The sequence below is a fragment of the Ictidomys tridecemlineatus genome, chromosome 9 (genome assembly GCF_052094955.1).
Source record: "Ictidomys tridecemlineatus isolate mIctTri1 chromosome 9, mIctTri1.hap1, whole genome shotgun sequence".
NCBI classification, from domain to species: domain Eukaryota; kingdom Metazoa; phylum Chordata; class Mammalia; order Rodentia; family Sciuridae; genus Ictidomys; species Ictidomys tridecemlineatus.
This window is the reverse complement of record NC_135485.1, coordinates 55,661,500-55,783,395: the sequence shown is the minus strand read 5'-3', so window position 1 is coordinate 55,783,395 and position 121,896 is coordinate 55,661,500. Positions and strand designations below refer to the sequence as shown.

General features: G+C 36.2%; 2 protein-coding genes and 2 long non-coding RNA genes across 7 annotated transcripts; 2 read left to right on the top strand and 2 right to left on the bottom strand.

Moving 5' to 3' along the window:
• Positions 1 to 21,220: 21,220 nt before the first annotated feature.
• On the bottom strand, positions 21,221 to 23,605 carry LOC120892253 (uncharacterized). Its single transcript, XM_078021411.1, has 4 exons — positions 23,077 to 23,605; positions 22,845 to 22,968; positions 22,652 to 22,735; positions 21,221 to 21,899 (listed from the first exon to the last, which is right to left on the bottom strand). Exons 1-4 carry the CDS (start codon positions 23,588 to 23,590, stop codon positions 21,887 to 21,889), a joined length of 735 nt encoding a protein of 244 aa, XP_077877537.1. The 5' UTR covers positions 23,591 to 23,605; the 3' UTR covers positions 21,221 to 21,886.
• Positions 23,606 to 32,882: 9,277 nt separating this feature from the next.
• Positions 32,883 to 34,869, bottom strand: LOC101964412 (growth-regulated protein homolog gamma). The gene is made up of 4 exons (XM_040292314.2): positions 34,735 to 34,869; positions 34,503 to 34,626; positions 34,310 to 34,393; positions 32,883 to 33,528 (listed from the first exon to the last, which is right to left on the bottom strand). The coding sequence occupies exons 1-4, from the start codon at positions 34,829 to 34,831 to the stop codon at positions 33,513 to 33,515; spliced, it is 321 nt and encodes a 106-aa protein (XP_040148248.2). The 5' UTR covers positions 34,832 to 34,869; the 3' UTR covers positions 32,883 to 33,512.
• A 175-nt stretch (positions 34,870 to 35,044) lies between these two features.
• LOC120892342 (uncharacterized) lies at positions 35,045 to 117,119 on the top strand. 4 transcript variants are annotated; one of them, XR_013425822.1, is made up of 6 exons: positions 48,587 to 49,224; positions 63,152 to 63,222; positions 75,459 to 75,581; positions 95,875 to 96,069; positions 102,403 to 103,188; positions 117,067 to 117,119. It is a non-coding gene; the product is annotated as an uncharacterized LOC120892342 (long non-coding RNA). The 4 variants fall into 4 exon arrangements; XR_013425823.1 differs by lacking the exons at positions 48,587 to 49,224; positions 117,067 to 117,119 and adding an exon at positions 35,045 to 35,233 and having other exon boundaries at positions 102,403 to 107,319; XR_013425821.1 differs by lacking the exon at positions 117,067 to 117,119 and having other exon boundaries at positions 48,592 to 49,224; positions 102,403 to 107,319.
• LOC144366717 (uncharacterized) lies at positions 41,363 to 48,473 on the top strand. Its single transcript, XR_013425820.1, has 3 exons — positions 41,363 to 44,673; positions 44,922 to 44,976; positions 48,077 to 48,473. It is a non-coding gene; the product is annotated as an uncharacterized LOC144366717 (long non-coding RNA).
• Positions 117,120 to 121,896: the final 4,777 nt, after the last annotated feature.

Sequence of the window (121,896 nt, the reverse complement as noted above, 5' to 3'; positions counted from 1 at the left end):
ACATATTGAATCTGTATAACAGCTAAGAACTAAGAAAAGAAATTTTAATAATCCCAAATCTTTTCTTTAAACTTTAATTTGAAGAACACAAGCTTGGTAAAATGTTCTTCTAAACCTGACATTTTAAAGATTTATACACTTGGAAGATATGAATACATCTAGTTTACAAAGCAGCCAGTAACACACACGAGGCAGTCAGAGACCGTGATCCAAGTCACTGCTCTCCACAGGCTGATATTTTTTTTTAATCTTTGATGTTATTCTAAAACCTGCTGAATACCTATCAGTTTTATTTTTTTAATTGAAACAGAGATGATAAAAAGATTACAAAGAAAGAAAATTAGGCATCAGAATACCATGAAGAAAAATTTCTTCTATAATTATTTCAAATGTTTCAATGAAAACTTTGGAAGTTGCTTTAAAGAATGTAGTGCATTTTCATGCCATAGAGATGTATATTTCCATGTAATTATTAAGAGTATCCATGGCACTGCTTGGGGCATGTGATTTGTCAACCTCCATTTAATTAATAGCTTATCACGTATTTTATATATATATAATATGTGTGTATGATATTCATTATTGTAACAAAATATTTGAGAGTGATTTGGGAGACTGATGCAGCAGAATCACAAGTTCAAGGCCAGCCTGGACAACATAATGATGCTCTGTCTCAAAATAAAAAACACCAGCAATATAGCTCAGTGGTAAAGCAGCCTTGGATTTATTCCCCAGTGCAAAAAAAAATTGATTATTAAAAAGCAAACAGTTAAAACTGGTATTAGAAGCCAGCAAAATAAGAGTAGATTGCCTTGAGGCAAATAGAGTTGGTACTAATGACATGTGCGCTAGCTTACTCTGAACAGAGAAGAGCATAGAAGAAGGTTGGTCAAAAGCTCAACAAAGAGCTTAGATGTGGAGGAAAACAAACTACAGTCAAGGAATAAATAAGATACAAGAAACAGGAGTGACTCCCAACAAGCAATAGCCAGATGAGTAGCTATGGTTGTCTTGGCAATATCAACCTGGAGGGGCAACTTCCAGAGGATATTTTAAGATCACTACATTTTATTTTTTTTTGGCCTAGAATGGTTCTTTTGAATACAGATACAGATTGTTGTTTCCTGCTTTTCTCTAACTGCTCCTTTAAAAAACAAACAAACAACCCTCAAAACTTCATTAAATTTAATTTTTTCAATACTATTTTAAAATGATTTTGACTCAGTAATTTTAAATATAAAATTAGTGGTAGAGAGTTTGCCTAGTATGTGAGAGACCCTTGGTTTTCAATCTCTATTATGGGGGGAAAATGTGAGGTTGCAAACAAGAGAAATGAATGGATTAGTATAATATGATTTGGGGGGAGAGGTACATATATACCTTGTATAATCATCAAAACAAGGCAAATGGTATATCCATCACCTAATTTCTTAGCTCTTTTAAAATATGCAATAATTGTAGCTCTATTAAAATGTGCAATAATTACAGTCATTCTGCAATGTGACAGACACAAGAATTTATCAATCTGGTTTAATGTGCCCCAGAACTAACCTCTTTCCATCCCATCCTCCATTCTACTGTTCCCAGCCTCTGGTAACCCCTATACCACTCTTTACACTATAAGATCAACTTAAGTTTTTGCATACAAGCCAGAGCATATAATATTTGTCTTTCTGTGCTTGATCTATTTCATTTAACATAACATCCCCCAAATATAATCATGTTACCGCAAATATCAGAATTGCATTTTATGAAAAATAATTTATGTATGACTAATATTTATTACATATAAATACCACATTTTTTTAAACCCACTAATGCATTGATACACATTTCAGCTGATTTCATTTGTCTTGGATATTGTGAGTAGTACTGCAAATAAACATGGGAATGTGAATGTCTCTTTTACATTCTGATTCCATTTCCTTGGCTGTTATACCTCTTCTGGTGTAGTTGGATCACATGATAGTTATAGTTTAACTTTTTTATTTCCAGAAATAGGAAATAAATAACTGAATCACATCTTTCACAAGATTATAAATTAGTCATCTTTTTAGTTTTAACTAATAGACTGGGCAATAAGTAAGATTTATAAACATCTTAATTTGCTTAATTTATTTACTTTTCTTCACTGCTAATTAAGAAGCATATTTTTTTTCTCTTTCATCTGCATTTTATTTTCTCTTCTATGAAATATGTCATTTTAATTTTTTTCTAATTGATATGTGATTTATAGTTGAATGTCAATTCATTTTCAGTTCATGTGTAACAGGTATTTAAGTTTGTGTCTTTCTTTTTTGTTGAGATTTTTCAATAAATGAAATTTCCTATTTGTGGTCTAACTAATCAATCTTTTATGTTTGGAGCTTATTGTAATGTTAAAAGTAATTGTTCCCTACTTTAAGATTATACATGTATATTTCTGCTTATTTATTCTAGAGCCTTTTACATAAGTTTTGATTTACAGATTCAAATTTCTAATAAGGATTACAATGCACATCTTGTATACACACACACACGCCAGGGATTGAACCCAGGGATGCTTAACCACTAGGCAACATCCCCAGCCCTTTTTTATATTTAGAGACAGGGTCTCACTAAGTTGCTGAGTCTGGCCTTGAATTCGCTATACTTCTGCCTCAGCCTCCCAAGCCACTGGGATTACAGGTGTGCACCACCATACCAGGCTCAACTATATTTCAAATATATTTTTGTTAAATATTAACTAGCAATTATAACAAGAGCATTTATTACTAATCCATTCATTTCTCTTGTTTGCAACCTCACATTTTTCCCCCATACTAGAGATTGAACCAAGGGCCTCTCACATACTAGGCAAACTCTCTACCACTAAGCTATATCCCTAGCACATTTTATGTTGAGACAGTATCTCATGAAGTTTCCCAGGCTGGCCTTGAACGTGTGGTCCTCATGCTTTAGCTTCTCAAATAGCAGGAATTACAGTCTGTGCCATGGTACCAGGCTTCACTTCTTTCTTATGTGAATTCTCATATAAGCATAGGTCTGCTACTGTTCTCATTTTCTAAATTAGTTAATGACAGATTGATGTGGCATAAATATTAGTGAACCTGAAGACATACAAATCATCAAAAAAGAAATGTATAGAATTAATATTGTTAAAGTGGCCATACTATCAAAAACAATACACAAATTTAATGTAATCTCCATAAAAATACCAGTGACATTCTTCACAAAACTAGGGGAAAAAAAAGTCCTAAAATTTATTTGGATAGGCAAAAAAGCAATACTGGAGGCATTACAATATCTAACTTCAAGTTAAACTACAGAGCTATAGTAACAAAAACTGAAAGGTACTACATAAAAACAAACACATAGACCAATGGTAAAGAATAGAAGACACGGAGACAAATCCACACAAATATTGTCACTGAATCCCTAACAAAGCAGCTAAAAACAGAAAAGACAAACTTTTAAGCAAATGATGCTGGTTATGGGTATGTAGAAGAATGACACTTTCACCCTGCAGAAAAATCAACTCAAAATAGATCAAGACCTAGGAATTAGGTCATAAACTATGCAACTCCTAGAAGAAAACGTAGGGTTAACACTCTAGCATAGAGACACTGGCAATCATTTTCTCAATAGAACCCCTTAAGCTCAGGTAATAATACCAAGTGTTAATATATAGGATGACAGCAAACTAAAAAACATCTACACAGAAAGGAAACAATTAAGAATGTGGAGAGAGAATCTACAGAACTGAAGAAAGATCTTGGTAGCTACTCTTGTGATCAAGGATTAATATCTATAATATATAAAAAACTCAAAAAACTTAACATGCCGCAGTCTGGCTGGGCACAAAATAACTGAGCCACCACCAAAAACTTGTAGATTCAAACAGCAACTCTTTATTCCCGAACTCTCACCGACACTCTGCCCATACTTCCTGTGAACACACTGCCTCTACCGGGCTCTGCACACCAATTCTCTCAGAACTCCCCCCTCCCAGAACTCAACGGGAACTCCAAAGAGCAGGCGCCTGAGGCAGCAGGATACGCTCTAATCCTGGAGCCGCCCTATTCCCAGCAGGATCCACCCTAAACCCGGAGCCACCCTAATCCCTGAGCAGGGTCACCTTTCAACCCAAAAAATGCCATGTGTCATTCCTACTTGGCTATGGCTTTCAGCATTAACACACACACAAAAAGAAGAATTAATAAATGGGTAAATGGGGCTGGGGCTGTAGCTCAGTGGCAAAGCACTTGCCTAGCATGTGTGAGGCACTGGGTTCAATCCTTACCACCACATAAAAATAAGATAAAATAAAGGCATGCTGTCCATCTATAACTACAAAAAAATTAAAAACATATATGGGCAAGTGGATTAAACAGATACTTCTCAAAAGAAGAAATACAAATGGCCAAAAAAAAATATTTTTAAAAAGTTCAATATCATTAGCAATTAGGGAAATGGAAATCACAACTACACTGAGATTTCAGCTCACATAAGTCAGAATGCCAGTCATCAAGAATATGAACCATAATAAATGCTGGAGAGGATGTGGAGGAAAAGGAATACTTTTACACTGTTAGTGGGACTGTAAATTAGTACAACCACTATGGAAATTAGTGCAAAAGTGTCATGAGCTGTCTGTGGGCTGTGTGGACTATGTTGTCCATAGTAGCCTAATGAGGGGTTAAGTCTGGCATTGGGAACCTCCTGGGACACCCCCTGGATCACCTGATGCAGGTGAACTTCCCCCTCAAGCTCTGCCAGAGATCCCACACAGCACCTGAGATGGGTATGACCTGCCACGATGTCAATCAACCTGCTGACTGAAAAACAACTCAAGATTCTGCCCTTGAAACCTTATCCCTGCCTTTGATGTCTTTCCATATAAATAAAGCAAGAGTAGACTGCCTTTTGCCTTTTTCAGTGTGGAAACTTGATCCCTAAGATTGGCTAACCCGGCTGGCCCTTCTTTCTAAAAGTATTTTGTGTTCTGTGGTTCTTTCACATTTCTGTTTTTCTTAGCTTTCATTTTGCAGCCAGCCCATTCCACAGAGAGGAACCCCATTTCAATTGCCCGAGTGGGACACGGGCGAGACAGAAGTTCCTCAAAAGTTTAGGAATGGAACCATCATAGGGACTCAGTTATACCACTCCTCGGTATTTCTCCTAAAGAATTCAAAACATCATACTATAGTGATATATGCATACCCATGTTTACAGCAGCACAATTCACAGTAGTCCCTGGAACCAGTCAAGGTGTCTGTCAACAGGTGATCGAATAAGAAAATGTGGTATATCTACACAATGGAGATTTATACAGCCTTGAAGAAGAATGAAATTATGTCATGTGCAGGAAAATGAATGGATAATTGTAAAGAAAGTTTTCTTTCTTTTTTTTTATTGGTTGTTCAAAACATTACAAAGCTCTTGACATATCATATTTCATACATTAGATTCAAGTGGGTTATGAACTCCCATTTTTACCCCAAATACAGATTGCAGAATCACATCGGTTACACATTCACATTTTTACATGATACCATATTAGTGACTGTTGTATTCTGCTACCTTTCCTATCTTCTATTATCCCCTCTCCCCTCCCCTCCCATCTTCTCTCTCTACCCCATCTACTGTTATTCATTTCTCTCTTTGTTTTTTTTCCTTTCCCCTCACAACCTCTTATATGTAATTTTGTATTACAATGAGGGTCTCCTTCCATTTCCATGCAATTTCCCTTTTCTCTCCCTTTCCCTCCCACCTCATGTCTCTGTCTAATGTTAATCTTTTCCTCCTGCTCTTCCTCCCTGCTCTGTTCTTAGTTGCTCTCATTATATCAAAGAAGACATTTGATATTTGTTTTTTAGGGATTGGCTAGCTTCACTTAGCATAATCTGCTCTAATGCCATCCATTTCCCTGCCAATTCCATGATTTTGTCATTTTTTAGTGCTGGGTAATACTCCATTGTGTATAAATGCCACTTTTTTTATCCATTCATCTATTGAAGGGCATCTGGATTGGTTCCACAGTCTAGCTATTGTGAATTGTGTTGCTATTAACATCGATGTGGCAGTATCCCTGTAGTATGCTCTTTTAAGGTCTTCAGGGAATAGTCCGAGAAGGGCAATAGCTGGGTCAAATGGTGGTTCCATTCCCAGCTTTCCCAGGAATCTCCATACTGCTTTCCAAATTGGCTGCACCAATTGGCAGTCCCACCAGCAATGTACAAGAGTACCCTTTTCCCCACATCCTCACCAGCACTTGTTGTTGTTTGACTTCATAATGGCTGCCAATCTTACTGGAGTGAGATGGTATCATAGGGTGGTTTTGCTTTGCATTTCTCTGACTGCTAGAGATGGTGAGCATTTTTTTCATGTACTTAAGAAAGTTTTCTTTCATAAGTGGAAACTAAAGGAAAAAGAAGGGAAAAGAATGGTGGGGAGATTTCATGAAAATCACAGAGATCAATAGAATAGAGGAAAGGGACCAGGGGGAGGAGGAGAGAAAGGAAAGGGAAAATACTGGGGAATTATATTGGCAAAATTATATTTTTATATTGTGTGTATGTACAAATATGTGATGACAAATATCATAATTATGTACCACTATAATGTACCAATAAAAAAAAGTGAAGCCTGAAGTGTTGGTATAGGCCTGTGATTCCAGCAACTCCAGAGGCTAAGGCATGAGGATGGCATGTTTGAGGCCAGTCTCAGCAAATTGGCAAGACCCTGTCTCAAAACAAAGAGAAAAAAAAAAAAACTTGGGATATAGCTTAGTGGTAAAGTACCCATTTTTTTTTTTTAAAGAGAGAGTGAGAGAGGAGAGAGAGAGAGAGAGAATTTTTAATATTTATTTTTCAGTTCTCGGTGGACACAACATCTTTGTTGGTATGTGGTGCTGAGGATCGAACCCGGGTCGCACGCATACCAGGCAAGCGCGCTACCGCTTGAGCCACATCCCCAGCCCCAGTACCCATTTTTTTTATACCCAGTATGTGTGTGTATCTCTCTCTCTCTCTCTCTCTTTATATATATATATATATGTGTGTGTGTATGTGTGTGTGTGTGTGTGTGTGTGTATCTCTCTCTCTCTCTCTCTCTCTCTCTCTCTCTCTATATATATATATATATATATATATATATATATATATATATATATTTTGTTTTTTTTTTTTGAAGCAAGGGTCTCTCACATATTAGGCAAACTCTCCACCACTAAGCTATATCCCTAGCACATTTTATGTTGAGACAGTATCTCATGAAGTTTCCCAGGCTGGCCTTGAATGTGTGGTCCTCATGCTTTAGCTTCTCAAATAGCTGGAATTACAGTCTGTGCCATGGTACCAGGCTTCACTTCTTTCTTATGTGAAATATAAATATATATATATTTAGTCATCAGCAAGCCATGGGTTAACTTTAAGACACCAAGTACAATGTAACTGGAGTTCCTAAATGAATGGGGTGGAAAACAAACATATTTTTATGGCCTTGAATTATGTTGCTTTTTTTTTCTTTGTAGTCTAGCCTCAAAGAGTAATGCAAAACATACTTTGTGCTCCTGAGGGAATTGTTCAAAAAGCAAAGTGGCAAAACAGAGAACAGTGGGCTCTTGATGTGAACTCTGGGGAGAGCTAACCAAATTGCAATTGTTACATGTTAACATTGGCAGCAAGAAGAAAGCAGATATGCATCAGTCCTCAGTAAGATCATGGAACTTGATGTTCCAGGGCAGGAGGCTTGGCAGAGCTGCCAAGGAGCAGCAGTCAGGATGTCTTAGTCGGCCTGATGAATTAGCTGCACCTCTTGTAGGCACTCATAGAAGGCCTTTGTTGTTTTTTTTTTTTTTTTTTTTTGGATTTTACATCTCAGTATTCCACAGAGGCTGGGTCTAACTGGGGTGGAGTTGGGTACTGCTTACAGATGTGGTAATAATGGAAGAAAATGGAGACAACATTCCGGCATCAAGCCTTGGCTCTGCCATTAGTAGGTTTTATAACCTTGGACAAGTCAGTTCATTTCTCTTTGCTCATTTCCTTTCACTAGCAAATCATGGTAAAATGAAATGGTTGTTATCATGACACCTCATTAGCTAAATATTACTGGAAGGGCTCAGGAAATGTCTCTTGGAGGAAGTGATTTGTAAACCAAGAGTTGAAGAGTAAGTAAAACTTAACCAGATGAATGGGCTAAATCTTAGTGAGGAGATGAAAGAGGTTTCAGTTAAAGGAAACAGAATGGGTAAAGTCCTGATCCAGAACAGAAAATGGTCATTTCAGGGAAGAAAAGAGTGATTTGATGTAACTAGATCATTGAGTTTCATAGCTAAGTAATTAGGAATCTTAAATTATTAGCAGCAAAATAACTTGCTGAAGGTTACCTGGCTATCAAGGACCTGGCTCATGATTGCACTAGCATTTTAACTGTTAATTATATATAGTCTTTCTACTGAACCATGCAAACAAGAGAAGATCATTGCTTTGGATGTTACAGGTATATAAAAAGAAGCAACAAAAATGAGGAAGTGAAACTGAGTAAATAAATCAGTGGATAAACTATGACCATTTGTTTCTACCATATTCCTCCAGAAATACAAAAACCATCTCAAAATAGAGTTTGTGATCAATACAAAACTTTGATGCTTAGTTCTGTACTGTAAACTTACATTTCACTAAACAGAAAATGAACCTGAGCTGGGTGCAGTGGTGCACACCTATAATCATAGTGCTCTGTAGGCTAAGGCAGGAGGACTACAAGTTCAATGTCAGCCTCAGCAACTTTGTTAAGTCCTGAGCAACTTAATGAGACTCTGTCTTAAAATTAAAAAAAAAAAAATTAAAATGGCTGGAGATGTGGCCCAGGTGTCCCTGGGTTCAATTCCTGGTACCAAAAAAAGAAGAAAAATGAACCTGAAAAGCCATGCAAATCACATTTATTTTTTTAAAAAAAGTATAAAACAGATCAATTCATTTTTTTATAATGAGTCAATTACATTTATGTGAGATAGAATGAATTGATTTTCCCATGTTCTTGTGTAAGACACTAACCGATAGGAGATTACATTAATTTAATCTTCATGATGTCCTCTGTATTCTGATGTCTTACTTGGAGATGTCAAGGTATGCAATTCTTTTAATTTGCCCTGCATGTAATTTGTTGGGATTCCTGAATATGAGTGAGGCTTGTTATCTCCAGTGACTGTGGAATTACATCATTCTGCTCTTCCTCTAACACAGCCTACTATAGGAGCTCAGTTGATGGTCCACAGTGTCAGGGAAACTCGTTTAATAGTGCACCCTCAATTGGCAGTGTTTTCTGTCTACTTCTACGCTAACCTTCCCTGTGCTTCTCAAGCACATACTTGCACTTCAATCCTTGTCTCAAGGTCTATTCTTATTATCCATTTTCTACCCAATGATTGGCCGACTGTGTTTGGAGTTGACACCATGTTGGAGATAAAGGATATCCTCTAAAGAAGAAAAAAATAATTATTTAAAAACAAAATTTTCTTAGCGAATATGTCTGTTTGATCTGTGTAAGATCTAGGTGTTGATCTTCACATGACAACTCATCACTCGGATATTTAGGGAAGATAATTACAACATAGATCACTTTGAATATCCTGTCCCATGACATGAAAAGTATAGTTCCATCCATTCAAACCTAGAGCAGAAATTTTGTTTAAATAATAGTCTACTTAAGAAAAAAAATATTAACATCAGGATACTTTGGCATTTTCAAGGGACAAAAATCACAGCAATTTAGTTTAATCATCTTAATTGGCTCTATTTTCAATGCCAGAATTGGGCAACATCTCATTGCATGAAACAGAATAGGGCTCTGAAAAAAAGATTTGGGTTTTATAGACAGAGAAGGGCTTGGAGAAAACAGAACAAAACAAAAGCCAATTGGCCATTTCAAAATTACTTTCTTTATAAGGTGGGGACAGGGAGACAGAACAACAGGAAAATAACTGATTAATTAACATTAGGTTATTTCAGGTTACTTATTTCATGTGAGGATTAAAGCAGAAGAAATTTCATTATCATGCCAATTAAAACTGGTCTTTTCGGGAGATTTGTCTGTTCCCTCTCTATTGTGGTGTAGTTAAACAGCCCCCAAAGAATCCATGTGTTAAAGACTTGGTCCTCAGACTGTGACACTGTTGGAAGATGATAGAAATTTTCAGAGGTGGGCAGAATGGGAGGGTTTAGAACATTGGTGTGGGGGTCGTGCTCTTGAAGGGATCCTGAGACTCTGGTCTCTCCCCCTCCTTTCTTCACACCTGGCCATAAGGTGAATAAGCTGCCTCTGCCACATGTTCCTATCACAACATACTTTCCTGCTACCAGCACAGAAAAATGGGGCCAACAGGTCATAGAATAAAATCTCAAAACTGTGAGCCAAAATACACTTTTCTTCTTTATAGCTGGTTTACCTCAGGTTCTTGTTACAGTAGTGGAAAGCCGATTAACACACTCTAATCCTGATTTCTCCAAAGATCAAACAAACAGCTTAGTTTCAGCTTAATGACCTGACACTTCAGTGTGAATCAATCCACTTTCACTCTTAGCATGAACTGTGCAGGAGCTTACTCTAAAACAATGGCCTCTTGTAATTTTTATTTAATGTCATGTACTGTACTTCTCTTTAATCTTTTAGATAATGATCATTACTCATACATCCTCAAGAGCCAAAGAAAACTAACTTTTCTATCTGTCCATGTGACTCTAAAAAGGAAACCATTTGGAAATTTTTTTTTAAATGGTAATACTATCTGTTAAAAAAGGGTTCATTCAAAATTCCAACACATTTTAATTGTATGTATTTTTAACAACTATGTAATATATGTATTTCAAAATAAATTTGTTTCAGATATTATTCAACTATATATTTAGGATATAATTTTCTAAATGCATTAATCATACTTTCTGCCATTGACTATGAATAATGTCAGTTATAATCTACAATAGGAACTTTTTAGCAGTAAACTGATCAGAACCCCTTTCTTACTATGCATAAGGTTCTGTGTTAGGTTAGTTAATCTACAAAATATCTCCCAAGTTGCTACCATAGAACACATACCATATATTTTTTTAGCATTATATCTCTGACAGCCCTTTTGGTCAGTTGTTTGTTTTGCTTTCAGAATCTGATTTCATTTGTTATTGTGGAAAGACAACCTTCATTTTCCAGATGGAAATGAAACTGTTTTGTGTTTTATTTTTCGGAGTTTCCATTTAAGTTAATTCTGAAGCTTCACCTGCTCTTCACAGAGCACAGGGCTCTACTTAGATCTTCAGGATTCCCCAGAAGTCTATTAGGTGTGAGCTTGGCCATCTTTAAATTAGGAGTGAAAAATCCCAGGATTTAAAAATAATGTAATTTAGTATTAATTTTTATGACTTAAAGAGAAAACTCAAGAAAGTATTCGCAGCAGATAGCTTCCTTCACCTCACAAAGGCAATAGAACACCTATAATAAATATTACACTTAGTGGTGAGATACTTAGAAAGTTTTATTTAGAACAAAACAAGAGATCCTGCTATCAACACCTCCATTCAAATGTGTACTGAAAGTTTTAAGCAGTACATCAAAGCTAGAAAGTGATATTAAAATTTATAATGAATGAAAAAATAAAACTGCTATTAGTAGGAGATGACATAATTGTCTAGACAGAAAAAGCAAAACAACTTAGAGTTACATAATTAGAATACTAATGGATACAAAAGTCAGGAAACACAGTCTTTAAAACACCATTTATAATGGCAAAATACAAAATGCAAGTTTCTAGAAATATGTTTAAGGAAAAAGTCCAAGAAGAATGTTTAAATTCATTTAAAGAACTCAAATTTTATAGGCTGTATCAAGTTCATAAATTATTTCATATTTTAAAGATGCATCATTATTTTACCCATAAATTCAATGCACTTTCATTCAAAATTCCTATATTGACAAGCACTGCTAAAGAACAAAAACAATGTTGTGAGACTTGCCTTTCCAGTCATCAAGAATTTTTATAATGCTATAGAAATTAAGATAGTGCTGCACTCATGTATATGTGATATATTGACCGAATAAAAGAAAGAAAACAAAGTACAAAATCAAACTACACATGTATGAAATTTAGATTTATACAGAGATTGGAAATTGATGATCTTTCCAACACTTTGTACTGGGAAACTGGTTACCCATATATGGAAAATAAAATTGAATATCTATCTCATATTATACAGAAAATCGATTTTAAGTAGATGAAAGTTCTAAATATAAAATACAAATTTATTCATTTACTAGAAGACAATATAGCATGTAATTATGATTTTGAGAAGTATAAGAGGAAAAATTAAACTATAGACAATTCCTTTCAAAAAGCATTAAAGAAACAATTTTATGTCTCATATAAAAGTGATGAATGATTAGTAACAAAAAAATTTAAAAAGCTTTTATGAAATAGCTAATAGTACAGAGAGCAAATGGGCATTATACAAGTTATTTGGCAACAATATATAAAAGTCTGCCCGTTCTATGAAATGGCCAGTAGGTGGAGGAAGAGGCACTTTCATAAATTGCTTTTGTGCACGGCAAACTTGGTACAACCATTTTGAGAATTGTTTGTACTATTTGGTGAAGTTGAAGATATACATAATGCTGTGAGCCAGTAATTGGACTCCTACATATCTATCCTAGAGTATCTCTAATTATCTCTAACACATGTGTTGTGGAAACCAGTATAAAAATTTGAAAGCAGCATTATTCATAGTAGTAAAGCTATAAGTAACACAATTTTCTAAGCAACAATGGACCAAATAAATATATGTTGGTGTTATCACAAAATGAAATGATATTTTATTAAAATGATCAGCACATACAAAATTCTGTAAAAATGAATTTACCTTATATAAAATTCATAAATATGGTATTGAATGATAGAATTAAGTCATATTACAGAGCCATTATCTAATTTATCTAGAATTCAAAGGAAAATGATACTAAAGAATTTTTTAGAATTCCAATAATACTGGTAAACTTGTAGAGATAAGTGAAAAATAATTAACACTGATTTCAAGATGAGGGTTAAGATGGTGGTATGTGACAGGGAGGGAGAGGAACTGAGTTTGGAAGAGTATAGAGAGTGCTTCTGGTATTTCAGGAATGTTCTAAGTCTTGGAGTTGGAAATAAAAATAGTTATTTACATTTTTACTCTTTCTAGAACTATATACATACATATGTATATATACACAAACATATAATATACATATGCATGTATACTCTTTAATATTATTTATGTAAAACACACTTTTGTGTTTTATACAATATTTTTACACTATCTTTTATATCTACGAAATTTTTTTCAATTTTTTTTTTTTAGGTGTAGATGGACACAACACAATGCCTTTATTTCTACAAAATTTTGTGCAAATTTAAAAGACATTTTAAACCTAAAAAATTATGTTGTATCTTTTGAATGTTTTCTATTCAAGTGTATAATAGACTTCCAAATAATCTAGAACTATCCATGTAATCTTACTGCTTACCATGCATCTTTGCTTATGGTAGATGTTCATTGACATCAAAATTAAGTCTATGCATGTCAATTTATACCTTACTAATGTTCTCAGAGCCCCCTCTCTGTCCCCCATTTTTTCCTTTTTTTTTTTTTAAGAGGCTACATGACAGTTTCTAGAATGGGACCTTGAAGACAAAGCAGGTTTTCTTTGTGTGTCATATAAAAATTATGCCCAATATCTTAGTCTCTTTCATTTTTAGTGTAATGAAGTTTAAACCACTTCAGCTCTGAAAACTCCACTACCAGAGGCCCTTATTTTCTCCTCATTTTTCCTACTTGAATGGTTTCTTTTCAGCTATAGTAAGAAGCTGCAAGCATCAACTGGACATTTCAATAAATTTGGGAGAAATAAAATATATTTGAATAGGTTGACATTATAAGCTCTAGGCTCTTACAATCATCAGGTGTGTGAAATAAGTACAGCAAAAGTCAGCTATTCTTTTTTATACATGTGGTGATACATGCCTATGAATCCCAATTACTTGGGAGAGTGAGGCAGGAAGATCACAAGTTCAAGGCCAGCCTAGACAACTTAGCAAGGCCTTGTCTCAAATTAAAAATTTAAAAGGTCCATGTAACTCACTAACAAGTGCAAGGCCCTGAGTTTAATCCCCAGAACCTCAAAAACAAAAAAATGAAAACAATTTTAAAAGCCTTAAAAATAAACCCCCCAAACAGTAAAGATCTGAGTGAAAATAGAGACAGCGATATTACCCAACTATTTAATATTTCAAATCAATGTACCAAGTCTCAGTGCTGGATCAACAGTTCAACATTGAGAGAAATAAACACAGAGAAATCACAAAAGACCGATTATTTGCCAATATCATCAATATGCATTAATTAAGCTGCAAGTATGGAATAGGATTGGGCATATAGTGCAAGGATCCATTCCTTAAGGTTTTTATTGTCATCAAGACAATGACCTGTGTAAGTATAAAAGAACTGCTCAGTCCAGTGAAAATTTGTAAATATGATAGCCATGAGATCTTAGTTGAATATAATAATTCTATCTACTAAACAAATACCCCAGGTTGACAGGCAGTAATTATATTGTCACCCCTAATAAGAGGAGTACAAACACTTGTAGTCATAGTCTCCAGATAATTAAATAGATTTTGTTTTGCTCCTAATTGAACTTTTATACTTGAGAACCTGTGTGAACATCCTGATTTAATTTTAGATAGTTCACAGTTTTTGTTTTGCTTATAGAAAAAAAAACAACTCTTTAGATCTGGCTTTCCTTTATGAAATGTTCCAATAGATAAAAGGAGGTGATAAACCCAAGGGCAGATAGCAGAACAATGTTGGTGAGATCCTGTAGGCAAGTTTGATTTCGACCTTGGTGGATGCAACACTGGTATTCCTTATGCACCACAATCTCAAGATTAATTTTGTTTCCTTCTCCTTCCTTGTTGAAGAATGAAAGGAGAAGCTCATCAAATACAAGTCAATAAGGAAGTAGAATATTTTTGTCCAATTTGTTTTCCTTGGGAAGGATGAAAAGTAGAGAATGTAATAAATCTATTAATAAAGACAGAACATTTTTGATGTGTTATTTCCTGGAGATGGACCAATGTAATTTTAAAGGATACAATGGCATTTGCAGTTAATCATGATTTAAAGAATGTTTTCATGAAAAAATTGTTTGTGTCTTTCTAAAAACCATTTGGGTTCAAAGCAGGAATTAATATGGCTTAATTTGTCTTTTCATTTTATGTTCACTTGCACAATTGTAACGAGGTCTTAATTTAATCCAGTATCTTATGATAAACTATTATGAAAATTAATTTAGAATAAATTGGTATTTTTTATTTGGTCAGGCCCAGAATACTAAGCTTCAAAGTTCTTAAAACTAAATTATTAAAAATGAATCGTATCATATATAACAAATCAAAATAAAAAATTGAAAAAAATGAATTTTGAGCTCAAATTCTACTGTTTCATTAAATGAACTTGGCTATGTGATATTTAACACAGTTTTTTTCTGCATCAACAAATCTAACCCTTTAACTGAGTAATCAACAGAATTTTTGTGGGTAAAAAACAATAAGTAGCCTCAAAACTCAAGAGTATCTCATTTGCCTTAACAAGACTTTTGCCTAAAAGAGTAAATCAAAGCCTCGGTATATAGAAAAAAAGCTGAAAAATATTGCAAACAGAGGCATGCTCCAAGGGCAAATTTTAATTGACAGTAAATAATATTTTAGGGGAAAATCTCAGCATGCAATAAAATTGGAGAACAATGTAACATTTTGCTGAGTTATTGATTTTTTCACCAACCAAAAAGCTACAATAAATCAGAACACCCTCCAGACACAATCTTAATTTTCTTACTCCCAATTCTCTAAGAACCACAGATGGTGTATCAAATTGTGCTTGTCAGTGTTTGTAGCTACCATGATGATAATAAGGGAATACATAAACAAACTTGGTCCACACTGTAGTGAACTTAATGAGAGGAAAACTATGGCATCACAGTGTGCACAAAGATAAGCCTCTTTGATGAGTCCTAAGAGCTGTCATAGGTTTTGAAAGATTCCTGGACTCATGTTTAAAAACCTTGGTTCTCCTCCTTGATTTGTATGTAGATGGTTCTGTGTGGGGACTGAACTGGGTGAATCTGTGGACATGTCTCTGTTTCATAACAACAAAGCAGACTTCCCTGAGCTCTAACTTGCTTTCCATGGGACCAGGTTCATTTGATCTGTTCATGACTCCCCAGATAATCTCATGTTATTTTCTCAGGACTGCTGAAGATAAAAGACACAATTTGGGTCACCTGTCACTATCACTCCTAAGGCGGTAGATAAAATGCTCCCACAGGAGTATCCTACACCCAGGAGAAGTTGAAGTCCCAGAGGTGGGCTGGTACATTTAATAAAATTGTAGCAGTCCATTGCCTTGACCACTTGGCCACCATGCATTCCGCTGCCATATATAAATAAAAACATATATATATTTTCCGAAAACAGGTCAATAATTTTTCCCAGGCAACACCCACTACAGAAGAATAGTCAGATAATCTATTTTCTTTTTATGCAATTATATGCCAAGTTGATATGTAATTTTGCTTGCTATTTTTACAAATGTACAAATTATCAAATGATTCCAAAGTCAAATTTACAAAACAAGCTACATTTAGAGAAGTCTAACTTACCTCCTCTTCCCTCATGCATTTCTCTATTTTCTCAAAGGTGGTAATTTAATTTTTAGCCTTTCACTATTTTATGTTAATATAAGAAAATGTTTTATATTAATATAAGAAAACATGTACATGTATTTTATGTTTACCATCAGAAATTATAATTTATACACTATGTTAATATAAAAAAAGTAAAAAAAAATTGTAAACTTTGCCTTGGGCTCATCTTTATTGGAAACCTAAGATAAAGCAAATCCTTACCTTTTAATTTTTATGCTTCAGCAGAAAAAAAAATGCCCCATTGTTTTAGTTAGATTTTGTGTCACTATGACCAAAATATCTGACAAGAACAACTTAGAGTAGAAAAGGTTTATTTTGGATTTAAAGTGTGAAAGGTCTCAGTCCATAGGTGGTCAATTCTATTGCTCTGGACTTAAGATAAGGCAAAACATCAGGAAGGAAGGATATAGTGGAGGGAATCTGCTCCCCTCAAGCTAACAATGAAGCAGAGACTGGGGGGAGGAGGTATGAAGGGATCACAGGGAAGAATCTCCCTAACATGGCATGCCCCCAGTGACCCACTTTCTCTAAACAAGTCCTACCTGCGTATAATTATCATCCACCAGTCCATTCAAACTGGGATGGACTGATTAGGTTTCAACTCTCATAATCCAATGAGAGTTGGATTCTATTGTAGAACTTTCATCTTTCCTTTTTCTTACATCCCACCAGCTTCTGGAAATCTCTAGAAGACATCTCAGAAAAAGTCTGAAGATGTTCTGGCTTCTATGCCTAGAAAACCTCCAGTACTACTGCCATTGCTGTTTCCTAGTGGTCTCTGAAAGTCACATGGCCACTGTGTTACAGTGTTCTAAGACTGGTTTTTGAATGCAAAGAACACCCCTTTCCTGCCCTCATGGTCTAGTGACTTTCTCCTCAAATATATCTGTTCCCCACTCCCTGCCTTGATGTTTCCCATGGAGGTTTGCCTTATACTCATAAGTCTTACAGATATTTTAATGTGGTACTCACTCTTGCCTTTTCTGTTTGCCCATGAATGTGTCAATATCAATGAGATTAGCTACTCAACAATAAACACAGAACTAGGGAAAGTTTCCTCCCTCTTATTCTTCTAGTCATCCATGAGTGCCCACTGATATGCAATATCTTTCTTTCTTTGTTTGCTTTGAAGTTTTGAAGTCACGGGGCTAAAGAAAATACCTAAATTAGTATTCCTTTAATACAGGAACATTAACAACAGCTTCATGGCTTGAACATTAGCAGTGCTGGAATCATTTTAATTCTTTCCACAATCTCAAGTTTTCCTGCTAAAATATGTGTATTTTCTTAACTTAACAAAAAGTATTTTGAATGCTGACCTCAAGCCCCTGTAATAGGCTAAATAATGACCCTTAAAGATGTTCTTGTCCAAATCCTTAGAAACTATAAATATGTTACCTTATATTATAAAAGGGATTTTTGCACAAGTGATTAAATAAAGGATCTTGAGATGTAGAGACTATACTGCACTGTCCTGGATGGGCCTGAGTTAACTGCAAGGTATTTGTTAAAGGGATCCAGAAGGAGTCAAATAGAAGGTAACTGGGATGAGGAAGAAGGATGAAAAGAGAGATTTGAAGAAGCTATGCTTTTGGTTGAGGAGATGCAGGAAAGGGGCCAGGTAGCAGGAGATATGTCCTCTGATGGCTAGAAAAATTAAAGAAGCAGATTCTCCCACAGGGTCTCTGGAAGGAACCAGGCTTATAGACACCTTGATTTTAGCCCAGTAAAACTGATTTTGATCTGCTGGTCACCTCACTTGTAAGAGAATTAGTTTATATTGTTTTAAGCCACTAAACTGTGGTAATTTGCTACAACAATGATAGAAAATGAATTCACTGCCTCTACCTTCAAAGGAATGTGCCTGCACCTGTGTTCTGGAAATTCCAAAGCCACTACAGTACCTCAGGAACTGTTTAGCTCTTCACTCATATCATAACTCAGAAGTCTAGTAATCACCACAAACAGTAATAGTACTGTTATGGAGTTGGGGCCTTCTGAGAAACTGAGGCAGCTCGAAGACCCCCCCCCTCTTCAGACCACGACTCTTACAACAAAGAAATATTTCAGACATGTCACTCAGAGTAACTGGAATGAGTTTATTGAAAGGATAGGGAAAAGGGGAAGGGGATACTCTCAAGCGAGTGAGTGGGTCCTCTCAGAGAGGAGAGGAACAATGTGCTTCTTCTGCACTCAAGTTTTATTGGAGATCCCAGAGAAGTTTCAGAGAGTCCCATACAGGGACTTTCGACTGATAGCAGGGTGACATCAGACTTTCAAGTTCCTACTGCCATGGCAACTCTAGGTCACCTTGGCCCATGCTGACTGGTTCTAATTAGATTCTTAAACATACATTCTTACAGATTTTATGGTTAGGAGGAACAATCCAATCCTTATCTCCCAAAGATTCATGATCTGGTCACAAATACTTCCCTGGTTCTTCCCATCTACTTTATCTTGGGCCTGCATTTCTCCTGAAGCTAACAGGTACTTTGCTGAGGGATGTAACATATCCTGTCCACTTAGGCCAGGCAAGGCTGCAAGTAAATGCTTCTTGGAAAAGAAAGCATGTGAGGGTCAACACCATGGGCCCATTTTATAGAATTATTCTCTTAACCTCATGTTCCCACCATTCACATCTATCTGCCCCCTAACAGTATTATTGTACTTCTCTACTGAAAGGAGAAAATGAAGTTTAGATTTATCAAGAAATTTGACCCAACATCACAGTTACAAGGGAGTAGAACTAGAATCCACTCCCAGACCCATTCAATTCCTCATAACCTAGGCTGAACTGGCTGCATCTCATTTATCTTTTTTTATATACACCAAGCTGGGTTTGTCTATGCTGGGTTTTTAATCTTTATAATTTAAGATATTTATCCTGAGTGAACATTCAAGGTACTCTGAATAAGAGATAGATTTATTATCAAATAACTCACAGTTGCTTTGGGCTTTATCCCTGGGTAATGGAATGAAAGTCACATCCATAGTCCTACACTAGTAGTCAGACACTCCACACACTAGGAAAAACATTTTTTTTTCCTGCCCAAAAGAAGGAAAGAAGGAATAAGCCTCAGTTCTTCCCAGAAGAGCTCTCCAATGAACTACAATTTGCCTCCAACCTTTAGATATGTAAATAAATTCTCTCCACGAGACTTCTCACCCCTTTTAAGACCCAGAGGAGTCACTAAATTCTGTGGCTTCATCTCTTTTGACATATAAATAACTAGAGAGAGAACGCTCACATCTTCTCCAGCACCTGGCTCCTAACTAGTGACCTAGTACTGGATGTAACCTTTGGGCCTTTTGAGTGGGACAAATTAGAAATGTTTATCCTCCAGGATCAGAGCAATTAACTAGACAAAAGGCTATTTAATTCTCATAGAGGGGAAAGGACTTTTCACAGAACACTGGTGATCTAAGGAAGTGTTATTTCCCACAGCCTAAAACACATTAGGGAGCTAATTCATTTTTGGAGGGTCCGAAATGGTTTGCATTTGTTCAACTCTATGCAGTGCAAAAATTGTCATTTCATCTTATCTCATTCATTCTAAGCAATAACATTGGAGTTATGAAGAGACTACTATAATTATTTTTCAGGGGAAAATTGGATAGTCAAATAGTTGGTTTTTGCTGCAGTTGTCCATCTGCTTAGGGTAGGCCACCAGCCCAGCCAGGGCCTCTTTCCACTGTGGAGGCTATAAATTAGGATTTGAAATCTAGAAACAGGTTCTGTCTCAGTCACCCTCCCTACTCATTTCTTTCTTCTGGTACACACAATTTCTCCCTCTGGGTCCAGAGAGTGTTTTCCACTGGACTGGATCTTTTCCTAACTGGAGATGACCACCTTGGTTTCTCTGGTGGAGGTTCGGTAGTCACCTGTCATTTTGCGGCAATTTAAATTCAAATGTGCAGGCTAGAGCATTTAAACCATTATCATACTTGGGAAGCATTGAAATAGCATTACCTTTAATAATTTCCCCTTAAAGTTTAGAGAATGAGACCCTTCTCAACTAGTCCCTTTCACAGATGAAGTACTCAGCCACTCAGTGTTTCTATTTTTTTCCCAGTTGCATGAGTTGCTTGAGTACTGAGGAAGAATCCATTTTACTAATTCTTAATTTTTTGAAAAAACTTTACCAAATTAATTTAAACAAGAGCTCTTTGAAAAATACCTATTAAAATTTCAAAGCAATTTAAAATTCTAGAACAGAAGAGCAGATTGTTTATCATGAAGCAAAATTAACATTTTATGTAAAAAAGTGATTTTAAAGGTGGGAGCCTGCATGGACTTTGAAAATGCATCAAATATGCCTTCTTAAGGGAAAAAGGGAAGTGTCAACTAGTGGCAGCCAGTGGAATGATTTATATAGTCCCTTCTGGATTCCTCATACCTCCTTTACTCTGGAGAAACAAAAGCTTGGATGTATAAAACAAACCTAAGCATGGAATTTTTGTAAAAGCTTTATTTTCATATTATTTGTAAAAATACATCAATATATAAACATCTCTACTCCAAGACTAGAGACACATTGCATAATCAATGCTAAATAAAGGCATTGTGCCTTACATAAGAAGACATAAATGTCCAAGGGATAATTAGAACATTAGAGTTCTTAAAGCATCAACATCAGAAATGTTGATCACATACAGAAATGTGAAAGTGTTACAATAAATAACAGCTGACATTCTTCTACAAAAATAGACATACACACATTCCCACACTTTATCAGTGATCTGACTGTCTTTGATCTCCCACTATTTATCCCCAGCATCCATTACAGTGGCCAAAAAGCTTACTGATTTAAACCAAACAACTGGACTGAAACAACTTTAACATTTTAAAAAATTACCTTTAAAAAAACCAGTACAGTGAATTACCAAACATATTCATATCTTTAAATAGCAGAACAAACATTAATATATATGCATGAAAATAAATAAACAAATAAATAAATATGTAAATAAATAGAAGAACTCTCATAGAAAATAGTCAAACACACCAGGCATAGTCCAGATGCCCCTGAGGTACTATTTGTTTCTCTCTCTTGACTCCAATTCCTTTTAGAATCTTCTTCAGAAACAGTAACAGACAAGCTTCCTCCTTCTCTCCATGTCAGTTGCTGCCTCTGTGATGGGGAAAAAAAAAAAAGCAGTTATTGTTTGTGGGTACTTAAGAAACTGATTGCACAGCCTTAATCCCTGATAGTCTAGGATTTTCTAAATGTGGCCATTCCCTAGCCTTGCACCAAGTGGCTACTACTCATAGTATTGCTGCCTTGCATAGCAAAAAACACACCAGGTTACTGTTTAATTAGGAATAGGTGATCTGTGATCACAATTGTATCATCAACTTCAGTCAGAATAATATTACAATGGGGTAAGAATGTACATGCATGACCTCATTTAGGCTTCAGAGAAACACCACGAGCAGCTATTTCTCATTTCACTGAGACTCAGGATAATAAGAGGTGGGACCTAAACTTACACTAGCAGGTGTCCTGTCACTGCACCCTGCTCTTCAGCAGGAAGGCTTAGGCTCATATTGCCCCAAACCTGGTGTTCCACTGTTCAGGACTTGAGCCCAAGGAAGCTGAGACATACATTGTTGCTCAATAAGTAGAAGTTTTTTTTGTTTGTTTGTTTAGCATCACTGGTCAATTCTTACTCTTTTAGGAGCACACATTTACCTGCACATATTTAAATACAGGTTTGAACACTGGAGCTATCTTTATGGCACCAGAGGTTAATCATCTTAGTGACACGATTATTTTATGAAAATAATCCTAATTTCTAGTCCTTTGGCAAATCCCTGAGCTTCCCTGATAAAATGTTAAACGATAACGTCAGTATGACCCATGACTCCATTCACATAACTCACTTGTTCAGCATCTTATGGATGATTTTCTTGACCAAGGGGGCCTCAGGGTTGAGACAAGCTTCCTGTCCATTCTTGAGAGTGGCTCTGCAGAGAGAAGGGAGGATCCCAGTGAGGCAGGAGGTTCAGCTGGGGAGCAGCAGGAGGGTCAGGGAGACTCAAGTCAGAGCTTCAAGCAGCTCAGGGCAGGACTTACATGACTTCTGTCTGGGCGCAGTGAGGTCCTGAGGGAGTCACCTTCACACTTTGGATGTTCTTGAGGTGAATTCCTTGCACAGTCTGCAAGCACTGGCAGCGCAGTTCAGAGACCACTGGCGCCCCTGGGGAGAGAAGAGACCGGATTAGCGGGGCTGTCCCCATCCTAGACGTCCTCACCCCGTACCCTCAATCCCAGTCCCTTCCTGGGGACCCCAGGACGCGGGTCTCACCTGCTGCGCGCCGGCTGGCGGCTACCAGGAGCAGCATGAGCAGCGCAACCTGGAGGAGCCGCGGAGCGCGGGGGACGGCGGAGGCGGTGCGGGCCATGGGACTCAGCGGGAGGATCGCGGCGGAGTCTGGAGTGCAAGAGCTTGTGGCGAGGGGCTGCTGTCCTGGCTCTGTGGCTCTCGGGGATCCGCGAGCCTCTTTTATGCATGGTTGGCGGGAAAGGCCAGAGCCCCTGGCCAGGGAATTCCCGGAGCTCCGGGTGCTTCCTCGCAGGCGGAAGGAGGTCGCTGCCCCGCCCCTGGCTGGAGGTTGGTGAGGGGACAACACTCTGACGCTGCCCGCCTGGCCTTGCTGCTTAGCTTCCGGGGACCCTGTGACCCCCAGGATGTTCTCTTTCTGCCGGAGATCCCCAAAGGAGAGGGAGTGGCCGCCTGCCAGCGGGACTGTGGGCCCCCAGACTCCCTTAGGAGGCGGCGTCATCAGCTGACACTGGTCAGTGTGAGGAACCTTAGTCATCAGGATTGGAGGAAGGAAGATGGGAAGTGGAATACCCGCTTTTCTATTTGTTCTATACCCATAAATATCTTCTGGATGAAGAATTTCCTTGGGTCTGCATAATATTCTCTTTTGAAATATATCCCTCTCCGATTACACATAAGAGTATGGGTTGGGTTCCTGGTATTTAACAAGCACAAATAAACCACACTTTGTGTCATACCTTTCTTCACAGCTCAGGGAAAGGACAGTGTCAAGAGTTTAATTCGACGTTTAATTTAGAAAACGGTGTCGAAATCCTACATAAATTCCTTTGTCTGTGAAATTCTGGAATTTCCAAAGCTGGAGTAAGTGGACAAGTACCACAGTTTGATGTATGAAAGAGTTGATGGGTTCATAAAATAATGACCTATTGGTGGTCAGGGAGCTGTTCTTAGGAGGGAGTGTTACATTGGAATTTGCAGAGTGCACAGTTCCTAGGTTTGTATAGCATATTAAATGCTATCGATAATTATAAATAAATGAAAGAAATTGATTTTTTTTTCATATCAGTTATGCCCCGGGGGGAATAGCACCCACTGATCATCTTAAGTGGCAAAAGGATGTGTTCTTGTGAAATATACACATGGTGATCATAAATCTTGTCCTACTTTGCTTTATAAAAACAAAATTTATTTCTTTTCCACCTTATATGGTCTTTCCTGTCTCCAGTAATTTGATTTCCCTTCTAGAAAAACAATCATCGTCATTATTTGCTTTTACTGATCTCTAATAAACCTTTTAAAACTGTTAACACAAGACTTTCATTCAGCAATTCCTTTTTCACTCTCAATTTTAATTCTCTGCATCACATTATAGGTTGGATTTAGAGAGTTTAGGGGTGGTTCCAGACATAGATTTTCCAGAGGTGTGAGGAAGAGCTGCAAGAGGAGGGAGGGGATGCTGCAGAGCTGCTACAAAGGCACAGAGCAGGACCCTTCACCAGAGCGTCCTGAGAGGAGTCAACTCTGCCAGTTACTGGGGCATGACCGTCTACTTGATGATGTAAAGATTCTTGTCTGTAAACGGACATACATGGTACTATCTACCTGGCAAGGTTGTTACCATGAATGTTATCATATGTAAAATGCCAGTACATATTAAATGCTATAGATAATTATAAATAAATGAAAGGAATTGATTTGTTTCATATCACGCCACTTCTCTAAGGATTTTCTATTAGTTTTATTTTTTAAGAGGAAATAGGATGAGTCTTGTCTAGTTTAATTGGTGGGTTAATTTCTAATCCTGTGTTTTAGTAATTTCAACTGCAAAATGTGAGTAAAAGTAAAATTGCCGCCTCTTAATTACTACAAAAAGAATTATGAGTAACTAGATTTCTGTCTTTAGATTTTTCCCAATGATTTTCAGTACTGTCTAGTATAAAATAAAACAAATTTGTAGATTATATATATATATATATTAAAGGTGTAGGAAGTGAAAGATAAGCTAAAATTTATAAAATATGATGAATTCATCAATGATTGAGTATTTATGCCAATCCTACTATTGTTGTTCTTATTTTTCTGGGATTCTTAGTTGGAAATATTCTGTTTCTTGAAATAATCAGTAGTTCAAAATAAAGTAGCCATTCTTTGTTTTCTTTTTCTTTCTTTCTTTTTTTTTTTTTTGGTATTTTAATTGGTGCACTATAGTTGTAAGTAATGGTGGATTCATTGTTACCAGTTCATTCACACACACACACACACACACGCACACACACACAATATAACAATACAACTTGGCCAATATTATTTCTGAGTACTTCCCCTTTCCTTCCTCTCTTTTCTCTCACAAGTCCCTTTCCTCTACTAATCTCCCTCAGTCATGTCATGAGATGGTCCACCCCCGGCTCAATTTTCTTTTTTATTTTGTTTTCTAACTTAAGTATATGATCCTTGACTTTCTGAGTTTGGCTTATTTTGCTTAAAAGAATAATTTCAAGTTCTATCCATTTTCCTGAAAATTATATAATTTCATTCTTCTTTATGGCTGATTAAATTCCACTGAACATGTATACCATTTTTTCTTTATCCATTCATCCACTGATGACACCTAAGTTGGTTCCATAGTTTAACTATTTCGAATTGTGTTACTCTAAACAGGAGTCCACACATATTGTATAATATGATGACTTTAATTATTTTTTATTTTTATTTTTTGGTACTAGAGATTGAATCAAGGGGTGCTTAACCACTGAACAACATCCTCAACCATTTTTTATATTTTATTTCCAGATAGGGTCTTACTGATTTGCTTAGGGCCTTGCTAAATTGCTGAGGCTGGCTTTGAACTCATAATCCTCCTGCCTCAGCCTCCTGAGCTGCTGGGCCATGGTGGCTAGTCTGACTTTAATTCTTTTTTTTTTTTTTTTTTGTCAAGTGTTTAACAATTTTATTCATCACCAATACACATATATATTGGCTTGGTTCAAAAAATACTGGTTTAATTTTATCAATTTAGAATGATTTTCAGGGTGCAATCAAAACTTCAAAATTGTAAATTCTGTATATCAACAAACTTAATTCAAGTACTGATTAATTTATTTAATTTAATTTTTTTTAACTTTAATTCTTTAGGATAAATACTGAGGTGTGATGTAGTTGAATCAGTTGGTGGTTTCACTCTTAGTGTTTTGAGGAATCTCCATACTGATTTCCATAATGGTTGTACTAATTTACAATCCTACAAACAGTGTAAAAGTCTTCTATTTCCTCCACATTTTTTTCAGCATTTATTATTGTTTGTATCCTTGATGACTGCCATTCTGATTGCTGTGTGATGAAATCTCAGTGTGGTTTTGATTTGCATTTGCCTAATTGCTAACAATGTTGAACTTTTTAAAACTATTGTTGACTATTTGTATTTCTTCTTTTGAGAAGTGTATCTTTAGTTTATTTGCCCATTTATAATAGCTATTCTTTTTAAGTTAAAATATTTTCATTTTTCTAATTATAGATGTATACCTGCTTATTGTAGAAAAATTTAAAGAGTACAAAAGATGAAGAGATTATTTAGTAAGCTTTTAAAACTTTCGTCTAGGGAACAAACTTTAGCAGAACTTTGCTTTTGTCTTCGATGTCCCTAATAACTGAAATATTTTATGTATTTATAAGATGCTGAGTAAATGTTAGAGTGTGATCATTCATAACACTTTGATACAAAAGGCAATGTTTTAATCTTAATCTTCTCAACTGCCTCATAAAGTACCCCCTGTTGAAATTGTAATTTATAAGGAAATAGAAGGGAAGGAAATTGAAATAATTTGTCCAGGTCTTATAGTTGACAAAATTCAGAATTTGAGCTCTAGGCAACATGGCTTCAACAACTACACACACAAAATATTTTTCTGAAATAAGTAATTTATAACTTCAGGAGAGTTCTTTGATTTTTGTGTTTATTATCTCATGGTTCAACTTTACCTTCTAAAATGTTTCCACTTTTTGTTTCTCTAACAAAGAGAATTTTTGTGGCATATGTATACTTAATTTAATAAAATCTACATCTATTTACTTATTCACCCACTTTTCAAAATTAATATATTCCCCTCAAAAAAAATTAGGTCAGCAGGAATGAATATTCTACCCTGGGAACTTTCTAGAAGGGAAAATAAGTATTTTAGTCAGCTCTTATTTTTTCTGAGACAACATTCACAGTGTTCTGCTGAACCAGTTTGAGCACTTTATTGTGTTTAATAACTGAAATATTTTGCCTTCAGCATTAAAGGGAAGTTTCCAGATATTTATTCTCCTTCTGACTAAGAAAACGACATATTTGCTTTAACAGTTTCCAGATTCAATCCAAGTACTGTCATAAGCAAACAATCAGTGTGAATAAAGCATTAAAAAATGTATAGTAGTTGCCAAAAGGAAGGAACATTTAAAGAAGCAGGCTCATAATTGAAGAATAATCTAAAACTTTGTACCTAGACTTACATGATAAACAATTGCTTACAAGATGAAATACTAAAGAGTTTTTTTTTCCCCCTTTTACAATATACCAGTTCTCATAATTTAATTCCTTAGAGCCTTGTCTTTTTTTTTTTTTTTTGGTACCAGGAATTGAACCCATTTGGCCTTTAACTACTGACCACATCCCTAACCCTTTTTCATGTTTTTGTTTGTTTGTTTTTAATTCTGAGACAGGGACTCTCTAAGTTGCTTAGGGCCTTACTAAATTGCTGAGCTTGCTTTGACCTTGCAATCTTTCTGCCTCAGCCTCTCAGATCGCTGGGATTACAGGCATGTACCACCATGCCCAGCACTCATATTTTCTTTTTTTAAAGAAAACTTAAGAAGCAATGTTGTTATACTAAAATAATCCAAACATTTTTTATTTGAATAAGTGCCTTCCTCAGCCAATTATTCATTGTATGAGCTAAGTAAAAGGTTTAATATGTCCAAACTTTAAAGTCATACAATCACCACTCTGAAAAGAATAGTCATTACTAAAATAAAAACATTTTATAATTTAATTCCTTTTTAAGTAATCATATTTACTTAAAAAGGAATTAAAGTTTATAATTCCTTTTTACATAATCATATTTATTATATCTTGTAGTTTTAATTTTCACTAATATATCTTTTAAATCCAGAGTTGCAGCCACATCCAGCGCACTGATGAAGCAACAGGAATGGGCAGGTGGTGCAGAGCTGCTCTGCTAAGTCTTGCTATGGGGAGCCAAGCCATCTAAGCTGCCAGACCTATTTTGTTGCAATTACAACTTTAATACAATGAATGACTCTGACACTAAGAGGAAAAGGATGAAGCTGCCTGAATGTGGCATTAAATTCATGGACACATCCACTTCTACAGTTCAAAGCATTTTGAGTATTGTCTTTCATCCTGTCCTATCTCTAATGCATTTGTCATTTATACCTGGTTTGAGTCCCTGCCCCCTACTTCTGAGAGCAGAACCCTGCTTTTCCTTTCCTTGTCATCCCTCCTTCCTCCCAGTCTGGGGTACAGGCAGTGATTCTCCTCCAAATCTCCAGGAGAGCTCTCACAATCCCAAGTCATACTGGCCAATTCTTGTCCAAGTCCAACCCCAGTAACATTGGTAAACTCAGGGGTGGGCAAGTGACCTAATCCTGTCCAAGTCAGAAGAATTCCCTGAAGTCCTTTTTGTCAGAAAAAGGTTGGACAAATAAGCTCTTACTTCCTGCTGGGGCATAGCTAGTTGGACAGAAGCTTGGAGCTCTGCAATTGGTTAAGCAGAGCCTGTCCACACTGAGGCCAGGCACAGAGAAAAGCTGCCAAATCTGGACTGAGACTGACCACTGACCACCAAAGAGCATTTTTGAATTGCAGGATTCTGCTTTATCTCACCTACTAACCAGACTTTGCATTTCATAGGGAAATAAAATAATTTCCTTTTTTATTGAGCAAATCTAAATTGAATTTTTGTTACTGATTCCACTTGCTGTTAGAATTACCTTTCTAACCAGAAGGGCATTTCAACTGGAGCTTAATTCCTTTCTTTCTCCATTTGTTTCAGCATTTTCATTTATCATTTACCCAGCATTTTTAACATGAGAATGATGTTGGTTGCCATGGATACAAAGAGGATTAAGACAGACTGCTACCCTCAAACTCTCAATGCAGTAGGGGGCATGAATGTAGAAACAGATTTTTAGAAAAGCTGGTAAATTCCACAATAAACTACTCCCAAGGCATTAGAAAAAGAGAGGAGACCTAATACAATTTTTACAGTGTGGATTTGTGAGAGGTGTCAGAGAAGATCTCTTGAAAATGTCACTTTTGTAAGTTTTAAAGAATAAATAGTTTTCCATGTGAATGGAGGACCTCTGAGGCATGGAAAACAGTCCAGAAGGAGAGGATCCAGTGAGCAATGTCCTTGTGTTGAGAAGCAGCGTGGGGGCACTGAGAAGAGTGGGAAGCAGGGCTCTCCAGCACTGGAAGCTATATGCCTACAGGTTCTAGCTTGACAGTTGGTTTGGATGTTATTTCCACTGGGAGCCTCCACTTGCATCTCAAGGTGTTTTCATGATCCACTTCCTCAGACCACAAGGTGACCTTTATTGATTATCCACCCTGTGGTAGGTAGAAGATTGGTTTAACATACAAGCTTAAGTCAGTACCAAAATTAGGGAGTGGTGGGTATTAAATTCGAACAAACTTTAAGAGACACAGACAACATACAAAGGAGTAATAGGTTTTGTAAGAGAAGAAGTCAAAACAGAAAGAAAATTCTTCTTTGATAATGTAACGTGCACATTTCTGGAACATAGTCTTTACTTTAATTCCTGTAGTAAGGATGTCCTCATGATTTCAACAATATCTAGATATTTAAATTAATTTTAATTAACATTGAACACTATCTACTACATTAGATTTGGATGTTATTCCATAATACTTTTACAAAAACAAATTGTAATATAAACTTTGCATTTCCATTTTCTTAAAATCATTTTTAAAAATTTTGAGGGTGTACTATTGAGTCGTTAAATTGCATTATGTTTGTGTAGTGTAATCCAAACAATATAGGGATACCAAAAATTACAAAAAAATATGTTAGAAAAAAATTTAAGAAATGAGGAACTATCTCCATGGAAATATTATTGTACTAGATGGTTATACTGGATATGAAAACAGCATGATGACTTTGATATTTTGAAAGCAAAATTTAGGAAGTTGAGTGATGAGTTATAAACCACAGCAAACATATCACGCATATGGATATACACATTTCAACTAGGAAAATTACAAATCATAAAATTTTGATGATCAGAAAACGTTCTCTGTAACATTTCAACATTTTGAAAATTTTTGCTGCAATCCTCATGGCCCATATGTATTCTTTTTTTTTGTTTGTTTTTTTTGTTTTTATTTTGTTGATTCTGGGGATTGAATCCAGGGCCTCTTTACCACTTAGCTATATCTCCAGTCCTTTTTATTTTGAGACAGGGTCTTGTTAAGTTGCTGGTACTGGCCTCAAACTTGCTATTCTCCTTTAGCCTCCAAATCATTGGGATTCCAGGTAGGGGCCAGCACACTAGCTTTAATCTATTTTAGAAAATGTTCCAATGCCCTCAAAAAATAAATGCAATTTGTGCAATTGCTGACGTGAAGCATCTATACATCACTCAGGCCAAATTTGTTGATTGTGTTGCTAAACTCTTTCACACTATTATTGACTTTTTTACTGTTTATCCACTAAGTATTGAAAGAGAAGCTTTGGCTATTAATATGTATTTGTCTATGGATCTTTTTCGGTCTCTCCATTTTGCTTGGCATGTTTGATAATGTTGTGAATTTCATAAAATTTAATGATTGCTTTGACTCTTGTAGAATTGCCTTTTTTGAATCAACCTTCTTTCTAAGATTACTTCTTTGCATAGACCTGATATATAAAATGGACCTTCATAAATAGGTCAATTATTAATAAATACATTAATAACATTCATAGTTGTTAATAATAATTAATATTAATATAGCTATGTTTGGTTTCTTTCAGTTATGTTTTGCATAATACAGCATTTTCTATTCTTTAATCTTAAGATACCTAGGGTTTAATATTTAAAGTGAATTTTGTTAAGTAACATAGATGTCTGGTACAATCTCATAATCTTTGCCTTTTTTAAAAAAAATTTTTTCCTTACTTGTTGATAGATCTTTATTTTATGTATCTATATATGGTGCTGAGAATCAAACCCAGTGCCTCACACATGCCAGGCAAGTGCACTACTGCTGAGCCACAGTCCCAGCCCAATCTTTGACTTCTAATTGGAGTGCTTATTTCTTTTAAATTTACTGTTATTGTTATTATAGTTGCATTTAAGCCAACTGTTTTACTATTCTTTTGCTCTGTATTTTTAAAAATCAAGTACTAATTTTGGAATAATTTTAGATTTACAAAGTATTTATGTGAATAGTACTAAAAGTTCCTGCATCAGACCTTTTGTTCATTTTCCCCTAATATTGTCATTTTCCATAATTGTAGTACACTTGTCAAAACAAAGAAATTAACGTTGGTACATTGCTAACCACCAAACTACAGTCTTTATTCAGATTTCACCAATTTTCCGTCAATGTCCCTTATCTATCTATTGCAGGATTCCACCCAACACATATATTGCATTAGCCCTCATGTCTCCTTTATCTCCTCCAATCTGTAACAATTTATTAATGTTGTCTTGTTTCCCCTGACTTGGCAATTCAGAAAAATACTTGTTGGGTGTCTTATAGAATATCCCTCAATTTTGATTTTTCTAATGTTTTCTCATGACTCTTCTGGGAATCTGGATTATGGATAAGCATTTAAATGGAGTTGAAGTGCCCTTCCCATCATATTCTATCAGGAGCTGCATGATATTCATTCACGTGCCTTGACTGGTAACAATAATCTTGATCACTTTATTGAAATTAAGTCTGCCAAGTTTCTTCCCTGGAATGGTTTTATTTTCCCCTTTTCCTAATCCTTTCTTTGAAAGCAACTTGCCCATACTCCTGTGCATAGGGAACTAAGCATCACTTCAGGAAAGGAGAGACTGTACTCATTAGGAATTCTTCCATAAGGAAGATTCATCCCTTCTTCATGTCCCATGTACTCCTCCATCATTTTTAACTTTCTGTCTTCTTTTGCATTATTTAGATGTTTTATTTCATTTTATTTTTATCTCTTTTTTTCAGATTTTTAAGTCCTAAATTTTGGCATTTCCTTTTTTAGGGTCACCTTAGAAATCACAATATGTTTCTACTCCATTACAATTTTCCTTAATTTAATATTTTCTCTAAAAATTGAATGAGTATGTTATATTTTAAATCTATTTAGCTCCTTACATATCCTTTCTGCTTTTTTGGACATCTATTTTACTTTATAGTAGGTTCATATCTCCACAGATCATGATTATTATTGTTATTTTAAATGGCACAGATTTTTAAGTTCTTAGGTAGAATCCACTTTTCCATCTTTAACTCCCAACCTTATGAAAAGAAAAAGAATTGCATAATTGTTTGCAAAACCCCTTACCAAAAAGCATGTAATGGAAGCCCTTGTTAAATATTTATAAAAATCCATAAGTTTATAAAAACTAATTTTTAATAAATAATAGGTAATTGTGAAAACAACAATATTTTATATGAAACCAGAATTATCATAGTGGTTGGAAGTGGGTAGTGTGTACTTTCTAATAGTGTCAACTATTCATTCACCAGTAAGAGAAATTTAAGGAATGTGCCATGCCTAAAAGCAGGCATGCAGTTACTTATAGCCTAGAGATGTGAAGGAAAATAAAACAAAGGGTAAGCATGCTATTTTTCAGTAAAATTTTTATTTTCATTTGTAAAAATATGACAGTAGTTATAACTTCTCTGTTCTAAGACAGAGAGAAACAATTCATAATAAATATCAAACAAGGCATTATGCCCTACAAGCAAGACATAAAATGTCCAAGGGAAACTTCAACATATGAATGTTGACTACATAATGTGTGAGACTTTCAATAAATAACACCCGACATTCTTTTTAAAAAGTACAAAAATAGATGTGCACACATTCCCTCACTCTAATATTGATCACACTGTGCAATCGGCTGGATCCCCACCCACCGTCTTTTATCACAGTGGCTGGCACTTCTCTCCCAATAAATATCAATTTAATGAGACAGCTTAAACCCATCATCTTTAAGTTAAATAACAATCAAGACTTAGTCATTTCATGAAACACATTCACATCTTAAAAAACTAACATAAATATTAAAATAGAAGCTTTGAAAAATAAATAAATAGAACCATAAATAAATAGAACTCTCATAAGAAATAGTCAAAGACATCAAGCTCTTTCCAATTATCCCCAGAAGCTGGCTGCTCTCTTCCATTTTCAGGTCTTCTAAGGCAGGGACCACCCAGCAGAAGCCAGCAGGGGGAGCTTCTTCATTCCAGGTCAGTTGGTGCTGCTCCTGTGATGGGAGAGGTTAGTGTTACTGGTGCTGAGGGAAGCTACTCATTTCTTAGTTGGGTCCTGAAAGTTAAAGGGATTTCTGCATTGCAGTCTCCTGCTTTCCCCTCTACCCAGTGGAGGTCTGACCTAAAGCTTCCCTGAACAGCAGAGAACTTGGGCTCCTGAATGTTTTTATAGAAGAAAAACCAGGAAGTGGAGTCAAATATATCATTGGCTCAAAAGAGGGAAAAAACATTGTTCACAGTCTGTCACACTGAATTAAAAATTTACCTGCGCGACCTCCCTTAAACAGCCCCCCAAGCCTATGAAATAGCTACTGTTATTTGTTATGTTAAATAACAGCCACAGGGATTCTAGCCTTGAATTCAGGGAAATCTCACTCAAAGTCCTTGCTCTTGGCCAGGAAAATTTAGAGGCACACCCTGACCAAGACCAGGTTTTGAACCCATTAGACACTGAGGTACAGATGGTTCCTCAATAGTTGGAGGCTTTTTTTTTTTTTCCTTTTTTTGTTTAACCACCAGTGCCAATTCTATTTCCTCCTATAGGTGCATACATTTACCTGCATTCACTGAATAGAGTTTGGGCATGGGAATGGAGGACATTGGAAATATTTCTGACACCAGAGAAGATTAATGAACTTATAGTTCAGTCGAGTATAAAAATACCCATTGTAATTTCTAGTCTTAAAGCCACCCTTGAACTTTCCTGAAATAATTTTAAAGAGACAGATGCCAACACAACCCTTGTCGCATGGGTAAATAGAAACCATAACTCACTTGTTTAGCATCTTATCGATGATTTTCTTGACCAAGGGGGCCTCAGGGTTGAGACAAGCTTCCTGTCCATTCTTGAGAGTGGCTCTGCAGAGAGAAGGGAGGATCCCAGTGAGGCAGGAGGTTCAGCTGGGGAGCAGCAGGAGGGTCAGGGAGACTCAAGGCATAGCTTCAAGCAGCTCAGGGCAGGACTTACATGACTTCTGTCTGGGCGCAGTGGGGTCCTGGGGACGTCACCTTCACACTTTGGATGTTCTTGAGGTGAATTCCTTGCACAGTCTGCAAGCACTGGCAGCGCAGTTCAGTGACCACTGGCGCCCCTGGGGAGAGAAGAGACCGGATTAGCGGGGCTGTCCCCATCCTAGGAGTCCCCATCCCGTACCCTCAATCCCAGTCCCTTCCCGGGGAACCCAGGACGCGGGTCTCACCTGCTGCGCGCCGGCTGGCGGCTACCAGGAGCAGCAAAAACAGCGCGACCTGGAGGAGCCGCGGAGCGCGGGGGACGGCGGAGGCGGTGCGGGCCATGGGACTCAGCGGGAGGATCGCGGCGGAGCCTGGAGTGCAAGAGCTTGTGGCGAGGGGCTGCTGTCCTGGCTCTGTGGCTCTCGGGGATCCGCGAGCCCCTTTTATGCATGGTTGGCGGGAAAGGCCAGAGCCCCGGGCCAGGGAATTCCCGGAGCTCGGGGTGCTTCCCCGTGGGCGGAAGGAGGCCGCCGCCCCGCCCCTGGCTGGAGGTTGGTGAGGGGACAACACTCTGACGCTGCCCGCCTGGCCTCGCTGCTTAGCTTCTGGGGACCCTGTGACCCCGGGATATTACCCTGAAGCCCCAGATTCCAAAACGGTAGTGAGTGGCCACCTGCGAGGGGGGACTTTGGGCGCCAGGGACCCCAATGTGCGGGACGTGGTGATCAGACCCGCTGTATGCAGGTAGGATCGGAGCCACTTTTTTTTTTTTTAATGAATGGACGCAATATCTTTATTTATTTTATTAATTTTTATGTGATGCTGAAGATCGAACCCAGTGCCTCAGACGTGCCAGGCAGGCGCTCTACCGCTGAGCTGTCACCCCAGCCCTGGAGCCAGTGATTTCTCTGGAAGAGACTTCAGTTGGGATGGCTGTTGGGGGAATGGCCATCTCTTCACTCTCTCCTCTGGCTCTAGTTTTGCGGATTTCACACTATAAAAATACATCTGTCTTCTCAAATTACACAGGAGAACGTTTTCTTTTTCCCAGTGTTTTGTGATCTCAAATCACATTTGAACTCTTTTTTCCTGCAGTGGGGATGGGGGTAAGTTGGGGAAGAATTACCAGTGCCAGAGGTGAATTCTGTGTATTTTGGAAGACCCCCTTTTAATCTCCCATCTGTCCTCTTTTTAACTTTTGAAACTTCCCAAACTCTAGTAGGAGTCAGGAGCATCACCATTTTGTTGTATTCTTCATTCATTCAGCGCTTTGAGGAGCAGCAAAGGGTCATGTTGATTTCAAGAGGTCCACTTTTTCTAGTACTGTCCTGGACAGTTGTCTGAATTTACCTGCATTGTATGATTGATTCCATGATGATAAACAAATATTGACATACTTTGGGCCCTCAAAGAATATCAGTAAAAGCTAATATCTTCATACTGGGCAATTCACTTTTAGTTTAGTGTCAATGTTTATTCCTTCCTTCCTTCCTTTATCCTTTTTCTCTTTCTCTCCTTCTTCTTCTCCTTTTTGTTCTAGGGATGAACCACTGAATCCAGGGGTACTTACCCTCTGAACCACATACCCAACGCTTTTTTAATTTTTGAGACAGGGTCTCCCTAAGTTGCTTACATTCTCACCAAATTGCTGAGGTTGACTTTGAACTCTAGAGCCTCTTGCCTTAGAGTTGTGGGATTAAAGGTGTGCACCACTGTGTCCAGCTTCCAATGTTCTTTTTTTTTTTTTTTTAATGTTGAACTTTGGTGGACTGCATTGATTCTCCAGGATGATTGCTAAATTTGAGGATGTGTGAAATTTTCTTCACTGCTGTGAGCAGGGTAGGGAAGCAGTTGGATTAAAAAGCTGTTAGTTCCAGGAAAAGCATGTTCCCTAGATGCAGAGTTGCAGAGTTAAATTGGTAAAGTCTGTCAGGATTAAAATTTTAGCAATCCTGTCTTTCTTCTGGACCATAGCTGGCAATGTATCTAACTTCCCTTTGCTTATTGTTCCTTTCAGCAAATAGAAATGCCTCTGCCTCTCAGGTATTATTAAATATGCTATATTTATAAACCATCAGTACATATGAAGTGCTAGGTAAATATTTGGAAAATAAACAAAATAGAAATGGTGTTTTACAACCTTATTGTTAATGACCTGTTTGTCTCCCCCCATATGTCAAAGCCGGAACCCACAGTATGATGGTATTAAGAAGCGGAGCTTTTGCCAGGTTAGGTTAGGTTTAGATGAGGTCATGGGGATAGGGGCAAACTCATGATGGGATTAATGCCTTTATAAGAAAAGACTAGAGACCTTCCTGCTCTTTCTCTCTTTTTTCTCTCCATATTTACCCATAGTGCAGCAATAAGCTGACCATTTGCAAACCAGAAAGCATGCATTCACCAGACACCAAATCGGCCTGCACTTTGAACTTAGACTTCTCAGCCTCCAAAACTGTGATATAAATGGTTGTTTAAGCCATTCAGTCTATGGTTGTAGACAGTTAGGATATTAATTTAAAGTTAAACAGCCTATGGTGAATCCTAATATAAACAAAAAAAAAATCAGTGTTTCCAAAGAAACATCTTCTAATTAATCTTTTAAATTTTCAGCATCAAAAATTTTGAAAGAAGAGTATATCTGTATTCTTAAGGGCTCTTACATTGTTTTTCATCTATTGCTTGTTTGAAAGTTCAGTTTTATAACTTCCTATATAAAATAGGAAGGAAAGTAAATTCTCCCTCCCCCCAAATTTTGGAAGATTTAAGAAATGACTGTTTCTTTGTCAGTGACATTAACAACTGAGTATCCAAACTTTTCATCTATTTCTTATACTTGAGGAATATAAATATTATTAACTGAATTATTAACTGAAATGATTTTCATGTCTGTGTAAGCAAGTTTTCCATTACTGTGACAAAATACTTGATATAATCAACTTACAAGAAGGAAATTTTGGCTCACAGTTTCAGAGGTTTCAGTCCGTGGTTGCTTGGTCCTGTTATTTTGGGCCTATGGTAAGGCCATAGTTCATTGTGGGAGCTCATGATAGAGAAATTCTGTTCATCCCATGGCAACTGGTGAGCAAAAAGAAAGAGAAAGGAGTCATTGTTCCAATATCCTCCTCAAGGGTATGCTTCTAACAACCTAACTCCCCTTTACTACACACCACTTCTTAAAGATTCTACCACCTTCCAAAAGTACCATAGACTGGCAACCAATTCTTTAACATAGGAGCTTTGGGGGGATGCTTTTAAAATGTAGTAAAATTCTACTCAAGTACTTATATAAGTAAATTCTCAGGAAAAATATAATTTTAATTTTTCTATTGTAGTTGTCAAAAAAATGAGACATGTTAAGAATCAGCTTTGTTATGTGTAGGATTGTCTATGATACTCCGAGGGACATGTGTAACCAAAATCATTTGCCTTCAGAAAAGAAGTAGAAAGATTTTTTTCCTTTCCTTCTTCTACTTTCTGTTATTTAATTGTTGAGAGTCTTATGCTATGCTTCAAAAAATTTCAAGAGCACCAGTGTTATGAGGCCTACTTACTGTGGTAAATTTCTTCCATTTTAACATGCGCTGAATGCCACTATTAACACACACAACTTTATGAAGTTATCCCTGAAACAGAAGCGCATTTGAGTAAATTCCATTTTACCTGTAATTTTTATGATTCCTTCAGATTTGATTAGTACCATCTGATGCCGGGGTCCTGCCCTAGCGGGGTTCAGGGAGTCGTGAAGGATGAGTGGCATCGATGAAAAGGATGAGACAGGAGTCATTCTGTTGCAGCAATCTCCAAAGAGAGAGCTCTAATGTAGCTTTCTCTGGGTCATCTTTTATTGCAATTTTTCTCATCATTATGGATTCAGAATACTTCATTGATTATACAATTTCAAAACTTTGCCAAAATGTGACATTTCCTTAACCATCATTAGGGGTATAGAAAAATGTAACATCAATTTACATTTTTCCAGGATGTGACATTTACTTATCACTTATTAAAAGAGTACAGAATCATTAATAAAATACGTCACTAATTTACATTTTTCAGATTTTCCCAAGATGTACTATTTTTCCCAAGATATGCTATTTTCTTATTAACTAATGCCAAACTACGTAACCAGACTCTAAGTCTCCTAACCTATCATTAACCTTCAAGTTTAAAGTATACCTGCACCTTATTTCTAATCTAAACTTCCCATCTAAAGAAGTCCCCTTAGATCTTATACTTAAAATATCCTAAAGTCTATGAAGCATTCTTAAAGCCTAGAAACCATTCTTAAAACATATCAGAGACCCACACAGCTAAAAAACTTATGAATTCTAAACCCAAGAATCTAAATAAAATAATATTTCTATTATTCTAAAAATATATCTTATAAAACTACTTTAATTAATTTCCACATTCATTCTCATAAAACTGGTTGAGCTGCTTTCTCAAAGAGTTTCTTTGTTTCTTAGTCAAGGTGCATTAGTTCTTATATCTTTGTAAACTCAGTAAAATCAAGTAGTAAATATCAATCCACTTACCGCCAATGTTAACTATGCTCATCATAAGCCCTGTGTGAAGTAAAAGAGGGTTTACAGAAAAGAGGAGAATGTATCTTTATATGTCTTAACTTTCCTAAGTGTATAACATAAATTTTCCTTAATCAAAAATAAAACTACATATGGTGGGCTTTGTGCAATCAGCATAATGATTAGGCTTTCTAAGAGGCCGGAAATATAGGCTTGATTCTTAGTTGATATAATCAATGTGGTGCCTAAAATTCTCGTGACCTTTCGGAGAATGATTGTTGTCCATTATCACTTTTGTCCTCAATGTACTGAGATAGAAGACCGGCCTTCTGTTTTATCCTTGATATGCTGAGAGGTAGTAGAACAGCCTTCAAGGCATGAACTACCTGTTGTGTTCTACCTGTTGTGAACTATCTGAAATTTAATTTGGTTTAGTATTTAACATACTCATGCCTCCTGTCAGGAACATGAACATGAAAATGAAAAGTCCCAATTACATAAAAAAGGGTCTCATGTTTTGGTTTCCCACCAGCCAACGGCTTTGCCAGCATTCATTCTCACTGTGACCTTGTCAAGACAGTGGGAGAGCGGCTTTGCCAGCACTTTTCTTCACTGTGACTTTGTCAAGACAGTGAGAGGGGGAACGCCTTCACCAATCTGATAGGCCTGTACAATCTAGGGACAGTGCTCCATGCTGAGCACTGGCATTGCTGTTTGGGCAGCAAGAGTGAGTGGTGCGGTCCTGCTTTCTCCTGACTCGCTTTGAGGACTTTGTTGACATAACTGCCATCTTTTCTCTTTCATTTCTTGATACCCATAGCTCATTATATTATAGCTCTGTTCTGGAAGAGAAAATAAAAATGTTGGACATGTCAGTAGATTACAAGATCTACCATTTCTGTGTCCAAGGACGCTCACTCAGGTTAGTGTCAGTGTTAACTTCCCTTCCAATCTGCATTGTCTTCAGTCTCCAATCTCTAAATTTGTCCCTGTCTGGTACTCACCCTTCCACCTTCTTTTAAAAACAGAACTCTGATTTTCTACCACAAATCCTTACCTCTGCCATTCATTATCAGCCCATGTGGTAGTTAAGGTGAGATGACTCCACCATTACCAGCCCATGTGGTTGAGGTGAGACAAATGTCACGCTTCGTTAAATCTGAGACCAAATGGTTGTGCCAGAGTAAGGGGAATTAACAGGCTCTCAGTGCTTGCTTAAATTACTAAACTGATAGCTATGAAAACCTGGGGGCTTGACACTGTTGGTGAGAGACTTCCAAAAATGGAGCAAGCACAGAGGAAAGCCCTGACCTACACAGGTAGGGTTATTGGGGTCATTGCTGAACACCTGAATCCAACTTTACCTTATCTGATCCATTGACCTTCATTATTGTATACTAATATATGCTTTCATTAAGACAATTTAAGTTCTATCACTCATAGTTAGAATCATAACTAAGATCTTCCATTTTTCGTGTTGCTCTAACATTATCTTTCTAACACAGATTGTTCTCTCCGTTATTTAGAGCTTTTCCTTTCATTCTATGTTCATTAAATCATTTCATTCATCTGTTCATTCATGAATTAGGAATCAAGATAGCTCCTTAAAAAAAAAAGGCATAAAATGAATTCCGGTACTGTCAAACTATCAGTCTAATAAGAAAGACAGATGTATTAATAAAATATATGAAACAGCCTAGCATGTTCCATTTTAGAATGTGTCCTGGGTATTATAGGAGCACAGAGGTGGTCCTATAATAACTGTTTGTAATCTTGTTTCTCAAAGGGGTAGGCAGAATCTTGAGAAGAGTTACAGAGAATCATCTCTGGAAAATGACTCTTGAGTTGATTCTTAAAGGATGGGTAGGATTTTCCTAGAAAATGGGAGAATTTGAAGGGTAAAGACAAAGTTCCAGAAGATAGTAATCAAATGAGCAAAGGCATTGAAGCTAGAACAAGCATTGTGCATGGTTGGAACAGAACATATATCTGGAACTTAAACTGTGAGATAGGGAAAGGGGATAAATGGAGGCAGGAGAAGAATGTACAATCCAGTCATGGAGACTGCTGGCAAAGGACCTCTTGCTATCATCACATGGAGAAAGGTAGGAGGGCAAGCAAGCATATGAGAGAGAAGAGACTGAACCAAACTCATCCTTTTATCAGGAGCTCCATTCTTGCTGTCACCAATTCACTCCCACAACAATGACATCAGTCCATTCATAAGAATAGAGTTCTCATAATCTAATTACCTATTAAAAGTTCTATCTCTTAGTATTATCACAATGACAATTAATTTTTGACATCAGTTTTGGAGGTGACATTTAAATATAGTGTTTTTTTTGTGTGTATGTGTATGTTGTATAAACCTTCTTTACGTTTTATCATATGCATAATCTCATATTATATAACTCTCATTGATACATTGATATTTGTCTTATTAATGAATTGTTTGGATACAAGTGATTGAAATCTTATCAAACCAGCAAAAGCAAAATAAAAGGTATGTAAGCTGGTGGTAATTCGTGATGGTGGTGGTAGATATTGGATACACACAAAAAGTCAGAGAGAAGTCAATAGATTTCTAGGACAGGGGATAGCAATAGTCATTGCTCAAGAATGGAACTTAGAAAATTAGGAATATAGCTTATTTTGTTTCTCTTGAACCATGCATTTCTCCTTGGTTCTGTCTCATTTATTTTGTCTCTTCTGCATTCCACCTGTTTACAGTCAATCTAAACATTTATATTCCTTTTAAAATCTTAAAAATAATTTTCATAGAATTGTTATGAGAATAAAATAAGCTAACATTTATAGAATGTGCATGAGAGTAAATCTATATACAATATTGTTAAGTAAAGAAAAATAATGAAGTAGCTAAAATTATCTTTTAAAAGGAGAAGGAAGCCAGCATGGTGGGGCATGTTTGTAATCCCAGTGTCTCAGGAGGCTGAGACAAGATCACAAGTTCAAGGCCAGCCTGGGCAACCTATCAAGACTCTGTTATCATAGTTAAAAAGAAGATGTGGGGACCTGGGGATGTAGCTAAGTGACAGAGTGCCCCTGGGTCTAATTCCAAACACACACACACACACACACACACACACACACACACACACACAATCACACAAATGGAATGACATAGACACAAAAGGTAGAATGGTGATTGCCAGGGTGAGGTAAAAGTAGACAATTATTTTTAATGGATAAAGAATTTCAGTCTTGCAAGATGAAAGAGTTCTGGAAATGAATGGTGGTGATTTATACATTTTACTCAATTTCAATAAACTCATTCTTAAGATTATTTTGTGGTATGTGCATTTTACCACAATAAAAAGAAAGTAAAATTAAAATAAAAGTTAAGTCATAAATAAATTTGGACTTCCATAGTTGAGGTTATTTTTATGGAATGCTCCTACTTAGCAAAGAACATCAGGGTGGGATAATGTTTTCTCAATATATAATAAGATGATACAGAAAGATATTGAAGGTGAAGGCAGGTGACATTAGGGATCATTATTGTAAAGTAGGAGGGCAGGTTGTTTACTGAATGAACAGATTAATGATAGAGCTGTGTGTTTGAGAGGAGTGGATAGGATTTGGGGCCAACAGCTATGAAAGTCCAAAGGTTGACATTTGTAGTTGACATTGCAATCCAAAGGATTGCAAAATATCAGAGAAATCTCACATAAAGTTAGAAAGCATTATACTATAGTGACCCCAATTCACATGACTTCATTCCTCCAGTAATATTTTGAAGCTTGAGGACAAAAACAGAAAGAAGACAGAGTGAGCAAGGATTAGGGATGAACCAGGCATAAAGTATAAACAGAGTAATTTGCAGAAATGACTACCGGTAAGTTCAGACCACGATGGAAGTAGGTGAAATAGAAGATATGATAGATTGGCAAAATGGGGCATCTCTGAAGGATTTTCATTCTCCATGGGACGTTGAACATGTTTAATATAAATTTGTGAGTGGAATAACTAAAAGAGGTTGTGGACAAAATGTTGTGGAAAGGGCCTTTTGGTATCTGTGATCTTGGATGTGACACCATCCTGAAGATAATGATGTCAAAGGTAGGCTCATACTTGTTAGGGATTGAGCTAATGTGTCATTTGAAGGTGTTAAAATGGAGGCTAAAGAGTCATGTCCTAAGATCCAATTAGGACAGGTGAAAGGTAACCATGATAGAAAGTAGAAGGAGAAAGACTTAATTATGTGTCACCTCTGGCATACTTCACATTAAATATGGATATATGCATTTAAATCATTTAATGAACGTATTTTGTGATATTGCAGGATTGTTATTGGAGGATATGGATGGCCAGATGAAGGGAAACTTCAGCAGGTCCATGAAAGTTCTTACATATTCTTCTCACTGAAACTAAAAACATTGCTGCTGATAACAGCATAGTGAGCAAGTACCATATCTGTAAACTGTTATGAGAGAGAGGAAAACCAGATCATGGCAGTAATAAGGCACTTAGTGGCATCACTGCTGTTAATCAGTTCTTAGTTGGGCTACTTATCTCAGCAATAAAATAGTCCTTACCAAATTTCACATTAATGACATTATTTTCCTCCCCTTGATTAATATTTGAAAATATATTTTAGCATCTCCTGCAGTTGACATTTTTTTCCGAGATGTTAGATACACGAGGGAGCATAAGATTTGCTCCTCTAGGGGAAGGAAGATAAAACAAATAATTACAACGGATAGTAGAGAGAAATCTGACTGGGATTTTAAATATGGTGCTTTAGAATTACAGACTAGAAGACAAATTAGCCAACACTATTGGTAATTGAACTTTATTAGTTCTAACTTTGTTTATACCCAATGACTGCTTTCTTCCAAGTTTTGCTGGACCATACCATGAACAGTGGTATAATTAATCTCCTTGACCTGGTAAAGAAATAAATAATTGACACGATTACCTGTGCTTATTTCCTCTTCTTTTTTTTCACTAAATTAAGAGTTATAATTGCTTCTCATTACCAGACATTCTAATTACTTCATAAAATTACCAACATAGTGATTTGAAAATTGTGCTTTTGAATTTTGATTTTCTGCCAAACATCATTTATATTCATTGTATTAAGTTTACTGACTATAGTACCTCAGCTTTGGATTGTGGTCCTGCTGAAGGAAAACTCTTTCTCACCTGTGTTTCCTTAGTAAGTGCTCCAGATTGTAGCCACAGCTGATTGAAGTATGTCCTCTGGGTGTAAAGCACCAAGAAAGGAGAAGGAAAATCATATTTATTTAGTAAGTTCCAGTTCTTGAACAATGAGTTCAATTCCTGAGTTATTTATAATATCATGTTAATAATTTCAAGAATGGTAGGAGGTTAGTATGATTCTTACTTTGTAGTGAAGAAAACTGACTGACAGGGTGTTACAGGTAGAGTTATATTCAAATCCAAGACTGACTCAGAAGTCCATTGCCTTAAAGCCAGTCTTTCCCTATATAAGAGAAGAAGTGACTAGAAAGAAAAGACAAGATCAAAGAATCTTAATTAAGTTTATGGAGTATACTTTAGAATTTTTTTTTCTTTTCAGCAAAGCATTAAATTAATCTTCAATCCAGTTTCTACTAGGAACCCAACAGAAATGTGGCCATGACAGCTAGCTTCAACAAGATTCTCAACAGCCTGGAGGTACTCATCTATGATTTGAACATCTCCTTTACTCATGTTGAAATTTAATTGTTATTATTAACGATGTTGAGAGGTGGGTCCTTTAAGAGGTGCTCAGGTCATGAAGGCTCCACCCTCATGAATAGATTATGCTTTTATCTCAGAAGGGGTTGGTTTTAATAGGAGTGGGTTTCTAATAAAAGCATAAGCAGAGCTAACTTTCTGTTTCGTGTGCTCTCTTTCTCTTCCACCATATTATGATGGATCAGGAAGTCCCTTGCCAGATGCCAGCACCAGGCTCTTGGACTTCTGGTCTCCAGAACCGTGAGAAAGACAAAATTACTTTCTTTATAAATTTTTTAGTCTCTGACTCTATTGTAGTGACAGAAAACTGACTTACTCTTGCTTACTTTATCACCTCAACACCAAATGCTGCACCAATGAATTTCCCCGACTCTCTGATAGTAGATCAGGATATGATATTGAGATTGGAGGCAGGTAGTAGGTACAATCTAATTGAATCTTACCTCTATTGGCTCTCAAATTATCTTAGATACCACTAATAAGAAGATAGACTCCAACATGACAACTCTTCGCTCTGTTGTCAAAGAGATGAGAGCAATACTTTATATCTACAAGGCATTATCCTCTAGGAGTCATACAATTAATTTGGGGGTTATAAACATTCTTTAAAACATAATGGAATAAAATACAAATATTTTTTAGAAGAAGAACATATTATAAGGTATCACAATTGTTTAACCCAATATAATCACAAAGTATTATATTGTGATACTTCTTGTGTCTTATAAACATGAGTAATTCTGTAAAACTAAATGACTGATGCAGAAGATATAGGGGAAAAAAGTTTCTGGGAGCAAAAATGTGTCTTCAGTGACTTCTTTTTTTTTCCAGTGCTGTGAATTGAACTCAGGGTGCTCTACTGAGCTACATCTAGAGCCATTTTTGCTTTAATTTTAATTGCACTTATTTATTTAATTTTATTATTATTATTTATGGTGCTGGGGATTGAACCCAGGGCTTCCCACATACTAGGCAAGCACTCTATTATGGAGTTATGTCCTCAGCCCTTTTTTGGTTTTGGTTGAGACAGGGTGTCATTAAGTTACTGAGGCTGATGTGGAACATGTGGACCTCCTGTCTCAGCTTCCCCAGTTGCTGGTATAGCAAGTTTGCACCACAATATTCAGCTTTTCTTCAGTGATTTAGCTCCATTGATAAAGCCTGTGACTATATCATGAGTTGCTTGCTTGTAGAATTTAACTGCTGAGAATTTCCAGTAAAGATTAAAGAAAAATAATGAAGCACATTTCAATCTAATGTCATCACTCTCTGAAAGTTTTCTCAATAGAGATCTACCGTAAAGTGTTATACAACCTGGACTTTTCCAGGCAGGAGTGCCTGCTTCTGATGCTCTTGCTGATAAGAGCTGCAGCTTGGCAACATTCTCAACAGAGTTAAAATATTGACATGGCACCAGCATTGACTGACTTAGCAAATTTGTTTTGGTTCTTTGTTCAGTTGGTTCACACCTACTAAGCATTATATCCAACCAAAAATATTGCTTTTAGTAGGTATAAAAGAAAAATAAAGAAAAAAATCATAACTTACCACTGTATCCCATTTCCCAGTGTGTTAATTTTTCAAAATATCAACAGAAGTACTCATATTTCAACATTCTTTGCTGATTTTTACCAAAATGTTTTTGCTAGATGTCTAATTCAGTCTACCAGACTGTCTATGGTAGCATAAAATAACAATACAAATGACAATTATAAGTATTAATAATTACTAACATTAAATAAAAAAATACTTATACATTTTTGTATGTAATATGGTATTGAAATTGTGCATGCATGTGTGTTTATAACATGTTACAGTAACCCAAGAAATACATACCTAACATGTACCTATTTCATAGATTTGAAAATCAATTTATGTGCCACATTAAGAAGTTTGGACCTTATAGCATGAGCAAAAGAGAAATGAATCTGTCAATAGGCACCGGGGCTGGTATTGTAGTTTGGCTATTGTGAATTTGCCATGATTAACATGGATATGCAGGTATTTCTACAGTATGCCAACTTTAATTCCTTTGAATAGATAGGAAGGAGTGGGATAGCTGGATCATACAGCAGTTTTATTTTTAGTTTTTTGAATAACTTCCATACTTTATAGTGCTATACTAATTTATATTTCCACAAATAGCATATGAAGTTTCCTTTTGCCTGGAATCCTCCCCAGCATTAAAATGTGTGTGTGTGTGTGTGTGTGTGTGTGTGTGTGTGTGTGTGTGTTCTTGTAGATAACCATTCTGTTGGGATGAAATGGAATCTCAGTGTAGTTTTGATTTGCATTTCCCTGATGGATAAAGATGTTGAAGCTTTTTTCTTGTAATTATTAGCTATTCACACTTCTTTTGAGAAGTGCATGCTTGGTTCATTTGCCCATTTATTGTGTGTGTGTGTGTGTGTGTGTGTATGTGTGTGTGTGATGAGTTCTTCATATATTCTGGATATTAATGCTTTGATGGAAAAGGTTTTGTTCCATTCTGTAGGCTATTTCTTCACTCTGTTAATTGCTTCCTTTGCTATGCAGAAACTTTTCAATTTGATGTAGAACTATTTGTCAATTATTGCTATTATTTCCTGAGCCATTGAAGTCCTATCTAGGAATCTGTTGCCTGTGCCTGTGTCCTGAAGTTTTCCCCTTGCTTTTTCTTGTAGCACTTTTAAAGTTTCAGGTATTCCATTTAAGCCTTTGATCCATTTTGAGTTGAGCTTTGTACAGGGTGAGAGCTAGGGATCTAGTTTCAATCTTCTACATATATATATCCCGTTTCCCCAGCACCATTTGTTAAAGAGGCTCTCTTTTCTTCAATGTATATTTTTGACATCTTTGTCAAAGATCAGATGGATGTAGCTGCATTGGCTGGTCTTGGTGTCTTCTACTTTATTGCTTTGATCTTTTGTTTCTGTTTTTATGCCTGTACCATACTGTTTTTACTACTGTGGACCTGTAGTATATTTTGAGATCTGATATTGTGATGCCTTCAGCATTGTCCTTTTTTCAAGTTTGTTTTGGCTATTTGGGGTCTTTTTGGCTTCCATGTGAATTTTAGAATTAGTTTTTCTTTCTGTGAAGATTTTTTTTTTTGGTATTTTGTTGGGAATTGCATTGACTCTGTTGATTGCTTTTGGAAATATGACAATTTTAGCAATATACTTCTGCAGATCCATGAACATAGAAGGCTTTCCATCTTTTAAGGTTTTCTCTAATATCTTTCTTCAGTGTTCTATAATTTTCATGGAAAGGTCTTTCATCTCATTGGTTAAATTTATCCCTAGGTGTTCTTTTCAAGTAATTATGAGTGAAATTGTTTTCCTCACTTCTTTCTCTACAGGTTCATTATTGGTGCATAGAAGAGCTATTGATTTTCATATATTGACTTTGGATCCTGCTATTTTGATGAATTTGTTTATCAGCTCTAGAAGTCTTGTGTGGAACCTTTAAGGTTATGTACATATAGAATCTTATCTTCTGCAAATAGGGATAATTTGACTTCTACTTTTCCTATTTGTTTATGTTTTACTTTTTCTCTTGCTTAATTGACCTGGTTAAAATTTCAAGTACTATACTGAACAGGAATGGTGAGAGTGAACATCCTTGTCTTTATAATCAGTTCTTGATCAAATAATACAATATAACATAATTAAGGGAAAACAATCGCTGTCTTGCTATTAACGGTTTCTCAAAAGTATCCTCAAAACTTATGCACTAGGAGGTAGCCATATTTTGTAGAAGTTTAAGAACTTAATCTACTCACCTTGCTTGTCCAAAGTACATGTATGAAGACACACAAAATATAAAAAATTTAAAAAAGAAAGATAATTTGGTCTGGTTTTAAGCAAGTCTCTTCCATTATTAAAGTTAATTATTTCAGTTAAGTACTGGAAGATACTGGAATTTCAAAAGCAGCAAATTTATTTCTTAACTTGCATTTATCATGTAAGAGGAATCAAATTGCTCATGAATTACTAGGCTGACAGCCATTGACATTTCCTGTGGGACACTTTCACAGTTGGGGCAAGAGAAGGCTGAATACCAGGTGCAGTTTCAACATGTGTTTTGGGATACATTCCTGAATGTCTGAGATTTGCATTGAATTTATGGGAACAATGCCATGGATCTGAGAGGGGGGAGGAATCCATCTCCTAGAGCAAGACTGTGGAATCGGATCATCGTGCCAAGTGTCTGCTGTGCTCAACCTTTAGCTACAGCTTGTTTCTCACATGGATTGACTCAGGAAATACTGCTTCATGGGCTGTAGCTATTTGTCAGGCTTATGACTCAACAAACTGAAATATTGGACAAATGTAATTTTGTTTCACAACTTAGGCTGCTCACACATAGCACATGCGACTGTGAATATGATCATCAGCAGCCTCAGATGCACCAGTCTTCAGTCCACTCAGAGGAGCAGAGATGAAGGAAGAAGAGAGACAACCTGACCTTGGCTGCAAAGGGCAACAGGATACCAACAGATGCAAGGTCATGTGGTTTTCCTCCTATTGAAAATCAGGCCCTTGACAAATTTATGCAAATACAACATGTCTTGAAGGGGACTTCTTTGTGCCAAATGTTTTCAGTTTTCTTTGGCCTAGGCTATGGTTGATATTAACTTATTTTAAAGTCTGCCTTCCAATTTTTTTCTGCAAGCTGGGGCCAAGGGGCATCTATTTCACAAAAGGCCAAGGTTTGGGATGGAAGGCTGTGAGTGAGTCCCAGAGCAGGGTTAGAAGGAGAGGTAGACAGTTTCACCGACCTCACCAGCCTTCCTCCCCATGCCTCCCATCTCAGAGTGGCTAGGGTTCACTGAAGGAATAGTGTTTATCTATCCTGGGAACAGAGGAGCCTGGCACTTCACTTTATCCAAGCTTGTAGTTGAAAATATTCTTTTGACTAACAGGATATAAACACCAACTCCCTAAAGGAAAACAGTGACGATTTCTTTAAGAGAAAAGAAAACCCTCGAAAAAGTAAGTATTTTAAATTGGAGAGTCATCATTCCCAGGGCCAGGCTGAATTTTAGCCCTCTCATGCTCAAGCCAGTTCACAGGACTCACAAGAGCTTATTTTTAAGTTATCAGGAACTTTGTTAGCTGATTTACTATTGGTATCAGGAATTTGTCCCAAGTGAGAGTGTTTAAACCACAGAAATCAGTAAGTGGTACAAATCTGGGTCATTTCTTTCTTTTTTTTCTTTTTGAGAGTTAATCTGACAGCACACTATAGCTTAAAGCTCTGAGGAACATGGTCTACATGAACATGATTCTCCGGTGTCTCTGTTTTCTATCCCCATGGTCCTCTACTGGGATCCCCTGTACATGTTTCCCCTTAGCTGATTTTCTCTTTCATTTATTGTTTATTTTCCTGATTTCACCATTAAGGCAATTGTCACACACTATATAGATTCTTAGGAGTTTGTTCTCACTAGACAGATCAGTGAGTACTACTTTTAAGCCTAAGTAAAGTTTCTAGGAATGAAATACTATAAGATGAGGGATTTTTTTTTCTCTCCAGGATCATAAATCTGGGCATCCTATGATATATGTACTAGGGTTGGAGAGGTATTCTTTTGTTCCCCAAATTACTATTAAGAGACAACAAATAGGATTTCTCCGTGACTGACTCTGCCAATCAGCTCCAACCCTCTAACTCACTGTTTTTTTCCTAAGCAGAAACTGAAGCCTGTATGCCACAGCATACAGTAAAGTGTGCATTTTTTCAGAGGGCTTAAATATTCCTGAGAGAATGGGAAAAGGTTTTAGAACTGAATGGAAGGAGACAACATTGCGCCCATAATCTGTGCACATTTTCAGCAAACCCCACATATCCTAGGACCAGGATAATCAGAGGTCGGTCGTTCATGGTTTTAATCATGGGGTTAGAAATAATTAGACAATGTGTATTTTATGGTAGGATGGTAGGAACTGTTCCAGAGGTCGAGGCTACAAATTCCTAGAGCCTTTCTTTTTTTTTTTTAATTGAGACTATGTCAACTTGGCAACTCTGTTCCAGAAAAATTCTTACATAGAAATAAAACTGTAGTTCAAAGGAAAACTTTACTGCTTGCTGCAGGAAATTCTTGTGTCGGAGACCAGCTCCAACAGGGGGTCTCAGGAGACGAACGGATGGTGAAAGAGCGGGTGGAGAAACAACACAGACACCAAAGTGAAGGTGTTGATCCCAATCTTTACTTGTGAAGTTGATCATATATACTTTTCATTTTGGCAGGCTTACAGTACTTTGTGGTTACAAAACAGGAATCATTATTCAAAGAAACAAAATATTACATAGTTACAATTAGAATAGAAGAATGTATCTTGGCTTATGCATAAGCAAGCATTTGTACTTTCAGTTCCCGTTTTGCTTTGAGCTGTTTCTGCTTAGTTAACTTTTAATAATAGTTACAAATGTCCCAAACTATTGGCCTATACCTTGACTATTCTTTCTTGACTTACTGACTGGAACCGGTGCCATGGTTACAGCAAGTGGTTGACTTGTTATTACTTTTAATCAAACAAAAGTAAGAGCACAAACTATTGTGCACAGGAACAAGAACAAGTTGCCCAGTACTAAGCACTAATCTGTCTTCTTAACATTAATTTTTCTTCTCTAGATTTTAATTTAATTTCTCAAAAACTTCCTTGACAGTAATACAGGGAGTTTTTCATGAGACATTAACAATTTACACTCCACAGCTGAATCATTGCATTTAGAGCAAGCAGATCTATGCTTTAGAAGTAGTTGCATTAATTGGGAAAGTCATGATTTTTCCTTCATACTTAATGGTCATATGAGAAATTGCAACTATACTTATTGAAGGAATACAAAAACAAATCAGCCCATTCCCAGAAACATACTGCACTCCTCCAGAGGATGGGACGCCTTGCGCCATCCACCTCAGTAGGGCCTTGCCATTGCCTGAGTCAGGGGAGGGCCGCAGCATTCTTGCACATCACTTTATTCAGGCCATCAAATTTCTCATCTGGCCTAGTACCTCACTTCTCAGACAGAAGTTTGATTACCAGGGTCCCTGTCAAGACCCTCACTTCTCCTATCCACCAATCCTAAACTGGTGTGTCAGCAACTTCTCCTGATTCCAATTAGTTCCCTGCCTTGACAGAATGATTTTAAACCTTTTGAGCTGAGATCCCCTAATGTCCTCTGAGACATTAAGACTGTCAATGTACCTTTTTGTTGAGTAAATCAAATAATCTTAGCTTTTCCTTATCAGAAGATTTTTTGTTGTTGTTGATATTTCTGAATTAGCAGTTGACATATTCCACTGGAGATTAGACTGTAAGAACAAATAAGTTAGTATCTGTAATGAACTATTTGGATATAGTCAAGATCTTTATGTTTTATACCATGCAGTAACACATCTGCCCTGGGAGTGTCTGGCTGTGCGTTGTTCTACAGACTTGATGCTATGGTTTTGAATATAGTTTGAATGTGTTGCTCCAATTGTTCATGTGTTGGAGATTAAGTTTCTTAGTCTCCCGGGTGGTAGTATTGGGAGGTGGTATGACCTTAAAGAGGTGGGGCCTAGTGGGAGGTATTTAGGTCATTGTGGGCAGGCCCTTGGAAAAGGGGTTAACAGTTCTAATGGAACCTCAGACTCTTGTTTTGCCTTGTGCTATCTCTCTCTTGCACACACTGCCATCATGATGCCGTCCTCTGTTAGGTAGTACAGTCAGCAGGGCCTTCATCAAAGGCAGTGCAATGCTGTTTGGAGTTTCAGTCTCCAAAACTGTGAGCTAATAGGTTTCTTTTCTTTATAAAGTATTCATCCTCAGGTATTCCACTATAGCAAGAGAACATAGATTAATACCCTTGGCAAACACACATTTTATCTTCTATAACACTCTGATTTTAAAACATTTTTACTCTCCAGTGTATGCCCAGGTCTGGATGTTCCTAGTGGTTTGTCTGCTCTAGTTCTTGAAGCTTCAGCTTCACAGTGCTCTAGATAAGCCAGAAGCCTGAAGCAAGGGACATGAGTCAGATAACCTGGGTGAAGACCTGTTTTGAGCAGTAGTGAAGAGGGCAGAAAAACAGAAGTGATTTCCTCTTGTGACTTTAAATCTCGCCTCAGGCTTTTATGTTGAAATGTTCTAGGCCAAAGTCATAATTCATGGACCCAGCACACTCTCTCTTTCTCAAAAGAACTTCTTGTTGGCCATATGCCCTGGATACTATGCAAAAGGCTGTGTGGGAGGGAGTAGAGAATGGATAAAGAGTCTAAAGAAGAAATCCACTGGCCCTGTTCTATCTTGACTAGCTGTATGACCTTAGGTGAGCCAGTTAGCATTTCCTTTACCAATGAAAGATGATTATGAAAAATCCAAGTTGTTTTGTAAATGTGGGAAATTATTAATATTCACATTAATGTTAGGTTTGTGGGTCTTTAGGCTACAGAGGAGGTCATGATAAAGAATAGTTGCTGGGCAAAGCTGTTAAGAAACTGACAATTAAAATCTATATGGAGGATCTGTTTTGTGGGTCAGGTAGTATCCTGACTTTTCTATGCATTAATTAATTTGATTCTTACACTAAATTCACAAAGGATTATTAGCTCTTTATAGATGGAGCAACCAGGATTCCAAGAGGCTATCCTGAATCACAGGCAGCAAGTAGATGGGCTGGGGTCCTAACTTGGAGGATTTTGATATACGCCTATTCTCTTTCAACTGGTCAGTCTGCTGCCCTTGCCCACTACAAGATCACAGTGTTTATTGAAATACCATTTCCCTGAAACAAGGAATTGAAGACATTTTCCCCCAAGGGGGGTTTAGTGGAGGCATTCTGAAAGAATTGTGTTAGCTGCAGGACAGGCTGGATAAATGTTAGCTGAAGGGTAAAACTGAGTGCCCAACCTCCACCCTTCATTAGCCCTTCCTTCTGGAGACAATTATTTGGCTCCTTTCCCTTTACTTCCTCTTGTTGGTTTTCGATTTGAAACTCGTGCCTAGCCCATGCCCAATCTGCTTGAAGGCAGAGATGACACCCTTAGCAACTATTGTGTGACCCAATCCCTGTACGCCAACAAGGCAGCTTGCAGACCCACAGACCCTATTAGACTTAAGCAGCACAGCAAAGGGCTATAAAAACCTTCTCCTGCCAGGCCCTCTCTCTCTCTCCTCTTTTCCTCCGGTGGATCAGACACCACTGCAATAAAGATCTCTTGGTGGCTCCGAGTGTCATGGTCACTTTCCTTTCAAATTGTTCTTCAAATATTTGTATTTTGAAAAAAGCCACTTTTTAGTTATCCCAGTTATTTTCATATACGAGCGACTACACTAACATTAACAGATTTGAGATTGCATTTATAATAACACTTTAAATAGATGTAAGTCTAGCAAAAATCATGATTATTTTATGTGAAATATATAATTGAATTTTGGTGGCACCTTAATAATCATTACTATTATTAATTTAGCATATTTTATTAATAAATACTGGGCTAGATGATTTATTAAAGTGTATCCTAAGTAGTCTTTACTCCTTTTATTAAAAAATTTCTTCTTTTGTCTTGGTGTTACCATAAGGTGTGTGTGTTGGGGGAGAGGTAGGGAGAGAGAGACAAAAAGAAAGAGGAGAGAGAGAGAGAGAGAGAGAGAGAGAGAGAGGAGAAAGGTCACACAGTGAATAGCATGGAGATGTGGGATTTGGATCCAGGCAGGACCACCTGTGTACACCGTGCTCTTCCATACCAAGGGATACCTTGCTGTTCTCTGACTTCATGTGAGGGGACAAAGATCATCTTATTAAAGATAGACCTGACTGCAGTGGAACAATTTCTGCATGAAACTTACAAAAATCACAAGTCGGATCTTAGTTTCATAGAGTCTGAAGATCAAACCATCACAGGCCTCTCTTAAAGAAAGAATAGAAATGACAATGCAGAATGAGGTACAAAAAGAACACTTATTCTGAATAAGAAAAGGATATAACAAATTACAAAATAGATTTTCATTAAAGAACTCGCTATGTGGTGTTTGTCACATCAAGTAGATAAAGGTGATATTTGAATTAGAGATTTAGCACATTTAAATAATATTTTGGGCCATTTTAGTAAGTTGAAATTTGAAACGAAAACAATGATATAACAAAGTAGATATCTCTGAAGTGAGAAACCAGTGTTACAACAAGTGAGACTTATAAAATGATTGTCAGAGCTACTATATATTCTCACCATTATTGTAACTTTCAATAACAACTTGAAGATTGCAAAATTAGAGATATTACCTTTTTCCATTTCAAACTTTTAATCATTTGAAAGATTAAGAAGAGCATGTAGGTAAAAGATATACTTGATTTTCAAAGCCCTGAGGAGACTATTGCATTCAATTTTGAATATGAAGACATAAATGAGATATTACAGAGTGGGCCTCCATTTATACTGAAGAATGATTTTAATACTAATTTTACCATAAATTTGGATTAACCTTAAGTAATTTTTTTCAAAAGTAGAAAGTGTATGGGGTGGGGATGTGGCTCAAGCAGTAGCGCGCTCGCCTGTCAGGCGGGCGGCCCAGGTTCGATCCTCAGCACCTCATACAAACAAAGATGTTGTGTCCACCGAAAACTAAAAAATAAATATCAAAAAATTCTCTCTCTCTCTTTTTGTTTTAAAAAAAGTAGAAAGTGTATTGCTATCCACAATGTACCATTCACAATTGTCTGTTTGTGTAAATTTGGATTTTCAGCAACAACTTGATTTTTAAAAAAAGGAAAAGTCTCAACAGTGAATGAGATCAGCATGTATCCTTGTCTTTGTGTGCTCTACCTTGGGATGGATGGATAAACAGAAAAGCACACCCATAATAGTAAAATCACTCCCAAGTTTTATTTATATTGAAAGTTATTTGTTGTGTTGAACTTAAATTATATTTACAAAATTATGTTAGGTGTTTAAAAAGACTGTCCACACCACCTCTAAAATACTTCTATTCTACATTCTTGGTTACATACTTGTGATTTCCTCTTTATATAGCAATGATTTTTAAGATAATTTTCTATACAAAGAATAGAAAGATATTTCAGTTTTTCCTTTAAATATCTGATCAAAATTTGTTTTTATTATTGAAAAAACAAATAACTGCTATTCATTCCAATCATTGAAAGGAATGAAGAAACTTTTAGTTCTAGGTCCATACACTAAAGTGAAGAATAAAAATCAATGTCATCTGTCTTCCATAGACATTATGATTATGAATGCCTCCCAAGTCAGCATGCAGCTCAACTTTCATGTGTATCCTAATGGTGACGTATAAGTCTATGCAGAGCAGATGACCACCCTACCAGAAGATGGTAGGAGGTAAAGTGGGCGATTCCTCCACTATGAGAGAGCTCTGTGTATGCAAAGGTGCCTTCGGTTGACAGAAATCAGGAATCCATTGGCTGTCAATAGAGAGCATCTTGCTTTTGTTTCAGAGAGTCATTTCCCAAACTTTCTCTGCTCCTCTAATAGCATTGCTCTTTGTGTCTCTAGTATCTGTTAATCTGTAATGTAAAAGAAATGCTCTGGTACATTAATGATGGAAATTATGATATTAAATGACATTGGGTTTTATCAATGAAAAAATTAGCTATTATTAAATACTTGGGTGCATAAAGCATGCAACTTCACATACAAATTTAACCCCTGTGTGTCCACTTTACTACAGGAGCATCCTCTGCAAACAGAGGTCTTCTGATAGATTCTATGTAACATGATTAAATTCCAGTCAAATATGATCATTCCAATTAAATAGGGGGAAAAGTAAGAAAACATTTGTAATCAAATTGTTGAGTACATTTCTGAAATGGAAGGGTTTATTTTGTCTAGGATTGATGCTAGCTCAATACTCTGCATATGGATTTTCATTCTGATGACAGAAAGAATTTTTCTCGGACTAGCTTTCAGCTCTCTATTGGAGTCTTGTTTTTCCCACACCAAAGTCATTTTGGAGTGTATATACCTTAGGGCCCATTCTGAGGTCAGCATCAGGAAGCTGGGTGATTGCACACAGTGAACAAAGGTGTACTCCTGGATGCTATTCTCACTCTAGGATCTAGTAAAAACAGAACCATTCATAACATGACTGTGAACCAATATTTATCACTAAACCTAACCCAAATATGAGTATCCTCAACTCAACTTCCCCTTAGCCAAATATCAAAAATACAGCTACTCCAGCGTCACCCAATATAAGGAGAAGTGCCAAGAAGGGAACTGGAAGTGAGACAGAGAGAAAAAGCAATCCTCATCAATTTGCTTAAAATGTATGACATCAATAAATTTAAAAAGGATATGAGCACATTACTAGGGCCCTTCCCAAGGCCTTGACAAACCCCTGAACTAGCAAGGGGTTAATCTGCTTCATGGTACATTCATCTCTGACTGTAATATGTTTCTGATCCATATGATTAGCAGTTGTTGCTTAAATTATGTAAAAATGTTCCTCCTTTTGATTAGTAACTGTGACATTAGTAACTAGTAACAGTGACAAGCGTAAGAAGATTCTGTTACATAGCCAAAATGATGAATCATGCTTACCTACATCATCGTAATGGTATTATGAAGCTTCCGTTAGCTTAAATTTGAAGAGATTTTTCTCTTCTTGGCACTAAAGTGGTATTTTTAACTAGTCACATAGATTTCCATCTGTCTTTCTGAATCTCCAACTCAAACCAATTTCCTGTCTTCTATATTAAAATTTGAAAAGTTTTATTTCATCAAATTTGTAAGCCAAGTCTTATTTGATTTCCTCTTTTGTAATTCCTTAAAGCAAATTTTTTGCAGGACATATTTGATTTATCTTTTGCCTAACGATATCCAATAACTTTTTTTTTTCCCTCTGGCAGCATCTTTATGAAATGCTTAGGGAAAGGGATTTAAAAGGGAGATTCTGAAATCCTTGGGGAATTCCGCAGGAGGCTAGAGCTTTCTAACCATGTGAATTAATGACATTGTCCAGGAATTAGTGAGTCATGTGTCAGGCATACTGAGGTCAGAATGGGGCCAAGAGAAGGAAACAAGCCTTGGACTCAGGAACTCCTGTCTGCTCAACCAGAATGACTGTGAGAGACTAACTTCATTCAGCAGATTTTTCTTGAATGTTCTGTATTTGTGAGGTGTTTGGGATTCAGGTTCAGTTTCTATTTTCATGAGGTAAAAATTTAAGAAATCACTTAGGGATAAGAACAGTTGGCTACAGGAGAGCTTTTAGGCTGGGGAGAGTAGACCATGTTATCTTAACCTATGTAAGGAGGTGGAGGTGGAATTAATGAGGTTGCAGGAAGTCATCCAAGCAGGGACACTACCTTGATTGAATTATAAAAATTATATATACAAAGAAGGGGAAGTATATTCCATAAAGAGAGAATCAGATGAGCAAAGACTCAAAAGGTACGACAATTTGATAGACTAAAGCTAAGGTTGGGTAGAGGGACAGATAGATCCAGAGAAGAATCTGAAGAGGCTGGGGGGACAAGTAGACAAAAATTGTTATCAGGGTCAGAATTGTAAATTTTATCCAGAAGAGAATAGCACATGGATAAACACTGAAGATAAAGCCATAGAAAGGCATAGCTAGATTTGCATTGTAGAAATTTCATTTGGTAGAAGTAAGTGAACAGTGGAGGAGAAAGTTTGAGGCCTATGACTGGCTACCCAGCTCTGTCCAGTGCCTGTCCAGCCCTAGTCTCTGCTTCACTGACTCGGAGCATTTGATGCCCTGGCTATTTGTATTTTAATGTGTGAAACAGAACTTTGTGGAAACACCCTGTTATTAACTACCTTGGCAGCTGCTTATTTTTTCCTAAGTCCTTGGAAAATGAACAGTAATAATCATTATTACATTAAGAATAATAATGACAGTAATGCTTAAAAAAACACAGGCAATATCATATATGGGAGGATCCAGATATAAAATTGATAGCTTCAATGAGTGAAGGTTCAAATTTTGGGGATGACCTTTCTCAGTGAAAAGTGAATAAGTGACCTGCAGCGCATCCAATGACTTCTCTCGCTAGAGCTGCCTCTGCAGCAGGCCCAGAGTTTCTGAAGGAAAGAGCACATGGGTCCAGAGGCTAGGAATTCTGGCTCTCTTTTAAAAACTCCTCCCTTTAAAAACTCTATGCTCAGTTTCTAAATCAAGTCCTCCAAGACAGGGGAGAAGTCCTGTCCATGTGCTCCTTTGAGCCCTCTGCTATGCCATAACACTCTACAAGCTGAGTGTTTATCTGCCTGTTCATAGCCTCACTGGACCGCAAGATCTACAAAGGAAGAAACATCCCATTCACAGTTACACTAGCAACACGAACCAGTGTTAGTCCATCCCACGCTGAAAAACTGTTTATTAAATTATTAATAATACTCATTTTATTAAATAACATTGAATTAGTGAATAAATTAGGTTCAGAATAAATCAAAAAGTCAAAAACATCAGGAACTAAATATTTAGAAAATAAATATTTGCTTTGCTTTTCTTGAGCAAATTAATATACATTTACACTCTCCCTACCCACCTCCACTCCACCCTGTGTCCACATGGCTTCTGTGAGCACCTGTCCGTTACTTGAGTCTGGGAAAAGAGTAAAGGCACTGATCAAAATTAAGTATTTACTGATTGTAACTACTTCAAGAGATGTTCTGCTTATTATACCCGGGCATTAAAGCCAGTCTTGCAAAACTAGATGAACACCAGTGGTTCATCTTTGGGCTGAGGAAGGAAGATTCACTTGGTGTTATGGACTGATTTTTTTACCCTAAAAATTCATACATTGAAATTTGAACCCCCAGCACATCTTAGAATGTGACTGTTTGGGGAGATAAGATCTTTAAAGAGACAATTAAGGTTAAAGTAGGTCACATGGGTTGTCTTTAATCCAGTCTGACTGGTGACCTTGTAAGAAGAAGAGGAGGTACCAGGGATGCATGCACACAGAGGGAACAACCAGAGAGCAGCTCTCTGCAAACCAAGGAGAAAGCCCTCAGAAGAAACTAAACTTGTCAAAACCCCCCTCCTTTTTTTTGGACTCCAGAATTATGAGAAAATAGATTCCTATTGTTCAAGCCACCAAGTCTCTGGTATTTTGTTACGCTAGTCCTAAGAAACTAACATTCTTACCAATTTTTTTTACCCTCCTAGAGCATAAACTGTTCTATTTCTTGTGGGGAAATTCCTTTATCTGTTCTTTATGTATGCAGAGATAGGAATATATCCTGATACAACACATTGAAAAGAACACAATATAGAGCCAAGTGAGGTGGCACACACCTGTAATCCCTGTGACTAGGAAGGCTGAAGCAAGAGGATCACAAGTTTGAGGCCAAGCTCAGCAATTTAGTGGGGTACTAAGGTGCTTAGTGAGACCCTGTCTGAAAATAAAATCAAAAGGACTGGGGATGTGGTTCAGGGTAGAGCACCCCTGGGTTCATTCCCAGTACAAAAAAAAAAAAAAATCATCCTATGGTATCACTACCTCAAACAAATCAAATCATAAAGAAACATGAGACAAATTCAGTTTGAAGACATGTTCCAGGATAAAGGAGACTAAAGAGACAAGACAAATTAATTCCATATGCGGTCCTGAATTGAATCCTGGGACAGTTCATCCCCTATCTTTATCTATCTATCTATATCTATCTACTTACCTACCTACCTACCAACCAAACCTTTCATTCATCCAGCTTTTCATCCATCTATATAAAGGGAATCGATGAGATAGTTGTCACAATTTGAATAAGCACTATAAATTAATTACTATTATATCACCATTAATTTACTAATTTTGATAATCATATTCGGGTTTCTTAAGCGAATTTTCTTGTTCTTAGGAAATGCTGGGAAATCTGGGTGAAAATATTCTGGAATTTTTATACTCTTCTTAAACTTTTATAATTTTAAAGTCATTTCAAAATATTATTAAAATTATGGATATAAATTATGAAAACAATCAAACTGAGAGGTATGTACATTGAACAATCTAGTTAATATAGTACTAAATCAGGTTAAACTTTAAGCTCGTGAAAAATAGTTAAAAGACCATGAAGCATTTAATTCTGTCAGAGTGAGTTCGGGTACAGGAGCAAAGTGCAGGGTGCATATTGGATTTTGAGTAATTTCCAGTAATGCAGTGCAAGGATGAAGGCTCACACACATTTAATGTTGCAATCAGGTAAAAAGTCTCAGGAGCACTTCAGCCTGCACAGTCCTCAGAGAATAGCAAGAATGTCTAAAGCTGTGGGAAACTGAGTGAAAAATAGCTCCAGCCTAACATGACTTCCCAAATGGCTCCTGCTCAACTGTTCTCTTGGCAGTTTCACACTTTGTGCGGTAGAACAATGTTCTAATCAATGTTTTTTTTTATCTAACAATGTTTGCAAAAACCAAGGCTATCCAAAATGCTTAGAGACTTGCCTATTAAAACAAAACAAAACAAAACAAAAAAACCTTCTACTTCTATTCATTTAATGTTGGCAGGACTGCAAAATGCAAAATGTCTTCGGTAGGCCCTGCATATTTTACCTTTGTGGGACCCTTCTACCATAATACTTCAAAATGTATTTTTTCTGTTTTAGGCAAAATTTAAGCATCTTTTGCCAGGTGCTGTGGTGCACACCTGTAATCCCAGTAACTCAGGAGACTGAGGCAGGAAGATTACAAGTTTGAGGACAGCCTCAGCAACACAGTGAGGCCTCAAGCAACTTAGGGAGGCCCTGCCTCAAATTAAAAAATAAAATGGACAGGAGATGTGGCTCAGTGGTAAAGTGCCCCTGGGTTCAATCCCCAGTCTCCCCACCAAAAAATATGTTCATGGGCCTCTAAAATTATTGTGGGCCCCAGGTCCTATAGGCATTATGGCTAATGCCTAAGTCGGTCCTGATTTGTGTTAAATTTTAAATTATTTATTCCCATGTCTATACCATTAAATAAAATGTTTGAATTTATGTAGGCATGATTAATACAATTCAGAGCTTGTTTGATAACACATATATTTTATATGTCCAAGTGTTAGCCAAATTGAAAGACCTATAAATCATGACATATCTTATGACCATTTATGAATAATATCTTTCATTAGGAGTGTGCAGTTGGTGATTACTGCTTATTAACAGTGAACCAGAAAGCCTGCATCTTTTTACTCAGTGTTCTATTGATAAAGACTCAGGCAATAATAATTCCCTGTTTTGAAGACCCCTGATGGCCCCTAGACCATCCAGAGAATTTTACTTATCACAAGTAGTGTGGTTTTAGCATAAGGCTTCTCTATTTGTATTTTTCTTTTGTCAACACTGAAGTTTTTTTGTTTGTTTGCTTGTTTGTATGTTTGTTTGGTTTGGGAGCATTTCTATGTCATACTCAATGTTCTATTTAGTCTTTCTAAAGGTAATTTCTCTGTTGATGAAATTAAAGTTTCCCTCCTCTAAATAGCATTGTATTTTCACAGTATAACAACTGCAAAATCAAAAAGAAAAAAAGTGTCATATGGAAATTCAATATTAACTTTAAAAACTATAAATATTATTCTTTATATAGGAAGTTATTCAAAACAGTAAGAAAGACAATTAATATCAAAGGCTGGCCTAATGTTAGGTCTGCTATCTCTAGTCACTTGTTTCTTAAAATTAAGACATTTCCCAGGATCCTCAAAATCACCGTGTTTGAGTCTAAAAAATATCTAGTAGAATTGTGTCCTTTGGTAAAATTCATCTCTCATCCATTTCTGTTTTTACTACTGCTACTGTGCCAAGTGTGAGTACAAGCTTGTGTATCCAACACATTCTTCACACTTTTCCATGCCAAATTTATCAAAGAACTAAGAATGATTCAGAGTGGATCAGACTATAAACATCAAGATATCATGTAAATGCTTTCCTATTGCTCCTGCAAATATAGAGCAGGTACTGAGTATACAGGGGTAAAACAACATCAAGATAAAATGTCTGTCTGTGAAATTTAACATGGTACTATCTATCATCCATCTCCTTTTAGCTATTGTGGCCCCTTTGTTTCTGAATTTCGGAACAAACCTTCCATTTATTTGATATAAGCAGATCTTGAAATGCACTTCGGGAAACTGACTAATCTGACATTCTTCAGAGTTAAAGAAATTAGAGAAGCAGGAGAAAGTTTTTGAAGTGATAACTAAATTCAAATTGAGAATTACTTCCAGTGAAGCAGATCTAGGTGTATCTTGGCTCACCCTGGCAATCTGACTATAGGTACCTTGGGAATCCACTTCACTATGATACTGGAATCCACTGGCCTTTGTAAGTGAGGTACCTGGGGCTCTGAGAAAATTGGGAAGAGATCCTCTTGAGATCTCTTCAGTTTACCACAGCATTAAAGGACCATGATTTAATGGCCAATGGAAATCTTAAACCAGATAAACAATCTCAATAGTCTCTTTCTCTTTTTAGTGTGAATTTTATTCATGAAGAGAATTCTGCCTGGACCTGCAGGTGGAAGATTGCCAGATAGTTCTGAGGAGGTGAGTTCATTTCCTCAATTAAAATTCTTTGTCATGGAACTAATAGAGAATATTAAGAAAAGTAAGCTCAATAATTTTACGTATGCTATTTTAAACAGAAAAAATAGCAGGAGCAGTTTTTCTTTCTAAATAACTGAAAATGTAGGGAAAAACAGTAAACCTCAAAGAGTAATAATTTCTCAAAAAAAGCATAATAAAAATTTCTCACCAGGCACAGTGGCACACTCTTGTAATCCCAGTGGTTTAGAGGCTGAGGCAGGAGGATCTTGAGTTCAAAGCCAGCCCCAGCAAAAGTGAAGTGCTAAGCAACTCAGTGAAACCCTGTCTCTAAATAAAATACAAAAAAGGGCTAGAGTATGGCTCAGTGGTTGAGTGCTCCTGAGTTCAATCCCTGATACCCCCCTAAAAATTCTTTATTTTTTTTTATTAATTTACAATTTTTTGTTTTGTTTTTAGAGATGAGAAAAAAGTGAACAATAAAAATTTATAAGGGCAATTATTCCATGGTTCCTTCAAATTCCTTAGTGAATGTGCTAACAAAATTTTAAGTAAACAAAATTCAGAGTTGTAGCCTCTGCTGTGGTCCCCAATCCATTTCACCCCATCTGTACCACTTCAGTGCTTGCTCACAGGTTCTTCTTCAAAGGACTTTCTCCTGCCACCAGAGTTTGTTATACAACCAGGGCCACAGGATGAAAATTCTGGGAAATTAATTTCCTTAGAAGCAGACTTTAACTAATTATCCACTAGAGTGGTGTTAAGTGTTCCAACTTCCTTCCTCAGATGGGACAATACTGAGGCATGTACTGAACATATCCAGGAAGCTCTGATTAATTCCCAGCAGTCCCCTGCCTGATACTTTACTGATTGCCTTCTCTTTCCACTACCATAACCCTTCTCACAAATTCCAAAATTGCTTCCACAATAGACAGCTTATACTGTAATCCATATCTGGTGGTTTTTATGGGACACCAAACCAAGAAAACAGCTTTGACTAATTTGTGGAACTATAAATCAACCTTTAATTTCTCTTATGTTTCTGAACTGGTATAGAAATGTGGCACTTCTGTCACGCAGGAGTATTGAAAGGCCATGTAAAACCGTTTTTGAATTGTTTTTAAAGAGTCATATAAAATATTAGTTTCCAATGCAAATTAATTTAAAAATTATATAATATACTCATACAGAGATACTGCATGCTGATATAGACAAAGTAGAAAGAAAAATTTAAGAAAATATTTTAATAACCTGGTGGAATATTTATATTTAGTTTAGACAATAATGTTATATTAGAGAACTTTCAATGCTGCTGCTCTGTCTTTTCTCTATTGGTACTTTGCTTACTCTGTCTTTTGTTTTTATTCATTTAAGGCTTGAACTGTTAGACCCTTGTGCTAGAGCACCATTCCTAACATAGTTTCATTAGATTTGAAAACCAAAATAGTAAAGACTCTCTCAACAATAATTGCTCAAAATTATTTCAAATGTATTATTATTATCTTATTTAAGTGAATATTTTGTCCAAACTGAATTTTATTTATTCCACTTTAAATAAAATGTCTTGCAAAGAGAGATTTCTTTCCCCCCTACCATTTTGGAAGTTTGGAAATAAACATATTTGTTCTATGTGCTCTCTTTCTCACTCTTTTCTCCCTTCTTTCCTGGTAACTGCAAATTTTAGTAATCACTTCTTATTTTATTTATCACATTTTAAATTATGAAATTTAAAATCTTCTATGAATTTTTAAAACCTTTATATAAAAACACAGAATTCCACCAGAATAATAAATTTTTACATTTATATACTTGAGTCTCTCAGTGGTGAAATGTTTTCTCACTCAAGTCCTTACCATCAAGCATTAAAAAAAAAAGTCAAAGCATTTGTTCCTAGGCTGACTTCATACTATGGATCCACTGATGACTTGTGTTCAGCAGGAGTTAGCTCTCTTCCCTCTCAGTGGTAGGGGAAAAGGGATGCGAATGAGGATGAGTTTATGAGCCAGATATAAGCAAACAAAATTTACACATATGAGGTAAAGAAAAGAAATCCTCTAGCTGTAAGATCCTCAGGGCAAAGTTACTGGCTTTTATTGTGCATCCAGTTTGTGTCACAGTTTGTTTGCTAATTCTTCATAATAAGGCCATGAAGTATATTATTATATTCTCATTATGTACTATTGAGCAAATTGAGGCTCAAAGAGGTTCAGCAACTTGTTATATAATTAGTTATATATCTGAGTAGCAATTGAATAGTAAAGCCATGTAGAAGCTCAAACAAAAAGTAAATTTTGAGTCTCCTCAGTAGGTTCAGTTCTAAACACCATGCTGTCATACTGCTACCTCAGGACACCTGGACGGTATCATACAGATTGCAAGTTGGTATGATGTAGACCTTGTTAGACTATCAAGGATGTTGATGGTGCTAGGGATTCTGATGACTGTGGATCCATAGCACTTGAAGAGTTCATTGTCCTCACTGCTGCCTCCTCCTATTGTTTATTTTAAGACAGCTAAAGGGATTCCATATATGGTTAACCAGGGTTTAAAAATATGGCCATGTGGTAACTTCTACTGACAAATGGGCTTCAAACAGATCACTTCTTCCTGAAATCTAACTCCTCTTCAGTTTGATTATATACTTTCCCTAAAGTTTGGGGGCTGATTCCTGACCTTTGGGAAGGGTCTCATTATATATATATATATATATATATATATATATATATATATATATATACACACACACACACACACACACACACACACTATACATACACACTTTCTCTCAGATAAGATACTGTCCTAAGTGGATTGGGTGGAAAAGATTAGGGGTATACTTGAATAACCATTTTCAATAACCAGAACGATACTTTTCTTCATACATGGTTTTCATATCCTAAAGATAAACTAACTTTTCCATAGGTTGTAAGAGTGGATACTGTCATGCCTTAAGGAAATATTGATACAGGTCTTGTAAGTCAGGATTGGGTCCTTGTTCCCCCAGTATAGAAGATTAAATACCTGAGAAACACTGAGGCAAAAGTAGAAAGTAAATTTTATTTAAGAGACAGATCAGAGAGAGAGTGAAAGCGAGAGCAAGAACTAGAGACTTCTCTGGAGTAGAGCCTGGGTCCCACAGCTAGTACCTGTGGGACTGGGAGTGTCTTGCCTTTTTTTTTTTTTTTTTGATATGCTAACAATTTTCTCTTTATTCTTTTTAAAAATTTATTCTATTATATTTATTCTAATTAGTTATATATGACAACAGAATGCAATTCAATTCGTATTACACAAATACAACACAATTTTTCATGTCTCTGGTTGAACACAAAGCAGAGTCACACCATTTGTGTTTTCATACATGTAGTTAGGGTAATAATGTCCATCTCATTCCACTGTCTTTCCTACCAGGATATGGTCCCCCTTTCTCTCCTTCCCCTTTGCCCTATCTAAAGTTCTATTTCTCCCATGCTCCCCATCTCCATCCCCACTATGAATCAACATCCTTATATCAGAGAAGACATTTGGCATTTACATAGACACAATGGAATAATACTCAGCATTAAAAGAGAATAAAATCATGGCATTTGCAGGTAAATGGCTGGAGTTGGAGAATATAATGCCAAGTGTCTTACATTTTTATAGACCCTCACTTCCTTTCTTTCAAGAAGGAAGGAAAGAGTAGCCCCAGGGGGTAATCCCTTTTGTTGGAAAGTGTGATCCTTCCTTTCTCCCAGAGGTATGAGCAACCAGTTGAAGGGAGAGGGCTGTCTCCCATTTCCTTTTCCTTTTCTTTGATAATCAGCTACTGGTCCCTTGCCCCTGTCTCAATATGATACACCATTAAATTTTTATTTCCATCAAGTGGAACAAGCATGGTCTCCATAAATAACTTTAAAAGCTATATTGAGAATTATTTTAAAATATTTCTGATTCCATCAGTGAACTCTTAAAATCAAAAGGAAGACTTATGAGGTAAACAGAGTATTGAAGCTGGGCAATTACTAAATGTATCACATGTTTAGCACCAATTTTCCATTCCTCTCAGATATGAGCAAAGAAGACAATGTCCAGGGCCTTAAAGGGAATCTAATAATATTACCACCCCTCCTAAAAGATTAAACATGAAAGCCTTTACCCTTAATTTCTGGGATCTAGTCATTGCAGGTTGTGCAAGGAAAATTGTCTGCACTGAACATAGATAAGTGAAAGGACAAAAAAAGAACTCTTGCCTGAAAATGTTTAGAGACATGTGATCCATCACCTAAGTTTGTCATGTACATTTGTACACTACATGACTCAAAACCATAACCAACCCTCAAGTCAAGAACTGTGTGTGATAGGATTCTGGGCTGGTAGTTAGCAGTTGAGGAATCTGGCTGCAAACCAAAGTGAAAGTGTGCTTCTCAGGTTCATCCACAGGCAGGGACAAGTCTGCTGGGAAGGCCTCATGGAGGACGCTGCCTCCCCACATAGATTGGGTGTATAGCTCCTGCTCTGCTGTTTTGTGGAGGGAGTTTCTGTAAAGGACTATTCACTCCCTCAAACCCCTACTTCCCCACCAGTCCTGCTAAAAACCATACCTGCATTCTTGGCCTAAGCATCTCCATTTAGAGCCCTTCTTATTAAAGATGGTGGCCGAGGCTCCTTTTTTTCCATTTGACTTTGACTTTTTTTGTTCTTAGCCTTTTCCCCTTTTTGTCCCCCTCTTTAAAATGGTAGAACCTTCTACAACTTATTACTTATGACTAGTATATCTTCAATATCAAAAACTGATAAGAACTGTTCCCGGGACAGTGGGGTTTTGTGCTGTGTGCCAGAAGAATCAGGCAGAGGAACAGCATAACAGGAACCAAGCTCCTCCTTGGAGGATTCAGCTTGTCCAGAAGAGAAACAGCACTGACCAGAGGTCAGGCCTGCTCAGGGTACAGAGGTGTACAGCTTTGAGGACATCTGCAGGGTAGCAGGGCCTCAGTTTCTTGATCTCATCACATGGAGTGGTGGGGTTATAGGTGCACCTGTGCTCTTCCTTGTGCTTCTTCATATGACCCGTGTGTCCCTCCACCTTAAGTCTTCACCTAAGGGTGTGTATTTTGCTACTCTAATAGTGGTTGTAGGTTACTCTGATGACTGTGCTATGCCTGTGTTTGCCCCTTACCATCTGCAGTTGCTCCTTATCATCTGGAAAAACCCCAAATATTATTTTCAGAACAGGACAGACTGTTTCCCTAGGTCAGTGGCTTTATCTTAATGATTTTATTTTGTTTGGCTCCAGCTCTGTGGTGTTTCTGCTGACCACATAATCTCAAAAGCTGAGCCAACTTCTCAGCCTTCCATCTCCTAGAGTGTTATCTTATTCCTGTAGCTTTCTACTCCTGTTTTTCTGGCATGGCTGTTAACTCCTTAAGACTGAGAGCTAGTATGCTGTGGCTGTGTTATTTCCCCTGAGAGATTTTAATCCCTAAATGCCAAAGATCAGTTTTTTTTTTTTTTTGTGAGGGTCCCTAACTGCTTCAGAACTGTTTCAGAAAGAAAGTTTTCAAATGAATCTCAATTATAAAAATAAGTGAAAAATTTCTTTAAAAAAATATAATACTAAAAACCTGAAAATCAGTAATTAAAAAATATAGCAAGCAATGCAAGATTGATTTAAGGCATGAAAATTGTACAGTGTAATTTACCATATTGAAACACTAATGAAAAAATATAAAAATATATTGAATAAATAAAACCCCAATATAATTATCACGATTGACCTTGCTTTATCATATATATGTGCATATATACATATATATGCAGACATATGTGTGTACATATAAATATAATATTTCTAATTAAAATTACCAGGTTGAACTTTGGGGGCAGTTTGGCTGAAAATACTTGAATAACCTGGCTCTGTGGCTCAATGGATTACACATTGATAACATGTTTAAACTCATATAAAGTGATTACCACAGTTCAAAACTGGTTTCAAAGATACATCTCCAATAACTTTTTGTATTTTTTGATCAAAGTTGAAATGGGTGAAAATTTTAAGTATTTTATTTCTTGTATGTTATCATTACAGAAATTTGTTTTTGAAGTTATAGAAATTCATACTTGCCATTAAATTGCCTAAAATTTAAAAATTTATATATAGATGTATTAGATACCAATGTATAATATGTAAAAATTTATATGAAATATATAAATTATATAAAATTTATAAAAATATAGTCATTATATGTTATATATAATCAAAATACACATATATTAATTAAATGAATGTATATAAATCTATTTCTTTTGTTGATGCCAGAAAGTTAATCCTGCAGGCAGTGCAGGTAAAATGGAGAATTTTTCAAGGTATGGTCACTTAGAATAAGTAGGAAAAGATGGAAATTAAATGTTTTGTAGAAAATTAATTAGATTGAGAATGTTGACTGAATACCTTATACCAATTTTTGATATTAACAATATGAATTTAAGGAGGAGAGAGGCAATATTAGAAACATATTAAACAAACAAACAAACAGGACTAGACTATAAAGTCATCCCTGAGGCCCTAGTCCTGGTGGGAGGCACTGAAATGAACACAGACAACGGATTAAGGTCTTGGGATGGTGAGTAGTTGGATCCCTTTCCATGGGTCAAGCCAATCATGTACTCATACAGACTAAAAGCCCACTTCAGTGCACTAAATTAGTGTCATCATCATTAGTGTCCCAGTAGGCTAATAAGAATTAATTACCTAAACAAAAGATAGGGATGAGGAAAAAAAATAAAAGTAATGCCCACTCCTTTTCTCTCTTGGGTATCATTAACAAAAACCTTATAAATTACAAAAAAGCAGTTTTTACTTAGGGAAAGCTCTGGTACCTGGGAAACCAAAGCGCAGATTGGAGAGGAATCTTTCTGCTAGTGTCACAGTATATAACCCTAATAAACATTCAAAGATACTGGATGTGTATAAGGAAAGCATGAGACCATACCATTGAGTAACTCAAGGTAATTACAAGCCGTGGAGAATTGATTTTGTTAGAGACCAATGGTCTGAGAGCATTTATTAAAGAACAGTGGGCCTATATAATTATTATAGAATCTCTTTGTCAGAATGTCTAACAAATTGTCATAGTATAAAAAACAGTCCTGAGAAAAAACAGGACTTCTGTTGCACAGCTAGGGCTAAAAATGTTTAGCTACCACGTCCCCTCATAAACTGTTCACCTTGCTGAGAAGCTGATTGTATTCGTAAGGGTTCTCTAGTGCAACAGACCCAAGAGAGTATACAGATAATTATAAGAGAGGATTTATTACATTGGCTTATACATTAAGAGACTGGATAGTCCCATAGTAACTATTCAGGCTGGAGATCTGGGGAAACCAGTAGCAACTCAGTCCAAGAAGCTGGAAGTCCCTCAAAGAGGGACCAATGGTGTAGCCCCTGTCCAAGGCTGACATCTTGGAAACCGTCTAGAGATTTGCTGGTGTGAGTCTGTGTTCAAAGGTTGAAAAATCTGGAGTCTATTGTCAGTGGGGCGACAGAAGAATTAAGCACACATTCCCAGGTAAGCTTTGCCCCTCTTCACCCTTTTGTTCCATCTGGGGTCTCGCCTATTGTGCTGCCTATAATCAGGACAGATCTTCCCCTCAGTTCACTCACCTACATACCAATTGTTTATGGAAACACATAATACTTATACAACTGTGTTTTAGCAATTTCTAGGCATTTCTTCATCCAGCCGAGTTGACAACCAATTCCTATTTACTTCTCTTGAGGTCTAGAAAAAGAAAAACCTAAATGCTTAAATAAAAAAGAGTATGATCATTGCAAATCTTCTGCATTATATTTTTCCTAACATTTTATTATCACAATTTTTTTACCACACACCTGGCTAGGATACTGCCACAAAAGGTAAGAAAAACTTCAAAACTCTTGAACAAGGATTTAGATCATTAAATAAAATATTGTCATAGACTGGGTCTTCAAGGAGAAGATTATGAAATGAATTTTGGTGTTAAAGATATTAATTGGGATTAAAATCTAGGAAGGAAAGGGGAAGGATGGACGACTGGGTAGAGAATAGTCAAATTGTAATGTAAGTCTGACAAAGACCACCCAGAGCAAATACTGTTGTCCCCCGAATAAAGCTGAAGTAACTGGCCTTCTCCCTATTGGATAATAGAGGCAGACTACCCCAGGAAGGATGTGACCTTGGGCAATACAGCTCTCTGCTCTGAAATAGCAGAATCTTCCTCAAAAGGGGATCTACAAGATGCCAGCACTGGAAATGACTGCAGTCGTGCATGGTGACTCACACCTGTCCTCCCAGTGACTTGGGAAGCTGAGGCTGGAGGATTGCAAGTTCTAGGCCAGCCTCAGCAATTTAGTGAAACCTTTTCTCCAATAATAATAATAATAATAATAATAATAAAAAGGCTGAAGATATGTCTCAGTGGTAGAGCACCCCTGGGTTCATTCCCCAGTCACCCCCCCACACACACATACAAAAGAAAAATAAATACAGAACACAGCACAGATAAAAAGTAACAATTTTACTTTTGAAGATAGTGCCCGATATATCCAAAGGAATAATTAAAGGATGCATAATTCAAGGAAGATTTTATCTTTAAGTTAAACTGAATAATGTCTGCTTCTTTTTAAGCACAAAACTGAAAAATTCTGTTTAATATGACATAGTTAAAGGTCAAGAGTAAGATCATAAGTGATATGGCTTGAATATGAACCCCAAGGTTCATATATTGAAACCTTAATCCCACTTACAGGTGGAACGTGTGTGTTAGTGGTAGTTACATCAAAAGGGATCTGTTCTCATGAATAGGTTAATGCCATTATTGAGATAGTAGGTTCAGTATTGCAGGATAGGGATCCTTAAAAAGTCCAAGATCAGCTGCTTTCTCTCTTTCTTTGGGCCATGTGTTGCTTTCCACCATATTAGAATGTAGAACCTTACCAGATGGGGCCTCTTAATCTTGCACTTCTCAGTCTCCAGAACTATGAGAAATAAACCTCAGTTGACTATAAACTTCCCAGTCTCTGGTATTCTGTTATAGTAGTATAAGACTGCCTGATATAATAGGAGTACTAATATATTAGTTCTTATAATATTCTTTCATAACTCCAATTCAGAATATGCTCATAAAATGAAATTTAAAGCTTTAAAATTATACTAAATATTAAATGTGTTGATTTATTTGTTAATACATTAATATAATTTTTGTACTTTCATGCAGAATACCGCCACCCTGTTCCCCCATTTCCAGTGGAATATTTTGAGCCTTCCTCAGATCTTACTTGCTCTCTGCATGAGTTTGATCAAATTGTTTATTCTCTCTAAATCTTAATTGCTATTATGATTGTTTGAATTTTAAAAGTCTCCAAAGGCCATATATTAAAATCTTGATCATCAGACTGGTAAAGCTATTGAGCAGTAGTGGAACTTTGAAGAGGAGGGCCCTATAGAAGGAAGTTAGATCAATGGGGGCATCATGAAATCAACAGGTTCACCCCATCATGTTCTCCTGCTATGATGTTTTGGCTTGTCACAGACCCAAAGCAACCAGGCCAAGAACCTACAGTCTGAATGTCTAAAACCATGAGCCAAAATACATCATGTTGTTCATCTTAGGTAATTTGTCGCAGTAATGGAAATATGACTAACATTGTTGCTTAATCCTTAAAATGGAGATTTGATGGCACTTACCTCATAGGATCATTCAGTGTCAACTGCTATTATGAGTGTTTACTTACATTGATGGCTTATTGCAGTGGTGGCACATAGAAACAAATCACTGTATTGTGATAAAGGCAATCACCTTTTCATTAGTAAAAATCAGGCATCACCATATGTTAGCCTTTTGCAAAATACATTGGAAAGCAACACCCTGTAGGAAGGGAAGCCAAAAGTCTTTTCCAAGTCTGTCACAAGGTGGCTCCAAATCCATATTCTTCACTGCTTTGCATTCATGGAAATGAACTCAAACAGCAAGAAGAAGGCACTGTACCCAAATCCACAGTGACAATGATTTAATGTGTAGGGAGGACACTTGATGAGCAGTTATTCATTTGATTAGAAGAAGAGAGAAAATCCCTATATGTTTAAAATGGACAAGAAAGCTGTTAAACGCGCCTACATATTTTCCTTTAACTAGTCTCAATAAAAGTAGTGAATAAATCATCCTGGTTAATGTTTCAGTTAGTATATGGCCTAGTAATATGCAAAGTTGGCTCAGAAAAATCTGTAAATCTTTACCTTTTCCTTCTTCTATTGTAGCAATTATTTAGTTTTTCATTTTACCTGATAAATTCTTATAAAACTTCTTCTACCTGAAATATAAGGGAAAAACTGTAGATTGTAAATCATGTAAGATCCTGTCAGGAAATCTCAGATTAAAGGTCTTACAAGATCATGACTAATTTAGTACTTCTTCCTTTTATCTCTGAATCCTTGAAGTCTTAAGATAGATCCTCAAACATTTTTTCTCCAGGGAAAAATGCCTTCTAGACTAGTAATGCAATACTAGAAGAAATGCCTGATGATTGACTGCAACTGATAGGCGCTGTATGAATAAATGGTAGAATAATTAATGTAGATGGTTGATATTCTGCTTTAACTCAGTGGTAGTGTAGCTTGGACAAGTCACTTCAAGATAATTATATTTGCTTCATGGGTGTGTGGTGTGTGCATGTGTGAGAATTGGAATAGCATGAACATTGCATGCTTAATGCTACATTTTATTATCATCTCTGCTTTCACTCACAATGCAATGAAATAATGGAAATAATTAATTTAATTTTCGATGGACCTTTTTTTTTAAGAGAGAGAGAGAGAGAGAGAGAGAGAGAATTTTTTTCAATATTTATTTTTTCTAGTTCTTGGTAGACACAACATCTTTGTTTGTATGTGGTGCTGAGGATCGAACCCAGGCCGCACGCATGCCAGGCTAGCACGCTACCACTTGAGCCACATCCCCAGCCCGAATTAATTTAATTTTCAATGGAAAGAGTCAAACAAATTTCTGGGGATATTTCTTGACTTAGTCTGAATTGGTATTCAAATACCAGCTCTAAATGGTCCAGTATCTTCCAAGTCTGCCTGCTTGTTTTTGTGGTCAGAAGTGATAGCTCAACTTGGAACAACACAGGTTGGAATTTAGTAAAATGGTCTGAGGATGTATTTTAGCCCCAAATACAGAATATCAAAATTTTTTACTGTGTTCATAGATTTTCAAAAGTAAACAGGGTGTTAAGGATGTAGCTTAATGGTAAAGCTCATGCTTGGCATGTAAGAGGCTCTGTGTTCAGTCCTTAGCACCACAAAAATTATCATAATAAAAAAAGCACACCAAAGATGCTTGATTTGACTGTGCATGCTCTACTACATATTTTGATTTTTATCTCAGAGAACATAAGCAGAAATAATGTGGGATTGTTGAATTTAGTAATCTTTAGAAATCTTTCATGCTCCTGTCTGGTAAATAGGAAGGTAAAATTAGACCATCTAATTGTAGTATAGAAAATCACAACTCATAATTAACTGACTCAGTACTCAAAATTTCCAGCTCATTGTTTAATTTAAAAATATTAAAATTTTATTGCCTAGTCATGAAAGTCAAGGGTTTTTAATAGCTATGTATGGAGACCAAGGCCTTAGACAACATTTGTAAAACTAGAAGAACACAGGTTTATACACATTTTAGAAAAAACTGTGAAGTTCTTATTTTCCAGTATAAATGTATGGTTAAGACACAACAACTTTCATCAAGAATGTATTTGTATGCTTAAAATGTTTCAAGGTGGAGTCAAATGTGATATTTATTCCTGATGTCTTGAAACTTACCAAAAGCTAAATTACACATTTAAAGACTAAAAGTTGGAAGAAAAACTAACCGTAAGTGGTTGTATACATACCTACCTGAATACATACATAGGCATTGAGATATATACATACCTGAATACATACATGATAATTGATATATATATACATGTATATATGTGTATTGTTACATATATATGTATGTGTATATATACACATGTGTGTAAATATAAAATAGATATACACATGTGTATATATGTGTGTGTGAGTATATACATATGTATACACCCTGTTGCTATTTTTTTTTCAGTATTGGGGACTAAACCCAGGGCCTTGCATATGCTAGGCAAGCACTCTCCCACAGAGCTATCTCCCTAGTCCATCTGCATATTTTTATATATTATTTCATGTATTCTTTTTTAGTACAGAAGATTGAACCCAGATGTGTTTTACTACTGAGCTACATTTCCAGCCCTTTTTCATTTTTTATCTTGAGACAGCGTCAGAGTCTTCCTCAGTTACTGAGAGTCTTGTGAAGATGCTGAGGTAGGTCTTGAATTTGTGATCCTCCTGCCTCAGCCTCCTGAGTCACTGGTCATCTAATTTTAATAGCAATTTTATAAAACTAGTACTATTTACCATTCTTATTTAAAAGATGAGATATCAAGAGCTTGATACGTTAATCAGTAGTTTCCAAAAATGTTTGTATATGTACTGTTTTATTATGCAATCATTGATGATGTAAAAGAAACACCAAAGATGTAAATAATGGAATACAATAAAGAGCACAATAAACACAAATGCCCATGACTGCAGCATGAACATTGGAACTCATGTTGACCAGTGTTAGTGAATCTTACATGCTTCTCCACTATTTTGTCCCTTTGCTGCTAATTAATTTAATTATAATCCCAAACTTTGATTTATTGTTTCTTGAGAAGCATAGCTATTTCCCTAGAAAAATATTTTTTGTATAATAATGCTTTAGTTGTTAAAAACAAATTAATGTTTTGACAGTCATAAATTTAATATAAAATTATGATAGCATAATTCCCACATATTATACTTTCTGCTCAGATGTCAGTAGCTGTTGTTGTGGTTTTAATTTAGTAGTTAGTCATAATTTCATAATACTCACTGACTTTGTGCTGATTCAATCAAGAAAACTCAATTTAGTATTATATTATAAAAGTAGTTGTCTCAAAACTGGTCAAAACTTGAGACTGAGCAGGATTAACATCCAATGTATTTTCCCATAAATTTTAACCACTTTGTAATGTTGTTGTTGGGAATGTTGGAAAATGTAGTAAACGAAAATGTTTTTCCTGCTATGTATCTCAGAACCAGCAGATTTCAGAAATATACAGGTGATACACCTGCCCTTTGCCACGCACTAACTTGTTATATATCATTCAATATTTTCCTCTAAATTGTTCATAGAATTGCTAAGATGACCATTTCTTTCTTTCCCTAATCAAATATTTACTAAGAGCCTACTTAATGTTGGAAACTATACTCTGATCTGTGACTTTACATATGAAAGAATAAAATGCAGGATACCAAGACACCACACAATGTTGGGAGGACACTCAGGAATGCACTTAATGTCATGGATATCAATGTGGATTCAAATGCAATATTCATACCCTGTCTTCAATTTTGAAAAGATTTCACTGGCAAGTGTGTCAGACTCATTCAATAAAATATTTATAAAAACAAATGAAGTCCTAAATGTGCTTATGTAGGCATTATGAGTTCCTGGGGTTTTGGATTATGACCCTTTGTATTAAATAGGCTAAGGAACTGCACAGGCACTTCACAGAAGAAATATAAATGGTCCGCAAATATATGAAAAAATGTTTAACACCACTAACAACTAGAGAACTGTGAATTAAAATTTCATTAAGATTCAACATCACTCCAGTCAGAATGGCAATTATCAAGAATACAAGTAACAATAAATGTTGGCAAGGATGTAGAGGAAAAGGTTTACTCCTACATTGCAGGTGGGACTGCAAATTGATGCAACCACTCTGGAAAGCAATATGGAGATACCTTGGAAACTTGAAACCACCATTTGACCCAGTTATCTCACTCTTTAGCTTATACCCAAAGGGCTTAAAATCTGCATAATATAGTGATGTAGCCACATCAATATTTATAGTAGCTCAATGCATAATAACCAAGCTATGGAACCAACCTAGGTGCCCTTCAACAGATGAATGGATAAAGAATCTGTGGTATGTATACACAATGGAAAATTACTCAGCCATAATGAAGAATGAAATTATAGCATTTGCTAGTAAATGGATGGAACTGGAGACTATCATGCTAAGAAAAATAAGCCAGTCCCTAAAAAACCAAAGGCCATATGTTCTCTCTGATATGTGGATGTTAACCCATAACAAAGGAGAATAAGGAGGGAAAGCATAGAAGTTCATTTGATTAGACAAGGGTGAATGAAGTGAAAGGAGGGGGGATGGGAATAGGAAAGACAGTAGAATGAATCAGACATAACTTTCCTATGCTCATATATGAATACACAACCAATGTAACTCCATATCGTGTTCAACCACAAAAATGGAACCAGAATTTTAATGGTTGCACTCCATGTATGTATAATGTCGAAATACACCATACTGTCGTGTATACCTAAAAACAACAAATAAAATAAAGCTCATATCTTCATATGTGGGTGGAGGAGTAAATGCTGGACACTTCATACCCAACTTTCCCATGTCATCACTTATGGTTGACAACATGTACATGCTGAATTAGGCAGGAATACAGACAACCCTTTGAGGAAGGCTTGAGAGCAGCTGAAGAGAAGTATGAGATGAGCCTAGAGGAGTTCCTTATGCCAGAAAGTAAGTAAGTGCTCAAAACCCTAGAGGGATATGCCAAAAGGGATCCAGGAACCAGCTTGAAGGAGTTCTAATGGGGAAGTTGGAAATGTGAGCAAAGATGTCAAGGGACAGACAGATTAGTCAGGTAGATACCTGGTGGAAGAGAATCCCTGGAAGAATATAAAGAGTCCTAAAATAGCAACTTGACTGCTGTGAGTTTAAGGAATAGTAAGAAGCCCCTGATGGCTGGGGTGAGTGAGCAAGGCACAAAACCCAGTGGAAAATGATGTCAGAGAGGTAATCAGGAGCCATATCACAAAGGCCTTGTGACTCATTTCTAAGAGCTTGGACATCAACTGAGTGACAGGAGAGTTCACAGTGGATTCTGAACATAGGAGAGTCCCAGTCCTATTTTTGAAAGGACCCCAATGGAAAGTGTGTCAAGAATAAACATAGGGGAGCTTAGGATATACTGAACAGTTATTGCAATCCTTCAGGTGACTGAAGATAGAAAGACAGCAGTGTAAGTGGTTCCATTTGGAGGTAGAGCCAAGGCGATTTCCTGCTGGATTCAATCTGGAGTGTATGAGCAAGAGAGTGGCTAAGGGTGGCTTTTTAGTTAGCCTATATAATATTCTGATATATGGATGGAGACAGTGGAATTTGAGAAGTTGGCTTGGATTCAAAAGATATTGGGAAGAAAAATGAATAAGAATTGGTAATTAAATTTTTATTTTAACTTCATATGTATGTAGGTATCAGTTCAGGGAATGCTTTATAAAACATTCTATCTTAATGTTAAAGGCATCCTCAAAATCCCCCCCTGTGGGTAATCTTGAACCCTCGGTCTCATTTCTTTTGTTTTGAATCATCAAATTCTGGATATATAGCATGCTAATTATATAAAGCAAGTGTGAGGAATAAAAACCCTAATGTTTTTAAAATACTGGAAACTAAGTATGAAAGAGAGGTGAAAAATTAGGTTAAATAATCATCTGCCCATGTGTGTATGTGTGTGTGTGTGTGTGTGTGTGTAGTAATTTCTAGAATTTTTCCTTTCTTTCTCCTTTTAATTAACTCCTTTCTCTCTGTTTTTAGTTAGGAACCATACTTGACTGGGAAATGTGGGCTGAATTTACAGTGGGGAGTTTTGCCATCTTTATACTAACCTAGTCATATTCTTGTAAGGGTTCTCTCAGCAAAATTGCAAAGCCAACAATTGTCAAACAAATTTTTGTCTTCTCATCTTCTGTTTTTATTTCAAAGCTTCTCTGGAAGATCACAGATGACCACCCAGAGCCTCCATCTCACCTTCCTAAGATGAATTACTTCCTATCTATATCCAGTGTTCATTTTTACTCCAACTGGGTGCTGCAGACAAAATAAGTCCTTGATCTGGTTCTAGTACTTTACCCTAAATGTATGAACTAGAGTTTTATCAAAGAATTTTCAGATTTAAATGCTACTTCTAATAGGAAAATAGATGGGGTTATATTCTTACTGCAGACCACCTCCTTTTTATTATACTTTTAATACATATTAATTAACAAGTCAATGGGTTTATTGTGATATTTCCATGCATGCTTATGTTGTACGTTGATCATGTCCATCCATCATTCTGCCACCTTTTCCCCACCCTCCTCTTCCTCATTCCCTTTTGCCTCTTTCTCCTCCCCCAAACCCCTTCCTAGTCCCCCATAACCCTTCTTCTACTTTCAGGGTTTTGTTTTGTTTTTTAAGTTTCCACATATGAGAGAAAAATGTGAAACTTGTCTTTCTGTGTCTGACTCATTTTGCTTAACATCATGTCTTCCAGTTCTATCCTTTTTGTTGCAAGTGACAGGATTTTGTCCTTCTTAATGTCTAAATAATACTCCATTGTATATGTATGCATGTATGTATCTATCTACACACACTCACTCACTCACACACACATACCATATTTTCATTATTCATTCATCTATTGACAGGCATGTAGGCCAATTCCATATCTTGGCAATTGTGAATAATGCAGTAATAAATATGGGTATTCAGATATTTCTGTTTGTATGAATTCATTTTCTTAGAATATATACTCAGGAATGGGATAACTGGATCATACAGCAATTCTAGTCTTAGTTTTTGGAGGAACTTCCAAACAGGTTTTCACAGTGGTTGTATATTCTCACCAACAATATTTAGAGTTCCTTTCTCTCTAATTCTAACAAGCAATTGTTATTTATTTATTTGTTTGTTTATTTATGTATTTAAATAATAACTATTCTAACTGGGGTGAAGTGGGAGCTTATTGTAGTTTTGGTTTGCATTTCCTTCATGGTAAAGATATTGAGCATATTTTTCCCCATATACTTATTGGCCATTTTTATTTCTTCTTTTGAAAAATACTGATTCAGATAATTTTCCCATTTTTTTATTGGATTATTTATTCTTTGTATTGTTCTTTTTTTTTTTTTAGTTCCTTATATATTTCAGATATTGACCCTTTGTCAGATGAATAGTTGGCAAAGTTTTCTCCCAATCTGTAGGCTGTCTCTTCACTCTGTTTATTGTTTCCTTTACAGGGCAGCAGTTTTTTAAATTTTACGTAGCCTGATTTACCAACTGTAGCTCCAATGTCACATGCGTGTTTTGCTCCCATACCGACTTCCTCTCTCACAACCTGTAGCTTCATACATGACTCTAATGCAGGAGGGGTTTGTAGTGTTCTAACAGTGTACCAGTAAATGCCCTTCTGTGTTTCTTTGGAGTGCTCTGTGGACTTCTACATTGTTCTATTGGAAGGAATATACCCTGTAAAATTTGAAAGCAACATAATGTTGATGATATTGACTCGAGCAGGACAGAGTTCAGAAACAGATGTAAAGAGCCAACATGCCATTCAGAATTTTGAGAAATGATTTCCCCCTCACTTAAAAATGAGTAAATTTCCTTGCACCAGAATTTACTTATTAACTAGAAATACAAAATATCACTCTCTTCATATTTTCAATCACATCAAAATATAGCCACTAAGAAATATAATTTAGATTTCAAACAGAGTGCAATGGAATTAGGCTCATCCCTGATTACTGAAAAAGCTCTTAGAGCCATCGACACGGCTCCTTTATTCTGGAATACATAAGAGCGATGTGCAGCTCCATTGCAGATTGAGAAACCCCTAGGGAAGGTCGGAGGTTTCCCAACACATTGAGCACAATCATAAAAAGGAATCAAGGACCTCTGACTCACTGTCTGGTGTTTCTAAAGGCAGACCACACTTCACTGTTTAAATTCATAGCCAAATACCTCCAAACACCACTAACCACAGAGACTGTGAAGGGATCAGGCCACTTGGAGGAAAAAAAAGAACTATTCCCTCTTGAGCAAGTGTTAAGTATATCCCAGAATTATGATGGTGTCTTAACTTTGTTTACTGTAACACAAAGCTAAGGACAGTGAGAGGCTGGACTTGGGGGCCTATACTCTTAGCATCTGGAGACTAAACGAAAAGCAGAAGTTGAGCATAATTGACTATCCCAAGGAAATGATAACATGGAACCAAAAAAATGCAAACAAAAATTTTCAATGGCAGTTCAAAGATGGAAAAATAAATGTCTGTATCATCTATAGGACATCCAGGAAAAAAAAAAAAAAAAGGTGTTTCTCTTGGCAGAAGACTTTTTGCCTGTTGGATTTTTTTGAAGAGCCGTTGTAATTTTCACTCTTCTAAAATCAGAACCTGAAACAAGGATCTGGGTATTGGACTGAGGAGAGGATCCAAGACACCCACTTGAGAGATGGGAGAAGTGAAATGGAAAGGGATGGAAAGTCAATATTGCTGGGTCTCGGTGAGTTGCCACTGTAACAGAGGCTCTACTCCCCTGGGACTCCAAGGCAGCACACAAAATGCCACTAGAATTGTCTGTCTTGCAGGCCTAGAGTCTGTATCCACCAGTTTGGTTTGCCCTGTGGTTGAGGACTGCCCTCAGGGGATTACCTCTTGCCTCTACTTGCCCATCTTCTTGCACACTAGTCAGGCAGCCTCCCACGCCTTGAAGGGGCTCTGAGGCCCAAAGCCAAAAAACATGTGCCCTGGACGTAGGTGGTTACCAGTACAAGGTGAAAATGAGGTCGTGTAGAGCAGGGATCTCCCCTATACCTGTGACTGAAATCAGAGGTAGGTTTGGAGTATGTGAGGTGAAGACCAATAAGTGAATGTCATAGTCTGTCCTTTGCACTACTGAGGTTCACTGGAGGGCAGTTCTGAGGTTTCTTGGTCACTGAGTTTTAGTGAAGCAAGCTACTCTCACCACTACTGCAACTGGTCCCTAAATCATCATCCCAATTTATCATCTCCCTCTTTCACATCCATTGTAGATTTTCATTATCTTTGGTTAGAAGTTGAGCTGACTTGATTTGCTTACCTGACAGGATTACCCAAGCTTTCTGTCATGAAGGGTTGTGCCACAGTTGGTGAAATTGCTCATGTGCTGTTTTCTTATTATCAGTTATATCACCTACTATAATAAGTCATTTATTTATCTGCTGGTTAATGAGAATAAGGGATGCAGTCAGTGGGTGGAATTTATTACTTTAGATTCAGTGGAATAATTTATGTGCATCCTGGTACCAATGTTCTTCTCTTTGGAACCAGAGCCTTTGCATTACCAGAGCTAATGTTGTGGGTTTTGGAAACATATCTGTAAATGGATCCACTGGACATGATGGTCAGAGAGATCAGTACTTTTTCTTTGCCTTGTTTCCCAGACCCATGCGTATATTCTCTCACCATATAGTGGCCATTGTTTGAATGCATCACATACTGAAGGACATTGTCCAAACCTTGAAGTGTCACACCTGAGCAGCAGCATTTTGGCTGGAAAATAATGTTAGTACTTGCCAAAATCTGTCAATAGTATCACAAAGGAAAATTACATGATTTGGGTCAGAGAAAACTTGTAGAAGTCTACCTCATTTTGTTATCTCTCTAAAACCTCCCAATACTCTCTTCCCTTCAATAAAAAAAAAAAAAAACAATAAAAATTTAGTCCAGGTTCATTCAGCTTTCTTTTCAATTCTTTTATTCATTCCTTCCTTTAGCTTTTTTTTATTGGTTGTTCAAAACATTACAAAGCTCTTGACATATCATATTTCATACATTAGATTCAAGTGGGTTATGAACTCCCATTTTTACCCCAAATACAGATTGCAGAATCACATCGGTTACACATCCACATGTTTACATAATGCCCTATTAGTGACTGTTGTACTCTGCTACCTTTCCTATCCTCTACTATCCCCCTCCCCTCCCCTCCCATCTTCTCTCTCTACCCCATCTACTGTAATTCATTTCTCTCCTTGTTTATTTTCCCATTCCCCTCACAACCTCTTGTATGTAATTTTGTATAGCAATGAGGGTCTCCCTCCATTTCCATGCAATTTCCCTTTTCTCTCCCTTTCCCTCCTACCTCGTATCTCTGTTTAATGTTAATCTTTTCTTCCTGCTATTCCTCCCTGCTCTGTTCTTAGTTGCTCTCATTATATCAAAGAAGACATTTGGCATTTGTTATTTAGGGATTGGCTAGCGTCACTTAGCATAATCTGCTCTAGTGCCATCCATTTCCCTGCAAATTCCATGATTTTGTCATTTTTTAGTGCTGCGTAATACTCCATGGTGTATTAATGCCACATTTTTTATTCATTCATCTATTGAAGGGCATCTGGGTTGGTTCCACTGTCTAGCTATTGTGAATTGTGCTGCTATGAACATCGATGTGGCAGTATCCCTGTAGTACGCTCTTTTAAGGTCTTCAGGGAATTGTCCAAGAAGGGCCATAGCTGAGTCAAATGGTGGTTCCATTCCCAGCTTTCCCAGGAATCTCCATACTGCTTTCCAAATTGGCCGCACCAATTTGCAGTCCCACCAGCAATGTAGAAGAGTACCCTTTTCCCCACATCCTTGCCAGCACTTGTTGTTGTTTGACTTCATAATGGCTGCCAATCTTACTGGAGTGAGATGGTATCTTAGGGTGGTTTTGATTTGCATTTCTCTGACTGCTAGAGATGGTGAGCATTTTTTCATGTACTTGTTGATTGATTGTATGTCCTCCTCTGAGAAGTGTCTGTTCAGGTCCTTGGCCCATTTGTTGATTGGGTTATTTGTTATCTTATTGTCTAATTTTTTGAGTTCTTTGTACATTCTGGATATTAAGGCTCTATCTGAAGTGTGAGGAGTAAAGATTTGTTCCCATGATGTAGGCTCCCTATTTACCTCTCTTATTGTTTCTCTTGCTGAGAAAAAAGTTTTTAGTTTAAGTAAGTCCCATTTGTTGATTCTTGTTATTAACTCTTATGCTATGGGTGTCCTATTAGCTTTTGATTTTAATTGACTTTTCTTGGGTGCACTTTCTAGTAAAAGTATTTTCCTGTATTTTTTTTTTTTAAAGAAAGTTAATGTAGGTTTTTGGCTCCTTCCAAACCTCTCCACACTCCCTCCTTCAGCTATCAGAATAAAGACCTCGGAATACTCTAACTCCAGCTAGAGATGGATGAGGAAGCAAGAAACATGGAGACTTTTCATAAATATGCTTTTTCTTGTCATGTTATTTATATTGAAAAAACTCAAGTATATAGTGAATGCTTCTGTATTTCTAATTCCTCTCTCCCAGAGGAGAGTGCTGCCCCATCCTTTGAGTATCTAAAGGAGCAGCATCTAGGTTTGCTCAGATCCTTTCTGAATGTTCTGTGTTGCTCTTTTCCTACATAATCTCTGCAGCAAAGTTTAGTTTTTGCTTCCAGACAAATATTTAATAATTCTTGATAATTATTTTTTTAAAAAATGACTATCCAGTTATCAAAAGATTAAATTTCAATGATCACTAAACTCTTATCTCTCACCATGCACAAAACTCAACTCAAAGTCGATCAAGGACTTAGGAATTAGACCAGAGACCCTGTGCCTAATGGAAGAAAAAGTAGGCCCAAATCTTTATCATGTCAGATTAGGCCCCAACTTCCTTAACAAGACTCCTAAAGCACAAGAAATAAAATTAAGAATCAATAAATGGGATGGATTCAAACTAAAAAACTTCTTCTCAGCAAAATAAACAATCAATGAGGTGAAGAGAGAACCTACATTTTGGGAGCAAATTTTGCTACACACATGTCAGACAGAGCATGAATCTCTAGGATATGTAAAGAACTCAAAGAACTTAACACCAAAAAATCGAACAACCCAATCAATAAATGGGCTAAGGAGCTGAACAGACACTTAAGAAGAACAGACACAGAAGAAGATATACAATTAGTCAACAAATATATGAAAAAATGTTCAACATCTCTAGTAATTACAGAAATGCAAATCAAAACTACTCTAAGACTTTATCTCATGCCAGTCAGAATGGCAGTTATCAAGAATGCAAATAACAATAAATGTTGGAGAGGATGAGGGGGAAAAGGCACACTCATACCTTGCTGGTGGAACTGCAAGTTGGTGCAGCCAATATGGAAAGCAGTATGGAGATTCCTTAGAAAACTGAGAATGGAACCGCCATTTGACCAGCTATCCCACTCCTAGGTCTATACCCAGAGGACTTAAAATCAGCACACTATAATAACGCAGTCACATCAATGTTTACAGCAGCTCATTTCACAATAGCTAAACTGTGAAAGCAACCTAGATGCCCTTTAATAGATGAATGGATAAAGAAACTGTGGTATATATACACAATGGAATATTACTCAGCATTAAAAGAGAATATAATTATGGCATTTGCAGGTAAATGGATGGAGTTGGAGAATATCATGTTAAGTGGAGTGAGCCAATCCCAAAAAACCAAAGGCCGGATGTTCTCTCTGATAAGTGGATGCTGATCTATAATTAGGGGGAGGTGGGAAAAATGGAGGAATTGTGATTGGGCAAAGAGGAGGGAGAGAAGGGAAAGGAAATGGGAGCAGGAAAGATGGTGGAATGAGATGGACATCATTGTCCTAGGTACATGTATGACTGCACATATGGTGTGATGCTACATCGTGTATAACCAGAGAAATGAAAAGTTGTGCTGCAGTTATGTGCAATGAATCAAAATGCATTTTGCTGTCATATATACCTAATTAGAATAAATAACTAAATACAGTTTTAAAAAGTTATTATACACTTATTAAAAGATCAAATTTCAATGATACTTATTGAGTCAAGTCTTGGAGTATTTTGTTTTCCCCTTCAATTCAATCTGCAGAATATTACACAATACTTGTTATTGTGGAAAACAGTGATGTGATTTTACAATTCCCCATTTATCTAGCCCACACTCTCTTCCCAAGCTCTGCTGTGAGAATTCTCAGTATCATGTTAAAATAGAAAGAAGCTAGCCAGAAATCTTAATTCCTACTTGGAGTATGAGTTGGAAATATCCTCTTTCCACATGGTCACATTCTTTCCCTGGGTCACTATTAAATACCTTCTTTAAGCAATATTTAGGGTTGTTGCTTTTTACTCTTTTCATGCTGTGGGTTACACTCATACATTTCGTGTATTTATTTATTTATTCTGGTATCAGGATTGAACCCAGGGGCACTTAACCACTGAGCCATATCCACAGCACCCCTTTTTTTTTGTACTTAGAGACAGGGTCTCACTGAGTTGCTAAGTGTCTCACTAAGTTGCTGAGGCTGCCTTTGAATTCATGATCCTCCTGCCTCAGCCTCCTGAGCTGCTGGGATTACAGGCTTGTGTCACTACTGCCTAGACTCATGTATTTTTATTCCCTAGAAATTGTATTGTTTTACTGATATCAGATAAATAAAACACAATATCATCCTTCACAGTGATTCATATCTTTTAAAATTAAATAAGAGATTGACTATTAATAATGATTGTTCTGTAACATCACATTTCTCTTCTAAACGAGAGCTTGAATTCAAGCCATCATATGACTTCATTATAAATAACAAAGTGGGAAAAGTAGTAGGAAAGGAGAAAAGTACAACCGGAATGGATGGCTCTGGGACCCACACTCTGCACCCAGATGCTTTCCTCCTTCTTTAGGCAGATGGAATATGGGGAAGGAGTCTGTAAACAAGATCCAGAGAATGGGCCTGAAATTAACTTGTGCCTAAAGAAATAGCTGGCTATTTTGAATGTTTTTTTTCTTAGTTATTATTCTCTGTTTGATCAGAGCATTTGAAGATTTTTCACTTTGAATAAGTCAAAGTTCATATCCTGAATATTTTATAATTTTCAAATTTTTACAATAGCAAGATACAAGTTATTGCATAGTATGGTAGTTATAGAGGTCACTATGGTTGACTTCCATGTGATTATGTCTTATCACCAAATTCAAAATAGTGGCTACACAGAATCCAATCAGGAATGGTCCTCAAAGGGCTTCAGCTATAGTGAAGCTTCTTTTTAAAGAGGAGGGTGAACATGCAGTTATTTGTTAGATTATTTTTATACTATTTCAAATTCTGAAGTATTTTATAACAATTGCTACTTGATGAATAAGCATTATGGGTATTTGTCTGTCGATACTGAGGTTGTTTTATTTACTCTCCATCCACACTTATAAACTAATTAATAAAACCATTCAATAGATCTCATGGGGTTTCCAGGAAAGCTTTCTTATCCCTTAGCATAAAGGAATTTTTACAGGTCATGAAAATGTAGTACTATTATGGAAGATTTTTTATTTCTATTTTTTTTTTTTTGTACTGGAGATTGAACCCAGGGGCACTTTACACTTAAGCTGCATCCCCAGTCCCTTTATTTTTTTTTTATTTTGAGACATGGTCTTCCTAAGTTGTTGAGGCTGGCCTCACACTTGTGATCCTCTTACTTCAGACTTTCAAGTTGCTGGGGTTATAGGTGTGTACCATGACATCCAAGTATGGAAAGATTTTAAAATAAATATATATAGAATATTAAAAAATATATCATATTATATATACCATAATACATATATACCGTAATACATATATACCATTGTGTGTGTGTGTGTGTGTGTGTGTGTATATATACCATTATTATTTGTCTTGCCCCAGGGTCTAATGTGATAAGATAAGCCCACAGGACATTGCAAGGATTTAGAATCCAAACAAAATAACTGAAAGAAGTCAAGTTAGAAAAGGGTTTTTTTTCTAGAATAGTAGTTCTCAAAAGAGGTGATTTTTGCCCCCTCCCCACCATGGTACATTTGGTAAAGTCCAGAGACATTGTTTACTGTTGTGAGTTGGAGAGAGAATGCTACAAGTACCTATTGTATAGAGGCCAAGGACTCTGCTAAATATCCTACAACATAAAGGATGTCCCCACTCCCTCCCCAACACAACTAAGTATCTGTCCAAGATGTCAGTAGTGCTGAGTTTGAGAAATCCTATTGTGAGACAGGAAGTTCTTTGGGACTGGGAGTGATGTGAACTGAAAGGGAGGATCATGACTGGAGAAATATTGGTATTTCAGATAAAGTGACTCTATGCCTTCTCTCCAGAATAGTGCTGAAGAAGTGGTGAAACTTGAGCAATAGCTGTGGGATCTGGTAAAGTAGTCACTAGAGAAATCTGTGCAAAGAAGGCCTCAGATGACCTTTCTGAATATGATTAGTTCCAGCAGTGGCATGGAAAAAACACAATAATACACCTCCTCTTGATCCTGCTGCAGGAGTGAACAGAGAGCCTTAGGAGTCCAGGCGCACAGAAAATGTATACCTAGCTGTATAGGACAAGTATAGATAGATGACATCCAAAGGAGCATCTCCATAGTTTCAGAATTTAAAAAAAAAATGAAATAGTGTCATTTTCAGGAAAATGGATAGAACTTGAGACCCTTATGTTAAGCAAAATAAGCCAAACTCAGAAAGTCAAGAGTTATATGTTTTCTCTCATATGTGGAAGTTGGAGAGGAAAAAGGAAAAGAAAGGTGTGTGTGTGTGTGTGTGTGTGTGTGTGTGTGTGTGTGTGTAGGGGGGGGTGTCTTATTAAAATAAAAGGGAGATTAGTAGAGGAAAGTAACCAGAAGGTGGGAGGCAGGGAGGAAAGAGGAAGTGCTGGGGAGCCATATTGGCCAAATTATATTGTTACATTGTGTGCATGTACAAATATGTAACAACAAATCTCATCATTATGTACAGCTATAATGCACCAATAAAAATGTGGAAAGAGAAAATAAGTACATTTTCTTGAATTAAAAAATAATCATCAGAAAAGGAAAGAAGCAAATATCAAGAGAGTCTGTGTCTCCCACCCTGATAGAATAGAGTTTAGAATAGGAATTGATTTGAACTACTGAAAAATAGAGGGAGATTTCATGCATACAAGTGATTATGGGTTGAAATTTTTATCCATTTCACCATAAATTGTGTTACCAAATTTATATTTTTAATTTGGAAGTCAAACCAATGCTAATAAACTATCTGCACTCATGCAAACATTTCCTGTATGTTGTAGCTGTGCCACAGACCTCACTCTACGATTCTCTGCTGGGTGTGGGGGTAACAAGTAGAAGGAGTGAGGTTCCACATCTACCAGCAATCATGTTCCCATGTGAGACCCTGCTGTGAGGAAATTCTCTTTTCCTTTATTCTCTTACTACCTAATTTCATCTAAATAGGGCACCAGTGAATTCCGTCTTTATAAAACCCACACTGACCTTCCTTGAAGTACAGAAAGGTGACATGTTTATCTCCAGAAAAAGATTGGCACCAGGTTTTTAAAATCACACGAAATCACAGGCCATTCTTGATTTTAGGAAATAAAATTTATTCCAAAAATATCCTGATGAGTATTCTTAAAATTAGGAGTTTTTGCAGCCTATTTTTAAACTTATGCTTTGGTCAGACCCCACATTGTGTAACCCCAACCTCCTCACCCAACACACAGAAAAGATGTAGACTCCTCCCTTTCATCTTTGTCTCACCTTTCAGTAGTAGGGTATTTTATTATTTCTTTCTTTTTTTTTTTTAATTAGTAGATGGACATGTTGTCTTTAGACAGTGCATAGGCAAGTTTTTGTCACTGTGACTTAAATGCCCTACAAAAACAACTAAAAGGAGAAAAAATTTATTTTGGCTCAGAATTTGAGTCTATGGTCAGCTGGTTCCATCCCTTGGGTACCAATATGAGGTGGAAAGCTACACAGCTCTTCACAGCCTAGAATCAGAAGTGGAAAAGGGGGCTGCAGAGAAGATAAACCCTTCCAGTGCACCCCCACAGTGATCCACTCCTCCAGCCACCTTCCTACAGTTAATTCTCAGCTCATCCTTCTAAACCAGGATAGACTGATTAAGTGACAGTTCTCAAAATCTAATCATTTCACCTCTGAATGTTCCTACATTAACACAGGAACTTTTGAGAGACATCTCCTATCTAAACCATAATAGTCAGGAAGCTGGTGTTCATATTTAGAGAACTTTGCATTTACTTATGCACTTATATCCTTATTGGTTGATTTGAATTACCTCCAGCTACCTTCAATATATCATAATCATTGCACATGCACACATATGGATGCAGTGCCTAGAATATCATCTTGATTTCATTTTGCCATATTTTATTATCTTAGTCATACATGGATGTCTAAATCCTATTGTCTCCAATTTAGAATGTGAAGCTAATACTCTACAACAAATAACATTCTTCCTAAATTGCCTCTTTTTAAAATATTTCTCAGAGAATGGTGCATTAATTGTGGAGCACTCTAACTTTATAGAATCTCACTGTCCAAATTTAGTCTTTGTATATATAGAAATCAATATTTGACTGATTTTATATGCATTTAAAACACTCCTGTAAAAGAGAGGGTGGGGGAGGAGAGGTGTTAACATGGATAGTTCTTGCAAATAGCAGTCAAAATTGCTCCCTTAGAAAGACTGCATTTATTCCAAATGAGGTGCTTATTAGCAATTATTAGCATAGGTAGAGTACCTTTAAATGAAGGTCATCTTGTCTACTGAAGTGTAGAATGTAAAGGAAATCGTGGACTTTATCGTGATTCTGCTGAATTATCAAAACAGATTCCTAAACAACATAGCATCTTCATAAGCCAAAGAAATGATGACTTAGAAGGCTATATACTCTAGGCCACAGACCAATTATGTATGAAATGTTTAGAGTGATGTCAACGTGCTGTTTTAAAAATATTCACATAATTACAAAATATTGTGCAAACGTCACTTATTCCTTGACTCATCCCTGAAATATCTCAAGGCAATTCACTAAATTTAAGAAATGGTGTTTTAAAGAAGATTTTAAAAAGTGGTACAAAGAGATTTATTGTTACAACTTTAAATGTTCTCTGGTATTTGATTTCTTTGCTTGCTTAATACAGAAAAGAATGGACTATGGGGACATCTTGCTAGTAGGCATCCTATTTCATTGCTTACAATTTGCTGACTATAAATACCAACATATCTGACTCCAGTCATGTTTGTGGTCTCTTAACTAGGCTCCTCAGACTGTGGCCAGTCCCTCATTATTCCCATTTCTATGAGTTCAATTTGGTTTATTATGTGGACATAGGCCTTGAACAAAACCACATGAAAGGACTGGACTGTGTTGTTGCTGAGTTCATGGGCACATGTAAATAGCAGAAAGTGGAGATCCCACGTGGCAGCATAATCCACACACTCATGCCAAGTCTGTGTTGGAGATCTTGATAATTACCATTGAACTCTGATCTCCAAGTGTGAGGCTATATACTATAAATGATGAAATTAATCCATTTCTTTGTAGTCCCTGAAATCTTAAATGAAATAAATTTCTATGTTTAGTTTGGTACTGATTTCCACACCTACTGAGTCAGAAAGTTTTTCTTTAGAATGAATTTGTTGCACATATATGTTAAGCCAGGCAGATCTGGGAGTGCACAGATATGGTTTCTATCATTGAGTAGTTCATAATTTAAAGAGTTCACACCTATTAGCCTCCTTTAAAATGATGAAAATAACATTACCTGACTCTTAAGGCTGTTGTGAGGATTAACTGCATTGCTATATGAAAAGTGCTTGATACATGTTAATTATGGGAAGCTATTAGCTCTTGTTATCATTATAGAAATTTCTCTATTCCCTTTCTCCCTAGTGGTTAGACAGTAGTAACTACCATGTAATGAATACCAGCTGCATGCCACATATTTTATTTAATCTTACCATTAACTCTCAGAAGTAGCTTCTGTCATTCTGATTTATAGGTCAAAACCAATTTTCAGAAATTCAATCATTTGCTCAATTTTATCTCTAGTAATTCCAGAGCCAAAATTTAAACTACATGTCTGTACTAAATTGTATGATCTTATGGGTAGACACAACTATGGAAAACTGCCATTACACTGCATTTTCTCCAGCTCTATTCTCTGGGGGATTTGTTCTTTTAACCACTCATCTGTTTGGAGCAAAGAAAAATATGGAAATAGAGACCTACTGTCATTTGTAGGGCATTGAAAACATATGCAAAGTCAATTCAATGCAGTTTTCTAACATTTTCTCTCTTCAGCTGATTTATAAAGAGGACAAGTTTGTGGCTTCTGTGAATGGGAAAATAAGCATTTGAGTGTATCATTTCCTGAATTCAATGACTTGCAGAAGAATCTATATTTTTAGGTGTATCATGTCACATCTGCAATCATAATTCACTTGAAAGTACTAAGCAACCAAGAGAGAATTGAACAAGTGTTGTCCATATGGAACAGAGAAGGATGAACCACGTGAAGAGGTATGCTAAGCTCAAGCAGGGCCTACGCTTGCCTCCCTGACCAACATGCCCTCATCTTTAGTAAAGTAACGCAAGTGTGATTAAATTGGCTGTCAACAATACTCAACTGTCTTATTGAATGGATAATTGCCCTTTGTTTTCATTGTTTTATGATTTAAATACTTATTTGTGTGATATATTACTTTTCTATAAAAAAAGAAAAAGTAATACACACCTAAAATTTATCAAATGGTTAATCACACGCTAGGGCTATTCTATGCACTTTACATATTTCATTTTATCTTTAGAGCAGCTCCTTGAGATAGATATTATTATTATCCTATATCCACAGATAAGGAAACTGAGACCCAAATCATTTAAGTAAAATGTCCACAATCACAAAGTTAGTAAAATTGAAAAGCCACACAGCCAAATAAAGATCTTGAATTTGGGGGCATTGTATTATATTGCTTCCCATATGCTCTTTCAAAAATTTGGAAAATAACTGAGAAAATAAATGTCACCTAGAATTGCATTGCTAAATGATAACCATTGTCCATACTCTTAAATCCCTGTGTACTTATAGGATATTAGGCCAGCACAACATATTATGCTTTTCATTTGCTATCATGAACAATTTTAAAATTTTAAAAATTCTTCAAATATTATGATGATTTCTTTTTCTATAACATTTAACTATTTCCTGGTTTTAAGTTGCCCATTTTTTAACCATTAAAATACTACATCAACGTCTTTATTTTTAAAGTCTTTTATGAAATTATTTAAGATTATCTTTGGGGATATATTTCTAGAGACATAATTCCTATGCCAAGGACATGATTTATTTTAAAGTTCCAACAGTTTTTGAATAAAAATTTATTCACAATATCACATGAGAGTTTCTATTTTTTATGCCTACCGATCTCTTATTTGCATTTCTGTAGTAACTTTTTGCTCCCATAAGAATTTCTAGTTTCCAGACACTTGGAGGAAAAGTGAATTTCCAGACATCAGCTACTATTAGTTTTACAAACTAATGTTGTGCTGGCAATTTGGGGGACTGTTTCACCCAAGCCAACCATTTAACTCCTTAAGCTCAGTCTTTGGCTTCTTCCGTGCTTTCTGAATCCAGAGTTTTGTCTGTGCTGCCATTTACTGTAGCCAGAAAGTTCCATTCTTCTTGGATTCCCTCCAGTCTGGCTCCACCAAGCTTTTGCATTCTCTTTGTCTCAATATTATTCAAATATGACTTATACCTCCTGGTTCAAGCTACTTTGGCTTCTCTGGTTGCTGAGAAGCAACCCCACCCCCACCCCGCAGAGAGACTTTGCATTTGAGTTCAGCCTTGTGTTTTCCCACACCTCTTCCCCTTTGTGCTGGGATCTTTGGCCAGGCTTCTACCTAGGAATTGTTGAGTAACCTGGGCATGAGGAAGCAGGAAAATCTTCAACCCACAAAAAATGTTTTAAAGGCATAAACTGAGAAGAATTCAAGATATGGGGATGAATGGAATAGAGATTCTTCTCATCAGACCACTGAAACTGCACTTCTCAATTGCACATGTGGTGTTAAATCCACATGGCTAATAAAAACAGAAATTACTTAGCTGGCAAATAACTTGACTTCTAAACAAAGACCAGGAAGAGCTCAGTGAGTTGCAAGGAAGTTCTTGTTATGAGGAAAGTACATAAATTATAAAGATCTCTATCCAGGACAAGTTTTCATCTGGAAAAGAGGTAGGAATAAAAATAAGTTACCATTCAGTTTACAGCCCATGTCATCTTTTAAATGAGAATGTGTGTGTGCTTTAATATTATCCTTTACAGAATTTATGGAAAAATGCAAAAATAGTCGCTATATTCTAGCATATAACATTTGAAACCATTTTGAATGTCTGCCACCTGGTGAAGACATTAACTGGGTCAGTCTTGTGAAAATGTTAATTGATGACATTGTATCTTTTAGATTTAACTTAGAAAAATACCAACTTATTTTTTCAATCATATGTTGACAGAATTTTTGAACCACGGATGGGAAAGTGAATATAGTTGTTCTGGTTTTTGTTTTTGTTTTTTGGCTACTGGGAATTGAAGTCAGGGGCACTTTACCACTCAGCTACATCCCCAGTTCTTTTTACTTTTTACTTTTAGATGGGTTCTCACTAAGTTGATAAAGTCCCAGCTAAACTTCTGAGGATGAACTTGAACAGGCATTACAGTGTGTGCCACCATGCACAGTGAGATTATAGTATTTTGCAAAACACTTTAATCATTAGTAAGATTTCTTAGCAAAGAAAGTTTCCTGGCTGGGAAGAGGTCAGAGAACATAATAGGATGGGGTATTCAAGGACCAGATAGCTAAGAGCTTGAAAGACTTAAGAGTTCACTGAAATAAGTGTGTCTTTGACTGTAATCAAAAACTTGACTTTAAACAATAAAAACTGGAATACAAAATAAACTCAAGTATGAAATATATTTGACTTCAAAGTCAAATAGACTATAAGTAAAAACATAAACATAACTTTCTAATTAGATATTGTGGCAGGAAATTCTTTGGAAATTAATGCATTATTCAACTTACCAATGTCCATGCCATTAATAGAGAAAACTTCTTTCATTTCTAGCATAATAACTGTTAATCCTTTGTACAAGAGAAAAAATGTATTTATTTTAATAGATCTTTAAGGACTTATTAAATGAGTGAAAGGAAAAATGTGCTGAGAAAGAAATCCATAACATTTTGTTTGACAGGGAAATAAAGTAATAAAATATTAGATGGTAGGTCCAAGGTTTGCACTTTATTCATCCGTTTCCAACTTATAACCGGAATGTATTTTAAAATTTTATTTCCAAGTTAATGTGTAAGTATTTGGAATGTTCAAAATAGTGGGATCATTTCATAGAATAACCCCTGTCCCAACACACACACACACACACACACACACACACACACACACACACACACACAATACACCCTCCATTCTTCAGTCACAAATGTGTGGCAATGTAACATAACACAGGTTTTGGTGATAGAACTTGGTGATAACCCACCAGCAATGGTTTGGAGTCAAATTAGTGGTCTTGGGAAATTTGCTTAAGTTTTATTAACTTTGTTTTATTCATTTGAAAATGAAAATAATAACTATCTTACTGAGTGGTTTGAACATTAAGACAATGTAAGCAAAAGTCCATTTTGCACTGAAATATGACTTCCCCCAAAAAATGTTAGGCATTCTTGTGCTCTAGCACTTTATGGTTCAGTTATTTTTTAATTAAATCACTTTTTGCAAACCTTCTTGTAACCTAAGTTCTATTCATCATGTCTCTATACAGAAAGTGTGCTGTGAAGCAAAAAAGGACTGCAGTCAAGGAAGACGTCTAATGGCCCAGCTGAGATGCTGCCAGACAGTCCATCTGGCCAACAAAATATTTCTCAACTGCCTCCCCTCCCTTTCTCAGATGTAGTGATGGCTGTTTCCCAGAAAGCAACCTTTATCTACTATAATTCTTCTGGTGGACCCATGTGATGTTTGTACCACATTATCTTTCTTATTTTCATAATTGCCTAGACTGTATTCTTCTTGTTCAATGCTTATTACAGAAAAAAAAAAAGCATTCAGCAATACATGTTAAAAACTGTAAGGCAAACAAATATATCTGCCTTGGACCACCATGATAAATGTAGGGGAAATGGGATTTTACAGGTGGGATAGATATTGGGCCCGACCACAAGCAACAGCATGGGCAAGTGGGAATTCATGGCCAAAGAGTAGACTGGAGATCAATGCATGGGAAATTAAAAAGAGGAACCCTCAGGAGTCAGGGGGATCCTGGCTAAGCTGACCTAACTAGAGATAGACCAGAGTGAACAGATATCACCTGGGAGGTGAAAGAGGATAGGAAAGACAGTAGAATAAATCAGATATGGGTGATGATCAGATAGAAGGTCAAGAGGTTCTTGTTAAACTAATTTAAGAAGTTTTTGGCTGAAAGTGGATTTTTCAAGGATGTGCACAGGACAAGGCTCAGCATCTTGACTAAAGTATGTCAAGCAAAGTATGTTTGTCAATATGGGATTTGTTTCTTTAATTAAATTCTAAACTGGTTGGAGCTGAAACCCATATTTTTCCTTTACGGACTCCGAGTACTCAGCATAATTCTAGGAAAAAAGTAGGTGCTTGACAAATACTAAGTATAGGAAAGTACTTTCCTGGTAATGTTATCACAAAGCCAGAAGGTAAAAATGGGCTTGTTTCCTCCCAAGGTTATTATCCAAGGTTATTATAGTAAGAAGGAAAGGAAGTTGAGATCCAAACCACACTAAGGAGTGGTAAGGACTAGATGAAAGATCTGTGAACACCAGTCAAGCCTGAAGGCCCTTGAGAACAAATAGCTTGACAAAGATTCTTAATAAGAGTGGTTTCTCATGAACGACAAAATGTTCTGTATCAAAAAGTGAAGCAAATTAAAAAAAACAACAACAACTTTAGGGAAAAATAAACCAATGGAATCTAACTCGAAAGCCATTCTAAGAAAAGTAATTTTAGGACAATTCTATGCCGAGCAAACAGAAAGAATTAGAATATTCATGCTACCAAATAGATACCTGGTTCATCTGGTCTACACCACCTCTGATAGATATATAGCTGTCTTTGTTTTCCTTATTTTGATCCATGCTGACTCAGCCAAAAACTTAAATCACAATTATAATAGCTAGTACTTTTTAACATGTGCTCTGTGTCAAAATCTTATTTACTTTATACGTATTATAAGGTATGTAATCATTGCACTCATGTAATGATTTAGGTACTATTGAGGAAACAGTGGCTCAGAAACTTTAAATACCCAAGGCTACACAGCTCACAAGCCAGGGTCTGAAGTGAACAGACACCATTCCTAAACCACCTTTCATAACCACTGTGTTATGAAGAGTCTCAAATACGAGGAAAGCTTATTTACTTGGGCCGTTTAATTCTATACGTGTTGATATAAAAGTTAAACAATCCTCTCTCCAAATCAATGCATATACTATACTTTGCCCAGACTCATTAAAACCCCCAACTGACCTTTCTGTTCTCTCCTCCTTCTCTCCTTTCTCTTCCATGTTTTCACCAGATGGAGGCATTTTGTAATGGCTTACCCACTTGCTAGTGGTCTGTGGCTAATTTTGGTTAGTCATTAGTGGGGTTCCAATAACAAGAGGTCTGGCAAGTGAAGGAGTAGGGTTGGTTTGGCTTTACTTTTATTCTCTGTCTGAACCCACAACTCATGATTTGAAACAGTGCTTAATCTCTTCTTGCAACTAAACTGAACATCTCATCAATCTTGTCAAGGCTATACATATCCAGGCTGAGGTCATGTGATTTTTTTCATCTCCTAGAACAGACATGAGAGGCAGATGGAGGAAACAATAGGAGATTCATATCCTCTATTAGGTGGTGGCTGGGCACCAGTTGCTACTTTGTGTAAATTGTTGCATGCCATTGTCACAATTGCCTTTTGAAGTGAGAAGTATTGTAGTTGTCTCCGGAGGAAGCAGAATGATCCCAATTTGAGAAAAATACCCAAGTTTCAAAGGACAGACAATACATGTTTCAGGTTTTCCTGATTACAAAATTTGTGCTCTCTGCACAATGTCAGTCATATGGCAAAGGCCAGGAGTTAATTGAGAGGTAAAGAATTAGGAGATTAAGACTGGTTAAGTGAATAATTTTTTTTTGATAGTAGAAATCATCCTTATATAAGGGATCACTATTATGTGTTAGACCCTTTGATGAGCACTTTGCCTGTGTTGCATGATTTAGCCCCTCACAACTCTATGAAATAGTTATTATTTGTGATTTACAGAGAAGGAAAAAGAAGCTTAGAAAGATCAAGAAGGAATTTACCTGAGATTGTATAACAGGTAGTCTTTCTAGATCCCTCACTCCTGTCCTTCATCTGCCCTTTGTAGGACTAACACAAATGAAGTGTTTTGTTTCTTACTTTGTTCCTACTTTGCTCCCTTTTTTTCCAACATAGATTGTGAGCAAGTGTGTGTGTATGTGTGTCTGTTGTGTGTAAATATCAATGTATACTTTTAAAATGTCAGGCACTGTTCTAAACCCTTTGCTTTAACTTAATTTAATCTCTACAACAATCCTAAGGACTACGATTACTATGATTCCTACCTTGTGGACAGGAATGGGGAACACATGGCTTAATCACCTGCTCAGTGTCACAGTGTTGAGGACAGGTGCATTCCAGGGACCCTGTGTATATGCTCATTGAGCTCAGCTGCCTGTGGCCACCTGAGCTCTTCCTAATACTCAGAGCCGTCATGTCCTACCCGCTTTCAAGGACCTCCAATAATTTACTACTATTTATAAAATAAAGTCAAAGGTATGTTTCCTCATGTTAGAGGCTCTTCACAATTTTCTTCTCTTTTGACATTCCATTTCATTTATTGATTCCATCTACTCTAGACTATTTGTCACCCCTAAACTCGCCAGTAACACCCAGCTATGCATGAATTTTCTTGAGGACTGGAAGACCTTTCCTTGTCTTTTAGAATCCAAATCAATGTTCAAGTTCCCTCAATAGTTCTGCCCACAAAACATTCCTCATTTTCTCTAAAAAACAGTACTCAACTTTCTTCTACATTTATTTAATATCTACATAATATCACATCTTTCACTTTGTCTCATACTGTGATGTTTCTCCTCTCATGTCCAAATGAAACTCAAATCTCTTGAGGTCAAGGGCTGTATTTCATCAACATTGTCAAAGCACCTGTCATTTTGTGCAAGTTGCTGATAATCAGTGAACATTGCTGAATGAAAGAGTGTGTAAGTGAATAGAAGCATTGAAGGTATTCTTAGCTTTAAGAGGAAAACAGTAGAAGTTCTACATGTTTTTTGAACTAAATTAATTTTCAGCGGAAATTAAAAATATATATATTCTACACTTATGAATCACATACATACAAATGCATAATTTCTATAGTGCATGTATGTCTCAGACAAGAATGTGCAGTATGAAATCCAGATTCTCAGTGTGAACCTCCCAGTGGTTTTCCTGTGGAAATGCAATTTCAAGTTCACTGTTTAAAGACATTCTCTCTAGATGTCTAATTCTCTTTCCTTCCTGTTGGCTGGAAATAGTGATAATAGAGCAACTATAGAAGCCACATTGGAGGATGTAGGAGCTCCACCAACACTCAGCCCAGAACCCAGAATGTGTTATATACATTATCTCATTTGATCATCTTAGTAACATATAGTGAAGCCATGAATTATATCATTATCTCATTTTATTAGGGAAAATAGTTTTAGAGAATTTCAGTTACTCTCACCAATTCATACTATCAAAGCTTGTATTTTCAGGTCAATACTCTTCTGTGCATACCTATATCTTGAAAATGTGGTTAGCAAGATCAAGTGCACAATATCCAGACATTCTACAAATTGAGAAATCTAGACTTTCTGCTGATTGAGATTCAGATCTTCCTAAATGATGATGACACGCCGGCAGGCCAGTTCAATGAGAACATGTCCGGACGCTGCAACAACTTTGTATGTAACTGCAGCCCGTAAGGCTGTTCTCTAACTAATGTGCCATAGAAATAAAGCCTAAATGTCATTTATAATTTTAAAACAACTTTCAAAATCTGTGCTGTTAATTAAAAATGAAGCATGAAGAAATTCTTTTGAAGTCTATATAATTCCCAAAGCAGCAACTGCAAGAGATTTGCTTTTGTTTTCCAAGTGTTGGATTTGAAACTTACTCATATTTCAGAACTACGCATGATAATTCTTTGATTGCGTGTTTGTGGTTAAACATCTCCCTCACATCCCACAAAACTTCAGCCAAGAGTTTAATAGTTATCAGAAGAAAAGTCTACTTCTATCTGTAAATACACTTGTGTAAAATATTTGGGAAAATATTAAATAAGGAGTCAGGGAACTGAGGGGCTGGATCTTCATAGCCAATATGGTAGACATGGTCTACAGTGTCTATTTACATGTAAATTTAAATTAAATAAAAATAAAGACTGAGTTCCCCGGTTTCACTAGCAGCAGGTTAAGGTACATGTTCTATGCTACTGTATGAGAAAGTGCAGAAGAATGGAACATTCCCATTGCTGCAATAAATTCTACTGGGCAGCACTACTCTAAGCAATGATTCTCAAACGTTTTGGACTTAAGATACATTAAAACTCCTAAAAAGGACCAGTCTCTTAAAGAACCTCTTTCAAAATATGGATATCATATTCATCAATATTTACTGTAATAGAAATTAAAACTGAGAAAATTTAAAATAGCAACTCCTCGAATTCCATTAGCCATCAACTCACTGACATTATCACATACAGAAAACTCTTGTGGAGAGTCAGGGTGAAAAATACAAATGACATCTTAATATTAGGAAAAATGTTTGACCTCACAGATGCTCTGAAATTGTCTGAGTCTCCAAGATCCCCAGGCCACGCTTTGAGAACCATCCATCTAGACCCTACTCTTTTACTAAGTAGCTCCCTTGTTCCCTTTTCTTTCTAAAGGCACGCGGGGCTTATTTTGTCCAGAGATTCGGCCAAGTTTTAAACATTTGGCAATGTAAAATAAAACAATCTTAGTTCTTCACCAAACCTTCACTTTGCAAGGGAGGGAAGTAAAGGCTCTCAGAGTCTACTTCGACTGAATTGAAGCTTCATGCATTTGAATTAGTTATGGGAGGCTTAGTAATTTCTCTGTGGGCCTCAGTAGATTTTTCCCAAACATGTATAAACATCACAGTGGCTATGGCTGACAGGCCTAAGACAACCCCTTGATGTTTATACTTAGAATCTCCCAGTATCATTTGTGCTTACCATGGAGTCAGCATGTTAGAAAGGAACTCTTAAAGATCATTATGATAAGTTCCAAAAATATCAAGATCCCGAATCAGATAATATCACATCAAAATTATTTCAGAATATTTGGTTTTGGACTATGTAGTTACAGAATGTTTTTAATTGTTCCTGAAATTGTAAAAACCTTCCATGATGCCTTGTGTTGAAATTTCAGAGGAAATACTTTCTCTTCAATGTGTGTGTGTGTGTGTGTGTGTGTGTGTGTGTGTGTGTGGAGAGAGAGAGAGAGAGAGAGAGAGAGAGAGAGAGAGAGAGTAAAATTGAGCTGCTGAGAAAGCATATTGAAATAGTTTAACCACAAAAGCATTTGTAATAATAGCTTTCACAAAAATGGTGTTATTATCAAGAATGTAAGCAATAATAGTAATAATAATAAGTGTTGGTGAGGATGTAGGGGAAAAGGTACACTCATACATTGCTTGTGGGACTGCAAATTGGTGCAATCAATGGCTTTTTTCTGGGAATTTTTAAATGTCCACCCTTGTAATTATATGAATTTAGATGAGTTTAATGATAAAAATTCCAGAACAATTCCATAACTTGTATTGATATTTGTGATTCATGTTGGCCCTTTACTAGAATGGCCTTTCATGTGAGTACATGATATCGGAGACCCATAAACAAATGAACTAAGAAAGGCAGAATCCTTGTGGCAGTGGCAAAAAGTAGACCCTACGTGGTAAGATGCATGATCAAGGCCAATTGTTACTTCTTCTTTCCTAGAGACTCTCTACTTACCATTGCCAAGAGAGCTCACTATCACGTCTTTTCACATTGAATGACCAAGTCCTGTTTTCTCCTTGTCTTTCTAAATGATATCAGTTCACCCTTTAAACCTTTCAAAGATGTTTTCTTGGTGAGCCAAGTGTATATCCTGAAAAAGAGTGACCTTCAAGGTCAACAAAGCAAGTTTCCTGAGTGATGTTGGTTGGCTGGAATGCTAGACTGACCAGTTTTCTATCTCTTCTCAGTGCTTGAGCCAGGGCTCTGACTGAAGGCAAGGTTTGAAGAGGACCTTCTTCACATGCAGCCTTAAGAGAAAGAAGTCAGGCTGGAGATTCAAAATATCCTCACCTCTTCTCCTTTACAAGTCCAGACTTACAAAGACTCAGTAACGGACATAATTATTCCGTCATTGATATGGAACTCATATGGTTACTTCTGGAACTTTGTTTTAGCAGTGTTTTACTCATGAAAACATCATCAATGTATCAACAGTTATTGTATTGAGAACACACTATGTTCAGTATTTTATGATGGTTTGACCAACTAGATTTGGAGAGAAAAGGGACAGGCTTTGTAAAAGAAGTTTGCTTGCACTGAAAAAAAAAATTATATCACTGCAAATGATCATGTTGAAATGGATTAAATTTTGAAATAATTGCTAACTCTTCCAAAAAACTCCAAAATATTTTTAAGATTATTCTAAGTAGAATCAGTGTTAGGTTAAAAATTGCCTGGTTTTAATTTATATTCAATAAAATATATTCAACTCTTCCTTTGATACTTAAGGAAGTGTTCTCTCTTTCTGGTTGATCATTATGATATCTCTTTATTTTAGAGAGTTATATGAACTTCCTTCCTTAAAGACCAGTGACCTTTTATTGCAAAGATATCAGGACAAACTCGTTTGACCATCTGCTTCTGCATTGTTCAAATTCCATAGCCCTAAATGTTTTTCTATCTTCTCAGGGAAGTTCAGGCTCCATTGTGCTTCTTTTGATCTTCAAAAGTGGGACCTTTTCAACTTCATCCAGGTACAGAGTCAATGATAATGCTGGTATAGATGTGCTGCAGAATTTATGCCCTGGGGGCAGTACAGAGGAGAATTTATCCATCAGCTTCCATCCTGCAATACTCTACCAGTTGTAGCAAGTTGCCTTTTACTTTTGGGTGCCACCCTGTCAGAGAAGCTCTGGAGCACAAAGCAACAGACATGGAGTGTAGCCAAGCCACGTGCTGTCTGGTTATACTTGCATACAGCTGTTTGCTATATGAATTTCTGGGTGGCACATAGGCTTGGAGGATGAGGCAGGACCCCAAAAATTATAGTAAATAATTTAATGGCTCTCAGTGAGTCAATTTGTGGTCATTAGGGTGTCTTTAGATAATGGTGTTTTCATTCCGATAGACCAGAATTTCATGCTCTTTGGTTGGGATGGAACAGTGCCTGGGTTTCCTACCCACATGGTAGGGCAAAAGGAAGGCAGTCAAGTTCATCACAGGTTGTCACTAAAGCTCTGGATAGCAGAGGCAGGTGCTAATTGGGGTGGGAGGAGCTGGAGAAGAGTGAGAAATGAGAGTGGTCCTCCTCAACAGATACAAATACAGAATTAGGTTGGGTTGTAATCCTGACTGTGTCAAACAGGGTGAGAGTGGAATGATCACATGGCAAATCAAACATCTCAATGCCACTTTTATCATCATAGTTTTGTATTCTAGTGCAGAGGCCTGCAGGCTCATGGGAGCCAAGGACAGATGTGCCAGTTGTTCTTTTAGGAAACTTACAAATAGTATTCTCTACTCCTTGAATTTTGATCCATTGTGACAAGAAGGATCTAAATTAGGTAAAAGAACAAAATATCACCCCTAGTATAACAATCTTTTATTAGAGACTATCTACATAATCTCTACAACTGTGTGAGTAGGTAAACTGACCCTAGAATCAGGCATTTACCTACCTAGTCACAAGCTGGGCTGGAAAAACTTAGTTATCCCCTATGGACTAAACTACTTTCACTCTTACAGTGAGCAGAGCAGTTGGTTCTGGGAGAGAGGTAAGAGAAAGATGTTGTTTGTTATACAAATCCAGCTGATTATTACAAACTCATCAGTCTTCAGTAGAGAAATGAACTGGATTAACTTGACAGCACACCTCCTTCTCCCTAAGTAGATATGTCATGAGGGGATAGAATGAGGGGGATAGAAGCAGTCCATAGGAAAAGTCCTGCTTTTACCAAGCAGTGCCATGTACAGCTCAACCTGCTCAACTGCCCTGTGGTCTATTCTTCATGGATAAGTTGGAGGTGGACTCTTGACCTTCCTGGTATATCTGTTGCAGTAGATTTTGACTCTGGTGTTGAGAGTGATAAAACATAATGAGGAAATTTACAAATATGAATAAATTATTTTATACCTGTTTGTTTACTGAATGTAGAAATAGAGCTTTGAAGATGTTAAGACACCTACTCTCTTTCAGTGATTTTAAGAAGCATTTTCTTTCACATGTTAACATCTCTGAAATTGTGACATGGCTGGGTTACTATTGATGGGGAACATGGAATATTTGGCAGATTCCCCCACTTTCTTACTAGTAAATAACATAATGAGGATGTTTTCTAATACACATTATCTCAGATTCAATAATTAACTAATACATAACAAAAGTAGAATTTATTACCTGTGTGATTCCAAACTTCAGGTGATTTTCTGGTCAACGATAATTTTCACCTGAAACATACAAGCAATTAAGGCAACACATGTTTCATGCTCTTTGAAGACTATTTCCTTCTTTCCCCATATCATTTCATGTACTGGCAAGCAGTTTGGGATTTTGTGTCTTGCTTGACCACATCTGCACAGGATTATGCTCCTTGGGAGCCGAATTCCTTCTTTCCCTGTGAGCTGAGGCCACTTAATGAGTTCTGTGGAGTGGTCTGATGAAACATGTTTATCACAAATTGGAATGAGTGGTGATTGAATTCCAGCAGCTGGGTTTTATTAGAAAAAGTACAAACTGGGCCATTCATATTTCTTTATGTAAACTCAGTACTGAAGTGGATGTGAGGGGAAAAGTCTTGGGAACTTTTTTTATTGCTCAAGACTAGGTCTTGTTGCAATTGAGAAATGTGGGAAATAACTGAAGTAATATTTTGCTTAATACTTGTTTTCTCAAGCAATATTTTATTTAAATCTTTTGTATTCAATAAACCTTAAGTGTCTACTCTGTGTAAAGTGTGAACTAGAGGCTGCAGAGAATAAAAATGCTATGCCATTGAGAGTTTTATGTGACATATAAAGGGAGCCACTGAGTTCACTATGACAAGTTATAGCAGAGCTAGTTAGGTGATAGAGGGTTTGAGGAAGGAAGAAATACCATACGTATAAGCTCTTCAGGTATTGCTTCTTAGAAACAATAGCAGACTTTGGAAGTTTTGGAAAAAAATTTTTCTCTACTTGTAGAGATGGGATTGATAATTCTGGGTTTCAATAGTGGCATGCTGCATTATTTTGAATTGAATTTTCACAGAAAACAACTAAAAAATGGTACATGTACTATTTTTCAATAATCTCCTAAAAGCTAAATAGCTGAAAAATAAAGTATTATTACACAAAGATTTGAAGAAAATCAGAAATTCAGCTTTCAAAATGGCAGATGAAAGGCCTCCTTGTGCCTCAGGACATTTGCTCACTCCTCCAAATTTGACTGTCATTTTCATCACCTATGCATAATGGCCAGTCTAATAGAAAATGGCATTTGATGAGTCCATAACCTAGGAAGCTGCTTAGACAGGATAAAGAAGAACCAGGTGTACAACTGCCTTCAACCATATTTCTTACAAGATAAAAGTCTAGGTGATAGTAAACCAGAAATTTAAGATTTGACATGCTTTTGTCCTGGTAGTTGTTTGAAGCACAAATTAACTTGAAGAGAGGCGGTAAATAGCATAAGAGCATCTATTCTCATCAATTTCAAAGTTTTATTTGTGACCATTAAGAGTTACACCACAGCCCTGAAGAAACTGAGAATTTGTACAGATCTGTGTATGTAGGATTGTGTATATTTTGTTGGCACTGTAAGGTGAAAATCTACTCATACCATTACCTCTTTTCTTTCTTTCTTTCTTTTTTCTTTCTTTCTTCTTCCTTCCTTCCTTCCTTCCTTCCTTCCTCCCTCCCTCCCTCCCTCCCTCCCTCCCTCCCTCTCTCTCTCTCTCTCTCTCTCTTTCTTTCTTTCTTTCTTTCTTTCTTTCTTTTTAGCAGACACCTCTAATGACAAGGAATCTGATTGGAAGTATACTTTTCTCAAATTAAGAAACTAGATGAATATTTAAATCAACAATTTCCAATTCAAGATTTTACCTGTTTTTTGATATGAAGTAGATTTTTAAATTTTAATAACATTCAATATTAAGCCATTTCAAAGAATTTCTGCCTTCAAAATATACTATTCATGGATTAGTATCTTTTGAGAACTTATAATAAAGCAACTTTTCTCAGATGACATAATGGACTTTTCTTAATTATCTGGACAACTGTAAGGTGTCACATATTGGGTGCACTCACTATGCCCTTAGTTATGTGAAATGCAAGTATAAAATCAAAAGCATAAATATTTTTCCTTTCTGAATCATCTTGAAATTTCTAACCACTAAATGGTAGAGTATGCCTAACCTGTGACCTCTTCTCAACTTTATCTATAATCGAGAGTTAGCCAACTAGTTCCATGATTTTCCTAATCAACCCCTACCCCTCCATGAAATTTCAGAACTATAAAAATACTTTGTATCTGTTCAAGTTTGTACTGTTACCCTTTGGGAGACCACAAGCCATTGTAATGCCTAAGATTATTCTACTTTCCAGAAACCAATTGTTGTTTGTGTCTGTAGGGGCTATGTCATCCTGATAGGGGATGCATATCTTAATGTAAATCTAGGTTGTGTTCTCAGTTCTCATTAGAAAAATCTATAAGCTGTAACAGAAGTTAAAAAAATAACAGATGACACTAGGATTGCTGTATGTATACACATGGATGTATAACCAATTGTGATCCTGCAATCTGTACACATGGAAAAATGAGACTCCATACCCTATTTGAATCAAATGTATGATATGTCAAGATCATTGTATTGTCTTGAACAACTAATAAAAATATTATTAAAAAACCAGATGATTAAAAAGAGTAGCACAAATATCATCTAAGATAACTTGGGAAAACACAAACCCTACCATAAGTGATATGAAGGGATTTTGTTGTTCTGAGATTTGGATAGAGTAGTGTAATATTATTTATGTATTCATTTCAAAAATATTTGAAAAGTGTACCAGGCACTGCTTTGGATTGAGGATGGAATCAGTAGCATCAGATACTGACATCTTTCCTGAACAGAATTCAAGCAAAACTCCAAAATTTTTTACTTGATCCATTAGAAGGATAGAATTTCCATCAGCTGTGATGCAAAGAATTAAAGGTAGATCAGACTGTTGGAGGATGACGAAGTATTCATTTTTAGATATTTTTATTTTCAGATGCATATTATATATTCAAGTGGAGAAGTTAATAGGAAGTTAGATATAGATATACAAGTCTGGAATTCAGGAGAGAATTCAAGGGTGGAGTTATAAGTCTGAGAGTCATAGCCACATAGATGACATTTAAGGTTATGATCCTGTATGAAATCACAGATTTGATTGTCTGTTATCTTTCTCTATTTTGAAATCTCTCTTTCTTTTCATTCTGCAGCTTTTATGTTTTCCAGGGTCAGAACAGAGTTAGACAAAGATGGCAAAATTATACACACACACACACACAAAATTATCAAATTGTACCTTTAGTTTTCTTTGGTGGAGTTATGTGTGCCTTATATTGGTGTCTGACTTTGAGGGATTAGAAATCTTCTTCAGTGTTTATAGATAAGTTTTGACAGGTAAGTACCTTCTCTTTTTGCATCTCCAAACTAATGGGATTGGATTTAATCAAAGGGAAGTGATTAAATGTGGTTACTGATGGGTCCATAGTGGGGTCTGCACCGATGAGCTTATTATCAGGATCTTGAGCAGATTGCAAGAGAATACCATACTGTGTATTGCCACCTCAGGAAAAGATCAAAATTCAAAGTCTGTTTTCTCCTAAATGTCTGTGACTTTCATTCCATTATGAAGTCAAAAAAATCATAAGATGAATCATTGTAAGTTAGACACCATCTGTATTTTGGTAGTCTCATCTGCTGAAAATAATAAAGGCAATTTTAAACTTTAAACAAAGACATGTATGTGATATGCATATACATGTACATATATGGGTATGTATGCAATGCACATGAAATACTGACTTTTTGAGGTACTGAGTTAATTTCCTTCGGATTCTCATTCCAAAGTAGTATTGCCAGATCATATAATATTCTACTTTTTAATGTTTTTCTATACTGTTTTCTATAAAGGTCGTGCCAATTTACATTCCCAAAGTTTTCCTTTTCTTTACATCCTTTTCAAATCTTGTTATGGTTCATATTTTTGATAATAGTGATTTTAACAGTATCTGTATTTTATTTGCTTCTCTGATAATTATGTTAAGTACTTTTTCATATACCTGTTGGTTATTTGTTATTTTTCTATTTGTTCTTTTTAGATACACAGGACAGTAGAGTGCCTGTTGGATATTTGTATGTTTTATGTGGGAAAACATCTTTTCAAGCCCAGTGACTGTTTTTTAGTTGGGTTACTTTTTTTTTCTATTAAAATATATGAGTCCCTTATATGTTTCAGATATCCTTACCAGGTGCACGGTTTTCAATTACCGTCTCTCATTCTGTAAGCTGCCTTTTCATTTTCTCAATTGTTTCTTTTCCTGTTCAGAAACATTTTAGTTTGATGTAGTACCACTGTGCTTTTGTTGTTTTGGGGACCATGCCCCAAACAAACAAACAAACAAACAAAACAAAACAAAACAAAACAAAAATCAATGCCCAGAAGAATGTCTAGGAAGTTTCTATTTTCTAGAAAGTTTTATTGTTTTTGTCTTGCACTTAATTCTTTAATTAATCAATTTCAACTTAATTTTTGTAATTGTAAAGATTTTGTATATGGCCCAATTTAATTTTTTGCATGTAAATACTTAATTTTCACAGTTCCATTTATTGAAGATACTTCTAATTTTGTTCATACAACATTTTCCTGATTTTGTTTAGTTGTTTGTTTTTTCTTGTATTTGCCTTGACCTTCTTCGGGATGATGATTATATTTTGAATTACTTTTCAGGTAGTTCATAGATCTCCATTTTCTTGGGTTATTAGAACTTTCTTAGTTTTAATAAAATGGAAACCATAAAAAAGAAATCTTGAATTGATAAATACAATGACAGAAGTAGAAAATATAACAGAAAACATCAATAGCCAACTTCATCATGGAGAAGAAAAAAGATTAGTAACTCAAAGTCAGGTCTTTTGGAATTAGACAGCCAAAGAAACAAAAAAGAAAAGTAATGAGAAAGAATAAAGAAAAAGTATACTGACTATACTTAGACATGATCTAAATGATCCATTCATTAGGAAGCCAGCTTTCTAGCAGTTCTAATTTAGAGTATATATTTTGGGGATGAGTGGTTGGTGGGAGACCGAATCTTTTGTTTGATTTCAATACATTTCTATTTAAAAGATTTTTAAGGAAGTGAAATCTAGGAAAATTTTTTTTAAAAAAAAGATAAAAAGATGAGTTAAATTGAGTTATCAAGGTTAATCTGGACCTCCTAGGAAAAGAAAACGGTAGCTTATTTTCCAGTACAACCTTGCCACCTAACTGGAAGGTATTACTATTTAAGTAATGAACACAGTGAGAGATAAGAAATACAAAAATTTGGAACATGTGTAGTGAGTATTGAAACTTAGAAGTATAGGAAAAGTGATAGTATTGCACAGGTGATAACTGAAAAGAATAAAATGATAAGTAACAACAACACTACTATAGTAACAATGGCAGTTGTATTAGTAATTGCTATCACTTACTAAAAACTTGTTACATTGTAGGCATTTATTTTAGGACTTTACATGTATTCCCATTAGCAACTTGGTACTGGTGGTAGTTTGGTGATTACTATTTTTCTTCTCATTTTACAAAGGAAGAAAATGAGTCTCAGAGATTTTAGGTAATGTTTCCAAGGTCACACAACTAGTTTCTAAGGCTAGTGTTCAAACCCAGATCCCTTTGTCTCTAATATCTATGCCCATAGAATCCTCAAATTATTTCCAAAATTTTCATATTCATAAAATCCTTTAAAACCATATCTTCTAGTACCCACCTTAAGGTCATCACTATATGGTGCTGCATTCAAATGAATTAAAAATGTACATTTAATCTTCATGTAAGTCCTTAGAAGAGGTATCCACAGGGTTACATTTAGAACACAAATATTAAGGTCTTAATCAGAATCTACTCTTATCAATATATGTGTCAGGAATTGAATATTCTCATATTTGAGTGCTGATATATTCTTCATTCTCTATGAGGACATGATACATCTCAAAAACTATACTTTATCGTTTTATATATAAAGAACTATGATATTGATTTCATAAGATACTTTCTTATACTGTATTTAGTGGAAATTAAAATCATTTTAGCATTTAAAACCTGAATCGGAATCATATTATCCAATAATATCCATAATTCTAAAAAAACGAAATTTTAAGAATCATCTTCAGTAAGATAGTGTAATAAGAATAGTAAACATTACCATTGTTTTTATGGTAATACTATTACTACTAATTCATAAACACTTGATTTAGTATGATTTAATGAAATAATGATTTAAAAAGCACTGACTTGGTATCAACAAATAAAAATAGTAGAAAAAATAATTTACATTATATCTGATAAATGCTGCAAAGGTATTTGATAAGATCCAACTTTCATCAGAGACTTTACACTCTTAATAAACATGTAATTGGACCTCTACTGTTGGGGCCTTTGAGAAGGTCTAATAAATCTCCTGAACAATTAAGAAAAAAGGCAGAGGAACAGAATATAGACAAAAATGTATGTTCATTATTTCTAAGGAATACTTTGAAAGATATGGCTTGATGAGAAAGGCCAAATGGAGCCATACATTGAAAGTCACAACTAGACAACCACACTGAACAAGGCTTTATTAATGCAGGACAGGAGGTGGGTCCGTGTAGAGTAGAAGAGCTAGAGAAATGCCTGAGTAAGAGTTTTGACAGAAAAAAACTTCTTCTTCCTGTTAGCAACTGGTTGTTAAGAGGAAAAACAAAGACCTTTGTTGATTATGCCTGACATATTGTTACAAAACAAAATAATTCCTCTACACTGATCAGAGGTATTTGTCTCTACTTGAAAGTAGAGGAATAGTTTTCCCTATGCATACATTTTAATCTTGTTTTGAAAATATTAATATCAGCCAGAGCCAGAATCATGCTTAATGGGTAAAATTCTCAGACTCCCATTAAAGGACTGGATGAGATTAAGAATGCTTTATAGTCACTAATACCATATGACACTGTTCTGGGATACTATCCATTTGTTTTTTCTGAGGAAAGAAGCAAGCTATAAAAACAGAGAAGAAAACAAAAATTTTTATGAGTTACTGATATGATTACATAATCAGACAACTGAAAATAATCAAGTTAATCAATCTGACACAATTTACAAGTTTAGTCAGCTCATGATTCTTTGAGTTTATATGCAATAGAATAATAACAGACTTAACAGAACAGTGTATTCCATTTTCAGTCAGAGTGTATTAGTCAGCTTTTTAATACTGGAGGAAATACCTGAAAAACAAAACAATTTAAAGGAAGAAAGATTTAGTTTGGCTCATGATTTCAGAGGTTTCAGTCCCTGATCTGCTGGCTCTAAGGTAGAAACATCATGGTAGAGGGTGTGTTAGATGAAATCTTCTTAGCTCATGCACTTGGGAAGCAAAAACAGTGAGAAGAAGGGTCCTAGGACAAGATAAAGTCCCAAAGGGCACACCCCCAATAAAGTACTTCCTACAACTATGTCCTATCTGCCTATAGTTTATACCACTTCCAGGTGGATTTTTTTCAAATTATTAATGCATTAAATGGATTAATCCCTGATGTGGTTAGAGATCATATGATCTGATCATTTTCCAAAAAAACTGTACCTCTGGACATTATTGCTTTGGGAGCCAATGCTTTAACACATGAGCCTTTGAGGGACATTTCAGATCTAATCTATAACACATATTAATTACAACTATAGCAAAAGTCATCTAGGAATAAACAGAAATGGTGAAGGTTTAATGAGGAAAACTGTAAAATGCTATTAAGGCATATATGTGCCCCCACACATGTATACATACACATACCTGAATTAAGGTAAAGATGTACCTGATTCTTAGAGGAGAAGAAGGAAATCTTTAAAAATGAATCAGCACCTCCAAGTGCCAAAGCATATAAAGGCATAGCAATTTTTGATGGCAGCTGAGATATCATCAGACTACACTAGAGAGTTGAAAATTAAATTCAAACAGAAATTAAACACATGCTACAGGAAGTATTTAAAACCAATGAGGCGAAAGAAAGGAGCAAGTGAATGGAATTGGGGGAAATGGTGAATGATTTCAGATTTCAGAAAAAAATGAAGCTAAACCTCATCGCCAAAGTTAATTTCAAATGAGTTTTGGAATGAAAAAATGCTATAGAAACAAATTACATGAAGGAAATGGCATGAAGGAAAAATTCAGTGAATTAATTAGCCTAAAAATAATACTTTCCATTGGGAGAAAAACAAAATAAAAGTGCAAAGTGCAAAGTAAATATTTTGCAATTTGTTAAGCAGAAACATGCTTATTTTCTTAATACATAAATTTCACAAATACATGACAAAATGTTGATAATCTCTAGAAAAATTTGCAAGAAAGAAAAATATAAATGATTGCAAATACACAAAAAGAAGACCAACAACACTCATAATTAGAGAATACAGACTCAAACAATGAGTTAATAATTGTCAATTATCAACCAGACAAAAATCAAAAGGTTTAATACATTATCACAGAAGGCCTGGCAAACAGGCATTTTTATACACTAATAGGGGCAGTTTAGTTCAAATTCTTTTAAAATATTTTGACAGTGTTTACCAAAATGTAAAATTTATATACTGGTACAGAAATTCCCGTTGTATGAAGATAACCCCCGGATATGCTTACATAAATGAAAGCACATAATCAAATACATAAATGATCACTACAAATTAACTTTGTTTTAAAAAGGTAAAAAATAGAAGGAAGGAAGGAAGGAAGGAAGGAAGGAAGGAAGGAAGGAAGGAAGGAAGGAAGGAAGGAAGGAAAGAAGGAAGGAAGGAAGCAAATAAGGGAAGAAAGATTGATCTGGAAACACCTACATGTCCACCAGAATGAACCACTTGAACAGTGGTAGGTTCTACAAAAAAATATATTGCCCCCTCTTCTCATCTTGGTAAAATAAGTAAATAAAAAAAAACACATCTGTTGAAATGAAGCAATGCTCCCATGTGTCAACAAATACACTTGTGCATGCAGAGACAATTTCTGGAAAAATACACCCACCAAAATTGATAAAAGTCATTATTCCTGAGGTATGGAAAGCATAAAACTGAGGTTTTGGCAGTAAAAGGAAAAATGTTTTCTTCTTTCTTTTTAAATTATATAATCCCTTACACAGTCGAATTTTTACTACAAGCATGTTTTCTCTGTATAAATATAATACATGCAGTTATTTGCTGCTGTAAATTTTGGCCTATTGGTAAGAAAGGGCAAATTGAGAAAAATTATGTGAGAGGAATTTTTTGACCCAGACAGCCTCAGTATTATCATAATTAATTGACTTTCAAGAAGACTCCATTAAAGCTAGGCATGTCCAAAGTGTTTTGAGGCAAATCTTAAAAAAAACAAGGGCTAGGTATGAGACTCATGGTAATATGTTTGTCTAATGAGGTCCTGGCTTTGCTCCTCAGCAAACACACACACACACACACACACACACACACACACACACACACACACTTCATAAAGGATCTGATTAATGGAAGTTTTAATTATTGACCTGTGTCTTAGTTCATGTAGGGTTCTATAAAGAAAATCCAAGAAACTAGGTAGTTTATAAACAACAAAAATTCATTTAGTAGCCCCAAGGTTAAGGAGTCTAAGATCAAAGAATATTCAGTGTCTGATGAGGGCCTACTTGCTGAGTCACAGATGGCACCTTGTCACTCTGTCCTCACATAGTGCATGAGGCAAGATGTCTCTCTGGAACATTTTTTCATAAGAGCACTAATCTCATTTGTAAGGACTCTGCCCTCATAATCCAATCATCTATCAACCAACCTTATCTGCTAATATCACCACTGCTGTGACCAGTGTGGCCAAACTAGCAGGTTCTGGCAAGGGGGGATGAGAGATTGGACAAAAGAAGACTCACACATGCTGATCTTGAAGATAAAACTGCTAGGATCAGACGGAGCACTGCTCTCTGTTAGAGAAACAGGTCTAAGGAATTATACCAGCAATCTTGATTAAAGACTATGCAAGCATTATTCTTTGTACTCATGAAAGTTACAGAGTTAGTATGCGTATGCAGCTGTTTCCTCAGTTACATTCTACAGTTGCAATGTGCAATGTTAGGAGAATTGTGGAGCTCTCAAGAAAGTCCATAGTTTAAAGTTACTAATTTGTGGGCAGATTCAGCAACAGAGGAACTGGTGAATAGTTGTGGTTGTCTTAGCAAGGAAGTCCCTTCATTCCCAGGAGCTATGTGCCAGAGAGCAAGGTCGAAGCTGATAAGACTATAGAAACAGTGTCTACCCATGGAGAGCATTGCCATAGCAACCAGGCATCCTACACCTTTGCACAGAAACTTTCCCAGTCACAAGCATACCACAGCCATGAAGTCATCAGGGATCCCAGTCTCAGACACTGGTCTCCCAATCACTGTCACTGTTCTCCACACACCGCCTTGGTGATTAGACTTCAACATATGAATTTTGGAGGGACATAAATATTCTGACCCTAGTATCCTATTCTCATAGATGAAGAATTGAAGCAGGAGAGTGACTTTGTGAAATTTGAATTTTAAAACAATCACTTTTTAGTGAATAAGACTGACTAAAATAGGGACAGACTGGAGTCAGGGAGACGAGTTAAGAGGTTATTTCAGTGATACAATGAAAGTTGGAGAAGACGAGAACAACTGCTATGGCAGAAGACAAAGGAGGGATAAGTGAGGGGTAATAAGGGGGTAGAAATGGTAGGACTTATAGGTTGGTTTCATATGGAACAGAGGAATTCCGTTTTCAATGACCCTAGGTCCCTGGTTTAAGCAGCTGGGTGAATGGTAGTATAATAAAATGTGGGCAAAAAAAAAAAAAAAAAAAGAGAGAGAGAGAGAAGTAGCAGGTTTGTGGAGGTTAATGAATGTATCTCCTCTTCCTTGTGCTTCCTGACCCATGGGGTTGGGTATAGATACCTATATGGGCAAATGTATGTTTGCCCAGGGGTGGGAGTGAGAGATGGTGGGATAAGTCTTAATCTGTGACATACAATGAATGAGGCTCAAGGGAAGAGAAATACTCTGTGTGAATGGTGAGTTCTGGAAGGAGATTGGGTTCATTAAAATAATGACATATTTCTGTTAGACTAAAAGGAAAAATACAGGAGATAGGTATCAGCATGCACCAAGTTCATGGCACCTGGTGATTCAGTGAAAGGAGGGCTGTCAGGGAGTGGCATCAGGATGTGTTAAGTCAGCCCAAGAAGTTAATTCCTATATCATGGGGTAAGAAACATGCCTCATCTACAAATATGCAGAGGGTTTCTTTTTGCAGATTTTATGTCTTAACATCCCACAGAGGCTTGGTGTATCTAGTCTGGGGCTTACCTGGATAACTGAATTGGAAGTAGGGGAAATGCCTTGGGATAAAAATCAGGATTCTTGGCTTCTTGCATTGGCACTGCCACTAAGTGTTTTTTAACTTTGGCAAGTCATTTAAATTTGTGTTGACTCAAAACCTCCTTCTATGAAGTGAGGTTAAATATGAAGCAACTATAATTTTGGCAGTTTATGTGGATGAGGTGTAGACATCCTAATTTTAAGGAATCTGGGAGAACATCCTGGATTTAGTGGCAAACAAAATCTTTCTCTGGATCTTAAATTATTAGATGAGGTGAAGGATAAGGAGACAAGGCAAGGAGAACCCAACAAAGTAGAGGGCTCAGTATTAACAAGAGCTTTAGACCAAGAAATGGAATAGTACTTTTAGAAAGAATGCAAGAAATTTGATTGACTTCTAGATCATAAATTGGTGAAAGACATTCGCTTCTTCAGTCTTTTCAATTAATTTCAAATAAAGTAGATATTGTGTGAAGTGTCAACACTTCACAGAAGCAGTCTGGGTCTTAGTTATTTGCCTGGAGTTACTTAATTTGTAACTAGTAGGACTAGGGTTTGTGTGCTCCAAACCTGTTTTAACTATCAATTTTTACCACTTTCCCATATTAACACACCAAGATGGGGTGATGGGGTTGCAATAAGAAAGGTTTACTTTTCTCAATGTATTCAGAAGTTTACAGTTTGATACCAACTCTTTGAACCTAGAGAGAAAGGCTATAGTGAGAAATGTTAACAGTGTGAATCATTAGGTATATAGGCTTTGGACCACAAACATTACTAGTAAAACTAGTCCATAAGTCAATACATCACTAACCCTGATATCTACAATACTAGTTTCCTTTAGAATTCATCCCAAATTTAGATATAAAAGTTATATATACCACATTTGGTGATTTTAATTCTTCATTACAGTCCTAAACCCTCCCCCTCAAAAAAGCAGATTTCTTATTCTTTGACTCTAATTCATACAGAGCAATTCCATTGTAGAAAAATCATGTTTTTTTTTTTCAGGAACTGGCACAGGTTTGATCTTTCCTGGAATCTTCCTTCAAGTGATACCTGCCACATGGTAAGTTATGCTTTTTGTTCTAAGGTCTTTGACATTTGGATCTCTCAGGTTCAACATAGTGTCACTAAAGGGCTAATTTTATTTTTCTGTCCTGCTCATAACCTATTGGTCTCCCTGAATTTGAAAAATTCATCTGTCCTAGGAAATTCTCAGTCATTAACCTTTTAGATATTATCTTCTACCCTTTCTCTCTCTTTTACATTCAGAAGATAGATATTCTTATATTATTCTCTAAGTCTCTTACCTCCTTTTTGCATATGCTATATGTTTATCTCTTTACTGCATTTTAGATAATTTCCTTATATCTCTAGCTTAATCAAATCTATTGATTAAACTATCCTATAAGCTTTCACCTTATATAATTCCATCTTTAGAGCTGGCAAGGTAGCTCAGTAGTAGAGCACTTGCTTAGCATGTATTAGGCCTTGGGTTCAATCTCTAGCACTACAAAAAGACCCCAGAATATAATATTGTGTTTATTTCTAGAGGTTCCCTCCCCTCCCCTCTTAATTTGTTATTCCTTTTATTGTTACCTGCTTGGGCTTTACCCCCAAAGTCTACTTGGTCTTCTTGTATTTTATTAATTTTTTGTGTTTCAATTTATTCTTTTGTGTCTAATGATTTGAACCCTATTTATAATGGACTCTTTTGTTGATGTTAGCCTTTTTAATTTAGAGATGCTGTTTATTGTGGGTTTTGACTTCTAATTAGGGCAGATGGTTCTTCAGAAGTGTGACTTTTGACTATAAACTTACCTTCAGCATGGTTTCACTTTTGAGATTTCTATGAGGTCTATGTTGAAGGTGTGCCCTTAGGGCAGGTTTAATTTCATTTCTTTCAGACATTTATATGGGCCCCTTTATTCTCCCAAGTAGTTCCAAGACCACATAGGTACTATAAAGGAATCCCCAAGCTGCCTGAGAGTAGACCCTTTGTGGAGACTTAAATGTTTATTTTGTGAGACAGATGAGCTGCCTTATTATAAACCTGTGTTCTTTAGTAGATGTGTTCCTGTTAAAGATTCTGATTTTATACAAGGATCTTTGTTATAATACTCTGCCTTGCAAAGATCCACAACCATGCCTTCTTTTCTATTGTGGGATTAAAATGTCAACATCTAGGATTGAATCTCATGATGGCAGAAAAAGGCAAAGACAGAAAATCTTAAGAACCCCAGTGACTGTGAATAGTTTACTTTTGAGATGGCATCCTGCTTTGGCTCCATGAGAAAAATCATTCAGCTGTAACACATTCTTCTTCAGAAATGGAAAACATGAATGTTGACATTTATTTTCTCAGTATTTGATGCTGCTGCATATGCATATGCAGAAATTCTACCAGGAAAAAGTTAAACGGTCAGAACATGGCTTCACCATTCTGGGTAGCGTCCTCATGATCTTGCTGGAGTCTAGATGGTTTTAGATTTCCTCTCTTCCTCCCTTTCATGACGACTTTAGTTTCCTACCATGAGTCACTTCTACTTTTGATCAATGCTATTCATTCGGTTTGCTTTATTTCAAAGTAAATTCTTAAAATTTATGATAATTCTCTTATACATTTGATTATGCCTCAATTCTGTCTTAAATATACTTTTATTTCAGATCTTACAATGAATCAAAGATTCCTCTGAAAGAAGTGTTTTGTTTTTGGGCACTGGAGATAAATCAGTTCTGCTTTATACTGTGATCCAAGTTTGTAGGCTCCTCCTACAATGGGGTTGAAGTGAAGGTCATTGGAAGTCAAAAGGTTAAGCAATCAAAAGACCAGGGTGTTGATTAAAAAAAATCATGATGTCATTAAATGTAATATCAAAGTATGGGGTGGAAACATGGGAGGGAAACAGCAGGATCTTCAATGAAGTGAAATGGACAGTAAGCAATGGAGGAAGTAGGATCTAGAAAGATACTGAGTCTGACAGGGAAACTCCTTGCCTACTCTGAGATTTGGGACTTATCTTTCCTATATAATGGAAGTTTCATCACTGTATTTCCCATTACTCCTCTTGTAAGCAGCCAGTCATCTTCCTGAAAGCAACATTTAGGTCTCCAGAATACTTAGATAAAGCCATTCATTCCAGTCTTTAATTGGCAAGAAGATGGAACCACCTTCAGAGAACATTCTGGAGTATGTCCAACCTCACAAGGATACAAAGGGCTCCTACTAATCATTGAATGTGGTGTTTCTTGTGTCATCAGTTAAGGGACCTACGATACAAGCAGAGTAGCATGTAACTACACAGATACACAGGATAACCCACATGTGGGCTGTTTTAAGAAAGATACCTATAAAAAAATATTTAAAAGACTAGACAAAAGAATGAAGAATGAAGCACATTTAGTCAGTCAATTGAACATTAACAAGAGCCATAATTAAATATTTTGCATGTATTATCCATTTTTCTCCCCTAGAGACCAGTGTGAAAACAAATGAAAACATGTGAGCCTCTGGTGCTAATTTCCAGAATGACATAATTTATAACTGATAGATCTGGGAATCTAAACCACAGCTCTTCCGATCATGTTACACTACTCTACCACCAAGGTGACCCACAAGTGAATCAGAGGCTCCAAATCCACTTAATTTTCTAATGGAAAAAAAAAACAGAAGTTTTTTTTCTAATTGGTCAACTCTTCACTCTAAATATGGCTTTAAAAATCTAAGTATTGTTTTATTTTTAAAAGAAGTTAATGCAAATACACACCTATTATCACTTGCCTGTGCTCATTATCCCTTCTCTATCCAACAATTTGCAAATACTATTTGGTACTTAATTTGTAGAAATGTTGTGGAGAAATAAATAGCCATATTTTCCTAAAGGAAAAGCATTTTTTCTTAAAATTTCTTTCAGCAAATAAGCCAATAGCTTACTTAGTTGATCTGCATAAGACAGGTAGATGATAGCAATTTTATATCACTTTCATGTTAAACAGGTTTATTTATAACAGGTAACCCTGGTTAGCATATTAAATAGAAGATGTGGACTAGGCGTTCAACTTGAGAAACACGTGGAAACCTTGTTAAAATGCAAATTTTGGGGCTCAGTCTCAGAGTTTCTGCTTCAGTAAGTGTGAGATGAGTCCTGAGAATTTTCCTGACAAGGTTCCTGGTAATGTGAATGCCACTATTCTGGGACTAACTATTCTTTTGGTTTCTACGGAATAGACTTATTCTAATCTTGTTGTAGTTTTTTTCTAATCTAAAACAATCTGTATATATTTCTAAACATATCTGTAATTAAAATAAAAATGAGAAAATGTGAATGTGAGCACTCTTGGCCTTAATTGTACCTTTTCAAGAAGAGTCTTCACCCATTTAGCCTCAGGATCCAAACAAACTAATTGCCCATCTTTCAGTGTGACTCTGAAAATAAAAAAGTATTTTGGTTAAACAAGAACTACACTTAATATAATAATGTGTTAAATATATTAATTATAATTTCTGTAACATGAAATGCATATACTTAAAATGAACACCTAGATTTCTCAAACTGTTAATCATATTATTGGAATATGACTTTTAGCCATATCAACATGCATTGATAATTTTTCAAACAACTAAAGAAATATATGTTTTAGAGTTTTTTGTGGTGTAAATCAATCCACAGATATTTTTTTGGACTTAAAATGTACCAGGTATAGTGCTAGACTCTGAGAAATCTACTTTAATATAATATCTTCTAGGCTGACAGTTGTCAATCAGTTATTATATATTCTTTATTGTTATATCTCTCTGATTTAATCAGAAACTCATTAAACCTTTTTTTAAAAAAAATTGAACAGGAAAAGCATAAATTTCTTCTTTAAATTAATTCTTTGGTTTTTAGGGGTACTATAAGAATCACAAAGCTCCACTAGTATCTCCATAAAGATTATTACATAAGGACTATATCATCTCACCACACTCTGAGCCAAGGGTGTATATTCCAATGTTTAAGAAAATACCATGACATAATATTCAATTGTGAAATAAAATGATAATAATAAACACTTAGAAAATTGCCAATACAAGGAATAACTATCATATGTCATGCAAAATGGCAAAAAATAGAAAGTATTCCTTTAAATGCATATACAAACCAAAGTTGTCTACTTTTAGCACAACCTTCTGAACAAAGCAAGAAAGATACATAAATGTCCTAAGATTTTCAAAAAAGAAAATTAAACTGCCATTATTCCCAGATGATATGACCAAGTAAAAGGTTGATGATTACAAAATCAATACAAATGTCTAAACACTAACAGCTGGACTGTGAACATTTATTAATATGCCTATTATAATACCACCAAACAATGTAAAGTTTCTAGAAATAAGATTTTTTAATTAAAAAATATGAAGAGCCTGTTTGAGGGAAATTATAAAATCTTAGAAACAGTAAAGAAGTCCTCAATAAATTGGGAACAAGTCCCTTTTCTTGAAATGGAAATTTTAGTACTATAAAGATGTTAATAATTCTGAATCTATGGTTTTGAAGACATTTCATTCAAATTATAATTTAATTTAGTGCAATTTTCAAGTTGCTTCTAAAATTTATGTGAAAGAACAGAAGTCCAATAAGAAACAAGCCAGTCTTGGAGGAAAAGATGGATTAATTGTCCATTTTAGATGTCAATTATTATAAAATGTTAATAAGGAAGACTACATATAGGTAGAGACAATATGATCAGTAATACGAAATAGAGGAGTCAGACCTCTACTTAAAGGGAACTCAATTTATGGCAGAAGTGGCATTGCACATTTCAGATCAGTGGGGAAATGATGACATCTCAATAGAT

Coding starts and splice junctions, on each gene's coding strand:
- LOC120892253 (XM_078021411.1), bottom strand. CDS start 23,590: ATGACTAAGGTTCCTCACACTGACCAGTGTCAGCTGATGACGCCGCCT. Junction 22,969..23,076: donor CGCCAGCCGGCGCGCAGCAG/GTGAGACCCGCG, acceptor TTCTCTCCCCAG/GGGCGCCAGTGGTCTCTGAA. Junction 22,736..22,844: donor TGCGCCCAGACAGAAGTCAT/GTAAGTCCTGCC, acceptor TTCTCTCTGCAG/AGCCACTCTCAAGAATGGAC.
- LOC101964412 (XM_040292314.2), bottom strand. CDS start 34,831: ATGGCCCGCACCGCCTCCGCCGTCCCCCGCGCTCCGCGGCTCCTCCAG. Junction 34,627..34,734: donor CGCCAGCCGGCGCGCAGCAG/GTGAGACCCGCG, acceptor TTCTCTCCCCAG/GGGCGCCAGTGGTCACTGAA. Junction 34,394..34,502: donor TGCGCCCAGACAGAAGTCAT/GTAAGTCCTGCC, acceptor TTCTCTCTGCAG/AGCCACTCTCAAGAATGGAC.